This window comes from Notechis scutatus, chromosome 3 (genome assembly GCF_049901735.1).
Source record: "Notechis scutatus isolate UNSWTSFEM ecotype Mainland chromosome 3, rNotScu1.2, whole genome shotgun sequence".
NCBI classification, from domain to species: Eukaryota; Metazoa; Chordata; class Lepidosauria; order Squamata; family Elapidae; genus Notechis; species Notechis scutatus.
In genome coordinates, this window is record NC_142011.1 from 67,044,066 (window position 1) to 67,165,961 (window position 121,896).

The 121,896-nt window shown below is 38.7% G+C and overlaps 4 protein-coding genes and 1 long non-coding RNA gene across 11 annotated transcripts; 1 reads left to right on the forward strand and 4 right to left on the reverse strand.

Moving 5' to 3' along the window:
- Window positions 1–41,736: 41,736 nt before the first annotated feature.
- On the reverse strand, window positions 41,737–73,366 carry OMA1 (OMA1 zinc metallopeptidase). 4 transcript variants are annotated; one of them, XM_026665944.2, is made up of 9 exons: window positions 72,991–73,366; window positions 69,663–70,174; window positions 68,501–68,729; window positions 64,236–64,409; window positions 64,022–64,129; window positions 63,230–63,358; window positions 58,958–59,032; window positions 55,714–55,863; window positions 41,737–45,638 (listed from the first exon to the last, which is right to left on the reverse strand). In XM_026665944.2, the coding sequence occupies exons 2-9, from the start codon at window positions 70,148–70,150 to the stop codon at window positions 45,429–45,431; spliced, it is 1,563 nt and encodes a 520-aa protein (XP_026521729.1). In that variant the 5' UTR covers window positions 70,151–70,174; window positions 72,991–73,366; the 3' UTR covers window positions 41,737–45,428. The 4 variants fall into 4 exon arrangements, with proteins under 4 accessions (XP_026521729.1, XP_087816476.1, XP_087816477.1 ...); XM_087960350.1 differs by having other exon boundaries at window positions 72,895–73,366; XM_087960351.1 differs by lacking the exon at window positions 72,991–73,366 and adding an exon at window positions 72,383–72,487.
- Window positions 70,478–103,954, forward strand: LOC148131221 (uncharacterized). Its single transcript, XR_015748592.1, has 4 exons — window positions 70,478–70,612; window positions 72,806–72,918; window positions 90,852–90,910; window positions 102,788–103,954. It is a non-coding gene; the product is annotated as an uncharacterized LOC148131221 (long non-coding RNA).
- TACSTD2 (tumor associated calcium signal transducer 2) lies at window positions 82,581–85,874 on the reverse strand. The gene has a single exon (XM_026665946.2). It carries the CDS (start codon window positions 84,395–84,397, stop codon window positions 83,471–83,473), a length of 927 nt encoding a protein of 308 aa, XP_026521731.1. The 5' UTR covers window positions 84,398–85,874; the 3' UTR covers window positions 82,581–83,470.
- MYSM1 (Myb like, SWIRM and MPN domains 1) lies at window positions 93,979–114,984 on the reverse strand. 4 transcript variants are annotated; one of them, XM_026665947.2, is made up of 20 exons: window positions 114,831–114,984; window positions 112,853–112,928; window positions 112,333–112,403; window positions 111,417–111,494; window positions 111,135–111,161; window positions 110,656–110,734; window positions 109,139–109,237; window positions 108,081–108,808; window positions 105,088–105,218; window positions 103,693–103,796; window positions 102,511–102,588; window positions 101,263–101,351; window positions 100,895–100,949; window positions 100,768–100,818; window positions 99,920–99,994; window positions 99,367–99,555; window positions 99,037–99,169; window positions 97,372–97,477; window positions 97,199–97,256; window positions 93,979–95,800 (listed from the first exon to the last, which is right to left on the reverse strand). In XM_026665947.2, the coding sequence occupies exons 1-20, from the start codon at window positions 114,905–114,907 to the stop codon at window positions 95,636–95,638; spliced, it is 2,469 nt and encodes an 822-aa protein (XP_026521732.2). In that variant the 5' UTR covers window positions 114,908–114,984; the 3' UTR covers window positions 93,979–95,635. The 4 variants fall into 4 exon arrangements, with proteins under 4 accessions (XP_026521732.2, XP_087816459.1, XP_026521734.2 ...); XM_087960333.1 differs by having other exon boundaries at window positions 114,709–114,966; XM_026665949.2 differs by lacking the exon at window positions 97,372–97,477.
- A 2,914-nt stretch (window positions 114,985–117,898) lies between these two features.
- LOC113410896 (CARD- and ANK-domain containing inflammasome adapter protein-like) lies at window positions 117,899–121,673 on the reverse strand. The gene has a single exon (XM_026665678.2). The coding sequence runs from the start codon at window positions 121,321–121,323 to the stop codon at window positions 119,023–119,025; it is 2,301 nt and encodes a 766-aa protein (XP_026521463.2). The 5' UTR covers window positions 121,324–121,673; the 3' UTR covers window positions 117,899–119,022.
- Window positions 121,674–121,896: the final 223 nt, after the last annotated feature.

A 121,896-nucleotide genomic window follows, 5' to 3' on the forward strand; every position in this document is an offset into this window, starting at 1 on the left:
GAGAAGACCAAACTTTTCTGCAGAGCTTTTAATCCACTTGTAAGAATTGCTGCTGTTTTCATGCACTTTGGAATGGGGTGCTAGTTATGCTTTGGTTGGATGCCCCAATTTTTCTGATTTTGTTATAATGGAATGGAATCTTTGGAGACTCCAGCAGTCAGCAGTGTCTGCAAAGAAAGAAGGTCTCTGAACATGCATGCAACCTTGACATACTTAGTGTACAAAAGAGGCAGGGTATACATCACAACATCAGCTTTCTTGCCAATTCATCCCCCTCCCTACTCCAGTGCTGACAGTATGCATAAAATATAAATGAATAGGCTAACAAACAACCTCATTCCTATAGGAGTATTCAACCAGAAAGGAGCACTTTTCATGCTTTGTAAGGGACATGGCTGAATCAAGTGATGGATAACACCAGAGCAAAAAATATATGAGATCATATTTTCTCTAACATATTTTTTCTATTATCTAGCTAGCTAACTAGCTAGCTAGATGATAGATAGATAGATAGATAGATAGATAGATAGATAGATAGATAGATAGATAGATAGATAGATAGATAGATAGATAGATATCATCTAGCTAGCTAGCTAGCTAGCATCTAGCTAGCTAGCTAGCTATCCTCTAGCTAGCTAGCTAGCTAACTATCTATCATCTATCTAGCTATCTATCTAGCCAGCTAGCTATCATCTATCTATCTATCTATCTATCTATCTATCTATCTATCTATCTATCTATCTATCTATCTATCTATCTATCTTCTAGCTAGCTAACTATCTATCATCTATCTAGCCAGCTAGCTATCATCTAGCTAGCTAGCTAGCTAGCTAGCTAGCTAGCTATCATCTATCTATCTGAACCAGAAATCTAAATATATTTTTGGAAATGTGGGGCTGGAATTATCTGCCCCTTAGTATTATGGTGCCAGAACTGAACTGAGATAAATCTGAAACAGAAAGGGATGTTTCTGGTCTCTTTTTGCCATCCTATACAGCAGTGTTTCTCAACCTTGGCAACTTTAAGATGTGTGAACTCAACTCCCAGAATTCCCCAGAATTCTGGGAATTGAAGCCCACAAATTTTAAAGCTGCCAAGGTTGAGAAACACTGCTACAGAAGAAGAAGGGGAAAACATGAAATCAAAGTTGCTGTTTGTATAAAGCTGAAACATGTTTAAACAGTATACATACAAATGCAGCTAATACATATATTATATAAACAGAAATCTTTTTTAAGAGAAATCTTTGTTTCTAGATATCTAAGACATAATATTCCACTGTATGCTGTATGGGTAAAAAAACATAGAGAAGGAACGTAGAAAATGCAAAGTTGCCAAATGCAACCCCTAGAGACATAATTGTCTGCTTTAATTGGCAGACAAAATAACAGCGAACCTAATACCCTAGATCTCTTCAATTTTTTTCCCTTTACCTGGGTCCTACCAAATACCTGAGCATGCTGAGCAACCTTCTGTGGCACAAACTGACAAGAATAGATCTCACAATTATTAACCTTTCCACTTGTTTCCATAGTTTATTGTGACGAGACAATGCAATAAGCTTGAAGGTAATCAAAAAGCAATTTTGTAGTTGTGAGCTCAAAATGACAAACCTTTCTTTTTCTAAATAAATCACCATTATTCCCAGATGGCTCGTGCTTGACAAGTTTGTTTCCTTAGTAACAGAGTCCTTAAACAGTGGCTAGGTGCATCTGCATTATCTTTTTCATCTGTAGAAGTGAAAAAGGAGACAATTGGTCAAATGAACTGAATAAACGGGGAGATACATACATACATACATACATACATACATACATACATACATACATACATACATACATACACACATACACACATACATACATTGTTGTGGTTAGCCGGCAGCAGGTGAAGACGGCTGAGTAGAGCAAGGACTCAGATGAGGGGCCAGGACCATTGGGGAGTAGACTGCAGCCTTCAGAGATTGTGGGGGCTGGCAGCAGCGATGAGGGGGTTCCCGAGAAGCCTGTGCCAAGTGCACATGCGCACAGGATTGCTCGCAGGAAAGAACAGCTGCAGCAGCATGGGTGACTTGGGAGTAAGGCTGCAAGGTAATGGCCCCTCCTTCAAGAAGATAAAAGGCTGCGGTGAAGCGAATGTTCTTTGTAGGAAGCAAAGACGTTTTGAAACTCCAGCCTCGTGGACATTGCAGTATCTTAGTTGGTATTTGAAGACTCTTGTGTTGTAAAATATTTCTAGGTAACTTTATCTGTTATTCTTGGCAGCCTCTCACAGTTTTGGCGAGGCTCGTGCTTATCAAAGTTAATTAGTTTGCAGCAGCCTTTTAACCGGGGATTCATAAGAATCATTACAAGGTTTCTGTTCCCTTTGGTTCGTGTTCATTTTATTGGACAAGGGTTTGGGTCAGAACATACATACACACACACACACACACACACACACACACACACTTCTTGGAAATGTAATTGGCAAATTTGGGGGACAATTGATTATTTTTGTGAGCCTACCTAGAATTCCCTAAAATTCTGCTTGAGTGTTTAGCAGCATTTGTACCCTCTATGAGCTTCTTCAAAATTGCTAGCTAACAGATTCTCCAGTTTTTGCTTCATGACTTGGCAAAAGTTAAAGTCAGATGTCTTATAAATTCATAAACAGTTTTACAATATAGAATCATACAGTATGGAACTACAAGGGCACGAATCTGGGCTTGTCTCCCTCAACATCTCTGCTGAAACACAGAATAATTGTCTGCATTGTGTACATTAACCTTCCATGTAATATTCAAGGTCTTAGATTTGCCTTTAGTCTCTGAACACTCATCCTGGTCTCCCCCCATCCCACCCCGCAGCATATATATGCTCTCCTTGTTATCTGCTGGTGAAACGTAGGCCATGCTCTGGCATTCCCTAGTGCCGAGTGGGTATTTGTGTCTTCCCCATGTTTAATTCAGACTGAACTCGTTTGATTCAGATTGAAAGTGACTGGACACAATTTGCTGTACTGCAGTCCAATGGAGAAGGAAAGAATTTGGCTGAGTTTATTGCTAAAGAGGAAATCCTGCTGAATTCAATAAGTTGGCACAAGGTTATGATTCTGATGGGACGTTAATAATATGACTCCTAGTTTTTTAAGTAGTGTATCATTCCCTAGTAGCAGAATTATCCATCTTTTAATGATGTATGTGCTATCTTGTGCTAAATCTACCCGCAATAACCTGTAATGTCAATAAGGTAAAGATTTTATTTACTATGCCAAAAAAATAACCTAGATTCATAAGATTTTTGAGACAGTATTTTCCCTTAGATGCATCACTGTGATTCACAGGTGTAATAAACCGAAACAAATAAAATCACTCTAGCATATTCACTGTAGGTAGTCCTCAGGGTACGACCACAATTTGAGCCCAAAATTTCTGTTGCTAAGCAAGAGTTTATAAGTGAGTTTTGCCCCGTTTTATGACCTTTCTTGCCACAGTTGTTAAGTGTGAAAAATGACCATAAGTCGCTTTTTTAGTGCCTTTGTAACTTCAAATGGTCACTAAACGAATTAATGTAAATCAAGGACTACCTGTATCCACCAAACATGATGAAAATACACATTTTTTTTCCTACACAGAAGTGGTCATCTAACATGTTATAATTTCCTAGGGAACTTGAGCAACCAATATTCTAGTGTTTACATCATACACATAAGCATCCCCAAGGTATTTGCTCAGCTGTTTTTATGTTAAATGTTGGATTCGATTTTTTGTCCTGATTCGACATTACTTATATCCTCTTGATTCTTTTGCCTATGTCATTGGATAGTGAAATGGGTGGTCTATATAACCATCACTGTATACTCTGAATAAATGTCTCTTGTTCGCAATCTCCCCAAATTTTTGCTTTCATAGCATGAGTGAGATGAGCTTAAATAATCCTTAGCTGTACCAGTGTGTAAGTAATATCTTCCCTGCTGTCCACACACTGTATAACAGCAGCCTCAGGGTATGAAAAACCTGTTAGACATGGTGTTCGTGATCATATTCTTCTTTCTAGCATACAAACTAATCATGTTACTATGTTGGATGGGAAAGTCCTTGGGATACCAGCTCCATCTCATCTAAAATCCACTGCTGAGGCAGCCAAAAGTCTTCTCAGTTTTAATTTGGAACTATTGTCCTTCTCCCTGCATGCAAAACCTGTGCTGCAGATAATCTAAGACATCATTGGGACAAACTAATATATAACAAACATGGACAGTGCTCTATTCAGTTTCAAATGGCCAAATAAGTCTATTGCAAGCATGGCCTTCTCTATCCAATCACTGTGTTTCAATAGGCTTTGGCAGAAATTAGACATTTGTCCTTGTTTTCTGCATAGTGGAATTTCATACTCCTGGAGGAGAATAGAATAGAGTAGAATAGAATAGAATAGAATAGAATAGAATAGAATAGAATAGAATAGAATAGAATAGAATGGAATGGAATGGAATGGAATGGAATGGAATGGAACGGAACGGAATGGAATGCAAAGCAACGCAACGCAACGCAACGCAACGCAACGCAACGCAACGCAATGCAATGCAATGCAATTCTTTATTGGCCAAGTGTGATTAGATATACAAGATCTGTCTACTAGAAATTCAGCCAGGGTATCTGACCATTGTGTCCACTTCTCCCAAGGGAGTTTGGAAAGTCAAGACAGTGCTTGAGATGTGCATACCTAAAAGGAGGGGGTGGGAAGAAGAAGCTCCTTGTCCAATCAAAATGATTCACATGAAACATTGCTTTTTGGAGGAAGAAGAAAAAACATTCAGAAGAACAGTTTGGTTGAATTGTTGCTGAAAATAGGCTAATGGCCACCTGAGGCTTAAGATCACAATCACATCTCCCTTTTCTAAATGATCAGCTCTTGCATTACAGTATTAGTAACCATAGTGAGTCCTTGCTCAAATTAAGCCTTGGATAACTTGGACTTCATTAACTCTAATCCTACAAGACTGCTGAACATGTTGAAACACTGTCTGAATCTTTTTTTTTTTTTTGTCTTTCATGACACATCCTGTTGCAATTGCCACCAATTCACTGAACCTGTGAAGTCAAATAGCATATTTTCGGACATAGATATTGTATTTTCTTCTTTCTTTCCCTCCATTATCTCACTTTGTCCGATATTAAGTAGTAAAGTCCTCCCGCCAAGACTTTCTTGACAATATTTTCTTGTCCTAATTCTATAAGGTCCACTGCACCTTGATGGGCACTGTGTAAATAATAAGGTACCTGTGAGGAAGTGAATTTCCAAGATGTAATTAATGGGTGCAATATTTAAATGGTTTGAGTCCACACTCATTCTGGGCACACTTCAAATATTATTCTTATTTGGTACAGAAATGGTGCTTTGGACTGAACCCCAGCAAAAACATTTCTCTGCTATTCATTAAAGCAGGGGTGGGAAATTAATTTTCCCAAGGGGCCAGATGAGAAATTGAGATTGCTGTGGAGGACCAAACCAAAAGGGCTGTTAAGATACATAAGAATGCATGCGCGCACATACATAAATTGGGGGAAAAAATAACAGTTGCCTTCAAAATAAGAGCAATCCTTGTGGGCAAGACAGGAACAACCAAAGGGCTAAATGTGGTCTGGGGGCTGAAAAATGCCTAGATCTGCATTAAAGCATCCCAACCCGTATCAAACTTCTGAGCAAACCTGGAAAAAAAGGTGCAGCAGCCTCAATTCATGAAAGCTAATGAACTTCTAAAGTAACCGCAAGGGATGATGATGATGATGATGATGATGATGATGATGATGCTTTGTTTCCTGATTCAGTTTGGGAAACTTTAATAAATAACAGAGTGATCCACATAAGATCCAAAGCGGGTTTTTTTCCAAATTGTAAAATATGGCACACTTTTTCCAACTAACAAATTTGATAAAAAGGCCTCCGCTTTTGTGAGGTGGGGTTCATTTTATCAGAGGCAGCCATGAACTACAGATCACAACCATTAGGCCTTTTAATACAATTGGTCGATCAGAAACAATGCTCCCAGACTTTTGATTTTGGGGCACAGTAGACTAACACAGTTCTCCTCCTATAATTTTCGAACCATAAGTCTGCTCATCACATATAATTCTTCCCACCCATCTCTCTCTCTCTCTCTCTCTCTCTCTCTCTCTCTCTCTCTCTCTCTCTCTCTCTCTCTCTCTCTCTCTCTCTCTCTCTCTCCCTTCCCCTCTTCCTCCCCCCCCCTCCCTCTCCTTTTCTCTCTCTCTCTCTTCTCTGTGTATGTGTATTGAACCCTTTCATTCAGAGCAGAATCATAATGTCTAAGCCAGTCTGATGACTTCAGTAATGCCAGCCAAATCAGTATTAAGGCAGTAGGATTGTCAAAAATATGTGTTCTGCCTGAACACAGAACAGATTTTTCATTCTGTGTCTTTGTAGTTTTGCTTATTGTTCTTTCCTTTGGCAAAGAGGCAGATGGTTTGCAAGATAGAACCGTACTTTCCTCTTCTAATCTGGGGGGTAAATGTGCCTATTAGTTTTAAGTCAACCTCTACTGCTTTCTCCTGTACATTTATTTACCAAAAGCAAAAGTAATAAACACTGACAACATTAAAAGGCCTCTGGGAAGGCAGACTTTGTTTGCTGTGTAAACATTCCAGTTTAAGCATCACCTACAAACAATATTGCTGTTTAAAAAGGATAATTCTTTCTTTTTTTTCCCCAGCAAAAGTTATAATTTTGTAAACATGTTCACAGAATAAAATTAATAGGGCATAGAACACTTTGGATATTATGGTCCCATTTTCTTCATGTATTGCATATTTTAAGTGTGAAATTATTTTAGAAAAAATGCCTAATGGATGCTTTCTGTTAAAAAAATAAGCCAACAACGCTGCTTGATACACACACATCCAAATGCCAATGACAAAATACTTGGGATCTAAATATATATTATATACAAATACCTATATCCTTGATAGCCATTCCTTTAGGAAAAACGATTTAATACAACTCATTGAAATAATGAATTAAACAGAATAATCATTGCTTGTGCTGGCTTACATCTCACTGAAACTTTTCTTTTAAAGAAAAGTGCACCAAGACAAATTCCTTGTGTGTCCAATCACACTTGGCCAATAAAGAATTCTATTCTATTTTATTCTAAAGTGCACAGGTGACAGTTTTAAGATAGAGATAGGCAACTTTTTAGTGGATAGCAGGTGCATTTATTCAATTATTACTGTATTGTTTAATAACTGAGATTTTGTGAACCCAGAACAATCAAATAATGATGCCATGCATCCAGGCAGTGCTGGAATTTCCAAGAAACGGGATTAAAGGGGGAGTTTAGTTTTATTTATTTTTTCCTTGCATTAGATTGTTAAGCCTATCCTACTTCCTGCACACTTGAACTTCTATAGGTAGCAGTACCTATATAGTACATGGCTGGCTGGGAGTCCACAGGTCCTAAAGTTGCCAAGATTAGACACCTCTGGCATAATTCCTCACCATCACCTATGAACTACAGCAATATTGCTGCTGTTAGCTGGAGCTTAGGCACAAAAGAATTTTAAAACTCTTTTTGAAAACTCAAACATGAATAAATATCCTGGCACAGTAACAATCCACCTGATTCATGTCTGTCGGAAGCTAATACAACCTGGAACTGTGAGTCTGAAGAGCTGCATTCCTGTTGGGAAAGTCAGCATTTCTAACCCACTACACACTTACCTGACAAGCAATTTCTCCTCTCTCAAACAATAATGAGTGATTATTTACATGCTTCATGCAGCAGACTTGTAAAATCTCTTGCTGTGAACATTCCTTGAGATGTCTGTTAAAGAAGTCGAGCAAACATGCTGCCATTTCTCCAACAAAAGGAACAAAGAGGAGAGAAGGATCGAATTAAATTTAACCCTTGCAGAAATATATTGGAAAAATAACTTCCTATGATTTGGAAATTATCCATTATCCCTACCGATGCATCCTAAAGGTTCATTTGGACCTTCTGCTTGTAAGGATAGTCCACTCAGCCTTTCTCAAGAACAAGCAGGGGGTTGGACATCTCCAAGGTCCCTTCCAACTCTGTTATTCTGTTTCTGTCATCCTCACTTTGCTTTAAGCTTGCCAAGAAGGCAACTTCTGCCCGTAATTTGTGGTGTAGTAAATCAAAAGTAACTTTTATCTAACTTCTGACAGCACAAGTGGTAGCTTGCTATCTGCCTTTTATACTTTGTTTAGGCAATATATCCACCCAACGAAATATACAGTGCTGTTGTGGACAAACCGCTCTGTTCTAGTCACTAGTCGCTTTTTTCCAAAGCTATTTTGTTCTGGGTTGCAGAACCAGTCAAATGGAGGGAAGGCTACAAGAAGGAGATAGAGCAGGACGGAAGGCTCCTTTGAATTTGTGTGAATGCATTTGTGCAGAGGAGCAGAATTAGAAAGCAAATAAACCCCAAACCTCTTCCTGACAAGCATGAAGAAGGAAACAAACCGTCTTCTTCTGCTTTGAGTAGATGTTCCACCTAGTTGCCCTAGTCTAAAATTTAGTAGTATTTTGGGCTGGATGAAGAATGATGGGGCTTGTTAAAGCCAAGTGCTGGAAGAAGGCAATTGACAATAATTTGCCAGGTGAATTTTCCAGCTGATACGACAGCAAGAATGGTGAAATAATGAAACCGTGCTCCACTAATAACCAATGAAATGCTGTTGTGGACAAGTACCCTGGGAAGGGCCTATCCAATTGATTATATGACTACTGGATATTTTTTGTTAATGCAAATGAAAGCCACATGTTCTCAAAAACTGGAAAGGGATTGCCACTTGCCTTCCTGGAACAGGCAGGAGGATAAAGGAGCAGAGGAATCCAGTGGAGGCCTATGGTAACCATCATTAAAACAGAACATTTAGCCAGTGACATTTGAGTATTTTTGCCTTGACCATAGATTGAATGCTAAGCGTAAGGAGGTTAGATCAGCCAGGGAAGATGTAACAGATCTGAAACAGTACACAACACCTGGGATTATATTCCTTTATTTCACCTAGCCTCCACCCAAGCCTGGTTCATACTTGCATTGCTCATGTTCCTCTAGGTCCATGATATGCCTCTTGTTACTGTCTGCATCTGACTGTATTATTAGTTTGATCCATCCGTTCACTTTCACATCGAGCAACAAGACTCATCAGATAGCTCATTTGAAAGTGATTAATGTACTCTGTGAACAATAACACCCCCCCGCCTTGTTATTATTAAACAGCCGAAGGGCAAATTGCTCACAAATGAAATGCTTAATGCATCCTAATGCTTAATTGCATTTTTTTTCAGTTTTAATTTTGAGGCTGGAGGGTAGCATAGGTAAGACATTCCAACATAGGAAAAGAGACTGGATGATCTCCCCCTCCCCTCCCCTCAACTGATTGATTGATTGACTGATTGGCAAGGGTTTCTTTCCAGGTTGTCAGTCAAATGTGCTAAGTTTGTCTGGGGCCTGGGAATTGCTATAGAAGATATATGGGCCAGCGTGGGACCTTTTATTCATGCTTTGGTACGGAATTAGTCACCGAGTCAGTAAGTTGTACTTATACAAGCAGTCTTGCGAAGCTCCAATTCCGAACACATTTCATTCCATAGCATGTGTAATGGAGCAATATCAGTCAAAGAACTGTTTTGTCCTGGTAGAAGAGGAGAGGAAACTTTTGTGCTGTCCATTAATTGGGGACATTGGGCATGCTGGTTGACACTGCTTGGGAAAACATACACTGTAAGCTTAGGTGGAAACAAGGAAGGCTATCCTGCACCTTGGTTTCTTTTTTGGATCATATCTTCTTTTAACCACACATAATCCCTTGTGGGGTGAAGTCTGGGCAACTGAATGGAGCTGAGTGTTTACTGGCCGGATGCCCTTTCTGTCACCAGTGTGGAGTTATATTCAACAGATATATTCTCAACATGCCCAGAGAGAGAAATATCAGGATCGAATTCACAGCCTCCCTATTGTAAGGTGAGAGCTCCACCTCTAGGCCATGCACCACTTGGTTTCTTTTTTAGATCAAAAGAAGGAAAATATTCAGTTGGTAATAAGTTGTGGGGTCCTTGGTGTTCTCTGAGTGTGGTGGTTTTCTTGCAGAGGTTTCAATACCAAAGTAGGTAATATGACCACTGCTTTCTTAGTTTGGTAATAAAAATATCTGCAACAAAACTACCAAGCTGAGAGAGCACCAGTTCTGAGCTACAATTACTCTCTTCCAGGGGTGGGATTCTACAGGTTTGCACCTATTCGCTAGAACCGGTTGTTAACGTTCTAAGCAGTTCAGAAAACTGGTTGTTAGAAGAAAGTACTGGCCTAATCCTGTAAGAAAGGCAGGAAGGAAACATTCTGGTGTTGCTTACAGAAACTGCCTCTCCATTAACTCTTATTACATTCTTGGCAGGACTAGACTTCCTGTCTCTGGAACTTCTCTGGAGGTTTTTTTTCCTCCTTTGCTGGTACTTTGCTTGTGTAGAGTGACCATTCAAAGTTACAATGGCACTGAAAAAAGTGACTTATGACCACTTACGACTGCTGCAGCATCCCCACACTCATGAGAGGCCAGGCGAGGAGATACGTGCCTCGATGTGAGTGATGTTGAGTTGGCCACGCCCAGCCAGTCACATGACCACCAAGCCATGCCCACCAACTAAGCCATGCCCACAGAACCGGTTGTTAAAAAATTGAATCCCACCCCTGCTCTCTTCTGTTTTTAGTAAGATGATGTACAGTGAGTAAAACTGTACAGAAATGCAGGAATAAAAAGATTTATATTGACTGCATCTTACCTATGTTGGGGCCAGTGGGGACTTAGGCATGATTTTCATCCTGGATTGGAGTAATAAGGCATAATGAAATAAATGACATGAATATCATTTGCTGGAATGAAAATATTGTTCCCTCCTTATGTCCCGGATTGTACCAACAATCAAAGTAGAAGTATCAATAGACTTTTTAAAATGTACTTTATTTACTTTGGACCATTCAATTTGTTGTCTTAATACCTCCTTCTATTTGGGGAAAGGTTCTGAACAAATGTAAATTAAAAATGAAGAAAACTTGTCCTTTTGAAGATTGCCGTAACTATGAGTTTCAGTGTGTTCAGAGTCTAAATACCACAAGTATTATAATATATGTTCTCTTGAATCAAGAGATGTTTTTTTCCTGCTTTAACACTATTATTGTCAATCTTATCAATCCTAGGCACCCTATGCCTCATTAATGCTCTATAAATATTCATAAGAACAATTTCTGGATCCTTCTTTCTGTTTTCATATCGTTCTCCGGACAGAGATCCTATAATCTATATCTTGTCTGGTAGCTTTCTCCCCATGACCAGTATAATTGAAAAGTCAATAACACACAATTTAGAAGCCCATTTCACTTAATTCACTAGAGTTTGTGTTGTCAGGCTGTGAGTGTTATACTAATAGTAAGAAAAGGGTTTCATGAAATAGCAAAGTTCAAAGCAAGCCATGCTTTCAAGATTGGCCATTTTTAAACGATTTTTTATACTATGTTTTTAGCCAACACTGCTTTTCTAAAACAATTGTATATAGCTTCTGTTGGCACATCCTAGACAATCCAGTGATCACTCTTATGTTATTCACCTTTGTCTACTCCCAATTAGGGTAATTGAGTTTGGAAGCCAAATTTATCCTGTTAAAAGTACAATGGTCCTGGCTTTAGTCTCTAGTGACCTACAAGGGGACAATAGAAGGTAGCTAGATAATTCACTGGTTTATTCTATGGTTTTTATAGCCCACTCAATAGAGAGTCTGGATAGGTTACAGGTGAAATAGTAAACACCAGGATAAAATAAATCAAAATTATATTTAAAAAGTCAATATACAATAATAATAATAATTCAGTCCTCTCCCCCACAATAGGATACCAATAGATCTTAGCTAGAGTTAACATCCAGTGGGGGAAAAAAACCTTTTTTAAATATCTGAGAACCAGGAAAGAGCTTTTTTCTGATCATAAGGAGTTTTGAAATGTCACTGTTCAGTTGGCGAGTCCAGAAAAAGTAACACCTGGGACATTATTTTACCCGAAGTATAAAACTTTACTGAATAAACCACATTGGCAGAAAAGAAGCGAAACCAGCTCTGGGTTTCCCATGCAAAAGCAAGTATAGTTAATTCCCCCTTTCCCTATGGGCCACCCACAGTCCATTACATCCACCAATCACTTATGTTCATTTTGTTATGGGAACACGCCAGCTACACTGGGACATCTGCTCAGGGTGTCCCTCAGGTGAACGCAGTGTCTCACGAGAACCAATAGATGCTTGGATGCCCCCCACCCTTGCATTCTATTCCAACCCCCCCTCACTTTTTTTGTCAATCTGTGAGTGAAGCAAGAATGTAGGTGAAAGTATGAGTCAGTCTTGATAGTCACTATGAAGAAGGCCTGCCTTCTCTCCCTAACCCCTTCCTCGCTTCAGAGAGAGAACTTTTAACAGGCCTTTTCAAGATGTTCTTATCAGACAGGCAGATTCTGGCAAAGTGATGCCTGATATAACGGATATAACATCTGAAAGAGAGTGTAGTATTTAGGGTCTGCGTCCATCCACTTGGTCTTCACTCTGCCTGCTCGTTGTCCAAGACATGAGTAATGCATGGTCACAACTTTTTGCTTTTCACTTCAGGCAAAAGCTGGAAATTATAGACTTTTGTCAAGTGGTCACAGCCAGTGGTGGGATTCTACCAGTTGGGCCGGTTCGAGCAAACCAGTAGTAAAAAATGCTACCATTTGGCTGAACCAGTAGTAAAAAAACAGCTATCAGTTTGGCCAAACCGGTATTTTTTTTTCCTCCCGACCATCAGTTGTTCCAACGATCAGCTATGCCGGGATCCCCCTCACTGTCTTACTGCTTCACCCAGGAGGCTTCTCTGAGGCCCAGGATGCAAAAAAAAAATGGAGCAAGGGTGTATGTGTGCACAAAAAAGAGGAAGCCACACCCACCCAGTCACATGACCATGATCATCTAGCCACTCCCACCTAACCACGCCCATAGAACCGGTAGTAAAAATATTTGCATCCCACCCCTGGTCACAGCCCTTAACGTTTTGGACCCACACCCTGTCCCACAGATACCCCTTCATAATGTACAGTAGCTATTTTTATATGCTGGAGTACATCTAGGTTAACTTCTACCTGTAATCCATGTTAGATTGTGGAAAATCTCTGTGTTTTGTCACCTGGGTGACAAAATCTTTTCCTATCTTCAGTGGAGTGTTTTGAGTCCTGTCTGTGCATTATTTAATATGTATTTGACCACATTAAAATTTCCTAGTCACATCTCTGGCCAGTACTAAGAAAAACATTAATGCTTACACAATTGCTGCTTCTTTATTCTCTTTTTATTCTGGGCACTTATATTTTATAGTCCAATTAATTATTTTAGTTTAGAGAAACTGCCATATTGTCCACGAAATTTGCCCAGAAGAAAAGGACAAATAAAATGCCCAATTATCTGGACGTTACAGCCTTTTGCCTGTATATCATTATGAAGCTTTTAATACAAATGCTAGATTTTCATTAGCTAAATGCCTCTTTGCCCTTAACGAGTTCTTAAAGAATAAGGGCAACATTCAGTTTCGACTTTCACCAATATTTCTCTCATTATCCAAGTGCCTACAGGAGATAAAATGAGGAGAGCTGTCCCACCTTTGAAATTAGCACTTGAATAATCAAGCTCTGCACTCTTAAAAATGTTGTCAGCCTTTTGAGGTGAGCCAACTGAGGAAAAAGACACTGCAAAAATGACTGAAGTGCTACTTTATTGGTGTTTCCAAGACTCCTTGGAAACCTAACAAAGTTTCCCTTTGCCTTTTTTTTATACCAAAGAGAATCAAGATGGGGTAACCTTGGGTTTCTTGCTCAACCCCTCCTCTTTTTCAAGGCTGAGCAGGCATTTATTTAATTGTTCTTGCATTCCTTCTTCAAGGATATGTGCTCTATAAACACAGGCACCTTCCCAGAACATTGTTCCACCTACTCTATGGTACTTGAGGAAAAGAGTAATGATGCAACATCCAGCTATCAGTAAGTGCATTTTTGTCAAGCGCAGGACACCAGGGGCCAAGGCGGGCAGCTGCGGGAGCTCATCTTCACATGGGGGCACTGGCAGCAGATGGAGGCAGAGGCACGGGGGAGAAGGCAAGCAATCCTGACACTCTGCACGGGCTGCAGGCAAGCTGAGAGATGTGAAGACAAGCCTCCCTCATCAGCCCACCCACTCCGTCCCACCGTCTCTTGGCTTGCCTGTGCCCTGAGCAGCATGTCCAGATTGTGTGTCTCCCCCTCCCCCGCTCCTATGCCTCTGTGTGCTGCCAGTGCCGCCATGTGAAAATGAGCCTCCTGTGGTTGGTTGACCACTCTGGCCCACCAACTCTCCGCTTTCCTGCAGCCTGCCTGCATGTCCAGATTGCGTGCCACCCCCTCCCCCCTCACTTCTGCCTCTGTCTGCTGCTTGGACAGGTAATCAACTCACCTGCGCTGCATGGGCTACACGGCCCCAGAGTGCGCTGGAGCTGCTGCCGGACTTCAACCCCCACATGCTCACCACCAAGCTAGTCACCCTGAAATAATGTTTCCCAAAAAATAAGTAGTGCTTATTTTGGAGCCCCGAATAGTATAAGACCAGGTCTTATTTGGGGGGAAACTCTCTCTCTCTCTCTCTCTCTCTCTCTCTCTCTCTGTGTGTGTGTGTGTGTGTGTGTGTGTGATATATTATTATTCTATTAATGATAGGTCTAAAGATGTACATATTTAGAGATATTGATAATTGAGAGCAGACAGAATGAAGGCAGACAAGTGAGTTTCTCCTAACATTCTTCCGTCCTAGTCAACCCACTAACAGTTAATAATGATAATCTAATAAATCCACACTAGGCTTGTCAAACAAGTCTTAGGGGATTTGAGCTATCAGATCTCATTAAAAACAGCATTAAACACTCACCCTTTCTAAGACTGACTTAACAATTAAGGCCACACAATCTGGAACAACTAAGGAAAAAAACATCCTCAGCTGGATGTCCTCCAGATGTGTGATGCTATATCTACCATAATTTTCAGTCATTGGCAAACTGACTGAGACCTGTGAGAGGCATGAATACATATGTATATCACATCATACCCATACCCATATACACATACTCTGTGTGTTTGTGTGCATGTGTGTGTAAAAATAAATAAAAAGTATTGAGCTGAGGGAAGCTGGCCTAAAATAATGTTAATAAGGAAGATAGTAAAAACACGCAAACTAATCGGGGGAAAAGCAAGACTTAGAATATTTATCCAAGTAGCACTATTAATATAGTTATCTTAAAAAGCATTAAATCTGAGAAAGGGTTTAAAGTTCTTATCAATTCAGTCATGTTCCAAAAAGCATAGAAATAGTTATCCAGAAGTTTTTTTAAACACACAAAGACATGTAACTGAGTACTCAAAGCACATTTACTTCACACAGGTAAGTTTAAATTATTTTCCATCATGCAAAAAAAAAACAATAAAAGTATCTAATAAAAATGAAAAGCAGTTCCTTATCTCTTTAAAATCGAAATAGTATATTTACTCAGAACTATTGAGCAAATCAGTGTGTCTTACTTCCAAATATAGAACCATGTTTTTATAATACAGACTTTTTAAAATATGAATAAATATTCCTATAAGCTTCAGATTCTGATAATGAGATATCTTAGAACCTGAATCAGAATAGAGCTGGAAGGGACCTTGGAGGTCTTCTAGTCCAGCCCCCTGCTCAAGCAGGAGATCCTATATCATTTCATACCATTTCTTCTCTATTTTAATTTTTTAATAGTCTTTCAAAAAAAAGACCAGGTTCTCATGCTCAAAACTGAACTCGTCCATAAAGAATTTGTAGACTTGCTGGCTAAGCTGAATAGATGTAGAGTTGAGATGTGTTTATAATGATTCATTTCATGTTTATTTTTTTCCCTAAAACATAGATACTTTATGTAAGTTGTAATAATTTTTACCATGAATGTTTTTACCTTCTCTGGATGTTTTATCTGTTAACCATCAGGAGTTCTATGAGATTTAGTAATATAAAAGAAGAATAAATGACATTTTTTTAAATTTAAAAATGTTATCAGATGCATAAAAATTGGGGGGACTCATAGAAAAATATATTGTATTTTTCAAAATAACTCTGGCATTTTAGATATCACTATTTCTTAAACATAGCTTGGATGTAAAATGCCAAGGTCCTTTCATTTCACCAGCTGGGTGAAATGTTTATATGAAGTGGATTTGGCAGACTTTGGAGAAATATAGCAATGATTTTTTAGGTTGTTCTGGGATTATATTGCTCACCATAGAAGCTTATCATTTATTTTGAAGCAGAAGAGTTCCAAAATCACAGCTTCTAGGTCACCAACATCTTTATGTTTCTTCTCATACCAGTCTTCAAAGAAGTTTCTGCTTAAGTTTAGATGGCAATGTATCATTCATTCCACTTTCTATGTCTTTCCATAAAAATAAGATTACAACTATTATTAACTATTATAACTATTTGACATTGGAAAGAGCTACTCTGGAATAACAATCCTAGATTGTTTACTTTCCACATCTTTAGTGATGAGAAGTCTGAGGGGTATTAATTAGTGTGAGAGGAGTTTAAAGATTTCTTTTAAAAATAGGTTAAATGGTTTCCTTTATATGTAATACAATATATTTTTCTATGTGTTTTTATGCATCTGGTAACATTTTTAAATTTTAAAAAATGTTAATTTAAAACAAATTGAAAGTAATAACTGTCATCTAGAATTAGACACCTGAGCCAAATCATTTTATATCCATACTAATAAATTCCAATGCTGTGATTCTAATATGTCTAATATTGCAAAACTCACCAGTTTAGATCGGGGTTCTCCAAACTTGGCAATTATATTATTTGTGGATTTTGATTCCCAGAATTCCCCAGCCAGCATTCCACAATTCCCCCAACCAGTCCTCAATAGTAAATTGCAAGTTTGATGCATCCTACTCTTAAATATTTTCCATCATGTTTTCTCATTAAGAACAAATTCTTCCCATTACACAGAATGGGAATAGCCAAAAAATGCAGAATTACATTCACCATGTATGTGACTCTATCTGGAAAGGAGGTGATTTTTAGCTATCTGTCACCATTTGGGAGAGACAGTTACATTTATGAAAACTTTATCTTCGTTTCCTTCAAGAAACCATTAGCTACAAATAGATTTTAGCTGCTATGAAGACCGAATTAAAACAAAACGTTCTGCTGGTGGCCCTTTTGACTGATGCAGCCTCAATGAGATGTCAAAAACGCAATCATGAGTGTCCTTAAACTCTTGACTGACAAGCTCATAAATTGATCCTTACAGCAAACAGAGAAGATTAAAGCATTCAGATAGAAACATTCATGTACACACACTCCAACACCTGTTCTCGGGGATTCAGGATTCCACAATCTTAGACATTGCAAAACACTGACATTAGGAGGTACAAAGCTATAAATAAAACAGTCTCAATTTTATATTATAAGGTAGCTCATTTTTTGGGGGGAGGGGAATCTAGGTGGAAAGAAGGTGGAGAAAAACAAATGATTTATTTGTTAAGGCAGTAAATCTTCACAGCTTGGTGTTAGCAAGTTGACATTTTCTCCCTTGGATGTGTTAACTGTTACCATGGCAGGATAGATGCTATAGGGCACTGTAAGCATTGCAGTGCATGTATATAAGACAGTAGAAATAGTTTTTTAATTGAACTCGGAACATTTCTTTGACATAACAGAATGCAAATTATTCCTCCTGAATTGATCAGCCTGTTTATTTTATTTATTTTTTCATCTCCTCAACCCCCATTTCCACTCAACAACTGTAATCATTAGCAAACATGGGCTAGGAGCTATAGAAAATGTAAATCACATCTGTAGCCAGTGTGGATTGATTGCAAACAATTTGATTAAAGCTATAAGAATACCGAGCATCCATAAACACCTGGCCTGTTATCAGCATCAGAATAATCTCAACCTGTGATTAACCAATGTACACATCAAATAAATGTTCCCACCACACTTTAAATATGTAATGTTCCCACATTCTGGAATTTGAAGGGGGGGGGGCTCTATCATTTCTTGAAGCTGAAAGAGCAAGCAAATGGAAGACGTTAACGGTAAACAATGGATGGTAAGATCAAAGAGCATGAAAAGAGAACCACAGGGAGACATCTGTGCAAGGCAGAGGAAGAGAAAACTTCAGAAGGATTGGTGTGCCTTCTTTTGTCAGAAGTCTGAAATCCATCCCCTGAAGCCAGACACAAAATAATGGCTTGGGATCAGAGGCATATTCCTACTGTACCCTAGTGAGATCATTTCTGCATGCATGAATGTAGGATTATCGCAACTCAAGTATTCTATTTATAGTTCTAAATCAGAGTGCAGGTTTTTTTTTTCTATCCTGTTTTTTTTTTTCCACCTCCGTTTTCTTTGTTTAGCAACCTATTTCGGAATTGAAATGAGGAGGCCTTTTGCCATTTCTGCTGTTAAACATGTTTCTCCAAGGCATTTGCCAGTAGAGTACAATTTAGTTTCTGTTTCTCCCCAAACAGATTATTCCCAGCCCAGTTATAGTACGCATGGGATCAGACCTATTGTGTTGTGATTAATAAGCTGTGCTTCACATCGACTTATTCAGTTATGGTTATTTGTAGAATTCAGAAACAAGACTTTGTGAGACGGGGGGGGGGGGGGGGGGAATCAATCAGCCAATGAAATATTAATATGAATCCATAACATCAACAGCAAGGATGGGGATAGCAAGGATACATGAGTATTTCTGCCTTTATTAGAGTGCTAACTGACCATTGATGGTTACCTGATTGGATTGTTCATTTTCACTGGGCCTTAATGCCGATGCCTGGTGCACTTTTTGGTGGGAGCACAATCTGCAGTCCAGCAACTACTACAATATAGGCCCCCTTTCCTGCCTCTGCCACCTGCTGCTTGGCTAAGGGTGTGCATAAGTTGAATGGGAAGCATAGTCAATTCCTTGACCTGCTATAGATTTTCAAAAACAGCCCTTTCCCAACTAGATGCCTCCAACTGAGTTAGACAATGTCCAAAATTCTCAACAAAAGACACACTGGTTGGGACATTTTACTATCGTACTTCCAATCATTGGAAGGGCTTCCTTCACATGAGTGAATACTTCTGGAGTATATTTCAACTTGCCATTATTAGAAACAATTTTAAAAGTGATCCTTGGGTTATTTTAGTAGGAGAGGAATGCACTAGCCCATATCTGGTGTGTGTGTGTGTGCGTGTGTGTGTGTGTGTGTGTGTGTGTGTGTGTGTGTGTGTGTGTTATGTTTGAGTCAGTGGTGACTCTCGGCAACTGCCTGGAGTAGTCCCTGCAGGTTTCTTGGCAAGTTTTTGGAAGTGGTTTTCCAGTGCTTGCTTCCTAGGGCTGAGAAAGAAAGTAACTGACCTAAGATCATCCACCTGGCTTTGGGCCTAAGGAAAAAGTAGGATTCATGGCATCTCAGTTTCTAGCCTGATGCTTTACTACTACACCAAACAGGGTCTCCATCTTTGATTATATAGTACTTTCTCCTTGTACAGCTGTGGACATGCTATGAACATGCTATATTGGAAAATAAAATACAGCATGGAGAACAGACCACTACAGCTGGCATGGCTGCACACTTCTTTTTCTATTTAGTTATAAGTGTGTGTGCATATGTTCGTGTGTACATGTATCATGCGGGTCTATCCAACTAGTTGTTCCAACAAAACAACATTTTCATTTGTGACATTGCTAAATGCTCAAGATCATCACAGGTTGTCACTGCTATGATGATGTTCCAGCAACATTTTTAAAAAGGACAATTAGACCATTAAATGAAGATTGCAGAGCGGCAGCCCGCAACCTCTTGGGCACCATGAGAAAGGTTTCTCTGTGGACCAGAGGGAGCGTGGGTTTGTGTGTTGCCTGCATCCTACGGATGGGGCTTCGCTTGTTTGCCCGGCCTGGTTGCTGGCATGTCGTGGCACCCCGATGTAGACATAAAACTAAAATGTGAAAATGAAACCAAGATAGCATTGCTCCAGAGGAAACATGTATTGACACCCAAGAAAAAATAAAACAATGTTAATATGGATCATATTAGACTAAATAGCTCACCAAACGTGGTGTTAGCAACCAAATTTGAGGGTGGTATAAAAGATATCCTTATGTAGAATTTGTGTTTCAACTAAAGAATGATTTGCTGCAGAGTTTCTCAACCTTGTCAACTTTAAGATGCTGGCTGGGGAATTCTGGGAGTTGAAGTCCACACATCTTAACAAGCTTAACAAGAATATTAAGGGCCTATTTACAGCTTGAGAAGCATTGACTTCTGAGATGATGAGATTTGGGTGTTGGTATGTCTAACTGAGGGGGACAGAAGACATGCCTGCCTTATCTATGTGTGGCAGATGGTAAATATGGACTTATCTGTTCACTGAACACACACACACACACACACACCTTTAAAAAAAAAAGACAAGGAGATCCAAGCTGCCTTGAGAACACTTTCTTGAAATACAGATAATCCTCAATTTACAACAATTCATTTAGTGACAACGTTTGAAATTACAACACTGGCTTATGACCGTTTTTCACACTTGCCAATGTTGCAGCATCCTGATGGTCATGTGATCAAAATTTGACTGCTTCTTAATTGGCATGTATTTATTTCAGTTACAGTGTCCTGGGGTTACCTCCCAGTGTTGGAGCATCCACAATTTCTGGACACAAGTCATTCAACTGATCAATAGTTCTCATTGTCAGGAAATTTCTCCTTAGTTCTAGATTGCTCCTTTCCTTGACTAGTTTCTATCCATTGCTTCTTGTCCTACCTTCAGGTCCTTTGGAAAATACAGTAGATTGACACTCCCCCCCCAATTCCTTGTGGTAGCCCCTTAGATACTGGAATATTGCTATCATTTCACACACACGTCCTTCTTTTCATTAAATTAGACATACCTAATTTGTGCAACCATTCTTCATATATTGTAGCCTTTAGACCTCCTTAATCATCTTTGTTGCTCTTCTCTGCACTCTTTCTAGACTAGAGTCTCAACATCTTTTTTATATCATGTGAACCAAAAAGGATGCAATATTCCAAGTGTGGTCTTTACAAAGTGGTACTATGACTTTAACTATGGCAAAGTCATAACTGAAACTTGGGAATATTGTTCAGTTGAGAAAGACAGTTGAGTCTATGACCCTAGACTCTCCTCCATCTTTCTGACTTCCTGATATGCCAGATTACAACTCCCAAAATAAGTAATGAGATGTGTTGGCTGGTTTCTGGTTGCATTTTTCCATTATTTGGCGGTAGAATCAGAATATGCTTCTTTCTCAATTCCCATGTAGATGTTCGCAACTGGCATTCTTCTTCAGGCAGAACTCAAATAACTTCACACATGTGACAACTCCATTGAAAGGATGTGACATAGCAGACCTTCCTTTGCTTCCAGAATATGTGTGTGCTATCACAGAAAGATACTGAGAAGTGGCCTGGGAATTCAGACAAGAGTAAAACTAGAAATATTAATGAGCCAAAGGGAAGATGGCAGGCAGTAGGAAAGTGTGTGATAAATCCTTCCCCCCACTTATGTGTCTGAAAAGCATTAGGAGAGGGTTGATTTGTTTAAGAGGAATCTAATTAGGAGCAGAAAGATAGACATAGAGGAGTATAATTAGCAAATTGAGAACAGCTTTGTATTTTTCAAACTGTGACGTGGTTGCTCACTAATAGCCAGGGATATACTGTTTGTCAAGTCGCTACAAGCAAGACTGTAAAATGCTACATCGCTATCTTACAGCCTTTGTGGAAGACAGCAATTCGCTGTGAGAAAAGTATGTCCTTTGCTTTAACATCATTTCTTGGCAATTTGTCAACAACTGATTCAGGGAAGTCATGTGAAATCTGGAGCTTGGTTTTCTCTCTTTTTCAAATAATTGCATATCAATTGAAAGGGTGGGTTTGGCGTAGGATTGACAAATTAAGGCTTGGTTCATCAGCCAGTAGATATAATAACCTTGGAAGAACAACCATTTCTGAAGGAGGTAAGCTGCCATTCTGAGGTGCATATTGCAGAAACTTGCAGATTCTCCCTTACTGCTGGAGACCTGGTGACATCTGTGGCCTCAATGATCTGTGTATTAATTGATCTACATTTAGATTACCACAACGTGCTTTTTGCATGACTGCTGTTGGATGGTCAAAAAACACGGCTAGTACAAAATAGAACAGCCTATTTGTTTTCCTTTATGTGTTCTACAGTTCTTGAAACATTGATCCTATGCCAATTACCCTGACTTGCTTTCTTTTTTCCAAATGCATTTCCAAGAATTTGTTCCTTCTTATCTATAAATTCCTAAGAAGTCTGTAAGCAGAAGCATTAAAAGATTTACCTCTTGATCCCTCCCTCCCTCCCTCTCTCTCTCTCTCTCTCTTTCTCTTGTTAAGTTAAGAGGGTGGCCACAAGATTGTGATCAAAGTTCTGCCCATTTTTTATATGTATTACATGTAAGCACATAAAAAAAAATTCTGTTTTGGTATAGCAGACGTCACATCAGCCAGTGTTTTGCCAAGATTTAGACAATTATTAATGCAGGTTTATTTATTTACAGTAGGTTGACTTTGGGTGCAGTTTAACCCATTAACTCAACTTATAATGCTAATTGGTTTTACTTTAATTCGTCAGCTCACCTAATTATACTTCAACAACAATGATTAGGCTATTATCCATGACATTATCAGCCAGATTCGTGTGTTGGACAAGTTCTTAACTTAGTTGTGAAATTGCAACTCGCCTTGATGACTTTGGTGAAAGAATGGTGGCTCAAAAATATTTTAATAAAGAAATAAGACAATGGGCCCTACACATTTATTAAGCACAGTCAACAAATCTGCTCAGAATTCCATAAAACTCTGTCGTTTGTGTGTGTATGTTCCACATAACTAAAGGCTCCACTTACTGGCCCATCATAAATGCAGCTATTCCTCAAGCAGCAATAAAAGGCATCATTGTGTTAGCAGGCACAGAAATTTCAAGGGGGTCTTTTACAGCATTAGCGGTCTCTTAAGACATATTGATGAAAAGCAAACAGCTATCAATATATGCTTAAAGAGATTTCGACCTGTGATAACCAGCCCGGATTGAAAACCCCCAGTAATTTCTGGTTAGATATATAGTGGCTTTTTTTTTCTGAGAGAAAACACTCCACTTGGCCAGATTAATCTCCATTCCATGAGGAAGTCTTTTAGAAAGGGAAAATTAAGTTGGAAAATCAAGTATTGGGCAGGTATGCAATTGAACGATAGTGTTGAAAGGTGGAGAGAGGGAGACAAAGAGGGAGAGGGGGAGAAAAAGAGAGAGAGAGAGAGAGAACACACACAATCTAGACAAGAAATAATGGTTGCAAGAATGTCAACAGCATGCTTTGTACCTGGGAGAGAAAATAGCTTGACTAGTAATGTACTATGCACAAGGACTTAAGCTGACAGCAGAGGTGTCCCTAGGAGGATTTTTTTTTAAAAAAAAATCAAGATAATGAGGCACATTAAAAAGGGGTGAGGCTTTGATGGCACAGTTGTGGTTGTCATTTTGATGTTTTTACCCCTTCCCCGAGGACAGCCCTGGCTGCCAAAAAAAGCATGTCAGCCCAAAGATTGCTGCCTTGTATTCCAGCAGTAGTAACAAGGCAGCAGAGAGTACCATCCTTATGTATTAATCACGGGTCATACCAAAGAAAGAGGCTGCTGGATTTTCCCGATTTTTTTTTTCCTCACCAGCCAATGGGAAAGCAACTTCCAACCTTTCTCCCAAATGCAGGGTGGTAATCGGCAAACATAAATGGGTGCTTTAAGTCAGGGGTCCCCAACCACCGGGCCCCGGACCGGTACTGGTCCGTGGATCATTTTGTACCGGGCCACAAAGAATGAATAATCGTGATTAAAATATATATATAAAAATATGTTTTTGCTTCCGGGTGTCTTATTTTGAAAGACAACCACTTCCGCCCTCGCCTAACTTCCGCGCTTGACTCTTTGGCGCGTATTTATCCTGCATCAGCAATGCAAGCTGGCCCTCGCAAAATGAGCCAGAAACAGAGTTCACTGGAGAGGGTTTTTTTGGAAAGGGTAAACGAGACAATGATGAGACTGCCTGGTGAGTTGATATTACGGTGTAATAGTTCACGAAAGTGCCTAATATAAAATGTAATGGTTGCATTCAGATCACATACTAAATATAATGATTAAGGTTTTTGTTATTGGAACCTTCACGCCCCTACCCGGTCCTTGAAAAAGTGTTTCTGCGTGAAACCGGTCCCTGGTACAAAAAAGGTTGGGGACCACTGCTTTAAGTGACTAAAGGCATGGAAGTGTGCGCGGGATGAAACAAAAGTGAGTTTCTAGATCAGTGTTGCTCAACCTTGGCAACATGAAAATATGTGGCGCACTGGCTGGGGAATTCTGGGAGTTGAAGTCCACATAACTTCAAGCTGCTGAGGTTGGGAAACACTGTTCTAGATGCTCTTGTTCGGGAGGTCCCTTCTTGCCTTTCAGTTGAACTATTTTTGAACGCAGGTCTACTGTTCTCCTGATGGAGCATTAAGCCCGTATCCAAAAATAGCTCATCTGCTGTTCACAAGCATGGAGGAGAGGCACAGTAGGAAGGGGGAGATGATAACAATGAATGAATGATTAGTGCTGCAATAGAATGGCAGTGTTGGCAGCAATTAATTAAACTGCCTGGCTTGTGCAGGTGGTGGTTGTCGCCTCTAAACTCTTACATGGCATAAGGCCAGGCAATTTGAGGGAACGGCCTCTTTCCCAATGAATCTGCTCAACTCACCAGATCTAGCAGAGAGGGCACGCTCCAAGTCCCCTCTATTAAACAATGTCATCTTGATGGACCTGTAGCAGCACTTGCATTGTGGAACAGCATCCTGCCCAATGGCCTTCCTCCAACCCTATTGATCTTTCAGGAGACCTGGCTGTTTCCCCAGGTATTTGGGGCAAGAGGTTAGGCAACCTCTGTTGATGTGATTTTGTAATTGGAATGTATTATTTATCTCAGGAGTCGTGGGCTATTGTTTGTAATAGGTTGCGTTCGTCTGTGTACACTCTGTACGCTGCCTGGAATCGCTGTTAGGAGAATGTGTTGACCATATAAATTATTTAAATAACAAAATGGAAATAGCTAGTTGACAGAACATGTGATCAGCCTGCACATAATAATTGATCACCATGGCTCTCAGGCATCCCCAAGGCAGAAAGGAAAGGGTGTCATCCCTTCCTCCAAATTTAGTAAAAATAATCAGAATACGGACATGCAACCCCCTTTTTTGGCTGAAGCATTTTAACAGGCAGCTATATGGAAACATGTATCTGAGATGGGCAGCCTGTAAATTTACTACATACATACATAAACCCAGAGATGTTGCTGATGGTAACAGAAGGAGCAACATATAGCTGGTAAAAACCTGTTCTCTTTCCTGATTTAAATTGACTTTCTGTGCAGCACGAGAGCATTACATTTATAAAAGACTGGCAGATGCTTTGGAAAGCGTTGGTCAGCCATTACATGGCAAGGCCTCTGTAGAAGCCAGGTGTTCATCCAAAATGGCCATGCTTGGCAGTTCTCAGTGCCAATGAGGAGGAGGGTCTGGGCATCTGCAGCAGCCTGAAGTGACCAGTAGGAGCCAAGTCCCAACCCTTAACTGCATCAGTAACAAAACAATCAGTACAACCTGCCAAATTGTATGAGAGCAAGAAGGGTATATAGTCATGTATAAAAATACATGACTCTGAAATCATTCTGGAGTTATATGCTGCCAAATTGAAGTAATTAAATAAACCATTTAGGTAGAGATGAACAAGAGCTGTAGGTTCCCCTTTCATATAACATAAGGCCAAGATTGTTTAAAACAATGGTTTGTTGAGTTAGGCATAATGGCCAAGTTGATGTGCAATGCTTAGTTACATTATGTGAAAAACAAATTATATTACAGTTACAATCAATTCTCTGAACCAAGTAAACTCTGAACCAGATTCTCAGGGTCTTTTAATTGTGAATAGGGCATTCCAATGCAAATGTTCTATTTTTAATGAACAAACAGAGAACTCCCTCCTTCATGGATAATCTTCTTCCTTGTCAAGTTTCTTTATCCTGCAAACAATTCGGAAAGATGGCCATATACTGCATTACAGTACTTCACAGCCCTCTCTAGGCAGTTTACTGAGTCAGCATATTACCCCCACCAATCTGGGTCCTCATTTTACCAACCTCAGAAGGATGGAAAGCTGAATCAATCTTGAATTGGACAATATCAAACTCCTGGCTATGGGCAGATTTAGCCTGCAATACTGCATTCTAACCACTGCACCGCCATGGCTCAGTCAGCTAATATGACAGCATTAAGTTGTCTTTAGCACCTGACTTGGGCTTTAGTACAGTATTTTCTCCTTTCCAGTATATTTTTACCATCCAATGTGTATGCTGTCTGATATGCTTTGTTACCTATTACCCAACCAGGTGACAGATAACTGAAAAAGGAGCATGTTAAGTATGGAGAATAACGGAGACCAGACATCTGACCAGTGACTTCAACTCTTTAATAAAGTAATAGAACATAACAGAGCAATGCTATGGGCAGCAGTAACCCTTTTATAGGGTTAGCTGCTGCCTTATTAACCAATGAAAATGTGCAACAAGTTCAAACTACTAACCAATAAGAACAGTCCCAAAAGTGGCCAATCAGGGACTGGTTCTGGCCCAATCCCAAGTTGTTGTATAAGGACCAATCAAGTGTGCAGGTTTTCAACCCCTAATTTGCATTTAGGTTATTCACTTTTATTGATTCACAACACCCCTCCCCTTGGGTTCCGTTTGAGGAGCTGTAATAAAATCCTCAAGATAGGCAAGCCGTTTGGTCTGCCTGGATGATTTCGAGGCTCCACCGGTTTTGTCTAATGTCCGGTTCGTGGAGCGTTTGGATGACCTTTGTTAAATTCTATTTCGCTGCACGGCGATTCCGTGCTGCATTCACTGTGGTTGTCTCTGCTACTCCGTGTTTCTTCGGGTTTTGCAGTTCGTTTTCCCCGTATTAAAGTTCCCTGAAAATGTCAACTCCCTCCCGCTTCACGCCCGGTGCTTCGCTGGGCTGTAGGGCTCCCGTTGACCTGCTATTAGTTGTATCAAAGTCAATTCCTCGATACTCCCTCCCCTTGAGTTGGTGAACCGGGAAGTCATGGCCGCTGGGTGGTAATCTCGATCGGAGCTGGACTATGTGGCATTTCCACACCCTCCCATCGTCTGTTAGCAGGTGGTAAGATCTAGGCCCGGTGAGGTGGGTAACGGTTGCGGGTATCCATAACGGGTCGCCGGAAAAGTTTTTGGCAAAGATTAAATCGCCTACCTTAAATTCCCGGCATTTGCTGCTGGAGCCGAAAGGTTTTTCCGGTGCGAAGGGGTGGAGCCGGTCAAGGTGCGATCGTATTTTCCGCCCCATAAGAAGTTCAGCGGGTGTTTTGTTGGTCACGCTGTGGGGCGTGATGTGCTGCAATAAGAGAATTCGATTGATTTTCTCGTCGATGTTGCCAAATTCCATTTTGTGCAGGGTCTTTTTACAAATTGTACCATGCGTTCTGCACGTCCATTCGCCGCAGGGTGCGCGGGTGAGGTTAGCGCATGGCGGATGCCCCGATCAGCAAGATATTGTTCAAAGGGCAATGCAGTGAACTGTGGGCCGTTGTCCGAGACCAACACGTCCGGAAACCCATGTGTGGCAAATAGTCTGTTTAATTTATTAATAACTGAGTCAGTTGTAGTTGTGTGCATTCGATGAATCTCGAGACAGTTAGAATAGGCGTCGACAGTAATCAGGAAAGTGTGACCTTTGGTAGGCCCCGCAAAGTCAATATGAATACGGGACCACGGTCCCCTCGGCGTTCCCATTCGGTTGGGCTTGCTTTAGGTGGGGCGTTGCTGACGCCCTGGCAACGTTGGCACGTAGCGACCCAGGCCTCGATTCTTTTGTCGATTCCCGGCCACCAAGCATAGCTGCGTGCGAGTGATTTCATCCGCACAATGCCCGGATGTCCCTCATGCAATACCGCCAAAACAGTCTGTTGCAATTTGCCAGGGATTACGACTCGATCGCCCCACAAGATACAGCCTTTTGGGAAAACAGCTCGGTTTGGCGGGCTTTGAAGGGCGCCCATTCAGGTGCTATTTGGTCCGTCGGCCACCCCCGTTCAACCCAGCGTAGTATGTGTTGCAGAACTGGGTCACGTTTCGTTTCAAAAGCAATGTCTCTAGCCGTCAAGGGTGGTGCATGTAGAGCTTCGATCTGTAGTGTTGAGAGGGTTGGGGCTGGATCCACAACAGCGCCTGGGAGCGGTGTTCTGCTCAATGCATCGGCGTAGAGAATCGATTTCCCGGGCGGTGTTGCAAGGTGTAGTTGTAGGCCGCCAGGAATTCAGACCAACGGGTCATTCTGGGGGACAATATATACAGGGTTGGTTTATTACCCGCAATGATCCCCAGTAGCGGTTTATGATCAGTGATTATTGTAAACGCACGGCCATAAACATATTCGTGAAATCTTTTAACTGCAGCAACAATAGCTAAAGCTTCTTTGTCCAGCTGACTATAATTTCGCTCAGCTTTAGCTAAGGTTCACGAAAAAACGCGATGGGGGCCTCCGCTCCGTTTGGTAACACGTGGGCCAGAATTGCCCCAACCCCAAAGGTGATGCATCACACGTGATAGTGAGTGGCAGAGTCTCGTTGTACTGCATAAGTACTGAATCAGAAGTTAGCAGTTTCTTTACTTGTTGGAAAGCATGTTGTTCCCGTTGTCCCCAAACCCACATTGCTTTTTTGTCTAATAGTCTATGCAATGGTTCAGCTACTGTTGCTTTGTGGGGTAAAAACACATTATAGAAATTGATAAGTCCAAGGAACGCCTGTAGGTCTGCCTTGTTCCTTGGAGTGGGTGCCTTTTTAATTGCTCGTAATTTGTCTTCGGTGGGATGAATTCCTTGGCTGTCCAGGAGATATCCCAAAAATTCTACTTTTTGGTACATAACTGGCATTTATCTTTTTTTACTCTGAGGCCTGCATTTTGGAATCTTCGTAAAACCTCTCTGAGTCATTTTTCTAGGATGTCTTTGTTAGGTGCGGCGATGAGTACATCGTCGAAATATGGGACAACGCCTTTTATCCCTTGTAACAACCTTTCCATTAAACTCTGGAAGATTCCAGGGCGACGCTACCCCAATTGGAGCCGGTTGCATTTAAATGCGCCCTATGTGTTACGATCGCTTGCGCCTCGGCTGTGGTTGGGTCTACAGGCAATTGTTGATACGCCTGGGCTAGATCTAGTTTGGCGAAAACTTTCCCGCCGCCCAGGAATGGAGTAAATGTTGCACTACCGGTACTGGATAAGCACTTTGCTGCAGTGCGTGGTTTAATGTAGCCCGGTAGTCTCCGCAAATTCTTAGGGACCCATCAGGCTTGATAGGCGTCACTATCGGGGTTTCCCAATGGGCGTGGTCGGTGGGTTCCAGTACGCCCTGCGCTATCAGCTTATCGAGTTGTTCATCGATTTTAGGCTTTAAGGCGAACGGCACCCGACGCGGCTTAAGGCGGATGGGTGCTATTTCAGGGTTCAAGTTAAACGAGATTGGGGTCCCCTTATACTTGCCTAGTCCGTTCACGAAAACGCGTCTTGGAATTCTTGCACGAGTGCTTCCTCCCAATCGACGCTTTCGGCCTTGTGGACTCCAGCTACAGTGATTCCGAGCGGCCTGAACCATTGAAGGCCTAGAAGACTAGGCCTGTCTCGATCCACGACAGTCAGTGGTAGTGCGACGGTGCGGTCCTTGAATGAGACCTGAATCTGCGGGACCCGACGACGGGAATTCAGTTGCCCTGATAGTCTTTGAGTATAACCCTTTGAGGGTTAAGGTCTTGGTGGCGAATCGTTGGAATAAGCTGTTGGAGCGTTTTCCACGACACCATCGAGAGGGAAGATCCCGAGTCTACCTCCATCACGCAAGGTTTGTTTTCGATGGCGACTTTTACTCGAATTTTCCCGGCATCAAGGGATGTAGCGTGGCCTATGGTGATTGTTTGGTGGGTCTCTTCCCGCCTGGTTGAAGTGGTGGACGGCTTGTTTCTGTAGGAGTGGTTCAATTTTTCTCGGTGTGTGCCAAGAATCCGGAAGACTGGAATTCGCCTGTCGGGTTTGGAGTTCTGTTTGCTTCTGCAAACCTTTGCGATGTGACCGTGTCTCCCACAATGGCGGCAAAGTGCGCCGAGGAATTTGCCGCCGGATCGTGGGTGATTTGCTCCACAGCCGGCACACGGTCGAAATGAGTGTTGTGTGGACTGGTCTCTCTCCGTTCAAGTCGGTTGACCTCTTCCTCATCACTGTCGGACGGGACTCTAGGTCTTCGTGGTGAGTTGATACCGGGTGTCTCTCCGAGCGAGGCGAGGTATCAGTGGCGAGTTTACGTAGCGGTGCGTTGGTGCGGCGCATTTGGGCTGCCGACTTCTTGGTCGCTCCGCTGCCGAGGCTTCTTTAAGGGCATCGGTGAGGCTGATGTCCCCTTAGCCATAATTTTGCTCTGGATCGCGCCGTCTTCTAGGCCCAGAACCAGGCGGTCCCGGAGGGCTTCTTCTAAGTCTGCGAACCCGCAGAGGCCTCCTAGGTTCCGGAGGTCCGCAATGTAATTGGCAAGGCTTTCGCCCTTCCGTTGGTCCCTCTGGTAATATTCGTGTCTTCTTACTAAGGTTGGCACGGTGGGCGCGTAGTGAGCCCGTAGTAACAGCCTCGAGGACGTCCCAGTCCATTTCTTTTACCTCTGCTGGCTTGGCAAGCGACTTTGCCATTTTAAACACGGTTGGCCCACAATGAGTTAGAAAGATAGCTCTTTTTTGCCGGTTGTCGCATCTTTCAAATTGTTGGTCTCCAGAAACATCTGGAACCGATCCATGTAGGCCTCCCAGTCTTCGGTTTCTGGGTTGAATGGAGCGGGTGGTACGGCACCGCTGGCCATGTTGCCGTTGATGGTGCGTGTTCGACCACGTGCTCTGTTAGTTGCTCTGTAGGTTAGTCAGCTCTTTGGTCTCCGGATCCCATCCTCGTCGCCAGTGTTAAGTATGGAGAATAACGGAGACCAGACATCTGACCAGTGACTTCAACTCTTTAATAAAGTAATAGAACATAACAGAGCAATGCTATGGGCAGCAGTAACCCTTTTATAGGGTTAGCTGCTGCCTTATTAACCAATGAAAATGTGCAACAAGTTCAAACTACTAACCAATAAGAACAGTCCCAAAAGTGGCCAATCAGGGACTGGTTCTGGCCCAATCCCAAGTTGTTGTATAAGGACCAATCAAGTGTGCAGGTTTTCAACCCCTAATTTGCATTTAGGTTATTCACTTTTATTGATTCACAACAGAGCAATTGATTGGGATCTGCAGGTGTCACAATAATTATTTGCCTATTCAACAATTAGTAACATTTCAGTTTAGGAATGGAGAAAGGATTGAGGCTAGAACACTTTTCGACTCCTAGTTTACATGATTCCAGAAAGCAAAGCATTGGGTGAAGTCTCAGTTATTTATGAGAACCAACAAAAGCTCCTTTGATGCAAAATTTTGCTCTGATTTGTTAAGAAGAATTTCTGTTTCTGACAAGGGCCTAAATAGCAAATCAGAACATTATTTAGAGATTGTTTCTCCCTCCCCCCTCCTCCCCCAAATTCTTGATCTTCCACAAGAGACACTTTGAAAAGGGATTAATTGGGGGATATACGGTACTTTGGGAACAAAGCAAGATATCTCCCTCTTGTCAACTTATGAAAAAGAATACACAGATAAAAGCAGGACAGAAACTTAGACATTCCGAGAAGTTGGCATCAAATTTCCTATATGAAGGCAGCCCTCGAAATAAACAAGATACATTTAGTCAGCAACACTTTCAAAGTTGTAAACCAAAATAAATTCAATCTGACTTCATCCAGTGAATTGCTTCTTTGCCCTTCATTTTCTTTTCCTATGCTGAAGTTTTGTTTGGGTTTTTTTATTTTTATGGCTATTCCATTTCCTAACCATCGAAGGATAAGAAGCTCAAGGAAGATTCTGATCTTTGGATATCTGACAGTAATAAATGATATGCGTTGCTTTCCTGACAGGTTGCTCACTTGGTAACTGATGAGCTGAGGTCCCGGAGAGCAAAACCCATGTATTTAACTATTACCAAACCAGCTTCAGTGATCAAATCTGTATGGATAAAAAGAAAAGCAAATATAGGTTTTGGCGGTAAACATGTATGATAGATAGATTCATCTTACTGCGTACTACTCAGACTCAAACATATTTATTCAGAATGCATATGTAGTCTGAGGGGGTTCCTTCAACTTTGGTTCTTACTCAATAATACTTCAAAAGTTCCTTCTTTTAAAGAATGCCAGTCATTTATGACACGTTAATTCATATTCCAGATGAAGCCTGCAGTATAGAACGTGTTGCTGCCATAAATAAAACTTCTGTGCAGCTAAGCACTGGTGTAAATCAATATAAGGAGAACAAGGATTCTCCATTGTTCTGGAGAGGTTCCCCCCCCCCCCGTGGTTTAAACCGAAAAGGGGGGCCAGTTTAATAAGCACTGATTTCTTTATTTGTTATTTGTGACCCCAATATCCATATTTCTGTCTGTGTTCATGACCTCTATTTCACATTTGACTCTGGAATTACCATCACATAAAATTTATAGAAGGAGCACCGGAGTAGCTAAAAAAGAAAATAGTGCTATGTTTTCTTAAAATCTATTTTTTGAATGCTATCTCCCACTGGCTTTTTCTTTTATAGGATATTCTAAACAAAGTGTGAGCTTCATTTTTAGACCGTGAAAGGTTTATGGAAGCAATTTAAAACTTAGTTTAACATATATACACATACAGGACCCTCTAAGACAACCTTTCCTAATTTCTTTGTTGCCAGCCTCCAGTCATCAAGGATAACTCCCAAAATAAAGCAGTTCTATCTTGTTTCTGAAATAACTGTCAGCTTCACCCACTAAGGATTTTTACAAGAACTCAGGAAGTTGTCTAAGGAGCATAGGTATTAAACCAAAAAGTACAACAATCTCAGTTCAACCTAACATCCTCCAGTTTGAAGTGACAATTCCCTCCACTTTTTGACACTGTCTGGTACTGAACAGACTGGTTCAGATCTGGAGGAACGGGGAACATTCAGATCTACCTTGAACAGGTAGCTCTGGGGCTCATAAGCAGAGCTTTTTACTTGGAGAAGGAAAGGATTGAGGTTTTTTCCTACCGTGCTATTTTCTTCCTGGGCTATTTAGCATTCCTTCGCTTAGCCAGTAGGTCTCTGCAGCCTTGGTACTGTTAATAATGTATTTTTTAATGTACTGTTTAAAGACATCTTAGCAGATCTTGGACATTCGAGCAGATTATGGCACACAAAAACATGATTTTAACAAATCTATATAAAGAGGAGTGGGGGAGAGAGGAGAGGAGGTCTATACTACTACTAATTCTTTATTTACATTGCAGGAGTAATTCTACCTACAGGTCTTCCATGGCCATTTTATAACTGGTGGAATGAAAAAAAAATCTTAAAACTTCCTAGAAAATACATGCATCATCAGAACAAATACTAAGTTTCTAAATATCTTCCGGTTTAAACATGGAATATTGTTCCAAAAATAAAATCTTTTTTTAAAAAAAGAATTCTTTAAAAGCCCCAAAGAAAGATCATCTCAATTTGCCAAAGCCAGACTAAGAACTAAGCAATTTCAACGCATCAATTAAAGGAGTCTCATAGAGACAGTCAAACTGCCATCTTGTGGTTAACAAATCTTGTTGCTGTGACTCTTAATACATTAGTCAGTTTTCCTTTATTCTGTGCACGTAAAGAATAAATCAAAGGGCAACATATTCCAGGCAGAAATAAAGAGCTTTGATTCTCTGGAGTCTAAATATCCAATATGGATCAATGTTACTAGAGGGAAAAGGAGAGAAATTTAATTACCTCAAGCCTTCAACCAAACGCATAAGACAGTAGGACAGGAAGCATTTGAACAAGGGCAGAGGCCACGTAAGTGCTACATTGTTCACTGCAACTAACTGATAATGGGGTAAACAGGCTACAACATCACTAAGAAAGAATTATCTGGCGGGAGGGAGAATCACAGAAGTATTGCACCAGTGCAGACTTTCAGAGATATCCTAGAAATCGGTCACAGAAGACAGAGAAAGATTAGTTTGCAAGCTACTTTTGTAATCTTTGGGATAAAAATCATCCAGTTCGCTTATCTTCTGGAGGTGCCACTTGCAGTGGTGTATTAACCATTAAGCAGACTAAGAACGTGCTTAGGGCACCAGGCCCAAAGGGGGCACCACAAAGTCGAGAATAGGGCTTCATTCGTACAGTATGTACAAAGGAGGGGAGCACCAAGATTTATCAGTGCTTGGGGCACCAGTGAGCCTTAATCCGCCACTGTCCTCTTGCCACTTAAAAGTTTAATCATGTAGGGCCATGATGGCTAACCTTTTTGTCGTCGTGTGCCGAAAGTGTGTGCATGTGTGAGCATACACACATGCCTGCACCCATAATGCAATGCGTGCTTGGCCCCCTGCGCATGTGCATGCATCCCCCTGTGCATGCCGCGTACCTCTGCACATCTGTGCGCATCTCCTGCCTGTGCCTCATGCAATGCGGGGCAGATACCCGACAATCAGCTGACTGGAACTGCGCACGCATGTGCAGTGGACCTGATCCGGGGCGACAGCTCGTTTGCCGGCAGAGATAGCTCTGCATGCCACCTCCTGCACACGTGCCATAGGTTCACCATCACGGATGTAGGTAAAAACACCCCACAAGGGAGAGAGCATGTTGTTCTCTAGAACTGAACATGTTTCATCATTTCCAATTGTTTCTGCTTGTTACCATTTGGTGCTACAATCTACCTTTCTCTGGTTGTGGTGTGCTGGTGCCTTACTGATTCCTCCTTACAGCACAATTTTCCCCCCCATGACACTGAAACACAAAAGCACTATATGTGGGATAAAAGACACCAATAGGAATAAAACCTCACACTGTGGTCTTCAGGGCCAAGTCACAATCAGTTTTTTAACTTCAACAAGTCCAAGATATATGGATTTCAACTTGAAGACTTCCCCAGCCAGCATTCTTCCTCTCAGCTGCCCCCGTTTTCTGACCATCACATAAGGTAAGGTGTGTATTGCATTACAGTGGAACCTCAGGTTGTGAACGCTCCTGTTTGCGATCAAATTGGGTGGTGAACAAAAAATACACCCAATTTTTGAAAAATCGGGTGGTGAACAAAATCGCCATGGAAAGATTCCCTTTCCGTGCCTATTTCCCCTTCAGTGCATTTTTTTTTACTGCGTGCATGCACAGTCGGGTTGCGACTGGAGTCCTGGAACAGATTACAGTCATGACCCGAGGCTCCACTGTATGTCATGAAATTCATTTTGAATCAAGGGAGATTATTTCAGCAATATGTAGGGATGCTCCTCCAGTACAGCTTTTATTTGGGAAGGTAACAAATAGATATGAGTTATTATATAGCTAGTCCTTATTACAGCAATACTGAAAAAAAATAACCATTTTTCACATTTTACAACTGTTGCCGCATCCACATTGTCCTGTAATTAAAATTCAGATGCTTGGCAACTGGTTCATATTTATGACGGTTGCAGTGTCCTGGGGTCACGTGATCACCTTTTGCAACCTTCTGACAAGCAAAGTCAATGGGGAAGCCAGATTCACTTAACAACTATGTTACTAACTTAACAACTGCAATGATTCACTTAACAACTGCAGCGAGAAAGGTCATAAAAAGGGGCAAAACTCATTTAGCAAATGTCTCACTTAGCAACATAAATGTTGGGCTCAATTATGGTTGTAAGTTGAGGACTACCTGCATTGGGTACCGTTCTTTAGGAAGTTCAACTAGCCTTGCTTTGTAGTTGGGAAGATGATTTTTATGGGGAGATTCCTATTAAGGCTCCCATAGCCCATTAATTAATAGGTAGTCCTGTATTCAACATGTCTAATCAAATGCAGAAAAATATATTCTACTGCTCCTTTAAAAAATTGAGTAGTCTTCAAATTAAGCACAGCTCCTGCCCAAATCGTACAGTAGACATGTCCATGAGGTTGTCTTGGCAACTGTAAGGAAGGAGACGGACATCCTCTTTGTCTAGATTTCTGTTTTAACTTCCAGTTTTGCCTATAACCATGAGGTGTCTACTGGACTCTCCTTCATGTAATAACCAGGCTTAGCTTTCAAGCTCAAACAAGGTCAGGCAGATGCTACCACCTGCTGAGATTGCACTACTGTGCAATAAAGCAAAAACTCCTCCAGCATTGAACGCTTTCATCTGGTTCAAAGGGAACTACTAGAGAGTGAGCAATCAAAGTCAAGTGGCCTAGGTGGCCATGGAGTCAGATGATTAGGAGACAGAAGGAAGGATGGGTTTTCTAAAATGACCTGCTGTTTTGCAAAAAAGCCTATTCAGAAATACTTATTTTCCAAATCCCAACCAGGTAAAAAAGTCATAGTGAAGTCCTTCAGACAAGCTATACAAAACTTTCTAGAGAAGATGAGGCAAGTGAAATTGGTTTTGCATACAAATTTTAAAAAATTGGACTATCAATTTAATGGGGATTTTAGAAGTTTATATCCATTTATCAGATTGTGTATAGCTGTGGTCATCCTCTATTTACTAAGCACCACGAGGTGAAAATGAAGTCTGCAATACACCCTTGGGGTATGTAAATATTTCTCATATAAATTATCCTTTAATATCACCTAAGTATAATGGGCATTTGCAAAAAGAAATACACATTGAAATATACAAATGAAATGTTCTAATTAAATTGCCCTGCACTAATTTCTGCCACCAGGTCCTTTTCTTATCCAGCCATTCTCCTAAGCTATGGGAAACACAATTCCTTAAATTCCTAGCCTGCAAGTTCAGACTTCACAGTTCAAGTTCACTTTGAGGTCACCAGATTGGGGAAGACTGAGTTTCCCCATCTAATATAAAGCCATAAAATGCAACATGATGCACCAGAAGGGTGTGAGGCACCATTCTTCAGATGCTATAACGCTGCCCATTCTCAATTGGTTCTGCTAGAATTTTGTCTTAAGCCTGGTCTGTGGCATCCGTGGCACAGTACGTATTGTATGAATTCTTAGTGAGCTATTGTCACCATGTTTTCTGAATCAAAATCAGACAGTTCTATTAAATATTAAATAATTGTTTCTAACTTTTGCCCAAGGCTTTGTCATGTTTCAGAAAGTAACAAGACCTTAATTTATATTAGTCAGAAACTACAATTCATATTGGTATTAATGCAATTTGGTGTTTTTTTAAAAAAAATTTATTTTGTTATTCTTTTTTTTCTTTTCTTTTTTTTATTTAAGTTTTTATTGGTTTTTAAAAACAAACATAAACAAACGAAACATAAAAACATCAAGTCATCTTCCATATGTATACATACAGTGTGCCAGTTGGTTTACAAATTGTTTTGTGCTTCCATTTCATAGTCTTCAATTACAATGACATTGCATATAATCTCGTATTTTCAATCAAAAATTAAATACCTTAGTATCATTATTAATCAATCATTTGACTATACTTTTATTCATTCATGTTTTACAAGATAATCATAATTTACTTAATTTGTTTTATAACAGTTCATATTATCATCCCAAATCTATCCTAAAATCATTTTGTAGATATAATAAGAAATACATCTTTATATATTTATTATTTTCTAAGAGTCTACATATTTCATCTCGTTACTGTATTTTATTGTCTAACCATTGTTAGAATAGATCCCAGATTTTATAAAATTGTTTATCCTCTTGTTCTCTACTTTCAAATGTCAATCTACTCATTTCAGCACATCCCAATATTTTCTTAATAATTTCCTCCTGTGATGGTGTTTTCTCATTTTTCCAGTTTTTGGCAAATACAATCCTAGCCGCTGTTAATACATTTACAATCAGGTATTTCAAGTCTTTACTATATATTTCAGGTAAAATTCCCAATAAAAATATCTCTGGTTTCAAGTCTATATGTTTTTTTGTCATTTTTTCCAACCACATGTGGATTTTAGTCCAGTATTTTTTAGCATCTGCACAAGTCCACCACATATGGTAATATGAGCCAGGTGTCTGGTGACATTTCCAACATTTTTCGGATTTATTCTTGAACATTCTTGCTATTCTTGTCGGGGGGAAATGCCACCTGTAGAACATCTTATACAAATTTTCTTTATATGCTGTTGACATTGTCATTTTATAATTTTGAGACCACATTTTTTGCCATTTCTCTAAATCAATCCCATATCCAACATTCGTCCCCCAAGCAATCATAGTTTCTTTAACTTGTTCTTCTTCTAATTTAATTTCTAATAAATATCCATACAATTTTTTAATCACCTTTTCATCAGTACCTGTCAAAATCTTATCTAAATCAGTCAATTTATCATACAAATCTTCTATTTTAGAATCTTTATCATACCTTGAATGTATTTGCGCATATGAAAACCAATTCATCTTTATACCTTGTTCATCTAGTTTTTGCATAGATTTGAGTTTACCCTTTTCATTCAATATTTCACCATATCTAACTGTTTGTTCATTTTTGTATATTATAGGATAAGAAAATGCTTCAATAGTCGATAGCCAGACTGGAATTTTCAAATAACATTGTCTTTTAATCTTCTCCCAAGCAATTTTTTTTAAAAGAGATACAGCAGGGGTGTCAAACTCAAAGCCAGGGTCTGAATCCAGCCCACAGTGTGGTCAGATTGCGGGGCCGTCCTGGTCTACCCAATGCAAAGATGAAAGATCAGGCCAGCATGGCTTTGGCCCAGTCTACCCAATGCGAAGAGGAAACATGCCAGCAGTTTGGGGAGTGGCATCAAGCTGACCATGCCCACTCAGTTGGCCACACCCACCCAGTCAGCTATACCCACCCAGCCCCCGGATGTCAATCACAGCCCTGATGCAGCCTTCAATGAAATTGAGTTTGACACCCCTGAGATACAGCAAGGATAGTGACAGGTGCAGGCACAATATCCCAAAACCAGCTAGGATGTAATGGTCCAATGCTCATATTTAATCCATGGGCATATTGTGTTTGTCTGCAGACTCAGTTGAAAATGGTGGTTCTCATTTTTTTTTTTGCTTCATTAATAACTTGGAATTTAGATAAACTTCCTCATTCAACTTCTGTGAATTCCTGTTCAACTTCCGAAGCTCTGGTCCATGTAACCCCCAAACCAAATTCTGTAGCGATCCAACTGGAAGAAGGCATTCTCAGTTATCATGCCAGATGTATAGAATGTACCTGCCAAGTAATAGCACTTTTACACGCCAAGTAAAAAATGTGACATTTAGTTTCAATTTGATTTCTCTCCTGTGCTTTAAATTGCCAATCTTTCCTCTTCTATCCAGCTTTTTCATTTCTTGTAATTTTTTTTTTACTATTGTTTTGTTATCTACTTCAATTTTCAAAAGGATTAAAATGGATACCATTTTAAAGCACGGTTTCTTCTTCTGTACCAGAGCTCTGCCCCAGGGATTTCACTGTTTTAAAATGAGACCTAAGTCTGAAGCCACTTCCTGTGTTGATGCTCTTTTCATCCTGCCAATGTGAAACAAGTACTACCTTTTTTCCTTTTTCCTATTGTCCTCCCTCCCAGCAGGAAAGCAGATAAGGGTTATCACACACAGTGGCCAAGAAATATTTTCTTCTTTTCCCATCAAATGTGGAGGCATGCTACATCATTTACTTCTACAGAACACTTGGTCCCTAACCTATTTATTTGATCTATAGCGGGAAAGTGATTACTACTGTATATTATCCCAAAAGTGCTTTTTTTTCCTGAGAATCTCTATAGACATACTGTATATTATGCGTTTCTGTTTATTTTATGTGATAGCATTGAAATAGCTTAGCATATTTTGATGTTTTTCTGTTTATAGAACAGGCAGCAAAATCCTGAATAGAAATAATGAAGTGGCCAGGAATGGCCAATGTGAACCTTTTGCTTGGTTTTGCATTCTGAAGCATAAAAGAATTGAAAATAATGTACACTAAATCAGCTTGTGCAGAATCAAGACTAGCAACAGATAACAGATAATCACAGTTGGAAGGGACCTTATAGATCATCTAATCCAACCCCCCGCCCAAGCAGGAGACCCTACATCATTTCTGACAAATTGCAGTCCAATCTCTTCTTGAAAGTCTCAAGTGATGACGCTCCCACAACTTCCGAGGTCAAGCTGTTCCATTGGTTAATTGTTCTCACTGTCAGAAAGTTTCTCCTTATTTCCAGGTTAAATCTCTCCTTGTTCAGTTTCCATCCATTATTCCTTGTCTGGCCTACAGGCGCTTTAGAAAATAGCTTGACCACTTCCTCCTGTGGCAGCCCCTCAAATATTGGAAGACCTCTATCATGTCTCCCCTGGTCCTTCTCTTTACTAGACTAGCCAAGCCCAGTTCCTGCAACCGTTCGTTGTATGTTTTAGTCTCCAGTCCCCTAATCATCCTGGTTGCTCTTCTCTGTACTTTTTCTAGAGTCTCAACATCTTTTTTATAATGTGGTGAACAAAACTGAATGCAGTACTCTAGGTGTGGTCTTACTAAGGCTTTATAGAGTGGTATTAGTACTTCCCTTGATCTTGATTGTATCCCTCTGTTAATACAATTTAGGATCGCATTACCTTTTTTTTGGCTGCTGCTGCACACTGCTGACTCATATTTAGCTGGTTGTCCACTAGGACTCCAAGATCCCTCTCACAGTTACTGCTACTGAGCCTGGTTTCACCCAGTCTATATGTGTACTTTTGGTTTTTCTTGCCTAAGTGTAGGACTTTACTTTTCTCTACATTGAATTTCATTTTGTTAGATGTGGCCCAGTGTTCTAGTCTCTCAAGATCCATTTGGATCTTGAGCCTATCTTCTTGGGTGTTAGCTACTCCTGCCGGCTTAGTATATCTACAAATTTGGTTAAGTTCCACTTCTATTCTCTCATCTAAGTCCTTAATGAAGATCTTGAAGAGTACTGGGCCTAAGACGGAACCTTGTGGCACCCCACTGCTTACTTCCCTCCATGGAGACTTAGATCTATTAAGGATTACTTGTTGAGTACGGTTTGCCAGCCAGTTGTGAGTCCATCTAGTGGTGGTGCTATCTATTCCACTTTTTTCTAGCTTACTAAGAGAGAACCAATTTTGGACATTCCCCTCCAGATAAAGATAAATTACACGATGTTATGATGAACCTTCATATTTGTAAATAAACTAATAGTTTTTTTCTCAGTTGCTTTCCTTTAGGTTTTTTTTTTTAAAGAACATTTGAAACAACCAAAAAGTTACCCCCCTCACAGTACAGCCCTTAACATTCCCAACTGTAACTACACATTAACACTTCGGTCCTATTTAGGGGTCACATCACTTTTAAGCAAGGGTTCCAGGTTGTTAATGCTATTATTATATACTTGACCTATGTTTAATTTATACAAGTTATTTAGTCCTAATTTGCAAAAACAAGTGAAAAGGCAGAACAACACAGATTAGCTTCAGATTTGGACTGATGGTTTAACAAGCTAGAAATTGTGTGGCACCAGCAAACAGTGATTTATTTTGATTGATTTTATTTGCCACCCATCTCACCACAAAGTGACTTAATGCTGGATTTTCAAATAATGTCATGCTTGGTAAACTGCCATCTCAGTTTTGGATGAAACATTAAGCTAGAACTTACTTAGGCTTTATTATTATTATTATTTATTAAATATGAATTCTTATTATTGCTTAACTTACACTCTTCTATTAGTGAGAGTGAATGGGTTGCATAGACATTTAGCAAAGCATCTTTATTGTGGCTTAACCTCCCTGGCTGAAAACAGCAGGCACACCCATATTGTGACAAAAAAAGTGAAGGTATATATATAATTATATATATATATAAACTGCTCCACACATTAATTTTTCAATGTTCCTTGACTGATAAATTCAGAGACCATCATTACTAGTAATGAATGAACTTTTGAAATCTGGAATTTTGCAGCAATGCCTCTGGTTATAAGCAATATTCTCTTTATAGCTTTTATTTCACAATTTTTAAAAGAAATACTTTATCCCAGTGGAAACTTTTCTCAGAATAACATGGAAGAAAAATCTCCTACTTCTCATCTTCCTGGATTTTTATATCTTTAGTAAAAGATGCTTAAATCTTTTAAATTGTTTTGGAAACATGCCTGTCCAGTAGTGGAAAGCCTTTGTTATAATAGGCGAAGTGGGAATGAGTTTTAAAGTGTAAACAAATGTTCTAAAATAAGGACTACATTCTGACAGTCACATTCACCCTAGGATAGTTGGGCTGCAGAACTATTATAATATTGGCCAAGAACAATATCATCATTATTGCTATCAACAGTGTGCTTCAGTGTAGAATATTCACCTACGGTGAAAATGAAAACACTGCAAGAATAACGCTGTGCAAATGGGCAAGTTATGAATTAGGTTCAAAGTAGGGACACAGGAATGAATACAAGGTTAGATGGATTGTTTTAATCCTCATGCCTTTAGGCACTTCTTCAAGAATGGCATCAATGTATCTTAGCAATATGCTTTAGAAACCAGGCCCTAGCCTGGCAGGGTCCTCACCAAATGTTTATGTTTAATCATTAAAGTTAAATCATGCTGGCTCTGCAGGAGTTCAAGGCAATATATAGGGCGCTCTCGCCCAAGTTTTCTTTACAAGGTCAATTGAGTCAAATAGGTTGAGATGAGAGATAGTGAATGGCCTCAGTGACCCAGTAAATTTCCATGGCTGAGAATAGATTTCCACAGTCTCACTCCACCAATTTAAATTGGTATATCACATAGCTGGTACTCATGAACTTCCCATCGATGGATAGCCAAACAAAAAAATCTACTGAGTTTAATCTAAGTGGAGTTTCATCTACCCTACGCAGATTAAGTTACATTTAATTACATTAATCTTTAACGAAGGAAATATAACCTTACACGGTCTAACAGGCATTGCACACTCTCATTTTTCATCGCCCTCCTGAAATCAGCTGCATTAATTTCTCACTCAGCTGCCAAGGACTATCCCAAAGGAAGTTGCCCATTTCAAGGGGTGCAACAAGTGAGGCGAGAGGAAAGTCAGCCAGATTGAGAGAAAGGAAGTAGGGAGGTTGTCTTGCCAATGGCGCAGAACAGAAATGCTCACTCTCAAAGCAGAGGAGTTACTGCAAGCTTGTGATGATTCTTGGTCAGGCAGAGCAGAACTTCCTGGGATTAAGAGGAAATGGCTTGACACTCAGACAAGGAAAGCCAAGAGACAGGAGACAATCCTACTCCCATATCAAAAAAAAATCACCAGAGTCAAAGCCAGAAAAAATGCTACCGGTGGGAACCACCACATGGGGAAGAGGAAGAGCAACTTCAGCCTCATTTCTTGGCCATAACCTGTAGCATCTCCTTCATGCAGGATTAGAACAACAGCTACCTATTGACCTGCCCTAAGCATAGACTGATTTGTGTCAGTCTAAAGCTGTAACAAATGTATGGAATGGAGAAGTGGGAAGACCAAGTGGTTGTAATGACCTTGCTCCTTCTTGAGGGCACCTCAAGGTCTTCCTCCTACTTCAGGGCATCTCAAGAGGGAGTATAGAGAGAGAATAACAAGATTTGCAAAGCAGCACATTGAGGCTGGGTCTGGTATGGAAGGAGGCACCTCTCTCTCCCTTTGGTGCTTTCACTTTACAAAGGAGTTCCTGGTACCCGTTCCTCAGAGCCAAAGGCTTAGCTATTCCTAGTCATTCTCCATGCAACAACTGCCCACCACATACTAGCTCCAATGTCAACAGCAAGCCCAAGTATCACTGCACAGCTGTCACTGTGAGCCAGGTGGGCAAAACGTGTGGTGGAATACTGTCTGGATTCCCAAAAGGGTGAGACTACATTTCTGAGGGCAGAGGCAGCCAAGGATGGTCAGGAAAAAGAGAGTTAACAGCTCATCCTTAGCAATTCCCAGAGTGTATTTGTAGTAATGCAATTAGCTGCTTCAGTTTGGCAAGATTTCTGACTATAGGTGAGGAATAAAGGAAACTATTCAGAAATAACCACATGCCTTTCTTGGTTCCTGGAAAATGCTGACAAAAAGGAACAGCAGAGTTTTTATTACAAGGCTTTTTATCAATGTATGGAAAAGTTTTGATATATTGGCCTTCAGTGTAACAAAGAAGTTTTCATGCAGTACTTATGTTGATATAAGTATGAAACTTCTGCCACATTTAACTTTTACTTCTTTCCACAACACATTGGGCTACAATATGTAGTGATCTCAAAACTAAGCATGATTGGATTTTTCTTAGAATATGAATGGGAGACCAAGAGAAAATGCCAAAGCTGGAGAAGAAATTGGAAATTAAAAATAAAATATCCCAGGAGATGGCAACACCAAGCTACTTCCTTATCAACGCTAAGAAAATGACAGGGCTGCAGCCTTGTAGTTACTAGTTGAGCACACTGTAAACCCAAGGTTAACTTTACCCGAATCAACCTGTCTTTCGGAAGTACAAGAGAAACTCCACATGAAGTCAATAAATTAGATGATGTTCTGCCCAGTTCATTGTATAGTTTACTGCACATTGCTTTTTGAGACAGGCAGTGCAATTTTTTTGGCAATTCAACACAAGCTGTACAAAGCTATGTAAAGCTTATAATAGACTATGAGCTAGTGAATATAACTTCAATGCACCATGCAAACAGGAGCCATATTTAAACATTCAAAGAGAAGCAAGATTTTAACTTTTCCAGTATCCGAGGTAAAAAAAACTGTCCTGGCTTTTCATATAGAAATAAAGCTGGTATTATAATGTGATATAAATAATGGGTATTTTCAAAAGGAAAAAAATTGGACAATTATTTCTTTGTTTTTCAACATCTGGTGCGACAGCCCTTGGTAGATATCTTGTTATATAAGTAGAATCTACACTTCTATGGAGCAAGTTTCAGGCAACTCCAAAGAGGAATGAATGACAACCCTGTGTATAAGAAGCCATCTTCTGTCAATCCATCCAAACATCATGTTTCTTATCCACATTAGGATTGGGGAAGAAATCAGTCATGATTCACATCTTTCTCTCTTCATGTTGTCATCAAATGTTTGTACAAAAACCTATGGCATAGGATCCGCCATGTGATGAGCATTTGGATAAAAAGTATCCAGAAATATTTTGGCTTTCATCCGGGGTGTTATTTCCCAGTGACATGGTCTACTGGCACTGTTTCCTTTTTTGCAAATGGAAGTTTAATGTTAGGGGGCGCAGAACCATGAGGAGTAATATTTGGGGTTTTTTGACTTTCAGATGCTTGCAAGAGATGCTGCATACTCAGTTTGAATATAAGGCGTGGATCCTGACCAGGCAAAGATGGGCAGTTGCAACTTTCCCTTATTTTAAGTGCCTGCAAACAGAGAAAAGGTTCATTATGACACAAGCAAAAAAAAAAAAATTAAACCCATTAATCACCAAAATTTACCCCAGAAATCCACAATTCCAATCAAAACCTCAATGTTGCCTCATTTACAGTTCAATATTGTTGGTTTGGACTGAAAACTTCTCTGAAGCATTTTTTTAAAAAAATATAACACTTCTACTTATTTTGCACACTACCAATACTTTTAGAAAAAACAAAAACCAAAGTAACATTTTGATTTGCACATGGTCTTCTCAATATTGCTTCTAAAAATTCACTAGCTGTAGACCCAGTCATTTCCACTTACCAATCAATAACTTCACAGATATTTGCAGTGACAAGAGTTTTCTCTTATTCTCTTGTTGAACATAAGCCACTGCATGACTGCATTAATGTCAAATGGTATTACTCAAGCCAAGCATAATGATTTGGGTTATTTCTTAAAAAGAGGAAACTCAGTTCCTTTCATACTAATGTAGCATTTTTTTAAAAAAAAATCTTGCAGTGTTTGGGTTTTTTGTAAAACAGAGTATTGTACCCATCTTTCCCTTTGTTTAGTTTATTTATTTAAATTAGTAGAACATCAGCAACAGAGCCAAACTCGCAAAAGACATAGCCCAGCTTAATGTACTATTTTGTCTGTGCAAGTTTGAGGGAGTAAGAGGGGCCTGATTAAATGTACTTCACACTGTTTTATCATCCATTAAATTCAAGATGAAGGCTATAGGCATGAGAGATAGCGGGTTCTCAGCATGGAACCTTCTGAAACTTTAGGTCAGTCAAAATGATATTTGCAACAATTTCCTGTATGAAGATTTATTGCTGGTGCTGAAAATTTAGACTCACCGAAGAAATGTCCTGTGCTGACTCTTTTGTTTTATTTAGTGCCAATAATGTTGTGGACCACAAAGTAGTTTAAGATCTGTTACTGGGTTATAGCTTGACCTATGGTGCATTTCAACAGCAGAAATACCACTGTATAGATATATGGAAACAAAGAATAGTGATATCTGTTGTTGTTTATTTGGAATAAAATTCCATTTAGTCAAATTATGCTTCTTCCATAGTGTATTTTGGATTTCAATCTAAAAATTGCATGTATGTGCATGTGGAAATAGTCTCAGGTCTGGAAAAATATAGTTTTTTCCATATTTACAAATCCCATTTCTGCAATGTTCCAAAAAGAGTAATATTCTGCAGTGCTGCCCCATTTCCACCATTCCCAAACTTGTTCCTGTGTCAGTACAAGGAAATGAAAGAAAAAACACCTTTTTTGAAGTATGGACAGAACATTATGCAATTTGCTTCAACACAGCAGAATAATTAATGATGAAATCTGTCTGCAAATTTGAATTCATACTTACTATTTATATATTCCCAGGGATAAAATAAGAAAATAATGAATATGGCATATGCAAGAGTTTGACACCTTTCCTTCCAAATGCTTCCAACAGCATCAAACCTCATAAGGCATTCCAAATTTAGGAAACAAGGATCACTTGGATTTCGGGATACTGTGGCAGAACCTTGAAAGCCTGCCAAAGCAATTCTTCACATTGATTTATACCTAGTGCCATACAGGCAGAATTAATAGGTAGTCCTTGACTTATGACCACAGTTGGGCCCCAAATTTACACTGCTAAGTAAGGCAGTTGCTAAATGAGTTGTGCATCATTTGATTACCTTTTTGCCCCAGTTTTTAAGGGAATCACTGCAGTTGTTAAGTGGATCATGCGGTTGTTAAGCGAATCTGATTTCCCCAATTGATTGTTGCTTGTCGGAAGCCATCTGGGAAAGCTACAGATAGTGATCACAGGACCTTGGCACCTTGCAATTATCATAAATACATTACCAAGTGCCCAAATTTTGATCATGTGGCCACGAGGATCCTGCAACAGTCGCAAGTATGAAATCTGAACATGATGTTTTTGTCAGTGCCATTGTAATTTCAAAGGTCATTAAATCAATGGGTTGTAAGTCAACGCCTTCCTGTGCTTTAAATCTCTTGGTCAAGCTTAGCCCCTCCCTTTTCTGAGACATCAATATTCTAAAGGCACTAATTTCTCCCCACAAAAACAACCTCTCCAGGAGAAGGAATTCTTTTCAGGATTAAGCAAGGAAAATCCCCTCACACTTACTCCACTCAACTGATTGCTAATTTCATTTTGAAAGCCCACTAATGTTAAAGGGAAAGCTGCATTATCTGCCCCTTAACAACAACTTACCTTCTTCTAGCATTAGCTAGTGCTAATTCTCCCATTTGTTGTTCAGCTAACCCCATGTTCTCTCACCAAAGCAAGTAGAAAATATATGAAGCAATAGAGTATTCCTTTATTATTTTGATTTACATGTCTGCCCCAACTCAAAGCCAGTTCTGGGTGGAATACAATTAAAATCAATGTGATAGCTAAAACATCAATAGGAACAACAATAACACCACAAATAGCATGTCATGAGGAAAACACATAGTATAACCATACACACCAAACGAGCATACCAATAATCTATCCTAGAGCTTAGGGGGGAAAGCCAGGTTTAAATGTCTAAAGCAGTGGCCCCCAACCTTTTGGGTACCAGAGACCCGTTCCGTCAAGAGAGGGGACCGGAGGGGACACGGTTTCACATGCTGCCTATACCCCACAGACAGGGCTTTACTTGTTTGTGTGGCCTGGTTTCAGGCATGCCATGAACCAGTCATTGACCAGGTTGGGGACCCCTGGTCTACAGGCTTTCATAGCCAGGGCAATAGCATCTGGAGTAACATGCTATTCTAGAAGACAGGCAACATGACAAAGCAAGCCTGCTTTCTAACGCTCACCAGATACATTAGTTAATGGATTGGATTTGCTATTGGACCTTACAGGGCAGGTAGAAATAATGGGAGAGCTGTAAATTCTGCAATAATTGTTATTCAATTTAGAGCAAACTAGATGATCTGGATCCTTTTCAGTCAGGGTTCAGGTAGAGTTATGGGACTGAGATCACACTCTTAGATGACCTCTGGTGGGAGCAGGATAGGGGAATGAGACCATCCTCATTATTCTTGACCTCTCAGCAGTCTTTGATACCATCATGATATCCTTCCGGACCTGCTTTGGAGGTGGGTGACACTGTGTTGCGCTGATTTTCCTCCTTCTTCTGTGGTCAGTTCCAGGCAGTATTGATGTCTGGAAGGGAAAAAGATCAGACTGCAGCCCCTACTTTTCAGGGGGCCCCAGGGTTCAGTTCTCTTTCCTCTCTAATATCTACATGAGGCTGCTGGATACTGCAGTACAACAGTTCAGGGCGAGGTATCATCCATATTCGGATGATACTTAGTTTTATATTTGTATCACAATATAACTAGCTGTTGGGCCTTTTGTTTGTTTTAAAGCATTGGATTAAGTTATCCAAAGATGACACTGGAAAATAGAAGCCCTATAGAAAACTGATTGCAAATTGGATGCTGGAAGTTGGCAATTGAATGCACATTGGCAATTGGATACTGGAAGTTGCTTCAGCAGAGGAAGCTGAATTGGGATATGAGAGTTGTCATCTGTGGAGACCCCTGCTATAGAGCAGGGGTTTTCAATCTAGAGTCCACAAATTCCTTTGGATCTATGGATAGATTTCAGGAAGTCCACAAAGTTGGATGGGAAAAATAACTTTATTTTCACTAAATTGTACGTGAAATTTAGCTTTTCATTCAATAATGTATGGAGGCAATGAAGTAATTTATGACCTCTGGACTCCAAAGATATTTGTTAACTTCAATAAATCTCATTATCTAAAATTATTACATTCAAAAAGGGGCACTGTCTTATTGATAAATGGATTAATAAAGAAGCACAATTATTATTACATGACATACTTGTTACTTTTTAGTACCTTGGTAACTATGCTTGAGCTTAATTGGCTTCCTTTGTAATAATCTATACCTCTGTGTGCTATTTTATGCATTTAAATCCATTTTTATGAAAAGGGGTTGTTGAGTTCACCAGACTCTCAAGAGGGTCTATGGTTCAGAACAGTTATGAACTCCTGTTCTAGAGGAAATGGATTATCTGGACCATTTCAAACAGGATTCAGAGCTAGGCACAGGAAAGTAATGCCACTGATTGCTCTAGAAAACGACTTTTGTTGAACCCTCATGGAAGGAGTGTTCTTCCTCCTAGTCTTATCAGACTACTCAACTATCTTTGATAACACTGATCATGGGATTCTTCTGGACAAACTGTAAGGGCTAGAAATTACTGCATTACAGTGGTTTCATTTCTTCCCAAGCAGGCAATACACTACAGTAAAGGAACAGGGGAGGAGAGGTCAGTTCCATAGGTTCTCCCTGTGGGATTTCCCAGAGACTGAGTCCTTCACCTCTGTTGTTTAACATATATATGAAGATGCTGGAAAAAGAGTCATCTATTGGGTTGGAGTAAACAACATTAATATGCTGTTAATATCCATACATACTGGCACTCTGGGCTCAGCCACACAGATGCTGTTATAATTTTGATTTAGTTCCTGGAAGATGTGAGTGTCTGGATAAAACGATAAAGATAATATAAAATAAAATAAACGCAAACTAGACAGAGTTCTTCTATGTTCAGAGATCAACTGGTTCTCCTTCTGCTCAAGAGATAAACCTGGATAGCATAGCACTCACCCTGAACTAGGAGATATAAGATTTAAGGGTCCTCCTGTATTCATGGCTATTTGCTGGGCAGTTGCAGGCTGTGACCAAAGATGTTTATCCAGCTTCAGCTAGTGGACTAAACATATTTATAATATATCCACTGATGATGATTGCAGTTTATTCCTTATACTAAGGACTGCTGCAGTGCACTCTATGCCAACCTACATTTGAAATTCAGAAGGTGCAACTGATATTATCTATCCCATCTAGTAATTAATCAATCCTTGACTATCCCTTCTAATAGTCATGAATATTGTGTATCTTTAGCTGTTACAAGTGCCTTTGCTTTGAATACATGATATGTAAATTTCACCGAACATTTAATTTTAACCAGTAGGGTGAAGGAAAAACTAAAGTCAATATTCAGTGTCACTATACACATTTATGTTTTTCCTTATGTTTTCTCTGGCCATACTTCAAGTACCTTGGCTTACAGTTTTCATTATATTTTGGGGAAAGTAGTTAAGCCAAAAAAAAAAAGATTCTGGAACTGATAGGAACAAGAACTGTATTACTATCATTATCAATGCACTTCCTTCTTCCATGTGTTAAATTACAGAGTGCTACATGTTTGCTTTATTAATTAGATCAAATAATGCCAATACTTGACGGTACCTATCTAATTCCAAGACTCATCTTTCCGGGGAAATCCTCCCTTTATTGAACTGACTTTGAAGGAATCCTAGAAGAATTTAATCTTAGCAAGAAAAATAGCCTAATCTTGGTCCATTACCACTTTTCCCATTTAAAACAGCTCAAGAAATTCACAGCATGATTAAAGCTCTCTCCTGAGACTTTAATTTGATATCGGCTGTAAATCCGCACTGCATCCTAATGTTCATTCATTGTTGTTTTGTATTTTTAAAATATTATGTATTCTTTGGGAGGTAAGAAGACATGGGCTTACTAGATGAAAGGGATGCTTTGCATGATTCAGCTCCATTTGTGCTTTGGGGCATAACAGATCTATAAGAGAGGTCTGGAATGGATAACTACCAGCTGAAGATCCAACGTTAGGAAACACTGTCTTCATTTATCTCTGTTCATAAAATCTCTTTCAAGGCATAGGAACTCTGCCAGGAGAAGAAACATCAACCAACAGAAGTACAATTCAAAGCCCAATAGTTGTTCCTTTCTTGCAAGGCAGAGACCTCTTAAATGTGTTTTCAGTGTTAGAAACACTTTCCTTGACATGTACCTAGCAAGCACAAGCGGCCTACATTGTTTAGTAGCATGTGACAGCTCTTGAAAAAGATGCAAGTGGGATGGACTGAGAATTCATTATTTCAATTCTGCGTTTGTGAACGTTTTATATTGTGGCTCAGTGTAAAGTCTGCATGGCATTTAATGTGATCAGAGGTGCATAAAGGCAAAACAATGTGATTTACCTGAAACTTCTAGAGCTTTCCTGAGCTTGCACTTCCAGACTGCAAGTTCTCCCCACCCCCAATTTGGCATAGCATCACAAATATATACAAGCTGAGATTATGAACTGCAAGAGTTGTGACATTTGAAGAAGGCCTAAAAGATAACAGATAAATGATGCTTATGGAAGCTTTGGCTGTGTCTTGTCTACCCTGTTTCTCCAACAATACGGCCTCCCCCAATAGGAAGTCCCAGCATGTTTTATAGGCATGAAATGAAATTAAGCCCCTCCCCCCAAATTAAGGCCTATATTAAAACATGTGAAATGGGGGGGAGGGGAAATGGCGGGGGGGGCTTGCTGTTAGGAAGTACTTTTGTTGCACACCCGAATATGGTGTTGCCTGCGTTGACCCTGATACAAAGTGCCCCACCAACGTCGAGGTCAACATCCAAGCCATCGCTGCCCGCCCTAAGATGCAAGGGGGGGAATTAAGTCACCCCCGAAAAGACGGCCTAGCTGTTTTTTCGGGGCTCAAAAAAAAATAAGACCCGGCCTTATTATATGAGAAACACGGTAGTAGGAAATGTGTGCACAGATTATATATATATTCTGTACCCTATTTTACGACAGCCTCATCCCTTAAGTATATAAGTATAGATTCATATAGACACTGTACTTTCTGCCAAATTCTGGTTGCTTCCCCAAAGTAGATGCCACATTCATTATGTATATAGAAAACAACATCCTCTGTATCACTTAAGAGTTTGGGTTATTGGAAGTATGGTTATCTTTAAAAAGGCCAGGCTGCAAATTATCCCCAAGGAAAAGGACTCTAAAGGTTATACCATTTTTGTTTTTGCAAACCTTACAGTTTTACAGTCAAGTAAAATAAATTTTAAAGGAAAAACACAGTTAACAATATATCTATATAGTCTCCTGAATTACAGCGCTAACCCCACCTCACTTTCAATATGTGAAGAAATAGCCCCAGTTTCAGAACCAATGACACAGTTTAAAAAATAATTTACGATCTCCACACAAGTTTGTCTGCTTATCATCTGCTTATACAAATATTCACAGATCAGCAGCATATATAGTATCCTAAATTATACATTCCCAGAATACTTTTCTCCATCTATCTTCAATCATCCAAGTGTTAAATTTCCCCTCTGACTTGCTTATCTTAAATCTGTACAAACCAATTCTGTATTTCAGATCTCTCCTCAAGGATTTCTTTTTCCATGCTAAATTGAAACTCTCCTTCCACTTCTTTCTATAAAAGGAATAGCTTTTCCTTCAATAAATGTGCTGGCATTTTAAAAAAAATTGTCATCTTCCAGTCTCAGCAGATTAGAAGTGAGAATGAGTTCTTAGTTTCTCAGTATAAGTAACCATTTGGTTATAATCATGGAAAACATCTAAGATACGATAGTATTCATGATTTACTGCACCTGTTGTTTCTATTACTATGACATTGAGAAGATGGTTAGATCTGTAAAATAACAATAACATTATCTTTCAACAAAAATATAGCATTTAAAAAAAATATGGATTATGATCACAAAAGAGAAAAAGTATATGAGTATTTCCATTTCAGGGGGTGCTCTCAAACATTAAGGTATGTGGGGCTGCTTCAAAAGAAAAACATATGCGCTGTAATGGAAATGACCCACAATCACAGCTGTATAGGTTATCATTTAATTAGTAAAAATCTGAAAATCCCTCCTTTTTGCAACTAACCATTAAGCTTTAGCAGTTAGCATTAATTGAGTTAAGTTGAAATGATTTCTGAGTAGACATAAAGGAAGTATACAGCGAGATTCGTTCAAATTTTCTGCTAGTTTCTAGGACAAAACTGGAGGTAGGGGACAGAACTGGGTGCTGACATGCTTAAATTTCCAGTACAAATCAGAAATGTAAACTCAAAGACCTTCTCCAATATTCCCAATAATTTAAAGAATGGTGGAGACTACAAATTCTTCTTATCCAAACAGAGAAATTAATGAATATTTTGTTCATAAATTACTGTATTTTTCACTCCCTAAGACACAGCACCTACTGTAGGATTAGAGGAGAACAAGAAAAAATATATTCTGAACCAGAGTCTGAGAAGACCACAGATAGGTGTCCTCTCATGTACCAGCTATGCCTATTGACTCCTGCACTGAGGAAAAGAGACTGAAGAAGCGGGCAATGACAAAGACAGAAGAGGCGTGGTTCAGCACTGTAAAAGGACCCCGCTGCCACGGCTCAGCTGTTATTCACCAAAGGAAAAGAAAAGAAAGAAAGAAGGAAGGAAGGGAGGGAGGGAAAGGAGGGAGGGAAGGAAGAAGGAAGGAAGGAAGGAAGGAAGGAAGGAAGGAAGGAAGGAAGGAAGGAAGGAAGAAAGAAAGAAAGAAAGAAAGAAAGAAAGAAAGAAAGAAAGAAAGAAAGAAAGAAAGAAAGAAAGAAAGAAAGAAAGAAAGAAAGAAAGAAAGAAAGAAAGAAAGAAAAGAAAAGAAAAGAAAAGAAAAGAGACCAAGGTTGGTCATGTCACTGCCACCAAAAAATTTATTAAAGGACATCTATCCGCCACTATGGCAGTCCAATGCCCACAAAATAACCTCTCAAAACTCCACTGATCAATGAAGCTGAGTATTTTTGCCTCAGGCTACAACATAAAACTACTTATTTTCCCCTAACTGTGAATTTCCCACAGGCTTCCTGTTGGCTGCTTTCATTCTGTGGTCTAGATGAGTATTTAACTCAGCAGAGTTGTTGTGTTTCTCTACACTTATTAAATGCAAGCATAATTTATATTCCGTGCATCCAGCAAATCCACAAATAACAGAGAAATGACGCATATTTCTGTATACTTCATTGTACTGAGAATAAGTGTTATGTGTTACTGGGTGAAGAGGCTCCACTTGCAATTTCCCTGAAATCAGCTATATGAATTCCACATACAGGTAGTCCCAAACTTACAGCCATTCATTAAGGGGTTGTTCGAAGTTACAATGGCACTGAAGGAAAGTAATGTGTGACCATTTCCCACACTTACGACCATTGAAGCATCCCCCAGTTACTTAATCAAAATTCGGACACTTGCAACTGGCTCATATTTATGATGGTTGCAGTGTCCTGGGGTCATGGGATCACCTTTTGCACCCTTCTGACAACCAAAGTCAATGGGGAAGCCAGATTCACTTAGCAACCGTGATATTAACTTAACAATAGCAGTGAATCACTTGAAAAACTGTGGAAAGAAAGCTTGTAAAATGGAACAAAACTCACTTAACAACTGTTTTCCTTAACAACAGAATTTTTGGGCTCAATTGCGGTCGTAAGTCGAGGACTGCCGGAAGATACACACATACATTATATACTAGTTCATTATATACTTTTTCTCCTTATTTGTTACATCACAAACCACTATTAGTATTTTGAATCCTCTGGACAGGATTCCATAGAATTACCTCTTTGAACAAGGATGAAAATCACATTTGGGGGAGAACAGCACACATACATACAATGACATTAATTCTAAGAGCTAGCAATTTACAGATGGTAACTCCCACTAGAACACGTGGAGGAGTAGAGTAACACAAACTTTTCAATACCCAATGGCTAGGGGAGTAAACAAATGAATGAGACAGAATAATAAACAGACCATACCACAGATCATCTGACTGGAGGGAAGACTGGAAAGTCAATTATAAAAACTAACCCCTGTCATCTCAGGTTATGTCTTATACTAGCCAATTTCTGTACTATTTATTTTATTATTATCTTGAAGCATCTTATGCATGGATTGCAAAACACAGTGAAAATTGACAGCATGCAACCTGGTGACAATTTTCTTTAGGAAAAAAAGGGAAAGACAAAGTAAAGCATCCTTGCTGGTAGATTTTGAAATGCATTATGTATATTGATCAGCAACACTTTAAAGAGAGTGGACACCCTCATTATCTCATTTCTAAGTTATTTCATGCGGAGTGAAAATCTCTGTGATTAACCAATGAGGCAGAACACACAAGGTGACTAACCTCTGGTATCAGTCTGTCTAATTGTTCAGCTCGATTTTCGTGTGATGGGTGTGTAGAAAGCCATTCTGGTAATTGGGGTTCGTTCTGTAGCGTCTTAGCCAGTTCCATTTGCTGCCAGAAGACAGAACTGGCTCTTACATCCATACAAGCCTAGAAAATATATGCAGAAAACTGCTTAGTACAGACATTTTCAGAAATTCCTTGCACAACAATTAGTCTTGCAAATATTGCTGGCTGCTCTCTTGACACAAACAAAATTCATCTATTAATCAAATAGGTTTCTATGGGAATTTCCTAAGACTTCAACGTGCGGAAGCTCACAAGATACAGTAAGTCACTCGTTTTTTGACTCAGTCTTGACTCCTGGTGACTACCTGTACTAGTCCCTAAAGTTTTCTTGGCAAGGTGTTCAGAAATGGTTTGCCACTGCCTCTTTCCCAGGGTGAGAGTAAGTGACTGGCTCAGCTGGCTTTGTGCCTAAGGTAGGTCTAGAACTCCTGGTTTCCCAGTTTCTAGCCTGATGCCTTAACCGTTACACCAAACTGGCTCAAACATTGAGATAATTTACAGCCTTGATAAAATAGAAGCCAATTGCAAGATTTAAGGTTTCCTCAAGTCACAATCTTCATTAGGCATTACGCATGTCAGGAAAGAAGTAGCGAAAGAGAGAAAGCATAGGAATATTCCTGGACTACTTTCATTGCAGGAACTGTGACATCCCTTACTATGAAACCTAAGTAATTGGTAGACCTCCTCACTTTAGAATAATAATAACAACAATAAAAATGACAACAGTAATTATTATTATAATAAGTCAGCAGAGCCATTGTTTTATTCCCCAAAATTTCATTTTCTCTTTTGCCTTCTCTTCAGAAAGAACAAAGCTCTATAACTAAAAAAAGAAATTGAAACGAAGAATAACTGAAGTTCTAGAGCAGCACAAAAACAACATTGAAGCTTATTGCAAGGAAACAGCTAGCACAAGTATTAATAGATACCAATATTGTAATATCTAATACCATCTGATTACAAGAAACAAATCAAGTAATTTGCAAACATTAATTGCTGTTGGATGCTGGATTCTAAATCAACAAACAAGAAAAAAAAAACAGTGCATACCAAAATGGAAAATCAGGTGGGCATTTTCAGAGGTAATCCAGAGATTGTCTTAATATCTGCAAAATTGTCTGGCTTGATTCAAATGACTATCTTTAATTACATCATTTTAAAAACAACAGCTTCTGGATAGTAGAACAGAAACATTTCATTGGGCAATAAATAAGAGAGCCTTGGTCATTGACATTCATGGGAAAACATGCAGAAATAGAAAATGCTGATTAAATATACACAGAAAGGTTGGGTGGGAGAAAGATGGGATGTATTTATTGATTCAGAATTAGCCTTCTCTAAACTGGAAGCCCTCAGATGCATGGACTTCAAATCTCAGAATTCAGAACTAATATAATAATTGAAGAGAATGTTTGGTTAAACATCCTTGTTTAGAAATCATGATTATTCAGGCGATCACTCATAGGAAGAAGAACCTTAAGCTACAGACATAATGGAATAAGGGAGCTCATGGAATGCCCAATTACCAAGATAATTTTTATCTTAGTAGAAAATTAGTTTGTCTCCTCCCTAACCTTCAAACTAATCTTACTTCAAACTAACCTCTTACTTCAAACTAATCCACGTGGGCAGAATAGATCAAGTGGTTTGAAAGGAAGTAGGCATCTTTGCTCTCTTCCTCTTTAGTAAGTTTTGCCTGAAATTTTTTGAGGGTGACAAGAGGAAGTCATTGTATTTAACTGGAACAGAAGAAAAACAGAGGATGAGTAATTGACTCACATGCAAATGTAAGAAAAGAAGGTACCAGTTTTGCGAAAAGAAACAAAACTACCTGAACTAAGATGTGGATTTTTATCAGCAAAACAAACATGCACATGCACAAACATACACACGCATACACAAATATGAAAGAAACTGCTGTGGCAATGTGGAAACAATAAAAACAAGACTTTTTAAATATTCTTTATACATAGAGAAGGTACTGAAGAAAATTCTATAGGGATAAATGGTTAAAAAAAATTCTGTACCTTAAAGTTTTATTTAAGAAATATTTGTAGCTTCACTGACTCCACTAAATGGAACACTATATACCCCAGGATCAACCTGCCTCTCAGCCTGCTGGCTTTTCATAAAGCCTGAAGATCTGGATGTGCTCCGGGGTCTCAGGGTCAGGAGATTGAATGCCCGTTGAGAGATCTTTAATAATGGTTTTGTTTGGATTTATCTTCTGTGACCACTATTAGTTTTTTCCCCCCGCTTTCAGTGAAAAGCTGCATTTGGGAGATGGGTGGCCATAGAAATCAATGTAATAAATACGTTAAATAACTGGGTGTTTACATATACGTAAACACACAGTTTACCTGTGGCCCATCATAAAAGGCTATTCGATAATGCATAGGTATGAAGGTGGGATGATAAAACCTGCTGCAGGTACCTAGGGGGGAAAAAAATCAGCATCTTCAGATAGACAGCGTGTTCATACAACAAGCCTGAATTTTCATATCAGCACCACAGCACGTATATGAATAGCAGTGTAGGGATGTGTTAGGCTCCATCTTTTAATTTTATAGGTTGAATGTTATGGGTTGAAAAAGGTAGCTATTTGAATTTCACTGCTTCCTCCCATTTTTTTCCTTGTGCTGGTCATCAAATAAAAACTACTTTACTTACCCCATCTTTCCTTTTTTTTGAAAGGAATGAACGTTATCATAGTAAAGTAGTAACAATGTGATTTTTCTATAGAAACTATTTAATATTAATATTCATTTGATAATATTCATTTGATTCATCATTGTATAAATAAATAAAAATCCTAGAAAGGAATTTAAAGAATTCTGGCCCACAAATGTAAAGGAAAGTTACTGATATTGTTGTTAATTTACATGCGCTAGAACTTTAGCAACACTATTTAAGTATAATGCTGTATTTAGCAGTCCAAGCAGTTCACATATTCTAAAAACCTCATATACGTTTTTATTATCACTAGGTGGCAGTAATAAAGTGTATACACATATATATATTAAGAAGGAATGCAAAGTTAGTGGAAGAAAATAATCCCAAGGCTAAAATTAAAGACATTACAACTAGAGGGGGAAGCTATTTGTTAGCAACGCCATCTATTGAGAATTAATTCAACTGAAACTCTTAACATGATTTAAAGAAAGGCAATTCTTACCTTAGCAGCAAACCTAAGTCCAACCTTGTCAGCCTCAGCTTCTAAAGTCCTATTGTATGGCATATCAAAAAGTAACTAGAATGAAAGAAGAAAAGTATCCCAGTGTTTATACTTGCTACTTTTTGAAATAAACCAGTTTCTTATCAAAAACTGCCTGAAAATTACCCTGCTGAATGCAACAGTGCATTTTTTAGCAATATAAGTAGAGATGATTAGTGAGTAGAATCAGTGGCGGGATTCAAAAATTTTTACTACCAGTTCTGTGGGCGTGACTGGGTGGGCCTGGCTTTTTTTTTTTTTGCAGCCCCCACCCATTTTTGGGAGCTTCTTACCCACAGAGGAGCCTCTGGGGGGACGTTTTTGCTCCCCTAAGGGGCTCAGGAAGAAAAGGAACAGAGCATGGGAGGGGCATGCAGCACCCCTCCAAGCTCCATTTTGGGAGCTTCCTAGCCTCAGAGAAGCCTCTGGGGAGCATTTTTGCTCCCCTAAGGCTCCTCTGGGACTCAGGAAGAAAAGGAACAGAGCATGGGAGGGGCATGCAGCACCCCTCCAAGCTCCTTTTTGGGAGATTCCTAGTCTCAGAAGACCCTCGGGGGGTGGGGGTGGCGTTTTTGCTCTCTTAAGACTCCTCTGGGGCTTTGGAAGGCAAAAAATGGAGGTGGGGGCTGAGCTCCTCCCTCTATTTTTTGCCTTCCTGGGCCTCAGCAAGGAGAATCCCAGCACAGCTGATCTTATCTACAGCTGATTATCGGGAGGGAAAAAAAGAAAGAAATACCTTAGGTGAATGTCAGGCAGGCGGGCGGGGTGAGCGAGCATCGGGCGGGAGGGCAACTGGATGGGGGGCGTGGCCAGCCAGAACTTACTACTGGTTTGGTGACCCACGCCAAATTCTTGCTACCGGTTCGCCCGATCCGGTGTGAACCAGCTGAATACCACCGAGTACAATTAAAAAAGGGAAAAAATGTTTCGGAGCACACATGGAGAGCAGGGTGGGCCCATCTGCACCTCCTTAAAGCAAGTGCTTTTTTTCTTGGATTTATGAGATTTGGAAAAGACATGGCTTACTTTTCTTCCAAACAAATCATTGGACTCTCAACCCTCTACAATCCTACCTCAAGGGTAGGAACTACCTACCTCAAGGGTATAGATTTATTATTTGTTTATTGAAATATTGAAATATTGAAACTGACATCCAGACAGACTCTTTTGGTAGCTTACATTTGGTTTAGTGGTTAAGGCACAAGTATAAAAATAGGAAGGTGTGAGTTCAAATTCCACCTTAGCCATGAAAGCCGGCTGGGTGACTTTGGGCCAGTCACTCCCTCTCAGCCCACCCACCTCACAGGGTTGTTGTTGTGAGGAAACAGGAAGAGGGTGTGTTGGATATGTTCACAATCTTGAATTATTTGTAAAAATAATAAAGATGAAATATAAATAAATATCCCAGATTAAAACACAATATATATAAAATAATCCAAAAATAAACACAAAAACTCCGCTAAAAATAAATAGCTACTGCCATTTCTCAAACACCCATTTACCAGAAAAAGCACTCCTTCTGGGCTTTGGCCCTCCCAACCTCCCCAAAGCAAGGCAGTTGTTAAGTAATTCACACCCAATTTTACAACCTTTTTTTTTTGGCCATGGTTAAGTTAATCAGTGCAACTGCTAAATTAATTGTGCAGTTGTTAAAATGAATCCAGGTTCCCCCATTCATTTTGCTTGTCAGACATGGGCTGGGAAGATCACAAAAGCAATCACATAACCTTGGGACACTGCAACCATTTTGAATACATGCCGATTGCCAAGCATCCAAATTTTGATCATATGAGTATGGAGATGCTGAAAAGGTTGTTATGTGCAAGGACCTATTATAAGTTATACTTCTTTCAGTGCAGTTGTAATTTTGAACAGTCACGGTAGAAGTTACTGGTTCCATTTTTCAGGTATAATAAAAAACAAAAATCTATCCAAGATAAGTCCCTGACCAAATCTATTTTTAATCTCTTAATTGTTTGTAAACTACAAATATAAAGTAAAAATTTTACTTATACATATTATAATGAAATGGAAAATAACTAAGGCACTAGCCATGTCTTTTCCAGTTTTCTGTGGAATGTGAGAAAAGGCTTTATTTATGCACTTATACATTATTATATTCTCTGTAAATTTAAAAAAAACATTAAAATACATTTACACCATTAAAAAAAAAAGTAAAAAAAATCTACTATAACATATGAAACAGTAATAAGGTGCCACCAAGCAATATCAAGGCAAGATGACCTGAATATGAACTGTATAATTCTGTGGTCAGTTATCCTTATTAGTTGCTTTTCATCCCTGGTTCTGTATTGTCTTTTAACCCTACTAACTGTATATATTGATTTTGTAAGTACCTCAGAGTCTTCAACCAGTGTGGTATATAAACCTGAGTTAATAAATGAACCCATAAATCTCTAAAAATCTTTAAGGGCATAGGAAATGCAAAAAGAAAAGAAGATTCTAAAATCATTCTTTTCAACTAGAAATGAATCAACTACAATGTGAAAGTCACACAAAACCATGGTGTTTTGCTGCTATAAATCTAAGTCGGTGTTTCTCAACCTCAGCAATTTTAAGATGCACAGACTTTAGTCGCAGAATTCCCCAGTGAGCAATATTCAATCTCTTAGTATGAACAGGAATTCCTTAGTACGAACAGGAAACTTTTATTAAGGGTAAGAATAGCACATCCACACAATACCTTTAGAAACTAGGAAAAGCCAAGCCTCGCCCTAGAGATTTCCCTGGTACTGCCTTTTAGAAAAAAAAAAAAAATATGCTACCCTGAATTTTTCCATTTCTGCAGCATGAAGAGAAGGAAGCTGCCAGATATACACACGAAGCAAAGAACTGGTCTTGGCATCTTTTGAACTATAAAGAAAGCTCAGTGCTGAAGTACCATTGATCACTCTGACAGTTCTTTCAGCTAATTTAGGCTAGGCAACTGAACTACCTTTTCCTACTTCTCTGATTTTATTCCTGACTGGCAGGAAGAACAAGTGTAGTAAGAAGTTTTACAGGAAGAATAAGGACATTTATTCTCTTCTTTGTTCCAGATGAATGAGCTTTGCAGCATTCAACCACAAGAAGCCAAGTTCTGGATTATTTCTGGGTGATCAGGTTAAAGGAATAACATAAATAAAAGAAGACAGCTCAACCACAAACTGCACGGCATTCTTCCAATAGTTAATACCACCACAAATGAGGGCTGCTACAACTGAATTTAAATTATTGGTTTTAGAAAAGTCTTACATCACTTGGTAGAATATATGCAGCTGCTGGAACAAAGTTTTTTTTAAAAAAACAAAAACTGTTATTATTTCAAAGAATTTGCAAAGAAAATAAAAGAATATGACATTCCCTCTCAGTTCTCACAGTCCAAAGTTGAGAAGTTTGTTTGTATGTATGTATGTATGTATGTATGTATGTATGTACAGTGTCTTTCACGAATTAGTCCATTGCTTCAAAGAAGAGAGCCAGTTTGATCTAGTAGTTAAGACTCCAGGTAAGAAAGCAGGAGATTGTAAATTCTAGTCCTGCCTTAGCCATGAAAGCTAGCAGGTTGACATTGGGCCAATCACTCTCTCTCAGTCCAACCCACCTCACAGGGCTGTTGTTGTGTGGAATATAGGAGGAGGGAGGTATGCTGGATATGTTTGCCGCCTTGAGTTATTTGTAAAAACAATAAAATCGGGATACAAATAAACAAATACTGAGTAATCTAGTGAGGTATGCGTCATGTGGCCTACAAATTAGCAGGCAGCAGGATTCCCAGACATACTAGTTCTTTGTCATAATGTCAAAAGAATGAACAAGTATGGGTGAAACAAAGGTGAAAGGGAAAGCATTTGAGACATCAGACTAAAGAAAATCTCATGATCCACTATGGATCAAAATAGGACCAATCTAATAAAAAGAAGTAGGTCACAGATGTGATCCTGGTTAATATCTATACTCATTATTTTTTAATCAGGGAGGTCACATTCTTCACACCAGCCTATGGAGAAAAGTCATTAAGACTTGCAGTATCAGCTATTCACAGAATCTAATCTATAGTTTCGCCCAAGCATTCCGAAATGCAACAGCTCTCTGGATCAGGCTTGAATCTATTGTTTGCAGCACCTTGTTTCCAACAAGATCTGGCATCTTTGAGACAGAAGGGATTTCAAACTAATCTGGGAATTAGTCAAACTAAAACCTAAGATACAGTGCAGGATTCAGTTAACTTACCTCTTGAAACCTGCTCTGGATCCACTGGCCTATCACAGCTAAACTGTCTCGAGGAGAGACAGCCCAAATCATGGTGAGGAGAATGAGGGAGAAGAAGTCCAGGAAGTGCATCAGACTTGCCTTTTCTGCCTTCAAACGAAGGGGGTGGGGGTGGAATAAAAATACTGTTTTAATTCTTCTCTCACGGTTCGGTTTTCCTATATTTTAGTCCTGAAATAAAACTTAAGGACAACGTTTAAAGTACTTATCCCTCATTAACAATGACAGCCCAAAAATACAATCAAATTACCTAAATAAATAAAAATAAGATGAAGCAGAAGGCTCAGCTTACTTATGCTTGTTAAAATGACGGGAGAAAACATGCACCAACCATCTGGTAATTAGTTTAAGAACATAAGAAAATCTCTGCTGACTCAGGCCAATAGTCCATCTAACACAAACATTTTATGTCACAATGGCCACTCAAATGCATTCAGAAAGCTTACCAAGTAGGAAGACATTTTCTCTGTTCTCATATTCTCCCTACAAACCATATTACCTATAATTCACTTTTAACAATGGCTTCAAACTCAAAAGTGAGTATTTTAACCTTGAAACATTTGGCACCTTGTCTATTGTGAACTAAGTGATTAAGACTAACCCAGTTTCTTAGTGCAAAGTATCAGTCTATCCCATTTCGCTGCAGAAAATATGGCAATCTCAACATTTATCCTGACAGTTACATTTATCCTGATGGAACCATTTTTAGGTTAACATTTCTTTAAAAAAAAAAAAAAACTAAATAAAACTTACAGCATGTCCCAGAATAACATGAGCAATTTCATGTCCCAAAATGAATGAGAGCTGATTGATATCTGACACGGCATTTAGCAAACCAGTGAAAACGAACACTTGTCCATTCTGTAGGCAAAAGGATAAAATAAACATTTAGACAAGCCATTAGGTGTTTTATTCTTTCTCTCTCCCTCTCCCTTAATTATGCGTCATCTTTTCAGTTATTACTTACTGGAAGTACAAAAGCATTAATGTTAGGCTCTTCTACCACATGGATAGTCCAGGTAAATTCAGAGAATCCTGGAATGTCCTTGTTGCTTTCAGTTAAATGAGTGACAACTTTCTTAACCACCTGGTAACGGGGATCTTTTTCTGGCAACATTTTATTCTGAAACTGTAGCATCCACTGAAATATTTAAAAAAGAAGATGGTGGGAAAAAGAGGAGGGGGAAAAAGCACAGTATATTAATTGTTCCAAATGGCTCAAACTACAGCATAGATATGAATATCTATGAAGGAGACTTAATAAACACATGAGATAATATTATTTAGGGAAAAAATGCTATCCATCATGCCATAGTCTCCTTGAGATAAAGTTTAGGAATTTGAATAAACTGCTTTTATGGGGAAGTATTTTTTTTTTTACCTTGGTAAAAGAAAGTAAAACTTATGGAATAGTGTCCTCATCAGGGATATGCAACCTTGGTAACTTTAAGACTTCTGGACTTCAACTCCCGAAATTCCCCAGCCAGCATGGAAGTTGAAGTCCACAAGTCTTAACGTTACCAAGATTGGATACCCCAGGTCTACTCATTCTTACAGCTTTCATCACAACACATCAGATAAGGGGTAGGACTTGTTTAATGAGACTGCAATATTGTTTAGATCACTTAGACACACTATGTCCCCCTCCACACAGGTCTCCACCAAACATAGCCTACGAACAGTCTTTAAAATTTTAGCTACAATTCAGCTCCATACCCTTCCCCTGTATTTCAAATTAATCACAAGCAGCAGACATGAAAAAAAAATCTTGCCTGTTTAACACCCTGAACTGTTATGTACCAAAGAGGGTGCCAAGCTAATTGATCCACTGAATTGTCTTAATAATGAAGGTGGGACAATGGTTCTCATTATAAAACCCTGTTAGGAAATGCTAAAAATCAGGAACCACAGTTGCATTAGAGTGCCTTTATAAAGTAGCTTCTCCTTTGATGCTTTAAATATTCTTTGTTCCTCTCATTCTCTTCATTTTCTCTTCCTTCCACTTCTATTACCAATTGAAGCCTTCACCAGACAGAAGGCAGTCATCATATATACAGATAAATGCCAGTCAAATCCTGCAGGGCAACCAAGACAGATAAGCAGAAGAAGGGAGAATTCTTGCTGCAAATAATAATTTTCTTCCCAACTACCTCCCGTAGCCTTTGACTTCTGCAGCACATAAAAATGGTGTCTTGCCTCAAGGGTGTCATGTAACAATTTCTCCCCAAACAGCAAGAAGCTGTGCTTCCACAACAGGAAGCTCAATTCAGCTTTCAGCATTTTGACCTATCCAGTACATTCTTGGATCAAACCTTATTTTTAAATTATTTTTGATCAGGCAAATGTAAGCTTCTGGACAATAACTGAGTGTAAGCCAAGGTAAATGAACAGACAGAGACAAAATTACTGGGGTTACTTTTTCCCCTGCCCTGCATATCTCTGTGGCATTGTATTTTACTGTTATACTGTGATCCAGAGGCAGCAGTTCACATACTTAAAACACTTAAACATATGAGGCAAGCCACAATCCTGACGTAACCAAGGTTAGCTAGAAATTGTAGGAGCCAACTTTGCCACTGCTCCTGGCACCTTATGAAGCTTAGTTATCAGAAGCAGCGAAACTACAATTTCCTGACTCCTGTCAGTGGTTATTCTTCTAAATCTTGCTTGCTAGGGAAGACCAAACTCTGTCAAAATGCCCTGCCCAGTCTGACATTCCACTGAAGCCAGAGATGAGGAAATCTTCCCTAGGAGTGGCTCAAAGTTGTCAAACAGCCACACCAACTTCCCTGGCATTTTGAAAACCCAGTGATCAAGAGAGAGCAAAACACCCACCCACAAGGCTAAACCAGGGGTGAATCTTATATTAAGCTGGACGTCCCGTGTGGAAAATTAACCCAACAGTTTCTGTGCAGGATGATTTCTGCATTGGTTTAGTGTAAAGTAGACCCTTTACTGAAGAACATGGCTGCTGCTACGCTGTCTTTCTGCTATTTTTGCTATTTCTGCCTCAAAACAGGTACAAGGAATATATTTTAAAATGTCAAGGTTACAAAACAAAGGGTCTATTCAAAAGGGTCGACAAATCCTGCTATTTTCACAACATTTTATTTTAAAACCTCAGTGCTTTATAGTCTATGATGAACTTTTTTCAAGCAGAATCTCAAGGCAGCTGAAATCAAGAAAGTTCACTAAGAAACCTGAAGCATACGCCTTCTTAGAATCATCATCAAAATTAAACCGGAGCTTATTCACAGAGGTCTAAACATACTTTTTGCAGATATTGAACTGATTTTTTATTTATTTAACCAATTTATACAATTGCACATCTCACTAACAAGCAATTCTGGGCAGCGTACAACAGAGCTAGAAACAGTTAATAAATATATTAAAAAGTATAAAAACCAAATTAAAGTAAAGAATAATAGATGAAGGGACGTTAAAAATATTTTATCATCGGCATCAAGCCAATTGAGTGTCATCAGCATACTGATGATACCTCACTGCATGGCAATGGATGAGCTCATCCAGGGGACTCATGTAGATGTTAAATCAGAGAGGGGAGAGCATACCATAGAGCAGGGACAGAGGATGGAATCTCTCTTCTGCAATCACCATTGACTGGAACCAACCCTGCAAAAAAGAGGTGAACCGGCATAACTCCATGCCACCCACCCTTAATACCATGGTTAATGGTATTGAAAGCCACCAGGATGGACACAAAGCCACCATCCTGCCAATGCCACAGATCATCCAAAAGCACAACCAATGCCATTTCCATACCATATCCAGGTCTAAATTCTGGTTGAAGAAAATTGCAAATAATTCATCCAACTTCTCTGAAGTTGTTGTATAACCACCTTCTCAAACAACTTCCTCAAAAAAGGAGAGGATGGATACTGGATGGAAGTTTGGCCAGCATCAGGGGGTCTAGTGAGGGCTTTTTAAGGAGAGAGTGTGTGATAACCCGGGGCATGGCACAAAGGCAACATAGTCAAATAAGCAAGAAGAGTCCCTTTAATACCTCCAACTTTGCCCCCAATGTCCAGGTTACCTTCGGCTGGAGAAAAAACAGTCTTTAAGTGGAGGAAATTCAGTCCGAAAATGAAGTACATACAAACTGTAAATAAAAATCCACACAAACCACACTGCAGCAATTAACTTGACAAGGCAGGATAAGGAATTTCAGACTTGAAAGGCCAAAAAAACACACACAGCTGAGAAGACGCCAGGAACCCAGAGAAGCCTCAACAATAACAGATAAGTCACGATTTGCTTCCAACAATTTTGCTGTGCGTAGCTTCCCTTTTTAAATACTGTGTTCCCAGCTGCAGCTAATGAAGGGAATCAGGACCCTTTCCTCCCCCGTAAGCCACACAACTCATGTTGCTCCCTTCTCCGTTCCTCCCTTTGTGCCCTAGGATGAAGAAGGGCTGGCCCTGAGACTTCCTCTGAATTCCCTCTGCCTTGCTCAACCTGTCCCCTGCTCTGCCCAGCCGGACTTTGCCCTTCCCCAGTTTCTTCCACAGCCAACAGAGCCACGCTCCCACTCCCTGTCAGCTGATTGGCCTCCCCCTCGGAATTAGATTCTGACAGGAACATGACAGGGTGAACCAAAAACTTCTTAAGATGCAAAGGAACAACTCTTCCCTACTAAAAGAAGAATTCGCCACCGCTAGAAGCCACCCACACAACACGTCCTGGGACACTTTCACAAGTCAAGAAGGGCATAGATACTAGCAAAAAAATATCCTTAATTTCTACCAACCCTGATTTTGATACTCAATTGAAAGCCTGCAAAGATATATTCTCTCTAAGATGGGGGCATATGTCTTTTCAAACATTAAAGAATTATCATTATTTCTAGTCAGCTTAATGAGAGAGAATAGTTGTTATAAAATAACAATGTCTGTGGGATTATAAATTATAACAGTTAAAGCAAAAGCATTAAGTCAAAACCTATTAGAATTACACCATGCTATAAAATGGATGAACTCAATGTACTTAATATATTATAGCACTTTGAGAAGAAATGTCATTCTAAAAGAAGGGGTCTTCAAACTGGACAGCTTTAAGACTTGTGGACTTCAACTCCCAGAATTCCTCCTCCAATCTTGTTAGCTCAGGAATTCTGAAAGCTGAAGTCCACAAGTCTTAAACTTGCCAAGTTTGAAAACCCTTGTTTTAAAAGAACAAGAAACAAATGTACTGTTTACCTTAATAATTACCTACCATGTTATACTCAATTTCTGTCATTTCTGCAAACTGATCCTTGTGAAATACTACAAGCCGAGTGCGTCCAGTTATTGGTGTCTCTTCCAAATGTGTAAAATAAAAAAGGATAAATATAACTCCTAAGCTCGAAATTCCAAGGGTTATCTTCAATTTATTTCTTCTCACAGCTTCTTTAAATAACTCCTTCTTGTTTGGAGGAAGTGCACGCCACCATTTTCTTATGCTCCTAGAAGACACAAATATTACAATTTTCAAACAACTGTCCCTAGATTGTTAAAATATATAATCTTGAGTATAAATTATATCCAAATGAGAGGTTCACAACTAATTTGTATATTATGAAGCAAAGAAAAACAGATAACATGCAATTGTTTCTTGCTATAGCACAATAAATCAATATCCTGCCAATTTCACCTAAGGACTGCAAAGCAAGCTTTACAAATTGGTAAAAAAAAATCATTGAGTCTCTGTAAAATAATAAATATTTATTTTATCATACTTTAAAAATATTATTTGTAATAAAGGATTCAAATGCATTTAGCCACTTCAACTACTTATCTATAGTATGAAGAAACATTTTCTTGTGTAAATTTGCACGAGTAAAATAAGTGTTTATTTTATACTTATGCATGATATACTAATTATCAAAAATAGAATAATCTATATTTAAGCCACAAATCGGTTGAAATTTTAAATATTTAGGGTGCACATTTAGTATTTGTATGTATTTTTTTACAAACTAACAAATAACACACCATATTCAATGCATGAGAACTTAACAGACAGAAGCTCCTATAAACCCAAGTGAAGAAACTGGCTGGAACTTTTGGCAATCCAAGTTTTACAGAACAAAGTGGGAACTGATTTCATATCTCCAATTTGTAGCAATAAAATGGTACATGTGACTGATGTAGACCCAACAACTGATCCCAAGCAGAAGTAAGTGAGCTGGTTTTTTTCTGCTTTTTAACCAAGACCAAAATGCTACCATATGATGAGCTACATCAGTAACTTTAAAAGAGCTACAAGAAACTCAATATTATTTTCTTGCATACCATAAGCTTTTATCAGAACTGCTCTTTTGTAAATACACCACAAACTTTACAAACAACTATTCCTAGGTTATTTCTTTTTAACCAGGACAAAGTTGATTGGTTACCTCCCAAGGATGATAGCAAAAAGCTTTTGTACTGGTTTCAAGATCATCAGTAAGAGTGGAGCTGGAGCAGCTTTCAGTATTGATGATCCGTGAAAGCATCTGAAGGTCTGGATAGTCTGAGTAGAAATGTCTTGTAATCTTTGAGACATAGTAGCTTCAAATAATACACCTTTTCTTCTTGCTTTTTGCTGAGTGAGTATACAAGGCCTTCTAAAATAGCTGCATCTGGTTGTACATATTTCTACGTTTTTAGGATCCAGAGGCCATCTGTGGGTTCTATTCATGATGTTTTCATAGATTCTGGAATTGTCTCTCCACAAATAAAATCTAATGTTCTTTTTATTCCATGCTTGGCACTTTGTCAATTGATGCTGGGCTACATTTAAAGCTTTATTGGAAAATGTGTAAGGATTAACGCGTTTTCCCCAATTAAGTGAAGATGCCAACTGAATTAAAATACAGTTTCTTGAGCCACCAAAGGAAGCCATCTCTCTATCGTTGAGTTTTGATATCTAAATGAAGATAATCAAAATATAATGTTACAAAAGAAATAATGAATTTGTAAGCATGTGATACAATGAGGGAAAGCAAATCAATTATTTCATGTAAGACTGATAGACCTGAGTGCTACATCATAAAACTGCCTGGCCTTGGACAGTCATTCTAGGATTCATAAATGTTGTTTATAAAGACAGGAACAAAAAGTCCATTAGTTAATTTTTAACTAGTTTCCAGATAACAGTTAACATCAGTTTACAAGCCGAATCTATACTCTTTATAAGTCAACGTTAAGCCAGAATTCCACCATCTGGGCACACAACTTAATACAAGGCTTAATACAAATCAGTTACTTGCTGAGATGGGCGTCCATACAAATTAAACAAATATATATATAAAACACTAACAAGGTCCCAAACAAGAAGTATGAAAAAAGAAGGACCAGACCTAGGGTACATTCCTAGGAACTAGCATGTAAACCTGGACAATATGCTTCATAGGATTTTTCATTCATAAAGGTTGCTCTAAGACAGATCATGTTGGGTATACTTGTGGTGCAACATGATCTAGGGATCAAGAAAAAGCCAAGAAGGCCAAACAAGGAAACTCCTGATGTTGAATCATCAGCTTGTCTGAGTTAACTTTTCATAACTTTCAACACAGCCATGACTAGAATCCTGCTTGTGTGGCAGAACCACTCCTTGTTATTCATCACATACACAGAAAACAGATTTTAATAGCAGGCAACAACTAAAGGGAAAGGACAACTGCATGATGCATTCCTGCCCTTCCATGGGATGCAATGGGATGACATAACTAGACCCCAACCTTTGTAGTTTTAGATTTTGTTCCATTATTTTACTACAGTATTTCAAAACTGCTAATCCCTTTAAACACAATTAAAAAGGGCAACAGTTAAGAAATAAAGCAGGACTTTGGAAACAGGAAGCAAGACTGAAGAAGTAGTGAAAGCGAAATTAGAGCAGAGTTTAGGGGAAGGAGAAAGTGGATGGCAGCAAATAGACAAAAAAGTTACAGGAGACAGAAAGAAAATAAAAGACTAGGGATTTCAAGCAAGCTTAATTTCATACCTTTTATGGATTTGTATTTTATGCTAAGCCTGAAGTCATACAACTCAGTTGGTTTGGTTTTGATTCAGGCATGATTCATACTACTGCATTAAGTTTCTGCAATGGGTGAAGACATAATAGATGGCTTAACAAATCACGGATAATGAAATTCTAGCTTAATATAATAACCAATTGAATTGGTCAGAGGAGCCTTAAACTCATTGCCACGCAAGTTACAATGTCTTCACTCCAGCATTCATTTACTACCTACAGGAATGAGATATTTTACTATCTCATGCAACACAACTGCAAATATAATGGAGGTAATATTCCGTGAAGCCCTAACAATGCCCTGATAGTTATATCATTAAAGTGCAGCAAGGTTGCCTATAATTCAAGGAACACTCCCCCTCATTAAAAGAAAGGAGGCAATATTCAAAATGCACTTTAGCTAAGGAAAATGCTGAGAAACGTGGGGAAATATAGATAGCCTGATGAAAGTGTCAAAAGATGATGCGGAGAGTTAGCAGAGCAAGCAAAATGACAATTGGGCACTGCCCAACCAAGTTTCTTTTTTTTCAAAATGTGCAAAGTGTCTCTGGGAGACAAAAACCATATAGTACATTTATCTAGACTCCATGCCAATATAATAAGTCACCCATTAAACCAACTGAGAATTAAAAACAAGACATCCTATCATATTTCCATCTCCCTTCTCAACATTAAACATACAAACATGTATTTTAGACTACAATGTGCCAGTACTTAAAAACAGGGAGAGCCTACGATTAAAGGAACCACCCCGCTGAACTTGCACATCTGTATTTTGAGATTCCAAACCCAGTATGGAAAACAAACACCCACATATTCTCCAGCACAGATTATGCAACCAAAGAGCCAAACCGTGCACCTCCAAACTGTAAAGGGGGAATACCACGTACGCTTGCACTTCCGGTTCTTCAACTTTCTTGCAATGTCCATGCAAAAAAAAAAAATATCCACAGTCTGTTTCTACGTCTGACAGAACTAATGTTACCAATAGAATAGAATATTTGGGTTGATTTGTGGGGTCATTGGTACTCTGAGCTTTTTCTTGTAGACATTTCATTACCCACCTAGGTAATATCATCAGTGCAATACTATGTTACCTACCTGGGTAATGAAACATCTGGATTTGCCAGCTGGACTGGGGGCCCCAAGGGAGGTGCTCACTGCTCCCTATTGGCTGAGCAGATAAGACCTCCTTCCCATCCCAGCGGGCTGTTAGCTCTTAGTTCGATTTTACTATAGCTCTTAATACTATTTTTAACTTTGTGTTGTTTTCATCTTTTAACTATTTGTTACTTGTTTTATAAGTTGTAAGGCCACCCAGAGTCACCTTGTAAAGGAGACTGGCAACATAAAAATTTAATAAATAAATAAACAAAGCCACCAAGCTCAGAGAGCATCAAGGACTCCACAGAACTAATGTTCTCTGCTGTTTAAAATAATAATAATAATAATAATGGTAGCAAGAACACATTTTGGGAATCTGGTCTAATATATCAGCCTGCCTTGATCCATATTTCCCTCCAGGGATGCTGACTGTGCCACCCACCATCCCGAACAGGAACTGCTGGGAATGACGGGACATGTAATCCAACAGGGGCTAAGGAGCGACTCACTTGGAGAAAGCTGCTTTATGGGACGTAAGAGGCACAAAGTGGGGGAGAGGTGAAGGATTCGGGCAGCGCTGGCGCCCGTAGAGACTCGGCACCTACCACCAACGTGGGAATGAACCCATCCGGCCCGGGGAAACGGCTGAGACCAGACGCCCCAGGCGGCGGACGAGGAGGAGGGGCCGAAAGTTTTACAGCTCGTCCTTCTTCAAGTTCTGCCTTCCCCGAAACCGAGAGAACTCAGACGCGGGCGAAGGGGCTCAAAGGGGGCGCGGGAAGAAAGGGGCTTGCGACCGCGGGGGTGGGTCTCTTTATAACCCATTCGACACCCCTCCTCTCCCCCCCAAAAGAGGCGGTTTTCTCGGAGCCTCAGAGCCCCTTAGCAGCACCCTCCATTTGTCCGTCCCTTTCAAGGGCTTTGGCTGCGCTGAAGGCCGAAGCCGGGCACTCGCTTCGCTTCCCTTCCGGGATTGAGGGCGGAGCGTCGCAGGGAAAGCCTCTCGACTCGTGCTCTAGTGGCTAAGTAGCGCCCAAAGGAGGGACGGTCGCAAAGCTTACTTGGGCATGCCAGGACTGGTCAATAAACCTTGCTTAGTTTATTGCCAGGGCAGAGCTGCCTGGCCCTGGAAATGCCCTTCATTACCCGACCTGCCTTGCTATTGCAACATTTTTTATTTTATTCCTTACTTCACAAATGCTGGGTCCTTTTCTACATCGAGAGGGTGGTGTTGGGTTTCCGCCTATGCCACAGCAAGGTGGAACAAGCATCCTTTGTTTCGTTCCGGCAATCGTTAAGATAACTAGGATTTAAATGAATTTTAAGGAGAAAACGTTCCATCTTATTGCATTTATATAAAAATTGGGCATGCTGCGGGCCTTTCAAAAACAAGTTTTTCCAGACTGGCTGATCTTGTAAACAATTGGCAAATCAAATAAATAAAATAAAAATACATTTGGGGAGGGGGTTCCCTAAGAGAAATAATAAATAAAACACCGATTCTGTGCGCGTGAGGGTTTTTTCTCTAGATCTCTAGTCCATAGTTGGATAATCTTTATTAGGACCAACTCAAATGTTGTGCAAGTTGAGAAAAGTATTAAGAGCTCTTTTGTAAAGTAAGGAATGACAACCAGAGGTGAGAAATAATGTGCACGTTGCCAAGAGGCTGTTTTTTAAGATCAGTATTACCGTACTGTATTACTTCCTTTAAATTTCTTGCCTTTACAAATGAAAACAGGCAACATCTAGGAAACTGTTATTATGAATAAAGGAATAGAATCTGGAGGAACATTTCAACTGTCATCCCTCAAAAGTATATAAAAAGACCTAATCTGACTAGTGGGTTTTTTTTCTTCTGCTTAAAATCTTTTATTCAGTCTCCAGTTTCTAAAATCATCACACTTTGTTTGACTTGCGATAGCTAGGATAGCAAGAAAAAAAAGTGTTGTTTCCCATGAGAAGCTGTTTATACTTTTGGAAACCTGTAATAAAATGTGGCCCTAATATGAAATATCCATGGTTTATTTGGCCATCTTGATAAAAATTTGAATCTTCTGTTCATGTACCTGCGATCTTATATCACCTATGGGCATATGAAGTGTACCTAATGGGGTTTGTTTATTTATAACATGTATAGGCTGTCCATCTTACTTCAAGGTAACTCTGGGCAGCTTACAATCAAATCAAATTACCTGGCGATTTAAATAATTTTGCACCTTATGTTTTTTTTTAAAAAAAACACACCCTTGACTGACAAACCTATGTATTACAATTCCAAGCTAGTCACCAAATATAACATAGATAATTATAGGATAATTTTACTAAATACAAACATGAATACTACTTTATAGGTAAATGTGGCATGTGTACACATACAATTAAAAATTTATTACTGCATTTTTCTTTAAATATACAGCTAGATCAAAAGACATTGTAAGTAGTCATTATAAGCAATGGCTGTTCTTGAATTTTAATGAGGAAACAGCACCTTTATTTTGAAGATGAAACTTCAGCTCAGAAACTCCTCTGATCAGCGAACAACTAGTGATTAGTGTAGGTGTAGGGAGTCCAGGCTGATACCTACCATGAGCCGTCGAAACTTACTGAAAAACTTTGAGTAGTTGTATTTCCTGGCTCAATCATCTCACATGATCATTATGGGGGAAAATGAGAGAAGATAATATGTGCACTAATTATTGAGGTCACTGTCATTGTGGTCTACCTACTAAAAGACCCTGATTGGGAAGTCCCACAATTGTAGCTAAATTTTTCACCATAACTATGACAATTAGAATGCTTTCCATCTGATTGTTTCCCCAGATGTATCTAATTCAGGCATGAGTAGGTTTTCATGTGCTGGCTAATGTATTTTTTTTAACTTTTCTGAATGTAGTCTATAACCGTATAGTTCAATAAATAAAAACTGTTGAGTGTGCTGTCTTGAACTGAAGGAAAGATGGGGATATATAGATCTAATAGATATAGTTACACAATTTGACTTCCTTGGATCTTCTAATAGGTTGAAGATTCCTTAACATGCTAACTTCCAGATACATTGGATTTTGACTCCCAACACTCTTAGCCTGCAACATTAAGATGTGTTTCCCCATGTTTAAAATAAGGAGTCTTGCCATCAAAAGAAAAGCACACCACATGACTTCCTTATAAAGCAGAAGCTGGCATCATCTGTTGCCATTGATTATGCTGAGTGAAAACATATATTTTCATGGCAGCGGTATGTTCTGCTATCATCTTTCATAAGAGGACAACTCAAGTTCTCATTTCTTAATTATATTTCAAAAGAAAGCTTCTCAACCCTTTGCTAGGAGCCTTTTTAATGAAAGTAAGATATTTTAACATTTTTTGTTAAAATACATTTTGTATTGAATAACTGCCTTCAAAGAGGGGGGATGGGAAGTATATGCATTAATTTCCCCCCCACTTTTTGCCATGTTGAAATTTTCACCCAGTTCAAGAATTGAAACTAAGATAGCTTTTTAAAAAAAATTAATGTTGTTGAAAGTAGCCCACAATAACAGAGTTGAAAGGGACCTTGGAGGTCTTCCAGTCTAACCCCCTGCCCAAAAATAATAACAATCACATACACTGTAATACACACACACACACATATATATTCATACAGACATTGATGCCAAAGAAGAATTGCCTGAAAAATAATGGAAACAAATGTCACCAGTTCTTCTGGATTTAGCTCCAAGATCTCAAAGGATCATTCTCTCATTTAGCAATCACCTTGTGGCTTCTTATAATTATTTCCTCAAGTCGTGAAGTATGCTGGGAAAGGATTGCAAGTCTATTCATCCTTCAGGGACTCGAGGCCTTCATGAAAATCAAAATGAGGACCTTGTCAGCTTATCCAGTGTGCACAATTTTAACGAGACAAAACTCTGGCATAAGGAATTTTGCTAATGCTACCAAGCCATATTAAAATCTGGAAAAGTCAAATCTCACTATCCTAATAGGCCATTGTAATATTTCTAGATTAATTTCAGCATTAAAGTGAGGTAATTGCAGCACTTAGAAATTTATCAAAACCCCGAGGCAGATCAATGGGGAGGCTTTGAAAATGCTAATTGTACCTGCATGGGAAAGATTATGGTTGTAATAGTATTAACAACCCTATTAAGGAACAGGGAATTGAGGAGCAATTTATAATATTGCCATCATTATCTGAAGAAGTGGTTAAATAAAAATGTAAGATATAGATTGTTTTGTTTTTATTGCTGTTAGAAGATGACTATTTATTGATGCTATCCGCCCTGACTGAAATATACCTCATTTATGAAAAATACTTGTAATTACACTTTTTAAAAAGAATCCTATAAAATAGCAGACAATACAGGGAAATGTCTTCATGGTATTGCAATCCCATTTTTCAACAGTTGTCACTGATGTATGATGAAAATTAAAAAGGAAAAATATCCACAATATTAAAACTGTGTTTAAGATCTAACTGCTAACTATTTGCAAGAGAAAATTAAAGTTACATATCTTAGCTCCCTGGGGAAATCCTGGGAGTGAGGCAGAAGCCCTCCGACAATCTTTCAGAACTGAAGAAATACAGTCATGATCCTTGCCATATACTTTTCAAGAGTAGTCCTATGTGGACTGGTGGCAATTACCTAAATGTACAATGTTTAATTGTACATTTGTACAAGCATGCATTTCTTGTCATTGTTGTCACCTGAAGATCCAGTCACAGCATAGTATCAAGGACAGTTCCAGAATGTTCTTAAATGTGCCTACTACTGATAGTCCTCAATTTATGTCTACAATTGGGACCAGAAGATTAATGCCTGGTCATGCCCGATTTTTTGACCATTTTTGTCATGGATGTTAAGTGAATCATTGCAGTTGATAAGTGGATCTTGTGATCCTTAAACGAATCTGGCTTTCCCCAGACTTTACTTGTTGGAAGCCAGCTGGAAAGATAGCGAATCACAGTCACATAACCCTGAGATGCTGCAACCCTCATTAATATATGCTGATCGCCAAGCACCCAAATTTTGATTATGTGACCATGGGGATGCTGCAATGGTTATAAGTGCAAGGACTAATCATAAGTCACTTTTTTTAGTTGCAGGTGTAGCTTCAATTGATCACTAAACAAATGGTTGAAAGCTGTAACTTTCCCTTTGGAAAAGTACTTTAGCCTGTTACATCCAACAGCTTTTGAGATCCACAATGTTTTACTTTTTGAGTACTTTACTTCCAAACATTCTCCTACTCCTTTGAGTTCATAGTAATCATTTTCTGGATAAACTAAATTGCCTTTTTGGCATCCTCTACCATATGATTGCACCATTTCCTAGACCTGTTCATTCCTTCCCTTTTCAGCCAGGGAAAAGCTGGAAGCAACACACTATGGAACGTACTGCTTCAAGTTTCTCATTCATTTGTTAAGGTTACAGTGACTAAAATTAATCTCCCAACACCACCTTTTACTAGGACTCAAAAGCCACAGGTCCCTCAACCCTGGGTAAAATTTGCTAAAGAACTGTTATTCTGGTGCCTTTTCTTTGAATTGAGAATGACATACGGCCATATATATTTTACATGTTCCTTGCTGCAATTAATCTTTGTGTTCCTTTGATTAATTACTGACATATAAAGTACAATATCCCTCCCATTTATAACCTCAGAGTTTTGTCTGTTCCTTCTCAATGGCACACATAGAAATACCAAAGCTTATCCATTTTCAGATGAGGTTAACTAATTACAGAAAATTTGATATCAGTTTTAAACTGCATGGTTTATCCTGCTTTCATTGCCTCCTATACATCTCATTCATACACATCTTCTCTTTACCCTCTTTATTTATCAGGGATTTTTTCCTGGTTTTCTTTTGTGTTACAATTTTGATTAATCACATTTATCTTCCTTGTTATCCATTAAATCTTTCAACTTTCTTGTCATTATACATTGTATTCATCAGAACATAAGCAACATAAAACCTTTCCAGTTTTGCTTCACTGAAACATGGACTGTTCAAAACAATTCTGATGGAAGTGTCCAGATGATTTGAACTACATTTGGAAAAAAAACATAATTTTGTTTATACTTTTACCTGAGAATAATTCCCACTGAGTTCAATGGAACTCATTTGAAAAAAATGGCCAAAAATATAGGAACTTGAGAAGAGCTCATATGGATGAGATGAAAAGCTTATTTTATTTTTATTTATTAATAAAACTTTGCCAAGCATCTTGTTTGTTAAAGCACTCAGATATATCTGTGAACCCCCAAAACATACAGTCTTGGCCTATTGTTCCGTATCAATGGTTTTTAGAGCATCTTCCTCTGATCCAAGAAGTAGTGTAAAACTATAATTACTAGTGTTCTTGATAGTATGTTGCTAGTTATTTCAGCAACTCTCATCTTTATTTGTATTTAATAATTTAGTCCAATATGTGGGAAATTGTCTTTTTGTATTGTGTGTCTTCTTCTTCTTCTTCTTCTTCTTCTTCTTCTTCTTCTTCTTCTTCTTCTTCTTCTTCTTCTTCTTCTTCTTCTTCTTCTTCTCCTTCTTCTCCTTCTCCTTCTCCTTCTCCTTCTTCTTCTTCTTCCATATCTATCATCGGACATTGGCGATCATGTTGGTGATCCTATTTTTATCAACAGCCGCATGAAAAAGTGCTGTTGAGTTTTGTCCAAACCAGACCCTTAGATTTTGAAGCCATGATGTTCTTCTTCTGTCTGGATCTTGTTTGCTTTCAATCTTTCCTTGGAAGATTAAGTGAAGTATGCCGTATTGTGTGTTTTATGTAAAATAATCATTCTATTCCTACTAAGGAAAAATGGACTTGTTAGTCATGTCTCACTTGATGTAAGTACCTTGCAAAATTGAAATGTATAGCTTAATATATTGTCACAGTATATTAAGTATAAGTATACAAACACAATCACTTTGCTGGTATAAATCACAATGGCTACTGCCATAATAAATTTAAATAATAAACTATGGTTTATAACCACAGTAGCTGCATGTTCACAACATATTAAGTTCATGTTAATCTACATTTGTTAGGTTGATACAACATACCATAAGCATCTGATAGGCAATGATGTTACTTCATCATATCACAAATGAGATCTGTGATGTAATTTGCATCATTTGTATAATGATGTCATGACATATGTGATGTCACTTGCCTTCCTGCGCTCACCCAAGCAATGAGCTAAGGGAGAAATACACCACAGTAATAATATGGCATAGTCCAGCCACTTTATCTTGTCTAGTAAGAGGTGGACTACAATGTTCTGTATCAACTATTGTAAAGTTCCTGGCCTTATGGAAATGTAGATTTCAGTTATCTTAATAGATAGATAAATAGAGACACAAGCAACTATTGCTACTAGTTCCAAACTTGAATGAAACATTATCTTTTCATAAAGTAGAAACCTTTGCTGGACAACTGAGTTCTACATACTGCAAATTTGATGCTGGCTAGATACAAACTTCTGTAGGTGTTCATTTGTAAACAAATTTTTAGGAGCACCTGCATGACTCTACAGAAAATAATTCTCCTAGTACGTAACACTTACAAATGCAATAACCTGTTTTCTTTTGCATCTGATTAAGTTTGTTCAGTAAAATTTGTGTGTCAATGACTGAACACAAAACACAATAGAGACTATTCCAAAACCAAGGCAGTTCGAACAGGGGTGGGATTAAAAAATTTTAACAACCGGTTCTGTGGGCATGGCTAGGTGGGCATGGCCATGTGACTGAGTGGGCATGGCTTGGTTTGGGTTTTTTGGCAGCACCCTCCCACCAATTTTTTGGGCCTCCTGGACCTCAGGGAAGCCTCCTGAGGGGGCGTTTTTGCTCCCAGAAGGCTCCCCTGGGGCTCAGGAAGAAAAAAAAATGGAGCCTGGGGGGGGTGCACAGCACCCCCCCCCCAACTCTCAGCTTTGGGGACTTCTAGGCCTCAGGAAAGCCTCCTGGGGGGTGTTTTTGCTTCCAGGAAGTCTCCCTGGGGCCCAGTAAGGCAAAAAATGGAGGCTTCCTGGGCCTCAAGGAAGCCTCCGGTGTAGTAAGATGACAGGGGAATACCAGAACAGCTGATCTTAGGAACAGCTGATGGTCAGGAGGGAAGAAAAAGAAATACCTTAAAGAGTGACTGGGTAGGGAAGAACCCAGTCAGTGGGCACGCACGCGATGTTGGGCACGCACGCAATGTTGCGCGTGCATGATAAGGACTGACTGAGAGGGGAGGGGAGGGGCGGGCAGAGAGGGGAACGGCCAGCCAGGGGAACGATTTGACAGTTTTCTGAACTACACAGAATTATAACAACCGGTTCTATAGAACCAGTCTGAACCAGTAGAATACCACCCCTGATTTCGAACAAAACTCACCTCCTTTCAATTCCAGCTTAAGGTTTTGAAAGAATAATTTAGAGCAGACTGTCGAAACAGTTTCAAGTTATACTTGCAACTGTAGAAAGTTAGTACCCAGCCCTCTCCTAGAAGAATGAAATATTTTGAGAAATATTAAAAAAGCAGAATATTGTATTTCGCTGGATGATAAAAGAAGAAACATGTTTCAAAGGCAGAAAGCAGCTCCCTACCCCCAGCAGATATTTAGTGCCAATTAAGAAAGACTATCTACAAGACAAAAGACCTCCAGCTCCAGGGTGATGGGATTAAGACATGACCCTCCAGGACATACTAGAATTAACCCATCTAGCAGCAGAGCTCACCACATGACACAATCTCCTATTGCATCAACAGTCCAAACTTCAACCAAACCTGGGACTCAGAGAACCTACAGAGTTAGCTATGACCCCTACAACAGGAGTAGGATAGAGTAGGATAGGATAGGATAGGAAAGGATAGGATAGGATAGGATAGGATAGGATAGAATAGAATAGAATAGAATAGAATAGAATAGAATAGAATAGAATACATGCTCTTGCACAGGAACATGAAGATCGAGTTCAAAGTCCAAGAGATGGTATAAAAACCCCTCACTCTCAACTCCATGCTTGGTGATTCTGCTTCATCAATAAATGGACCCTCTTTCCAATCAGCCTCCATTTTGTCCCCAGTGCCTTTCTCCTGGGTCGGAACTGAGTCGGATGGATATTTCTCCCAGCAGAACTCTGTAGATCTATTCTTTTACCAGTTGTTGGAAATCAAGCAAAGGGTTGATGTGACAGAGCGCTATGCTAAGAAATCCTTCTTCTTTGGAGCTTTTATTCGGTTATGATAGACAACCTGGACCTATTTCTGTATAGAAAATAACATATGATGAAGAAAGCAATTGTGCCAGCTTGTGTTTGTTTTTAAAATTCATAATATTCTAATAGCCTGTTATTATAGGAGAGAAATCTTGAGAATGTGACTATTTTACAGTAGGGCAACATTTTTTTTAAGGGATGATTTTATTCTGCCTATATTGTATTAAGTCATTTGTTAACCAAAGATTGGCCTTAAAGATTGGATATCGCATATTGAACACTAAGCCTAGCACTGTACTTACAGGAAATACCACATAAAATAGTGGATCAATATTCAAAGACTGAGTCTATTTGCAGTGAAACAGAGATGAATTTTAAAAATTATAAGAACCCTTCCCTTTTTTGCAATGTTAGTTAGGTTGATTTCAATGGTGCATAGGTTATTTTTAGATTGCTAATTGTAGAAATGCATTGCCATTAATAATTGGGTTTCTTTTTCAATACCTAGTTTTAGATTGTTTGAAATTAAAACGAATGGACAGCATTGCTAGTTCTTGAATTTGGCAAAATTACAAAGCTAAGAGGGAGTGCATTACTGATTTAAAGGATTGCCTTGGTAAACAAGAAAGAGCAAACCACATGTCATGTTCTAAGTGCTCAGCTGAATCATTTTTGGCTGTTAAACAGCAGAGGTGTGGAGAAGTGAGTGGGTTTTCCACAACTAAGTTACAAGGAAACAGCCATTATTTTAATGATGCTGGGTTTCCTTAGAGCTGCCCTAGCTTATCATAAAAGTGTGCTACCATCAGATGAAAAGCGATGACGCTCTCAGGAAATAGTAGTGACTGAAATGGCCAAATTAGGTCATCCACTTTAAAGTAATCGAAGCAATTTACATACCACCATGTAAATACTAACTAGACAGTGCAACCTTACTGCAGACATTAAGCAAGCTACTCCAAAACGTATCCATATCATAAAAGCCAGAAGATCAGTAGTCAGTTTATTTATGTCAGGTATGAACAACCAGACCCACATATGTAATATAATGAATCCAGGCTAATTTCCTGCTTGAACTCTCCTCCCAAAAGGGATGGTTGCTGTCCAACAATTTATGAGGAAACTTGTGTCTTTCCACTATGATAGAACTGCAATTTCTAGCAGCCTCAGCTAGCATGGACGACAGTGAGGAACACTGGGAATTGTAGTTCACTAAGATCTGTAGGACACATGCTCTTCACCCCAGTCTACACAATATACAATTTATCATCACGGGACTAAGTTTAACAGCATTTTAAAATTAAGAAAATTTATTTAAAGACACCATTATGTTACACAAGATAGATTCCGTTAGAAAAGCTATGCTGGTATTACTTTACAAAAGTAGCATTCTTAGTTTTAGATCCGGAGCAGAAGCAAATATTTTCAGTCAAATAAATTTACAAAATAAAAGTGTAACAATCTTTAACAAACGAAAAGCCAGTCTTAAATGTAGAAATAAGTCTTGTGCTTGAGAGATACAGAAAAAGATATTTTAATATACACATAAAAACATGTATCGCAACAGAGTTGATAAATTAAGCTAACTGTGTAGCTATGGAACAACTTTGTTTTCTTTAAAAAACACATGAAACTGGAACATTTCAGGAATAGGTTATAGCATTAAGGGTTTTTTCTCTCTGAAACTTCAAATATATCGTCAGTCTTCATCAATTTTCCATTTTGTAATTGGGAAAGATTCTACAAAGCTATTGTTTTTACCTTTGATTATTATTAGAAGAAAAAAATTAATGCCTCCTTCCCTTTGAATAACGGGATAATCTTATCTATTTTTCATTTCCTTAGTATCAAAATCTTAATTCTGATTTCAGATTACAGCATCTACGAAACCCCATTTATTTGCATTTCACCCATCTCCTTAATCTCAACTTTCTCATATTTTCCAGTCCTCCATCTCCTCATAATCACAAACACAATAATCCCAATTAAAATGGCTAAGAGAACCACCACGGCCACTGCCACAACACCAGCTTTCAGAAATTGCATTGAGAATTCCGGGGGGATTTCATCCACGTAGTAAATGAGGACATTTTCAATATGTAATGGTTCTCCTTTGACTGTGATATTAAATATATTATTGGAGGCAAAGGGGGAGTCAAGTTTGATGTCTTTTTCAAAGTAGTAGGCTACATCTGCAATATCCACATCTTTGTAAGACTTCTGCGAAGCATTCTGTTTCAATTCAATTTTGATGAATGGCTGATCATATTCAATAGATGAGATGAAGGTTGGACGAAGCATGTACCGGTTCTGAATGAGGCGCAGAAGACTGCTGGCTACTTCAGACTGGGAGAAGGGAGTTTCCCGCTCTTTGTGCTTCAGCTCGATGAAAATCCAGCTTGTTCTAACAAGTTTGTTGCATTGTATGTTTGTATCACTCTTATCTGTTCTCCTGACCCCAGCACTGTTCACACACCAACAAGTATCAGTTTGATTGCATTGCCTGGCTTTGAAGATGCCATTGTTGTCACAGTCTGGATCATACAGTCCATCATTGTCCAAAAAACCAGTTTCAGGCTTTTCAAACCTCTTGCCTTTTGGGGCACTCACCTCTGCCTTCATAAGCAGACATTTAGATGTCAGAGTTGAACAGTCCACTTGCTGGTTTGAACCCTGAGCCTTGCAGACACAGCTGCCTTGCTCCATGGCACAACGCGTCCGTCTGTTGGTTGGACATGAGCAGAGATTCTCTTCTGCCAATGATGCCGTGACCATCAAAAACAACACAATTCTGAAAGTAGCCTCCATAGGTTGTAGAAAGATGAGCAGAGGTTGGCTTTAGAAAAGAGCAGGTGAATACAGCAGCGTAAAGACAAGATCCATCCACAGCAAGAGCCTCCCAGTTTCTGTGTGACTGAATGCAACTCTTGCTTCCTCTCTTTGAAAATGAATGTCAGACCCACCCAATCAATTTAGTTGGTGACTCACAAAACAAAACAGGTCATAACAGAGGTCCAAAAGCATACACCTTCTTCCATTAGGGTGTGGTAGCAACTCTCATTTCTTTCCTCCTACTGAATGAGGAAGTACAGGATACCAAAAACACAGAAACCAATATAACACTACTATAATCTCTTTTGTGAACTCAAGCACACCTGTCTTGTGGGCTGAGGTAATAATATGTGAGGCTACGTATTAATGAAAAACCTTATTGCACGCTGGCTGGGGCATTCTGGGAATTGAAGTCCACACATCTTAAAATTGACAAGGTGGAGAGACGCTAAGGTAGACTAATGTTGACTTCAAGGGTCATTACACACAATGGGCAGAACCGAGGGAGGCAGAGAAAACTCTCTCTCTTTCAAGTTTTTGAGGATTCAGTGGTCCTTGATGGTCAGCTCTTTCATGATTTAAGATGAACAGCTCTTTAGTTCTTCCACTAAACCAGGGGGTCGGCAACCTTAAGCACTCAAAGAGCCATGAAAGTCCTAACCAGAAGTCCTCCGTTCAATTCTGGAGCTGACCAGAAGTCCAGTCTCCTCCTAGCGTGGCATCCCTAACCAAAAGCCCTATCAATTGTGGAGCCAACTGGCAACAGAGAGCCACAGAAGAGAGATGAAAGAGCCACATGCAGCTCCAGAGCTGCAGGTTGCTGACCCCTGCGCTAAACAGTGATGAGCCTGCAAATACATGATAGTTCAGAGAAGTACTAAGAGGAATATTTGGTATCTCTTGAGATGACCCAAAGGCTCCAGCCAAGTTACATATTCTTCTAATATGAAGTGGATTTTTGATGTCCCTGATAAAGTAATTTCACACAGCCTATCCTTATTCACTTAAAAAGTGTACCTCTGGCAAACATTGACCTCTGCGAGGATGTCCACCAGGGAACCATGATTGACCAATACTCTATGGCAAATTGGGTTTCGCTTTGGCAGGATATGAGAAATGCCCTTTACGGTCAAATAGTATTTGGTGAAAGTTGCTCCCACGTCACACTGACCTTTAATACCTTGCTCTTCTCTGAATCACAGAAGTGCACCAGTGGGGAGAAGGATATTTTTTAAAAAATCTATAGTTATCAAGGGAAGGATATTTCATGTAAGGAGGAAACCTCCATTTCATCTCCCTCTACAGAAAATATACTCCAAAGCCCCATTCCTCTATTTTATTGCCTTTGTACTGTGAAATGATCTCTGGTACGTGTTGTTTGTATTAGTTACTTTCAGCAAGTTTCTAAACATTCCCAATGCTTTTTCAAAAGCTTATTTATTTTATTATTTGTTAAACAAATTTATATGGCCCTTCCAACTCACAAATAGATTACTATTGTGTGTCATAAGAACACCTACATATAGTATTCTTAAAAGTTGCCATACTTGGCTTTGGGTGGAAATTCTTATCTTTAATTCAAATGTCCAGTGTTGCATTATAAGAAACCAGTCTTGTAATATTTCCATGTCACACATCAAAAACTTTATTTTGCTCTGTCTTTGTGGCACTTGAAATATGTGCTAATTTTTTTCCCCTCTGGTAGCCTTTGAGATACTGCAGATTGAAAATCCTGTAATAAACCAACCTTTGTCCCTGCACTTTTTACACACAAGTAATGATTAGCTAAAGTACTTCAATTACACAGTTTCAGAGGTGTGTATGTGCCCTTGTTACTCATTTATAGTAGCAATAAGGAAAAAACTTGTGGTATCTAAAAGAGTAATTAAAGTTGTTATTCTTTAAGTTGCCACAAGATACTTTATTTTAATTATTCAGTTAGTCCCTAGTATTATGTCTGCCAACTGATTTGGGATAACTATCTCTGAAACCAGTATATCGTTTCCTTTCTGTTCCTCAATGTTTCTCCAATGCTACTCATTAAACACTATTGCCTGGGTCCTTTCTCCTGCAGGTGTTACTTCCTCTTACTATTTTATTACTGCCAAAACATTCCTCAGTGTATGATTAGAAGTACTGGCTAGAAAATTGTGTGGCTCTCTGAAAGCATTGGGATGGTGGGAGAGGCAAAATTTGAAAGCAGCTTTCCTAAGCACTCAATGCATAGCGACAATGCCAAACTGGCTGAAAACTTTAGGCTCTGCAGAATGCCAGGATGTCAAACTGGTTTGGAGAAAGTAAACAACTTTCTTATTTCAGGAAAGAATGGAAGCAGAGGAGAGGGGTAATTGAAGGAGAATGAAAAGCAGGATCGGATAATTTCCACTTTTATGAGAACCACCATCACTATTAACTGGGTATCACTTCATTTATTACAGAATTTCTGTATGTGAAACAGAATACGATCAAGTGTATGATAGGCTGTCCTCGACTTACAATCGTTTGTTTAGTGACCTTTCGAATGGCCATTTTTCACACTTTTGACAGGTGTAACATCCCTATGGTAATGTGATCAAAGATGTTTGGCAACTGTTTCATATTTATGATGATTGCAATATCCCAGGGTGATGTGATCGCTGTTTGCGACCTTCTAACAAGCAAAGTCAATTCACTTAACAACTGCAGTATTAAGTTAGCAACTGCAGAGATTCACTTAACAATTGTGACAAGAAAGGTCGTAAAATGAAGCAAAAGCACTTAACAAATTCTCTCTTAGCAACATACATTTTGGGGTCAATTGTGGTCCTAAGTTGAGGACTACCTGTACTAGCAGAGATATCTGCAAGGGCATAAAACAGGGGTGTCCAACCTTGGCCGCTTTAAGGCTTGTGGACTTCAACTCCAAGAATTCCCCAAGCTTGGACATCAGTGGTATAGAAGAAATCAAGATGGTGGCTGTGATCATGGGATTGAAGCCCCACCCCTTTTTATGTATGTCACAGACAGAAGCCATGTGAAAAATGGCTGGGCTTCAATCCCACAATCACAGCTGCCTTCTTGACCTTTTTCTGAGAGGGGGGAGGGAGGGAGGGAGAGAGAGAGAGAGAGACAGCTATGATGGTGGAACGATCTATGAAATATCCTTTCTTGAAAATTCCACACAAACAGAATCCTAATATACATTATGTAGAATAGAAAGGAGGAAAAATTCTGCCCAATAATAATTGCTGTTATTTTATGGGGTAATTTGTGCTTTTCCTCTGTATATTCATGTTTTCCCATGTATATATGGGAAAACTGAAAGTCACACCTCTTACCCAGGATTACATGACTCTTGTGAGCCCAGCCAGCTATGCTTTGGTTGGCCCGTCCTGCCATAATAACGGAATATTATAATGCATATAATGGAACAATGGAAACTGATGTTTTTATCTGATTTTCAACATTTTCTTCATGTCTGTACCGAAAATTGGGAAAAGTATGTAATAGAAGCATTATTTTGTAATAGCGAACTGTTGTTGCCAATTTTGTCTGCCATCTCTGATTAAAGATACTACATTTTAGTATTCACACTATGCTTATCGGTTATGAAAAAATTGTTTGGTTGGAGGTCCACATTTTGCGCCCAAAATGTAAATGTTACTTGCCTGTCTTATTAAAAAGCATGATTATAAGAAAATCAATAACTTAATTTTTATCTTTTTGAAAAAGATATTTTTTTAAATATAATTTCAATCAAAAAAGATAAAAAAAGATAGGTGCCTGGTTGTCTATTGTGCCTAAAAGAGATGTTGATCCTGTTCCCATCTGCAGTCTGGAAAAATATGGTCTTTTTTTAATCACAGAGGGGCTAGTTTAAATATGATCCCTTCTATCTATTATAGTTGATGGAGACCTTTCATTTAAATTCTCCTGTAAACTGCTCAATTACTTTGTATTTGTAAGACAATATACGAACTGTACAGCCTGAAAAACTTTCCAGCATGCATCTGCAGCTGAATTAGGACGACACATCTTTCTATAAATGCTTGTTTTAATGTGATACCATGCTGATTTTCCACAGCTGTTCCATTTGCACGAATCTATCCAAGAAAATTGTCTCCATAAGGTTCTCATTGCCTGTTTTTCAGGACAAGGAGTGGGGTCTAGAGTTAAGATTGATGGCTTGGCATCTATTTATCTTCTCATGAGTTATTTAATAATGAGCAAAAAGCAATAAGGAGCGTGAACCTTCCTTCACTGGAAAAGACAACTGGTTAAGTAAGTCCTTATTTCCATATATTTACATGGATCAAGGATTGCGCCATTTATTTAGCTATGCAATTTATCCTTGTTTCAATCCAGAGGGACTCTAGGAGTTTAAAGATATTTTTTTTAAAATAACCTAATGAAAATAATAACATTAAAGCACAACTATAACATCATAACATATTACACTAGCACCTTAAGTACTACCTCTAACCCTCATTGCTCTATAGCAGGAGTGTCAAATTGGAGGCCCGCAAGGTGGATGCGTAATGGGCAGACCACGCCCACCCTGGCTCCGCACAGGAAAAAAAAAGTGATACGTCTTGATAGTCACGTGACATCGAGTTTGACACCCATGCTCTATAGCTAATCCTGAGAGTCCCTCCATAAAAGCCAAGTTTTTACTAACCTCTGGAAGACCCTAAGAGGTCGTAGGGGCTGGTCCAGGGCCAGGAAATGGAAATTTCCACCAAAAAATGCTTGCTGCTTCATTTTTTAGGCAGCCCTATAGAGTTACCTTGAGGTAAGATAGGCAGCTTATAAATGTTATGAATAAATAAATAAGTAAATAAATCCATGTTTGTAAGTTACCAACTTGATAATTTCAGTCACAACCATAGTTGTTCCAGACCGCTAATTTGTATCCAGCAGATTGGAACTGAATACCAGTTACAAATTCAGGATTTTTGCACAGCCCTAACTAACCTTTGTGTAGAATTCAATGCCTTTGCTTTCTTCCTCTTGCTTTAGAGTTATCTTGCAGTGCTAAATAGAACTATTTAAAGCTCTTCTGTACTGCTGGACTAAAAAAAAGTCTAGACGAGGGGTGTCCAACCGTGGCAAATTTAGGACTTCTGGATTTCAGTTCCCAGAATTCCCCAATCAGATATGCTTGAAATCCACAGGTCCTAAAGTTGCCATTGGACACCTCTGGTACAGAGCATTTAGCCTTAGTGCATACTCACATCAGATCTCTGAAAACAAACAACCCTGACATTTAGAATATTTTTTTGCATGAGCTGCTCCTCTGCACTACGTTTAATTACTTACCCAATAATTCCAAGATGAATCAGCCGAATTTTACCTTTCCTTTTGGCCAAAAGTAACTTGAGAATCTGCAATCACGTTTATTTGTCCTTTTACAAAACCGGATGCCATTTCCCAGATCTTCTTTAGCAACTGGCATATCATGTTCTATTGACATATTCCTGGCCTAATTTTTCCTTCTCCTCCCTATTTTCCAGTTTCTTGTCAATGCTAGGTCAGAGCCATTTAGGTGAGTCATCATGTTTTGCTTAATGTTCACATTTACATCCTGTGTTTCATTCCATCTAAACTTTTACTCTTGGTAACTGAACTATCTGAGCTGAATCTTTATCCTATCCCTTGAGTTAAAGAACAAAATTAGATCATTATCTACTGTAGACAATTGTAGGGATTGTGTGGAAGAATGTGATGGAAAGCTGGCCGCTTAAATAATTATGAATCAGGCATGATATTCCCCTCTGAAAAAAAATTCGGGGCCGGCCAAAAGAGACCCCCCCACCGCGCACCAAGAAATCGCTGCCCAGCTCCCTTTTCCTGCCGCTCAGCGGCCTCCGCTCGCACCGCCCGCCCGGGCTCCGCTCAGGTATCCGGCTGGGGCTGTCAGGAGTTGCTACCGCCGGCGCGACTCCGCGCGGCTCCAGTCCCACATTGCCTCGGGAAGGGAAAGGCAAAACCAGGAGCCGCTGCTGCCGTTGCAAAGCGCCGCTGCGGCTCTTCCTTTTTGCCTTTCCCTTCCTGAGGCAAGGCGAGACTGGAGCCACGCAGAGCCGCGCCGGCGGTAGCAACTCCTGACTCGGGGCCTCCGAGGGGAGGGGAAGGAGGAGAAGAAGGGGGAAAGGGGGGGCGATTCCCAAAAAAATCGGAATTCCGATTTTAATTGGAAGAATATCATGTCTGTGAATTTCAAGGATGGAATCCTGTGTCCTTCAGACATTTCTGTTGTCTGTTGTGAGTAGTCAAATTGTCCTCCGAAACACCAGGAAGGTCAAGTTATCTATCACTAATAATGTCCCCTTTCTGGGAAAGCAAATTGTCTTGGAGAGACAAAAACAAACCTGTCCCCAGCTTTTCAATGGGAAATCATGGAAAATCTCAACATTGATTTCCTACTTGGTCCACTATGCTTTTTCCATAGACTCCAAGCTCTCATCCAGAACCAAACGGATGAAGACTTCAGCCTCCAACAGACTGCAGGTAATCCCTTCTTTTTATATCTTCCCTCCAACTCCACAAAAGTGTCTTAGTGGAAGAAAAGATCTATCTCCCTGATGCAGTGATATGCATGAAAATATCAGAAAAGGCGCATGCTCAGGTCTTTTGAGACCAGTCAGAGTTCACTTCTGTCAGACTGACTGTTGGGCAGCTTAATGAAAGGTACATCAACATCATCGCCTGTCTAACAAAATGAAACTCAGTGTAGGGAAAAGTTAAAGATACTGGTACATATTAGGTAAAACTTGGTTCAATAGCAGCAATCTTGGAGTGTTGGTGGATAATCACTTAAGTATGAGCCAGTGGTGTACTGTGAACGTCAAAAAAGCCAACACAGTTCTAGGCTGCATTAACAGAAGGATAGAATCAAGATCACATGAAATATTAGTACCGCTTTGTAAGACCTTGGTAAGACTACACTTGCAATATTGCATCCAGTTTTCATCACAATATATAAAAAAATGTTGGGACTCTGGAAAGAGTGCAGAGAAGAGCAACAAAGATGATTAGGGTGACGGAGGCTAGAACAGATACAGGAATTGGGCATGTCTAGTCTAATGAAAAGGACTAGATGTGATATGATGCAGTGTTCCAATATTTGAGGGGCTGCCACAAAGAGAGAGTCAACCTATCTACTAAATCACCAGAAGGCAACGCAAGAACCAATGGTTGGAAACTAACCAAGGAGAGAAGCAACCTAAGCTGAAGAGAAAATTATTGACAATGAGAACAATAAGCCAGTGAAATGGCTTGCCTTTAAAAGTTGTGGGTGCTCCATCATTGGAGATTTTTAAAAAGATACTAAACAGCCATTTGTTTGGTATAGAGTCTTGCTTGAGCAGGGCTTTGGACTAGACTCCCAAGATCCCTTCTAACTCTGATATTCTGTTTGATCCGTTCCAGCAAGGAGACTTTCTACTGATCAGGGTGCTATTCCTACGGGTGATAGCAAACCCTCAACCTTATGCCTGAACTGTTCCTACTCTGACGAGTCAGAGGGGAGAACTAGCAACATGACCATGTCCATCAATGCATGTGTTTCAGTGCAGTATATAAACAAAGCTTTTGATTAGAAATTACTTATGGAGCTTTAGACGTTAGGTATAGAGAGAATGTCGAGTGTATTATAGATATATTCACATAACAGTTGCTATATTCAGGCTTTCCGGTTAACCAGGAAATGGTATGGGATATGCAAAATATTTCCCATTCAAAAATTCCAATTTCCAGTACAAAAAGCTCCATTTCAAAGTGGAAAGCAAGTTTCATATACTACAACATGAAACAAGCTACTTTGGTCGTATTAAAAATTTGCGTCAAGCTCCCAAATTAACTGAATCAGGCCATTTTGTTCTCTTACCAGCTTTCGCAGGAAGCTTAGTATAAAGCAAAAAGGTTAAATCGACAGAACAATTTCTTTTAAGGCACTTTTTCTGACCCATCATCCATTTCACAAAAAATAAAATGATGAGGCTCGGTTACAATTGTCAAGTCAGCTACTTCTCACAAGGAGGAAAAAAAAACACAACCACTTACAAGAAAATGCCAATTTCACTAGAGCAAATGGGAGACATTTGGAGAAATATAGCACAACTGCCGTTTTTTAAAAAAATCAGTGTTGCATCCAGGTTTATGCTTTCCTAAAAAGTTTTTCTGCTGACAGTACAGATTTCTTCCTTCACATAGCCTCAAAATCTATTGTGATCGCTCCTCCAAACATTGAGGTCAGATTTTGACAGGGAGGGGGGAGAGAAAAAGGGAAAATCAGTTTCATTAGTAGTCTCCTAAGCAAGATGAATTCCACCCCATGTAAACTACACCAAATATGTACCCACACCGCCTATAGTAATCTCTCATTGCAGAAAGCTCTTTGCCCAACTCCATTTAGCCATAAACATGAGCTCTGCTTGTCTTTTGTACAGCATGTTTTAAAAGAAAATGCTGGCTTTAGCCATTCAACTTTAAAAAAAAACCTTCTATGGGCTTGAAGACGTTTTTGCAAATAAAGATTAGCAGAGAAGACCGACTGACACTTCACCTGTTATATCCCAACTCTACTCTTTTTGATTTTGTTTTAAATAAGAGGCAGTAGCAGTCCAATGATTCAAGCTTTAAGCTTTTTTTTTTTTTTTTCTCAGAATGAGTTGTGGGAATAGTGAAATCCCAACCCCATTATTCAAATTTCTATGATGTGGAAAAAGTGAGATTTCTGGAGCAGGTTCCTCCCAGCTATATGGTTTTATAAAATAGTGTTTTTTGTTTAGTTAAATTCCGGGTAATTAGAAAAAGAGTGCAGTACTATTCTCTACGCCCCAAGGGAGTTTATTAGGCATCAGTTGTTGCATAGCGCCCTCTAGTGGCTCTGTCCAAGTTTGAAGCACAATTAATTATGGCCTTTATGAGCAATAACTAATCTGCAGCAAGTTATAGTCTCCATGGAAAGTCATTATAAACAAGTTGTTTTCCAATTACAGCACACATTTACTCAGGCATCCATTTTTTAAATGCCCAGAGTGTTTTATGCAATATTTATACATGATGAATAGTCAACAGGTTTTCTCTTTTTTTTTAAATCCCAATTTTGCAGCTAGAAACCTACAATGTGCTTTTAAGAGTACGTTTGGAAATGACAGCATAAGCCAGAGCTGATGGAACTGCTCTGCCCCACAGTTCTCAAATGCAATCCTACGAGTCAAACATAAAGAAACCTACCATTATTATGTTTCTTTTATATGAAAAGTTCCCTTTAGACCGGGGTAGGGAAACTTGGCTCTTCTATCATTTATGGACTTCAATTCCCAGAATTCCTGAGTGAGCCATAAAAGGTTCCCCATCCCTGGCCTACTGGTTTTTCAGTTGTGGGAGAAATGTATATTAAACAGTCCCATTCAAGTCAAAAATTGATTTCCCCCTGTTTTAAACAAGGAAATCTTTTAAATATCTTCACGTCGTTAAGGAGATACAACATCGCCAGGAAAAGTTTTTTTCCATTATTGGAGTGGTTAATTCCTTTCACTTCCTCATAAAAATGCACACACAATGGGCAAATATACCTGTAACTATGCTTTTACGTGAACGTAAAGTAGTTCAGCCATTCTTTCTGTACAAAGGCACGCTATTTACAACATTCATTACACACAATGTAAATGTAAACATTTTTCAATAAAATTATGCTGCAATGACTGCAAATTCCATACGTATTTTGGGACGTTTTTCTTTCCTTTTAGAAATCAGTGGTTTCAGTGCCATGCTAGGATCTCAGTAGGACATACAAGCCATTATATCAACATGCAATTTGATTGACGTAAAAGTCTGGGGACAGATCAAATGTATGGATTAGACTTCATATCAAAGCAACTCCATATGGCAAGGTATAAGAGCTTTACATGCAATTAACTAAATCAAATATATGCTTTTAGTGAGAAAGCGCTATAAAATTCATGATTCAGCAGTACTTGCACAATTTGCACACCACCATAATCACAATTGAAGGAACTTGGCTTCACAATGGAACAAGAAAGGCTAGGGTGAAGATACAGCATATTAGCCTGGAGCTGATGTTCAGGTTAAAAAGAAACAGATCTGTGAAGTAATTTTGCAGCTTTCTACTATGCCTTTAGACATAGTCTTTGTCCCTTGTATTGTATCTGCGTTTTATGTTGTGGGCCCAAAGTTTAGAACTTGGACAAGAATGGTGGGGTTTTGGGTATCATTTCTCAGATCCATACCATTAAGAACAGGGGTGTCAAACTCACGGCATCACATTGTCGCCACGTAATGTATTGCAACTTTTTCCCCCTTCGCTAAACCGGGGGTGGCCATGCCAGCGCGTGACACATCTGGCTGGTGGGCCGTGAGTTTGACACCTGATGAAGACCATCCTATTCTATAGACATACTAAATTCCACAAATCTGTTTCTGTTCAATTCAATTCAGTTCCACACAATGCGGTGCAAAGGTAAACCCAGTCTTAATTTCCCCTTCAAATACTGCCAATACGGATCAACAACTGAGAAATGAAAGGTTGAGGTTATCCGTAATTCTGATATGTTTTTAAACTGATTGCTACCTTTTCATAAGGATATGGTATAACTTATAAAATATGGTATAGCTTGATTAGCTGAGGGGGTTCTCAGTCATCCAGGTCATGGTTGTCCCAAAGGCGCTTTTTCAAGAGGCAACTGGGCTTTCTGGTTTTTCTTTGAAGATGTTTTACTTCTCATTCAAGAAGCTTCTTGGATGAGAAGCAAAACGTCTTCAAAGAAAAACCAAGAAGTCTAGTTGCTTCTTGAAAATGCACCTTTGGGGTATGGTATAGCTTATTTTATAAAATAGAAGAAATGTACATTGACAGCCCCTAGGGAATACACATTAAGCATAACATGGTGGTGTTTCCTAAACAGAATGGCAATATAATTATTTCAACATCAAGCTAATAGCACTTGGTCCAAGTAAAACATTATCACTTCAATTCTTTTAGAGCAATGGATAGCTTCTACCTAAGTGATGGGCTGGTAAATGGTTCATTTTCCTGCTGTATAACTGTAATTTTAGAAGATTAGAAGTTATGCCAGAGGTCAGATAGTTCACCATGATTGCTTCATACTGTCTTTCATTAACAGTAATTTTCTTCAGCCACACTGGATTCGGTTACTCTCAACGATGGCCACTTCATTATAAAGTGGTCTATTTTTCTTTCCAGTGTTATCACGTTGGCAGGTCATTTGGACACATGCTATTTTCCTCAGCAGTATCAGTCCATTCCTCATTTTGGTAGGCTGAAAGGAACAAGTTTTCTAACTGTGTCAGGAATTCTTCAGCAATGAAGCTATTGGCTACACTGTCCAGAGTCTTCCTCATGCACTCCAAAAGCTAGTTTTAAGATGGAAGAATAAAGACAAAAATAATGTCAGAGTTGCTGAAATAACATTTAGGAGTTGAGGAGTAGCGGGGAGAGCAACTATACATTTATTATGATTCTTTAACCAAAACCTATTAAGACCTTAGCTCCAGGTTTATTTACATATACTCACAAATGTATATCACACACGCTACTTACAACTAGCTATGACAAATTCAATAAATTGCTTTTCTGCAGTGAACATTCTTCATGATGAATAGCCAGTTTGTTAATGGAATTGTACTTCATATTCTGCTACAGAGGTATTATATGTGAAACATGTCAAACATTACCCAATGCAAATATTCTATATATAGAAAGCCGTATCAGTAGCTTTGCAAACATGTCTCTTCAATCCAAGAAATCATGTTCTGTGCTGCTCTGCAATTTTTGTGAGACTTGTTAAAATGAGAGTTGCAGCACTAATGCTTATTACATCATTTATCCATCAAAGTTTACATAAGGATTTCTTGAGATAATGATGGTCCAAATTCATTCTGCGGCATGTTATAGTACATGTGGAGTTTGAATTTGGGGGACTGTTGGTTGGGGATTGGAGGCTTTCTTGGGAAATATTATTTGACTGATGTTTGGAAATGGTGCTAACCTTATTAATCTAATGTATCGTGTGAATCAGTCACTTGAATGAATGAGAGTATATTTAGTTCCATTGATTCAACAAATTTATGGAACTAGATATAATCTACTATCTGCTCCTCACTTTTCAGCTGTTGCATAGAGGAAGCTTGCTGGAGTGCCAAGTGAAATATCTATAAAAAACAAGATCTCCCTAAGCCTGAAGAACCTCAAGTAGAAGTACGTAAAATTCATGTAATGATCAACAGATCATTGTAAACAAAATCATGCAGACTACCACTGATGGGAAAAGGTAAATGTGAAAAGACTCAGTGTGGGGCCATTCATTTCTGCAAGGATCATCTGTTGGGGTAGAATTCTGGCCATTTAAAGCTCTTTAAGGTTTATATATCTTGATGAAAATCAAGACAGCCAGGCCATAGGTTTCTGAAGACAAGTTTAATCTACCCAAGAGAATTCTATTTTGTCAAGCTTTCATTTATTTCAGTATTTTATAAGAGTGTGTTGCTTGAGAGCCTCAGCAAAGAAATGGTAAACATATGCAAATAAGTAACCAATAATTCACAGATTTTTAGCACAATTTCTCTCACATTTAACAAGTTGGATCCAGATTTAGATACACTTAGCACAGACAACCCAAACCAATGCCGTGAGTTATCATACTTAGAACAGATCTACTGAAATCAGAATCCAACTCAAGATTTCTATAGTAATTAGGCACAATTATGCTGCCTGAAATTTCAGGTGAGAAATGAAGAATTTTATAATATTACCTTCTGCAAACACGTTAGGTCTGAATCTCTATGGAAGATTTTATCCATGGGCACACAACTATTGAATGAAACATGGCAAGACAATGTCAGAGGATACATAAAAGTGCTTTTTATTGAAATACATACTAATTAGGACTAACTTGAAAGGTTCCAAAATGCAAGCAGCTACACACCTATGAGACAGTCTGTATTTTTCAATTATCCACTGTGTTTTTTCTAATACTAGCTCCCACTGAGGCTCTTCCAACATTTGTTGCACTTCAAACTTGTATGGTAGGCCTGTAAGCCATTAAAACATATATCACATTATACAGAATCATATACAAAAAATGCTGCTCTTTGATTTAAAATTTATTGTTCACCTCCCTTTATTTGCACTGACAAAAAATGCACAACACTGGTTTATAACATCAAGACCTTGATCTAATTATCTTAATTATAGACCAAATTAGCTTAAGTTCTAAAATCAGGTTCAAATCTGTGTCGAATTGCTCATTTAATTGCTTGTCCATAGTATAATTGAGCAGAAAATGCATGCCTTGTTAATTTTAAAAGTGAGATGTATTATATAAACTATAAAGCCATTTGATTATAACTGGAAACATTCAACATCTTGGATACTCAAACCTTTAATTATTGAAATTGATATTAATTTCTTTTCCTCTCCTTTCTACCACAGATAATCCTATACTCCAATTTATATAAATTTCAATTGTCTTCATGCTTTGGATATCAATTTACAAAGGATTATTGATAATATCAAGAGATTAAAAGCTAGATACAGATTTTATAAATCCCCGGGCAAGTTCTCTTATTGGTTAGTTTTTCCAATTTAACCAGGCTGCTCTGCAGATAATATTTTTAAGAACTGGATTTAACTAAATTACTCAACCCCCAAACCTGCTTTCTACAATTTTCCTGTACACAGGCATTTCAGATACTAAGACAAACATATGTTCATTTATCTAGATTCTAGACCATTAAAGACAAAAAAGATAATTTATACACTGTACTAGTTACTGAATGTAGTCAAGCAGATGCTAGCAACCATCTGACAGTCTGAACTTCAGACTGAATCTGAGTTCTAACATTCTAGTACAAACAAAAAAACAAAACAACTGAACTGTTCAGGTATCAGGCATAAGGGTAATATAATGCAGATGCTCCCCCTTCGTAAGTACACTTAAAAAAAAAGACCCCAAATCGACCAATATAATATAATCTTGCACATTTTGCCTCCCATAAATATTATGAAGAAATGTTCAATTCTGTTAGTTTTGGATCATTTTAAAAATATTTTTTTAAAACGTATAATTTAAGTTTGGGGTGTATAGATGTCTCCTAGGAATGTTACGATCACTGATGTGCCTATAAATGCTGCATTGCTAATCACAAGGCTAAACAACTGGGTCTAGTATAATGGCAACATGATCCAGATTTTAATTAAGTACTCTTAAAATTGATATGTACTTCCACTTTTCAGTATTCTTGAGCTAGTATGGGCATTTCTGAGAAGTTGGGGAGTTGGTCCACAATAAAGGCTGGTATTTAGGGTAGGGGGAGCTTTACTTACTCCAACCTCCAAAGCTTGCTTCACTGTAAATGCAAATGCAGGTGACAGATCCATGTAACACTAGCACCTCCGTACTTAGATTCAAATTCATTCATTAACATTCAGTTTGTAAAAACTAGCATATACTTTTCTTCCCCACCTCCAAGGCTTCCAATTAAGCATATCTTAATTATAATGACTCTTTCTCTTATCTCTCCAAAGCTTGCTTTTAAAACACATTGAAATAGAACCTATAACAGAGAGGATTATTTTAAAAACCACTTACGGTAGGATCCATCTGAACTAGTCTCATCGCTAATTACAAGACAAGTGAGCTGAGAATATGGAAGAGGATTATTTCGATTGTAAGGACTTATAATCATTCCAACAAACATTGAGCCACCTCTGGAAAAATAGCTCTGGAGAAAAAGAAGAACGCAATAAACAAAATATGTACTTTTCTTTCTCTGCATAAAATTAATCATAATGCAAATGTATCAATTAACAGTGGCCTGTTGTAGTTTTATTATTCAAAGTTGTATACGGATAATAAATAAACAGCAATATTTCCAACAGTGATGAGTTCTACCCTTTTTATCCAACAGGGAGATGTTACCTGGTATTTTGCCTGGGTATCAATATCACGTAGGGAAGGATTAGGGTCAAAGGCAGGATGAGAATGGTACCATCCAATGATACTGTAACCTCTAGCAGCAAGTATCTCTGATGCTTGTGTTTGAGATACTGGATCCATTTCACACTGCAAGCCTGTACTAAGGCTATTGCAGGGTTCTGCTGCACAGACCTGTAAGTTAATAAACATGGAGGATTTAATGGGGATGCTACAATTGAATGATTTTTTTTAGATTCTGAAGAACTTGTTCTATTTTAACATGGATGTCTGAATTCCAAATGTACAGTGATCAAGCTCTTAAGCAGATGCTCATAAATGGATACTTTAATATACTCTGGTTCAATTTAGTCCACTGTAATTCATTTCTTGTATTCCAAAGTATTCCCTGAAGTAGTAACACAACTGTTTCCCCTGTTTCTTTATTTCCCTAGAGGAGACATAAGAAAGCATCCCCATAGCGACCAGCATGATGTCTATTATTCATAACAAATTGGTAAAAGCCCTTTTAAAATTAAAAAATAAATATGGTACTTACTTCAACTATTCCATCCGTTTCAGAATATCTTCCACCTAGCAAACCAATTACTTCTGCCATTGAAACATGAGCATGCTAAAAATACATGGGGGAGGGAATAATAATTCAATAATCATTTGTAAAATGTTGGCAATCTTTGCCCACTTTCATTCTCTCCCCAACATAAATAGAAAAGAAAAAAATAAGATTTTTTATGTATGATGTACACTGAAGATGGCATTTAATTTCGTTGTACGAGGTGCAACGACAATAAAGTAATTATTATTAATTTTCTTAAGTATTGTGCTTAGAGACACTGGAAGCCTATGTGATAAAGCTCTATAAAACAAATACTACCTCTTGAATTGTTACAAATGGGTAAGTTAGAAGATGAGAAGTTACTAAGCTTCTCAGAGAGGGAAAGATATACTGAGATGGAGTTTTATCTATTGTCCCTAATTGATAAACAAATAAAACAAGCAGGAAAATATGTTAGAAGACTACATTTACTGAATACAAGTTATGAATACAAGTTATCATATGTAAGATGTCATACAGAGCACATATATTTGAGACAAACTTATTTGCAGGATATTTTCTCAGAGACATTAAAACATCATTATTTTTAATATAACTGGAAATAAGAAAAATGGGCTATTTCTCCTATAAATCCGTATTAAGAGTCTTAAATGTGTACTAGGATTTATGCATTTAACCATGATAGCAGAATCGGTTTAAGTTATATCAATCATTAGTTAATTAATATGCATTTATAATGCACCAAAAAGATTGCAATTTTATTTAATCATGACAATTATTTAACTAATTTAAAGCCATTTTGTAAGGTATTTCAATAGAACAGGCCTTACCAAATCCATGATCAGAAGTGCTTCTGCAGCTACTGACACTTTGAATGGCTCCTGAAAAGATAAAACTGATAAGAAAAGTTTGCTTAAAGAGGCTAAAACATGTTCATCTTTCAACATTCATACTTACTTGTTTTTCTTCTGTGTAAGAACAGCAAGGGATCAGCTGAAAGGGATCAAATGAACTATAGAATGAAAAAAGAAATATCTTAAATTGCAGAAGTAACGGAAGGATGACATTTAAATGTTGCATAATTTTTTTCATATTTTTAGTTTGAATTCCAATATACCAAGTGTTCATGATTGGTTCAAATAAGCACTTTTATGTGTAAGAAAAAAATTCAATGGACATATTTTGATCTTTTTACTGCAGTGCGAACGTTATAGAATGAATTTAACTCAATTAGTATTAATCTTAAATTCTTCTGACAGGAAACTTTCAAACCTAACATCTCACCAATTTTTTTCCAAAGAGATTTTACAATTAAAAAAACAAACCTTTTGGTGTGTCTTTGTCCTTTAAATGCTTTTGATAGTTTATATTTCTGATCTTCTCTCCTCTTTGCTAGCTCCTCAGCAGAGAGATGCTAAAAACAAAACATATGCATTAAGTAAACCACCAAGTAAACCAAGTATTAAACATACTTAGGCTCAAAGAAATCACTGACCTGGAGAATGCTTAATTTAGTTGTCCCTCTACCAATGCTAACAGCTGCTACCACAATTAAACTAGCATTATGTCAAATGCACTTAAGTGTCAGAAATGCAAATTCCCTCTCCAGAAGTCAAAACAATTTCCCTCAGTGAAAAGAATTAACATTCAGCAATTTGCCATTGGTAGGCTGCGTAGACATTTTAAAATATTAAAACATACTATTCTGCCAAGTATTTCTGCTTTAGTTTTTGCCTGCCCTTATTTATGGACAACTCAAGATGGCATACATAACTAAGGTTCCCCTTTTCTATTTTCCGCACAGCAACAAATCTGTAAGATAGGTTGGGCTAAAAGAGAGTTCCCAGGCCAAAGGCATCTAGCTGGCTTTCATGCCTAAGGGAGGGCTAGAACTCAGAAATACCTGGTCTGTAGCCCAGCACCTAACCCACAATACCAAACTGAGTCTTAATGGCACTTTGATCTGTTTCTCCATAGGCTATCTAATCCTTAGCTAAGAAAACTGGATAGTTATCATCAACAAGATTAAAACATTCAACTAGCTCAGTAACGATAGGGCATTCAAAGGAAGCTGACAGATATAAGATAACCACAATTCTTAATTTCTTATGAGGTATATGATCTCATAATACAAAAATCCCATATCTGATTTTAATAGTTAAATGCCGTGTTCAATATTTTAATGCTTAAACGAAAAATATTCTCTTTTCTGAACTCTTAGGGGCTACAAATCTATGGCTCCTACGTATTATTCTAAACCACCTGGACTGGGGAAAAACCCGGAAAAATTGGGAAAAAAAGTTTTCCAAATGGCTTTGGGAAAAAAACACCAGTTTCTCCCATTTTTTCCAGTTTCTTTTCCCCAGGCCTTCCCATCTCTACCCTCACTGCACCCCCAAAGTTGAAGTGGTATTCTGACAATCAAGAGGGGCATCCGACACCCTTTCCCTCAACCTCCAGACATTGAAAGACCCACCGGGAGGCATAGCTACAACTGGGCGATGTGGGTTCCAGGAAAGGGTAGCCTCCTAGCTGTATGCTCAAGCAAGTTCAGGAGTCTAAAATGTTATTACCTCAAACGTCTGTCCTTCCAAATCTCTGGCGTCACACCAGTTTCCCCATGGGTCTCTCACTCGCCGCCGTCTCGTGCGCTGTACCAAACAGAAATACACTCACGCGTCCATTCAAGTGCACCAAGGGCAGAAAGCTCTCTTCATAATTTATGAAGGACTGTCACAAAAATATTGTAATGTACAGTGATCCAGATTGCCACTCTCCTTACCAGCTGATGAATATAGATGACACATGAACTTTAGCTGACCCAATCTGACCCATTTTTACTCTTTCCAGCCTCGCTTCCTAACTCTGCATATAACAATGCAATGCAGAAGAAAATTACAGATAACTCCTACAGCAACAGCAGATGAAGAGGCTGAAAAAAAATAACAGAAGCCATGCTGGGCCTGTTTTCCCTCTCTAGCTATTCTTTCCAACCTAGCACTGGGGGGGAAAAGTATGTAAATAAGCTCAAGTGTCTGCCTATTTGGTCAAGCTAATCAATTCTTAAGATTTGTACCAAATGTGACAATGTGAAAAAGAGAAGCCATGAAAAGAAGAGTTTTGAAAACTGGTTGGATTTAGCAGGAGACTGCGGAGAAAACAACTCCAGAAAAACAATTGGCCAACAATGCAGAATGTTGCTAGCTGTTTCATTCTAAGCTTCCCTCCAGTCATGTGACTACAAATTGAGCCGCTTTTAAAGCCGGGGTGGGGGGGATCCTGAAATCATGCATGCTGGGTGGGCTTTCTCTCATTTGTTTTACTTTGTATTTATATAGCCTCAATTTTTCCTCATAATCAACTGCATCGCTTAGCAATTCTGGTTCCAATTACCACCATTAAGCAAGGACTAGCTGTACAGTGCATTAACTGGTGGCTTCAGTTTTTGAGAACGATAGTCATTTCCTTTGCCTCAGCCTCCAAATTTAAACATATTGACTTGAAAATAAATAACCACTACTACATATTTGTCAATGATCTAGTTGAGAGCAATATGTAATTTAACAAAATCTCTGCCTCATGGGTAGAATGCCAATACATAATTTATGAAGTCAAAAAAATCTCAGCACCGTGTCAAAAAATGTATTCAAGTTTGCGTTCCTACAAATATGATTTTCAAGCTAATGCAGTCGAAAGAGAATGAGAGAAAAATAACCCAAAGAATCACAAAGACATGAGCCTGTTTTCCATCTCACCATAGATTGTAGACGTTGCACGAGCTGATACGCGTCAACAGCATCCTTGCCTTCCCTGGGCCGTACTTTGTCAACTGTTTGCGGTCTATTATACACAGCTTGCTCTGTAAGGGTGAAGAGACGTTGTCCTTCAGTCTACACTTTAGACAGAGGCTCAAAAAACAACTAACCCCAGGGCCAAAATCAAATATCTGATGACAATATTAACTTTGCACTTATTTTAATTCAATCATTCAAGTTAAATTTTTCATGCAATCACAAGGTTATGTGACTAAATAGAGCATCACTTCCAAAATAAATAAAGGCTCAAAAAACAGTTATGTGACTAAATAGAGCATCACTTCCAAAATAAATAAATAAATAATCAATTTGCTAATTTACTGTATATGTCTTTAGAATCAGCAAAGCCTTGTAAATGACGGACCCAGAACTGTTATAAGTTACATAAATAAGGCTACCTACATAGGAGCATACAAAAGGGGAGTCAGGATGTAGAGATATTACAATATAGCTAGGTATTACACAAAATTAAGGAAAATAGTAAAATAATACTATGTTATAGATATGGGAACCAAGTTTTGCAACAACCAAGATATTGACTCTACTCTTATTTTTCTTCTGGTGACATTATTACAAGATCTCATAATAAAACCAATACATTTAGGATTCATATATTTCCTCTTCCATATATTTCACTGAACAATCATTGAACAATTCCCTCATTTGTAAGACAAAGAGACCTATTTCTGGCACATGAAGTGGGAGTATTTGAAAAAAAGCACTTAAGAAGAAAAACCTTGAGCGCCTTTGTTGCCACTGACCACTAAGAAAATTCAGTGAAGAGAAACAAGAGAACTAATTTATCAAAAGATGCTAATTTGTTTCTAATATCTTACACAAGGATAAAGTTGTTTTATTTCATTTTCTGGCACACTATTCATAGAATATTTGTTAACAACTAACACACCTGACCTTCTCATATAGAATCCAAATCAATTACGCATACACTCAGAACTCCTGATGAAACTTCACTTAATTTTTAAATGGCCTTCAGCCCACAAAAGCTACTGCCATAATTCAATAGGATACTTTTTGATACCAAAAGCCCTGCTGTTGTTTACCACAAAGAAAAAATACAAATTTTTGGTAATGAAAAAAGAGAAATTATGAGTTCTTGATTCTCTAGGCTAGATAGACCTCCAAGCACAATAAACGTATTTTTAAAATGCTGTTTCTAATCTTTATTATCCTTCCATCTCACGTCCACCAGCACTTTCTAAAAGCAAAGGTTCAGTAGAATTGTCTATGTCTTTGGTAGTTGTGAGCTGCTTTGGAGACTTTTCTAAAAAAAAACAAAGGATACAGATGTAAACCGAATGATTTTTTTTTTTTTACCACAGCCAAAGTTAATTGCTCCTATTAATTCCAGGTATGTATGTATTCGTCCAATACAGTTGACATCACCACAATTCTTCAGCCCTGGACGTACTGATGTCTTGTTCAGGTATTTTGGTTTGATTCTTTCCCTAAAACCAAGTGGAATCACAATTAAAAAATATAGATTTGACATATCTAAACGTATCTCATAATTTCGTGTGTGTGTGTGTGTGTCATGAAAGCTATCAGATGGCTGCCATTCTTCTAGATAATTTCTATTGAAGCGATAAAAAGTGATGAAAGCCAGTTGGTGACCTTAGGAAGGATATTCTGTCTCAACCCAACCCTACTTTAAAGGGTTAATGATGTGGGCAAAATAGGAGTTAAAGAATTAGGTAAGTTTGCTGCCTTGAGTTATATATAAAGACAGGACAAATCTATAATAATAATAGTATCTCCATAACAGCCATAGATTTGGCAGCAAGAGAACGATTGGCCTTAAGTCTGCCAGTAATATCTCAGTTGTAGATCTGACTGCTCTACAGTTTTGCAGATAACTGAAAGTTATCAGGGTGCACAAATAGGGGGAATAGATGGCTACCAAGTCATGTATTGCAAATGGACACCAGATAACAGTGCAAGTTTATCAAAAATACACAAACTCTTGGACTTCCGGTTTGCAACCTTTCGGCGGCGGCAGGGATTTGTGACCGCGCGATCCCTGCTGCGTTCACCGCCAAGGTTCCCCCGATCCATTTGGATCTGGGGATATAGCTGCCCGCAGAGGCAGCTGAAGACAGGGGATCCGGCAAGGGGTTTGGGGTGTCGCAAACCCCCTCCCCAGTCGGCTAAACCCCCTTTTCCCGAGGCGGAGGAACGGCGGTCAGCCACGGCCGCCACGAAGAAAGCTGCAGCCGGACAAGCAGGTGCAGGAGGGAGGAAACTGAAAGAAAAGTGAAAGTTGATTCTAACCGGGACAAGACGTGAGAAAATGACCTGGAATCTTGAAGGCTGCTAAGTATATATTGTTCCCTGTGAGAGTTTTAAGCTGCGAATATTCTAAAGGCAAAAGTTCTTTCTTTGTTCTACTCTCCTTTCTAAAGTGACAGCGGAAAAAAAACAAAAAAAACCTTTTTGGCTATGAGTGGGAAGGGAGAGTGAAAAAAAGAATTAGAGCAAAATTTGAAAATAAGGAGAAGATTGCCTAGAATTATAAAGAGTTTAAAAACTTCCAAAAAATATATTTGAAAAGGATTTGTGATTACTTTAACCCCAGAAAGAGAAAGTGAAGAAGAAGAAGGTATTTAAAAGAAATAGTCTGTTTGGATTGTTTGGTGACTTTGGAACCTTTGGAAATTACTTCTGATTAAATCATCTGGGTGGTTGTTTGGAAAAACTTTTTCTCTACACAATGGCATCATCTATGGATGAATTGGAACTTATATATCAAAAATTTGAAAGAGAAAAACAAGGAGGGGAAGATGGTCTTGACACTATTTTCCAATACTTAGAAATGGCGGTTTATACTTATGTGAAGCAGAATGAGGATGATGGGGACAAAGAAGAAGGAGAAGCCATCTTTGATGAACAAATGACTTTGACTGGAGAAGAGAAAAAGCAAGAGAAAAAGGGAAAAAGGTCTTTAAGATCTGGAAAAATAGCCCAAAAAGAGAAGAATAAGGTGAAAAGGGGACATTATGTTAAGAAACAGAAAGGGGGAAAGCAGAATAAAAGGGAGGTGGAGAGACAAGGGGTTAAAGAGGATAAGGAGAAGAAGAAACAAGAAAGGAAGGGATGAGAAGTCCTAATGGTGGGGGAGCAAGATGCTAAGAAGCAAATTTTTTTTTAGAGATAATGGATAAGCTTTATGGTTAAAGGGATTCTAGAAAGGTACATAAGACTGCATTTTTATACTTGTATTTAGAAGTAAACATAGAAAATTAGAAACAATATGTAACCTAAAATGTGATAAAATATTTAACATAAATTAGTGAAATTTTTGGTTAAGAAAAGGGAGTACTGTGAAACATGATTCAAGATTGTGATGTGGGGGGGTAATAATCTTTGAAAAGCATAAGTGTTCCCACAAAGGCATGATATTTAATTGAAATGGATAAAATGTTTAAGATATAAATGATTGTTAATATTAATGATTAGAATATGGTATACTAGCGAAATTTCTTGTGAAATGAGAATTGAAGTAGAAGGAGGTATTTTTTAATGAAATAATGAGCTATAATATATGAGGGATATAATATATAACTATGGAAAATAGGGCTCCCATAAAAGTATGTGATTTAACTGAAAAGTAATGAGTTAAATGTTTAAGATATGAATGAATATTAATACGAATGAATAGATTTGTATTATTGTTGATAATATAGTATAATTTTAGAATGTACCAGACAGAATCCCAATATATGTCATGTGTTTTATATTAAGTATTATAAATGTAGGGGAAAGAGATAAAGGCATCATACTCCATATAGTGTATAGGAGAAGTTTTTTCTTTTTTCTAAAGAAGGAAAATAAAGGGCTGGCTGGAATAGAACAGACAAAGAATAATAAATATTATGATATGAATTGAGAGGAGATAAATAAAATAAAATAAAATTGAGAAAATTTAAAGGAGAGGAGAAGACATATAGAAAACTGAAAATGTTAGTAAGATATGAAATGGTATGTAAAATGAATATGAATTTGAATTTGTGTCTGTACCAAGAGTTTTAACCCGGGACTAAGCAACTTTCAGATAAGAGATTTTTTATGCTTTTATGTTTTGTTTTATGTGTATCTATGTATTGTTTGTCTTGAAAATAAAACTTGTTTTTTTTTAAAAAAAAAAAAAAAATACACAAACTCTTAATTACATGAAACATGTTTGTGGCCTACCCTATCACCGATGGCATTCTTTTCACCAGCACTGTGTGTACCCTTAAAAACAGCAAATGTATTGTCCAGAGGAGTCAGATGAACCTGAAGTGATCTTCCAGTTCACCAATAATGCTTACCATTGGTCCAAAATATAATTTCTAATTTTCAAATAGCGCTCAGGTGTTTTGGCTTGACGCCCGACAAAAAATTCTGGAATCGCTTGCTTTTCTTCTTCTAGTATAACACCTCTATCTATTGCTATTTCTTGATCTGGTGACTTCAGCTCCTCTGCATCCATCCGATTTTCCTCGCCAAGGTGTTCAGAAGAAAGGAAATGAATGCTGCTGTCAGTTACGTCCTTTTGTTCTTCACAAAGCTCTGGACTAGGAAACCAGTTGGGACTTTCAGAAGTCCCTGTTCCATCACACTTCTGATTCTCTATTTTTATAGTCCGATGCTTTTTATTCTCAGAGAAGGAAACTACAGTCTCATCTGCGCTTTGTTCTGGCTTTGTGATGTCCTGGGTTAAGAGAACAGCAGACATGTGTTGGGCAGAATCCAAAACAGGTGCTGTCCAATTGCTTTGCTCAGGTGGGCTTTTTAGAACGTCTAATATCTCAGGCTTTCCAGATTCTTGCTGATGTGCACAGGATAAAAGTTCATCCATTTCATCTGTAATGTCTACTTCCTCGTCATCTGATAATTTTTCAATTTTCACTGCATTTAAATAAGGGTCCGCTCGTCCTCTTAAGTGCTCTGGTGCCCATGTCACCTTCTTCCTTTCAACATCCTCACTGCTTTGTGGAAGAGGAGCACTGATGTGCTGTTGCTGTTGTTTCACTTTTTCTACACCATCACTTTTTGCCTGGTTACATTAAGAAGAGTTAAGCATTGCACAATTAAAAACAAAAGAGAATACTAGTTAAGACAAATAAATAGAACCAGCTACTTCTTAGTGTTGCCGTTTTCCAGTTAAAAACAATTCCAGTTAGGAATAATAGTCAATGTTTTCATCCTAAGGTAACAATGTGTTAGATTATATAATTGTTCCTATATGCAAAATGGGGAAAAAAGGGGCTGCAGACCCAAAAACTCAATCAGGTGTTCTCAAAATTTCAATACAAAATTTGGGCATTTGGAAGAATTTGAAGCTGCATGAGTGATATGCAGTGTGCTTGCTATATTTCTAATTTACCTTGTTCTTAAAGTATTGTCTGGCATAGCTCTTTACTTGAAGAACGTTGCGACTTCCAATCATCATAGCAATTTTTGTCCATCTTCTGCCAAATTTAGCCTAACAAAAAGTAAATATAAATTCAGAAGTGGGAATACAGAAAAGATAATAATTTATCTAAACATGCCTACTATAAGGGACTGTAATTGTGGAAGAGGAGCACTGATGTGCTGTTGCTGTTGTTTCACTTTTTCTACACCATCACTTTTTGCCTGGTTACATTAAGAAGAGTTAAGCATTGCACAATTAAAAACAAAAGAGAATACTAGTTAAGACAAATAAATAGAACCAGCTACTTCTTAGTGTTGCCGTTTTCCAGTTAAAAACAATTCCTTGGAAGACAGGAAGAGCTTTAGCCTAGAAAACAGTCTGATAAACGTGAGTTTGAAGGAGTAGGGGGTTGTAAAAACACCTCAAAAAGGACCCACTCTGGTTTTCGGGAGAGTAAAACTGAGAGGTACTTTCAAACTTGCAAAATTTTGTTAATGAAACCTTAAAATAAAAATAAATCTAATACTGCTTATTGTCCCTCTCGATTGACTACCTTTCATGGTTAACAGTTATAGAAGTAGTCCTCCTTTAGCAGATAACTCATTTAGCAACCATTTGCTCTTACAATAATGATGAAAACATTTGTGACCAGTCCTCACATTCAGACTTTTGCAGGTCTAAAAAGCAGAGTTGAAGTAAGATCATAAGCACAGTTGCAGTTTTACTTAATAACCAAGTTGTTAATTCCAATTGTGGTTGCTAAATGAGGACTACCAGTACTGCCAACAAGTACTATGGTCACAATTAATTTTTGGATACACTCCTCTGGCAATCCCCAGAATGGCATGATCACTTTGTTAACAGAACAGAGTAAGGATCTTAGAGGAATAAAAAAATAGTTTTCAAGCTCAGATGCGTAAGTCCTTATTAGGAAGCTAAACCCAGATTATATCTTACTCTCAGAAGATAAGAGTTTTCCATCTTCCCTCTCAAATTTACTGTAAATGATTGGGGATTTTTTGGAATAGTGTGAGAATCAGTACGAGGAATTGCATCTTAGAATCCCTATTGGGTTGCAAAGGTTATCTTATTCAACACAGGATGTTTAATGTTAAGACTGAAGGATGACTGATTATCACCAAAATTGCAATAAGTGGTCCGAGTAGAATTACAGATAGTCCTCAATTGTGTCAACAGCATTGAAAAAGTGACTTTTTTCACACTTATGACCATTGCCATGGTCATGTGATCAAAATTAGGATACTTGGCAACTGGCTCATATTTATGACCTTTGCAGTGTCACAAAGTCATGTGATCACCTTTTGCAACCTTCTGACAAGCAAAATCAATAGGGAAGGAAGATTCACTTAACAACTGTGGTCATAAGGTCAAGGATCACATGTACTTTTCTGTTCCTTTTTAAACAATTATATGGTATGGTTGTATTTTAAAACTGTTTGTTAAATGTTAGTGTTAGTAATATTTACCAGTCCTTCTTCAAACTTTTCCTTTTCTTCTGTTGTCCATTTCAATGAACTAGTTGCTGATTTTGGAGGTGAACGAAGCCTATCAGAAAGCAAAATACTTGATTTCATACACATGCACTTAAATAATAGGACATAAAAGAAAACTGTTATAATCAACTGCCTTTGCAAAAAATACTTAAGAGCATGTCGCACATCTAAAAAGTACATTTTTTAAACAAGGGCTTGGATTCAAGATAAAAAGACCCTGTGATTTGCAGTATCTTGCACATAGGATTTCCTATCACTCCAACATTATTTTTTGGGAGTTGTTAATATGTGGATGATATTAAAAACCTTTTGCCCTGATAGAAGGGTCTCACCAGCATATTATAATCTTAGATCCAGTCCAATATGAATGCAAGAACTTCAATTATTTCAGATTGTTTATAAATAACACAACAAATTCTACATGAATAAAACAACAATCTTAAAGTACATACATGATTTTTGTTTCTTTCTTGTGTGGACTATGAAGTAAAAACAAGAAAAATAAATGTTACTTAATATTGTATGTTTAGCAGACATTTCTAAAGTTATTTTTAAAAAGTTTTCCAGTATTCTCATTACTTTCAGCTATTATTTTCAGTTTTAATTTTTAATACCTTGTAGAATGAAAATATGTTTTAAAATATTGAATTCTTGCTTTATAAATTAACTGTGTGGTCAGAAAGAACATTAAAGAACACCAGTGGCCCACCATAGTTTTACACAGCAAATTTTACCTTTTTGTACATTTTTTATCATTTTCCTTTGGCTCATGCCAATTTTTTTCGGGAATTGACTTGCTAGACAAATAATATCTGAAATATATTAAGGACTTCAGAACGTACAGTATTGCAAGAGAAAATTTTTACAAATCTTTGGGCGATTATTAAAAGCAGTGTCACTGAAATCCGATCAATGTGCATAAGCTGTAACAGTCATGAAGTATTGTAATAACATATTTTTGCACAATACTTGGTTAATGAAGAAAAATAATCCCACATGTATTTAATCAGACTTAATTGAAGCTTAATGTGTTTATGATTGTAACTGAAAACCAAGAAAACATAGACAAGACACATACAATTTCTCTGTACCAACACCCACATTCAGTGAAATTAGAATAATTTTACTTTCAGACTTCTTTCCTGCAGAGGAATTAATAAAGAATATTTGTAGCTCAGGATTGAAATGAGGGGTCTTTGGTGCTCTCTGAGGTTGGCTGTTCTCTTGCAGATGTTTCATTACCAAATCTTCAATTATTTTGCAGTCCCCCTTATACTTTTTAAAATAAGTTTCAGGATATGGAAAAAGCAAAAATCTATCCAGGAAGCACAAAAACCTGGAGGTAGACAGAACAATCACAGCACATAACTTAAGTTATGTATAATAACCTTTACACACAGGACAACTGAGCTTATTCAAATAAGTATGTCATATTAATCTATGAAAATAAGTATTCATGGTTTTATATCCTTGTAAGCCTAATCAACAAGGACATAAATAATAATCCTTCTTTTTACAGAGGATTAGGAGACTGTTGGCAAAAGAAAGTATCTTGGGAAATAGGTATGAGGAACAAATTGTTACAAAACCAGTCATAATCCTTAATATCTGCCTACTGATTACAATTACTTTTTAGTAGGAAAAGGATACTCTTCTTCCAGAAGCATCTTCTCAATGACAGCCTTGTTTTCTTCACTAATTGTACTATCAAGACTCCAAGGCTAAAAAAAGGAATAGCAGTCATACAACATTAATTCTCATAGCAAGAATGGTATGAAAAGAAAGAGGAATCCTCTGAGATGCAACAGTGAAAAAATAGGCATATTTGTAGAAAAACTCAGAAAACCTGAGGTAAAACTTGGTTTAAAAAAATAATATAAATTAGTAAAATCTCATCCTTTCCTTAGAAAAAAACAGGGGCAACAATTATAATAAGCATGCCTCAAAAAGAAAAAGATAAACAAACATAAACATACTGCATATAACTAGCTATGCCGTACTTGTTCTCAGGGTTAAATATTCTTTCATAAACACTACATGTAATATTTTCTTTCTGCTTATGGTAGATTATACACCAAAGTACATGGAAATTGAAACATATCAAAAATATTTGTCCCAAAATACAAAGAATAAGAATTCATTATTTTATTATATTCTGTAGTTTACTTACAAGAACCACATCTGTTCTCCAAGTGGAATCAAGGTAGTGATCTTGGAGTAAACTGGATGAGGGATACTGATAACTTCTGAAACAAAAAACCAAAGAATAAATATTATCATAGGCATGGTGTTTTGATACTTTTTAAATATCATATAATATTGCCCTGCCCTTGATCCTACCCATTTGTTTTTGCAAGATTATATGGATTAACAGATACCATAGAAGAACGGGCTCAACTAGAGAGCTGAGTTAAAGGTTGCCATAAGAGATCCCAGGACCAGTTCCGTTCTGTTTAATTCTGTTGATCCTTATCTAATATCAAGTTAGTTTTGACCATTACTTGGCTAGATTCTCATGTACAGGTAGCAATAATAAACCCTTCTATCCTTTGGACTCAATGAATTATTCTTGTTATTTGCCCCTGACAGATACTGGAAAAATATTATTTTATAGCAAATATCTATAATTCCTTATCCCATGAGATAAACAGTGAAACATTCAGTTATTGTTGCAGCAGTATGCCATATTTAGGACCATCTGATCTGAAGAACCAGTGGTTGGAAAAGATCATCCATAAAAAATATCAGAGTCCTTTGCACACTGTGTATCAAAATGAAAAGTTAACTGTATGGTTTAGAAGCTTAAGATAATAAAATAAAAATAATTGTAAAGAGTAGGAACAATTCAAAGTATGAAAATGGAACAAAAGGTATGAAAGTCTATGAAAAGGCAAATTATTTTCACAGAGATGAAAAGTAATCTATGATCCATGAGATGCTGATAAACAACAGATGAGGAAGCAAGATGAGATTTTATCAGTTACTCCTGAATTGAGTAAATCATTTCCATTCCTTCACATCCTTCAAAGAAGTCTATAGATATTCAATTGCCACTATTATCTCTGTCACACTGAAAGATTACTGGGAAAGACCCAAGCAGCAAGCAGAGACACATATTTAATTTAACACAGTTACCATTTTTAAGAAGCTCATCAAGCACAGCTTTATAGTGTAATGCTAAATAACCTTGGGAAGCAGGAGGAAAAGCTGCAGCCTGGTCTGATGATAAATATTTGACTGAAGGAGATTTTAACTATTGGGAGAGTAAAAGTGAAGGGAGGGAGGGGTACATTCAGACTTGCAAGATTCTGTTAATGCAACCTTACAATAAAGATAAAGCTGGTACTCCAAGTTGTGCTTCTTGTCTGGGCCACACATGCAAGGCTTATAAATCCTTAAAGATATCATGAACTGCAATTTGGCAGATCGAATCCCGCCAGGCTCAAGGTTGACTCAGTCTTCCATCCTTTCGAGGTGGGTAAAATGAGGACCCAAATTGTTGTGGGCAATATGCTGACTGTGTAAACCACTTAGAAAGGGCTGTAAAGCACTGTGAAGTGGTATATAAGTCTAAGTGCTATTGCTATTAGGCTGCCACAGTTTACAAATACACCCACTCCTTCCTATGCTGTTTGCAAAAAAATAACCGGTTTTATTTTGGTAAACATAATAGCTGGGGGGTGTAACGGATGGTGTCTCTCCTCCCTCCCCACCCCCCAATCATTTAGATCTCTGGCCGTCGTAAGAGAACAGAATAGATAAACTAACTTATAAGTCTACTTTACGCGAGCACGAATATGACTCTGGGAGACCGACGGAACGAAACATCGTCCCCGAAGGCGAGTCAGAAACCTTTAGATCAGTGTTTCTCACCTTTGGCTACTTTAAGACGGTGGACTTCAACTCCCAGAATTCCCCGGCCCGCATGGCTGGCTGTGAAATTCTGGGGGTTGCAGTCCACAAAATTTAAAACGGCCAAGGTTGACAAACACCGGGTCCTAGACCCAGGGCAGTGGCACGACTGACTTCAATCAGTCCCCCGCCATGGAAAAAGGGTCCGGGCGAACGGCATTGCGCGAGGCCTCTCCTCCAAAACAGAACCATTTTCCCGATTGCCAGGTGGCGGCCCAAAGCTCGCCCTCTCTTACCCTGGCTGCGCTTCCGCAGCAGGTCCCACCGCCGAATCGCCCTCGACATCGACATCTAACTCTTCCACAGCTTCCATACTTGCACCTCCGCCGGATATCGCGGCGACGACACAGGAAGGGAGTCAAATATGGGCTGGCGCGTCTTCCGCCCTGGAGCTCGGGCCTGGATGACGACATAGGAGGCGGCCTCAAGACCCGCGCATGCGCACAATGAGACGGGCTTCCCCCGTTGGGTCTTGCTTCTGCCCTTAGTTGGTTGTGGCGAAGGAAAACGTGACTGGGCTGGAAGGGTGCTATGGATAGACCCAGTGTGGCGAGAGAAAGAGCTGAAGGAAGAAAAATCCAGTCCGGTTCCAATCCGGGGAGAAAAAAAAATCAATAAAACGGAGACTGGCTAATTGGAAAGAAGGTCTTTGTTTATTTGGAAGCCAGAAACTTCAGTGACAGCAGCAAATGTTTATGGGGTGGCTGAGTGAATGGATGGATTTTGATAGGGTTCTGTGATGCCCCGGGGGTTGTGCAATGCAGTGAGCCTTGTGTCTTTTATTATTTCAATGGGGGTGGGTTAATCCTATTGTGCCCCAAACCCAAAGGTCATGTCCTGCCCTTGGAATTTGGGTGGGGGAATGTTAGATGTTTAATCCCATCAGCTCCAACCTTCTGTGCGTTTTATTTATGAATAGATTGGCCCAGTCTTCCTGAATGGATATCAAATCTGCCTTCCCAAACACCTCTTCAAGTTTCTTAGTTCGAAGCTGTTTTCCTACAGCAGGAAGACTGTTTTTTGCCTTTATTGAGATTTTTCTCCTTCCGGGAAAAAGTCTGGCCTGCTTCTAATTTAATATCAAGAATAAAGACTATGGAGGGAGAACTTCCTACAGAGCAGATGGAAACTCTCTTGTGTGTGTGCGAGTACTCTGTGTATGTGTGTGTATAGCTCTGCTAATGTTGATATACACACATGCGTGCACACACACTCAAAATTAGTGTAACATTGCTTCCACAGCTCTCCAAACAGCATGTACTAAAAGCAGCAGCTACACTGGCCTTTCTGACAGGTCATGTGTATAGAAGTCAGGGTTAGGTTTGTGAATCACTTATTCATGTGTTTGTAGAGATTTTCAAGGCATTCAGTTAGACTGGAGCAGCAATGAACCCCACTGTAGAAGACAATGTTGCTTTAAAATAGGGCTGTCAGATCTGCCCCTTTCATTATCTCTGGACTCCTTATAACACATTTCTCTTTTTTTTTCACAAGAGTGCCAATTAATTTTATCAAATTTAGAGGCCTTCCGACTCATTCTCAGAGTGATTCTACTCTGGGCATATTGCATATTCTACTCTGGGCATATTGCAATCTCCTACCTCTGAAGCCTGCAAAAATCCAGGTCTGCTGAGTCAGCTCTTTCAAAGCCCACAAGTTGCCCTGACCAATAGGCCAGTGGGTTTATGGATTTGGAGACCTAGCAGATTTTAAAAATTGAATTTCTCTTGTCACTTGCCACTTCTCCAAACCATGGGATTAGAGATCTTGGTGAAAGAGCTCTCATATTCCTCTGGTCACACAAGCAAAGGGAAGAAAGTTCTAACATGGTACGTTCTTCTTCGCCCAAACACTTGGCAGTATGCCATAGCCCATTAAATTTCCACTCAACTTTGCCTGTGCGGTTTAGTGACTGGCAGGCAGCTAAGAAGCAGCGAAGGCAGGTAATTAAAAGGAACTTTCCAATCTCTACCTAGCAGGGCCAACATATTATGAAGATCAATTGGAAGGATAATTAGTTCCATTAACTTTAGGGAAAGTACTTACAAGCAAGATAGTAACAAACATGCTCTGTTGTACTTGAAAAGCTTTTTAAAATGTTGGTAGATCTGCAATACTCAATCGTATGCATAAAATTCTTCTATTAAACTAAAGTACTCACATATTGTTATAGCAGAAGTTCTGAATTTCTAAAGAACTTGTGCTTTAACTGAATAAGAGCTTAGGCTGGTAATATGTTTCATTAAAAGCTCAGGGACTAATAGTACAGAGCTGTGGCATCTGCATTGAAGTGGCCAAGTCCAAAAACACTAAAGAATTCCTGGAAGTCAGCCACTCAGACAAATTGGCCATCAACAGGCACGTAGATAGGCAGTAAACAGCATCTACATACTATTCAAAAGACACAATCAAAAAGCCAAAAAGGAAACAAAAAGACCAAAAACCTCCTCACCAGTAATCAACACCCAGATGAACAGAGATTAACATCAAGATTAACCAAAAATCAAGAAACAAACAATGCCCCCTATGAAGGAACTCTCAAAACAAGCTAACAGTAAGTGACAGTCCAATCAAGGAACCACCAAGACCACTCCCACCTACACTGACAGGGCAAGCCACTGACTAGAATATAAAATGAGAGTAAGCCTCACTCCCTACTAACACTGATAATGCTATCTAGTTTGGTAATGAAATGTCTGCAAGAAAACAACCAAGCTCAGAAAACCAAGGATCCCACAGTTGAAGATTTTTACCATCCGTCTTCTGAAAATTACTTAGAAGTATATACAGCTAGTCTCCACTTGTGACCCCAATTGAGCCCAACATTTATGTTGCTAAGTGAGACAGTTGGTAAGTGAATTTTGCTCTATTTTACAACCATTCTTGCCACAGTTTAGTGAATCATTACAGTTGTTTAAGTTAGTAGCTAAGCGTCTGGATTTTGATCACATGACATTGGGGATGCTGCAATGTGTCAAGTCATAAAATATTTCTATGGTCTTTTTAGAGTTGCCACAATGGTTGCAAGTGTGAAAAAAATCGCAAGTCATTCTTGTCAGTGCTGAAAACGGTCACTAAATGAACTGTTGTAAGTTGAGGACCACCTGTACAGGGTTTTATTTCCACGTAAATCATTCCAAGTTAGGGTGTAAAATAAGAGGCATTTTTGTCCTAAAGAAAAAAGAAATTAAGTAATATTTCCTCAATTGCCTGAAAACCTGATGTAAGACTTCCTGAGTTTGTCAACGCTAAGAGTGTGTATTAGTATTACACATATGTGTAATAAATTACAATATAGAGGGAGTAGGAGGCACCATCAGTACAATTTGGCTTTATTAAGAACAAGTTTCAAAACACACAATATAATAATGTTTCCATTATATAAAATGCATGGCAATTCTTCATGTTTAAATTATCAAATGCATTCCGTTACAGTTTCTGGATTCTAAACAAAAGAGTATTGATCTAATACAATAATGTGGTAACTAGCTTCCAGGTTTACTTTGGATCATATCCATTTATGTGTTAATATGTTTAGTAATAAAACTTTATCTTATGCTATACTTGGTGCTAACATCAACACATTTTATAGGAATACAGCCAGGTAATATCTATATTTCATTGCTGAATATAGGGTAGTTACAAGCTCTATGGTGTAAGCAGTCTTATTTATTTATACTAAAGCCAATAACCTCACTTTCACCTCTCTGAAAATTGGATCCCTGAAGCAGCTATTGTCCATTCAAAAACAACTACATATTAACAGAAATAAAATGGGTCAATGCATATCAATCAAGAGAAATGAAATTAATGATTGCAGTAATTTTAGAGCTAGTCAAAACCATATGCAGGAAGTGAAGAACACAGCCTTGCTGAAGAACACAGACCACTAGAAGGAAGAAAATGTCTTAAATTCCTACAGCATAACATTTTGCAAGTTTGTTACTACTATCACAAAAAAAGGTGCCTCTAACTGCCCTGTAGAAGGCAACTAAGTCTATAGTGCGATGCATGTAAACATTATAGAGAATAAAGTCAGTATTTTTAACACAGTTGCTGTTTATAACACAGTTGCTATTCTAGAAAGATGTGTGTTTTAACATAATTTTAACTGTGTCTGGAATTGTGAGTCAGATTGTACAAATAAATAGGTCAGAAGATCAAATTTACAATCCTCCTTCCACTGCCTCCTGGGCATATTTAATTGTTTTTTTCCCTTAAAGTTAAAGATAAATCAGGAATGTTCCATCCCTGCTGTGAAAAACCAACTACTGATTGAGAAAATGCAGTACTCTGGTGTGTATAATCTATGAGCCTAAACATCTGGAGGACATCAGATTGGAGCAAACTATATGCTTTAATTAGATCTTTCACTGGATCTCCTAAGTTAAATATAGAGGGTCTATCTATAATACCCTCTCTGCAAATCTACCTTATCAATAACATTTTCTTTTTCAAAAGATTAACAATTTGAGCCTGGTGCTCAGTGACACTGGATTCTGCTACTTGCAGTGGGGTCTTCTTCAAGCTATTAGCAGCCTGCAGATTTGCTTTATCCCCTGCAGACCAGTTGAGCAGTGCTCTTACAGAATCAAAATGACCAGCTTTGCAAGCACAGTGCAATGGGGTATCTTTATTGTTGTCCAAGGCATTAATAGATGAGCCGTTGTTCAACAAAAAATCTATCAGATTGCTGTGTCCATGTTCTGCTACAAGATGCAATAGTGTCTTTCTCCAAATATTTTTGTCATTTATATTTTTATTATCTCCTGCCACCAAAAGTTCTTTTAATATCTCCGTATTCCCACCGATAGCTGCATAATGCATTGGTGTGCAGCCATCCATGTCTTTGCTTGCAACTCTAGACTTTTTAGCTAACAGGGCTTTCACTGCATAAAAATGGCCTCCCAAAGTTGCAAAATGAAGTGGACTCTTTTTCTCTTTATCTGTCACATTTGGATCGGCCTTGAAATTCAGAAGCAGCTCCACCATCGCAGGATTCCCCATGTCAGCTGCAAGATGAAGAGGTGTCTTCGATCGCTTATTCTTGAGGTGGACATTAGCTTTATGTTGCAACAGCTTTAGAGCCACGTCAGTGTGACCTTTGTCACTTGCCACGTGCAATGGTGTGAACAGGTCTGTGGTGACCGCATCAATTTTAGCTCCTCCTTCAATCAGAAGGTCAACTAACGCTCCTCTGTTGTATATTGCAGCGACATGGAGGGGCGTTTGATTTCCTTGAGCAGTGATGTTAGGATCTATTCCCTTCTGCAGAAGCATCTGTGCAATGGAGAAGGCCCCAGCCTCAACCGCTAGATGTAAGGGGCTACTTAAGTTAGGGGCCTTGTCCTTCAAGTTGGCTCCCTTCTCAATAAGAACTTTGGCTGACTTAATCTTCCCCGTTTTACATGCCACAAGCAATGGTGTGTGCTGCTCTTTGTTACGGACATTAATGTCTGTGCCTCTCTCAATTAAAGCCGCCACAATGCCATGCAGATCTTTCTCTACAGCTTTAAACAGGGCTGAGACCATGGCTTCAGATGATAACCCTCTGGCATATTCCAGCAATAATTTGAAGAGAGATTGGTGGTTTCTATTAAAGGCTGCATCAATTATGCTGGAATCCACTTTGGCTCCACCTTCCAACAATACCTTGACAGTCTTCTCGTGTCCCTGAGATACAGCATAGCTCAAGGCTGTCTGGCCTCTCTCATCCCTGGCATCGACCAAAGCACCATTTTTCAAAAGGACTTGAACCAGGTCGCTATCATCCTTGAGAGCAGCCCTGTGCAGAAAGTTGTGCTGATTCTTGTGTCGTCTCGCCTCTTCTTTTAAGATGTTCCTTAGGACGTGCATGTGCTGGTTCTGGTTGGCCAAGTGAAGGGGGGTTTTGCCTTCTTGATCCAAACTGTACATGTTGGCCCCGGCTTGGAGCAGCCTGTTCACTGCTTTATCATGACCTTTCTCAACAGCTCTGTGCAGTGGGGTTCTTCCTTTGTTATCCTTGACGTCTAGCTTGACACCTTTGCTGATTAAATAGTCAATTATTTCAAGGTGCCCGTGAGTTGCAGCAATGTGTAAGAGAGTCTCGTTCGCAGAGTTTGTTGCATTCACATCCGTCGGGCTTAAGGCTTTTTCCAGATTGGAAAGAATTCCTTGTCTCACCAAATCAAAGACCGTAGGAATATTGTCTAGAGACTGCCTTGCTGCCAAAGTGGATTTTGATTTAGGTTTATCATAAACCATCTTTTTTGGCTTAATAGATCGAGGGCTACCTTTTCCCCCTTGATGTAAAGCCTTATCCTTTTGAATCCATCCTTTATCTTTTTCAAGGAGATACCCTACCAGTTGTCTTCTGGCATCTCCAATTTTCCCATTCACATCACTCACATAATTCCTGATCTTGCTATATAAATGAGGCTCTACCTCTTTCAAGCAGGGATAAAAAAAAAGTCGGCACGCTCGCTCACCTTGAGAAGCCAAGATATCCAAAACACGAGAGTTCTTTGCCATTCGTGTTCTATAGTAGGATAAAATCATTTTTTTCTCAGTTGTCAAGACACCTTTTTCTATCAGCCGGTCCAGGAGGTGATCGGGGTTTTTGATGCCTTCCACAAGTTCGTTCTTTTTCATTTTCAGTACTTCTGTGGCATATGGATTTGTGAATAAGCTAGAATACATTCTGTCTTTAGATGACCACCATACACTGAATCTTTTGAAGTTCAGCATTTACTGTAATTGTAGCTCATTGAGGTTTATGCCAACAAATATTGCGGTGGCTCAGCTGGAAAAATCAGGAACAGACTTTCCTTCCTGCAAAAAACATAAACTCTTCACCTTTCACTGTTCAGTGCCATTGATTCTTTTTTCTGTTGCTCAATAACAAAGTTGACAAATGTAAAAGAAAAACCCACAAAAACCAAAATGCAGCCCAATTAAAAACTATTCCAGTACACCAGGAGACCAATATGCTGTAACAAAAATCTGTGTCTCAGAATTTGTATCCAAACGCTTGATGAAATAGAAATATTTTTCATTATTTGCCATGAGAGCCATCTGTCAATATGTCAGTAACTACTGTAACCAGCAGGCTGTTTACTGTTGCTATGAAACTGGACTTTTTGTAACATTGAGATAAAATCGTAAGCACTGAGTTAATTAAACAAAAGCTTTTCATGCTGGGTTCCAGAAATGTATTTCTCCCTCCCTCCCTCTCCCTCTCCCTCTCCCTCTCTCCCTCTCCCTCTCTCTCTCTCACACACACACACACACACACACACACAAACACACACACACACACAC

Excerpts from the sequence above, each read along its gene's own strand:
- OMA1 (XM_026665944.2), bottom strand. The coding sequence starts at position 70,150 with ATGGCTTCCTTTGGTGGCTCAAGAAACTGTATTTTAATTCAGTTGGCA. Across the intron at positions 63,359-64,021 it reads ATGTTATTCTGGGACATGCT|GCAGAAAAGGCAAGTCTGAT; the intron begins GTAAGTTTTATT and ends CTTCGTTTGAAG. Across the intron at positions 45,639-55,713 it reads TAGACAGACTGATACCAGAG|GCACTTAAAATAAGGGAAAG; the intron begins GTTAGTCACCTT and ends CTCTGTTTGCAG.
- TACSTD2 (XM_026665946.2), bottom strand. The coding sequence starts at position 84,397 with ATGGAGGCTACTTTCAGAATTGTGTTGTTTTTGATGGTCACGGCATCA.
- MYSM1 (XM_026665947.2), bottom strand. The coding sequence starts at position 114,907 with ATGGAAGCTGTGGAAGAGTTAGATGTCGATGTCGAGGGCGATTCGGCG. Across the intron at positions 110,735-111,134 it reads AAGAAAGAAACAAAAATCAT|GCTTCGTTCACCTCCAAAAT; the intron begins GTATGTACTTTA and ends GCTTTCTGATAG. Across the intron at positions 105,219-108,080 it reads AATTATATTTTGGACCAATG|GGAAAGAATCAAACCAAAAT; the intron begins GTAAGCATTATT and ends ACTTGGTTTTAG.
- LOC113410896 (XM_026665678.2), bottom strand. The coding sequence starts at position 121,323 with ATGCTGAACTTCAAAAGATTCAGTGTATGGTGGTCATCTAAAGACAGA.